Raw genomic sequence first — 144,179 nt, forward strand, 5'->3', positions numbered from 1 at the left:
AGGTTCTCTGGGTTCTCTGAAGGAGAGATCAAATAAGGGGGAAAAAAAGATCTGTGAGCTATTAAATCCAGAGGAAAGGTGAAAAGACTGGAGCCAAACTGCACAGAATAAAACCATAATTACTCTAAAGGCATCATATTTATGTCCAGGGCAGCATTATCTATGATAACTCTTGGCTGCTCCTTAGTTTATCAGGATATTTAAAGTGGCTGTAGGACTCACATACAATATGTTATATAGATTGGAAGACTGTGATAATTCTTCATATACTAGATGGGATTAAAAAAAATAGGAGTGAGAAGCTTATAAATAGCAAAAGAAAACAAATATGCAGGGTTTACTATGCCTTTAAGCATAGCATGCTCCCTGCTGAAAGAGCTCCCATTTAGTGTTCCAGCGGGGAAGCAACATATTACAATTCCTCTTTTGCTGTTTTCTTTTTTGTTAGTTTTCCACAATCTAGAATAAAAGTAAATCAGTCTGAATAAAAAAAAGGTTTCCTCTATTTGTATAGCAACAAAACCATGACAAGAGAGATTGATGTGTCTATTAAAGAAGTAAGTGAGGGAAGTAATATCTTAGTTTTGCTAAGATTTGTGCTTGCTGTTCTTTTTCTAAATGCTTTGGAGTACAATTTTATGTAAAAAAAAAATAGCCCATTCATCCAGCAAAATCAGGCAAATAATAATTTGTCTTCCAGGATAATATTAAAAATATTAAAGTATTCATGTCAACACCCAGATTCCCCACAGACTATACATTCAATGATCAGAAACTTTCCATGCTATTACCTGACAGCTTCTTTGAGACATAGCAGAGCGTAAAATAGGCTTGTGGATTTTATTTGTTTTGGATTGTATTTTGTTTTCCGTGAAGAAAACTAGGATTGCCATGAAGAAAGATATAGTATCTGACATTATAAACAACTGGAAAATTCTAGGTATTGAAAATTCTAGGTATCAAAAATTCTTAAAACTACTGTTAAATACATTAGGAAACATCATGGTGAAATTTAGTTGATTACAAATTCGCCTCCTCTTTCTGACACTGTTTCAGTTTTGCAACAGCCACTTGTTTACTATCAGGCCACATCAAGTCAGATGAGTTATTTGACTGTGCAAAAAAATCGGCGCCTTATGAAGCAGTGTTAGGGCCACACAGGATTAATGGAAGCTGATGAATGCCAATAAAACTTAGAAATAATACAGTCAGGTGAAGCCTATAGATATTTTCAGTTTTCATTTTCACACTGGTTCATTCTACCTTTTAATTATGCTACTGATCACCAAAATTAATTTCTGTGCAAGGGGTTTGGAATGTTGCAAATTGGAATAACTTCTTAATGTCTGTGATGACGCTGTGATTGTAAGCATCTTATTTAAGAAGTATTTCCTCTTATCCCTGCATAAACCCCTATCTGCCTATTATTTATCTCATCTGATCTTAGAAATGATAATCACAAGGCTTCTCACTGCACTTAGTATTAATAAAACTCTTAAGAGTGCCTGAAATAAATCAATTTTAAATTAATCTTAAAACCTTAACTAACCTGCCAAGACTTAAGATAAAGCACATAGCTCAGAAGTGGAGGACATGGAAATTTTACTAGGTTGCAGAACTTGGTATTACTTCTGAGTTGTGCTCTTGCAACACCTCAGGGCAAGGCTAAAGTCACTACTGCCTTGTCCTTTCATCCTCGTGAATGGAGAAAAAATAAAAAGGGACAATCCAGATCTAGCTGCAAACCAGCACATGACAGATGACTGATGTACCTATGTCTCAGCAAATACGCAGAGATACAGTGCAAGAATGATAAATAGCCTGTAGTTAAGCAGAAAATAAGTTCTCCTTGACGACCTCCATTTTTGTGATTGCAGAATAGCTATTGAAGTCCAAGGCAATAACAAAACCAACTAATAAGAATGATTTTGTAGCAAGTATTTTAACAACTTAGTAAAACTGGAAACATAATTTAAGGAAAAAGGACTAATTTCCCTTGGACTTGGAAGTGTTGGTATTGTCTTCTCATTGACTTTCAAACTTTCAAATTAGAAAGAGTAAAGCCCTGGTTTTGGACAGATTCTTCTGCAGTGGAAGTGTCTTTGAACAACTGTGAAGTCAGACAGTATGTCAGGTCCCCATCATCTCATCTACAAAGCTAATAATAAGCTCCAGAGTGTTAATGAGAAATGGTAAGTTGCTCAAAAAAGAAGTCAGAGTAGAAACCCTTAAATTAGATATACGAATACAATTTTTTTTTATACCATCTCACCTTGGTTTTCATTATATTACTTAGTCTTAAGTTGCAAATGCAAGATGTGGCTGAGGATGTGTATTCTATTGCCCTCTGTTAGAGGTGGGGCAGTTATCTTCTGTTAATTGGGCCCCTTGTTAAAACCAAGTGGGACAGGAGCCAAGCATTCCTACCTGGATATAATCTGAGATTTAGAACACCTTCCTGCTCCCAGAGGAGCAAACTTTTCCTGCTCCCAGAGGAGTAGCCTTTTCCCACTAGATTCCCAGAAGAAGACCAGGCCCATCTACACCACCTATGAACCTTCAGAAGAAAACTTCACCCTTCTACAGGATCGCTGCTTCAACAGAACCACACCTGTCACTCTAGGAGGACTGCAGCCACCATTTAAATGGACTGCTACAAACACCCAGATCCACAGGGTGTCAGCTTGTATTCTGTCAGTGTTTGCCTTTTTGTTTTTACTTTTCCTAATAAAGAACTGTAATTCCTACTCCCATATCTTTGCCTGAGAACCCCTTAATTTCAAAATTATAATAATTAAGAGGGAGGGGATTTACATTTTCCATTTCAAGAGAGGCTCCTGCTTTCCTTAGTAGACACCTGTCTTTTAAAACAAAGACATCTTATTATCTAAATCATTCATGTAAGCATTCATATTTGAGGAGCCATGGGATCCCACACTGAGTGTTGTCCAGTCCGGTCTTCCACAACTACTACTGAAAAGGTAAAGCTGAACACAAGACCTCTGTAACCTTGTGTGTAGAAATGTAGATTTGCAATTTCTCATCTGGAGACTACCTCTAGAGACTCTCCATGTCAAGGTTAAAATGGAAATGAGAAATTATTGCATCTTCTTAAATTTGGATCCATGCGACTTCTAAAGAGGGATCACAAGAATACTGAGGCAACCTCCTTTTTACAGATCTCAGCTGTTTTTCTTGCTCTCACAGCAGCCACAGACAGCTTGCTTGGACACCATGGTGAGAGGTGTGTCAGACTTCTCCATGCATCAGAAAGTTTCCTCATGCCCAACGCTTTTGAGGACTGGACTGAATGATGCAGATAGGGTGGTTTGTACCAGAGGAGCTATCATGTTGTGACACAAAATTCTGATTATATTTTTGAAGGAAAAATTGTTTCCATCAAAATGTAGAGTAGATGGAATTGCTACCAGTCATGTGAGAGCCTCCAGGGTCTGGGATCTCAAGTCTGAATCCGATATCTTGAATCAGAAATGCTCTTTTTATTGACTAAAAAACATAGGACAATAATGGTTTTTACTTTCTGACAATTAAGAAAATAAGCCCCTAATTTAGAAATGCATACAAATTTTAAATCTACTCATAATCACAGATAAAAATACAATTAATGCAAAACTTACATATAGCATGCTTGCTCTCTGCCTAATATTTATTCAAAACCCTTTCCCACTGCAGCTGGGAATGCTGTTTCTAACCACAGAAGACAACAGCAGAACACTGGGGATATAGAACAATTGGCATTGTTAAAGGCAACAGGGACAGCTTTCATCCAAAACATACTACACATCTCTCAGTTGCTGGTTATCTCCCAGAACTGGTACTGATAAATGATGTACAACACGAGTGAATGCTGAGACACAGCCAAGCAGAGAAAACAGTGTCTGGGAGGAATTCCTTCACAGAAAGAAGCAACTCATTAAATGAAGAGAGCAGGTACAGCATTTTTTTTTCCTTCGCACATCTGTCTGTGGTCTCTCTTAAACTTGGGACTTGTTTGCATGCTCAGTTTCAAGACAGAATCTTGGTCATGACAGCAAAACCTTTATTTCTTTGTGCCTAGGATGGGTTTATATAGGTATAAATGTGATCAAGAGCATCTAAAGGAGGTCATGAAAAGGTGTTCTGCTCTTCTGAGAAAGCAGTGATCAAACTTAAAAGGGGGTCTGTGATTCAACATGCCTTACTCTTACTCCCCCAAAATGGATAGCAGGTTCCTAGTTTTTCTCCTTTCATTTTGATTTTTCATGTTTTTATTCCCAGTTTCAAAATGTCTGAGTTGTCCTATACAACATCTCTATTGTTTGAAACATTGTACAGTTTTTTTCTAGATTTCCTGGTTTTGGCTGAAGTTGAGTTAATTTTCTTCATAGTAGCTGGTATGGGTTAGTGTTTTAGATTTCTGATGAAAAGGGAGTTGGTAATGCAGAGACACTTTTCTTACTGCTGAGCAGGGATTGCACAGAACCAAAGTCCTTCCTGTTTTTTCTATTGACACACTGGGGAGGATGTTGGGGGTGCTTGGGAGGCTGGGAGGAGGCACAGCTAGGACAGGTGACCTCAACTGACCAAAGGGATATTCCAGACCATATAGCATCAAGCTCTTTATATAAAGTGTGTGAATCAGGAGGAAGGAGGTGAGGTTTGGAGTGATGGCATTTGTCTTCCCAAGTCCCCTTAACATATGATGGCACCCTGCTCTCCTGGAGATTTCCAAACACCTGCTTGCCCATGGGAAGCAGTGAATGAATTCCTTGTTTTACTTTGTTTCTGTACTAAGCCCAAAGATGAAAATTATTAAAGGGTCATTGCAACTGTTCTCTTGACCCTGTAATCAGGAGGAGGAATGATTGAACATGAATAGGCCAAGTTAATGCTTTGAGAAGTGTTTTGTGTTGATTGAATATTTCAATAAATCAACACAAAACACTTCTCAAAGCATTAACTTGGCCTATTCATGCTCAGTCATTCCTCCTCCTGGCTTTGGCTTTCCCTATTAAACTGTTTTCATCTCAACCCTTGTGTTTTCCAGCTTTCACCCCTCCGTTTCTCTTCCCAGTCCCACTGCTGGGGAGATGAGTGAGTGAGTGGCTGTGTGGATCTTCTTTCCAAGCTGGGGTTAAAACATGGCACCAGTCTAACCTGTCTTATATATTAAACTGTGTAAAGAACATTTTCAACTAATTGAAAACATGCATAAACTTCACAGATGAGTGCCTCAGTCATTATCTTTCAATTATGAATCTTGGCTCTATCTATTCTTCAATATCTAATTTGAAACCACCTTCAAATCCTGACCTATAAGCTCAGTAACATGTGTAAGATCTGGAAGATAAAGAACACTTTGAGTTTTGGCTCTGCATTAGGACAGATCCTATTTATGGGGAAATATAAAAATTACAGTCTATGGTGACTACGGTGTGGGACATATTTAATAGAATAGACATAATTTTCTCAGAAACACTGGCTTTTGAATACAGAAATCAAAGAATTTGCACTATGTTATACAAGGCTCTGATCTACTTCCAGCAATAATAGGAGAGTTTTTAAAAGAAACCATAGACTTTTTTCCACTCAGCTCTTAGGTTCAGAACCAAACAGTGCTGAGTATTAAAGTGTGACTCACTGACACTGATTCAAGGGTGTCAGTGGAGGACTATGAGGACATTTTAAGCTTACCTCAGTGTAGGTGATTGTAGATCCACTTGAAATGGTGTGATCCAGCAGCAATGAGAACATATAGATTTCAAAATTATCAAAAATTGCTTGTTTTAATTGGCTATTGATGCTAAAATATTTTCTTCTTTAAAAAATGTGTCTCTTTAGGCAATTATTGACATATATGGGACAATGTTCTAATGAAATTTTAATTTTTGAAAAAAAAATTGTTAAAGGTATTATGAATAAATGAAGAAATGTAAGTATTCACAAATTGCTTTTTCTTACACAGGAAGGGAAAAAAGACTTTTGATTTATTAAAGTATTATGCTTTAAGATTTTAAAGTTTGTGTTGCTTGTCCAATTTGCAGGTATTTGATTGAAATAACTTCCATTTTGAAATTTATTTCATTTTAGGAAATAAGTATAAAAAATTTAAAAATAATTATTAGTTGATGAGATAAAAAAATGCTGGAAATTTACAAGTTATTGTCTTTTATACTTCATTTTTATTTTCATTGAATTCAGAAATCCTATAGGCCAGAGAAACTATATATATATATATATATATATATATATATATATATATATATATACATATATTTAATAGTTTACAGCTAGGAATAGAAAAATGAATAAATTAAGCAAAAATTTTCTCATTTATTTTTATAGACTTTATTTCTCAGTTCCACTTCATAATATGAACACAGAAAATGTTACAAGTCATGTCATGCCTCCCTTGATCATGATCACCATATTCACTTCAAAACAAGATTAAATAGGTACAAACTGATCAGAAAGTAATTTGGCTGGTCAGTAGAAGAATAATATTAATCATCAGAAGATAATGTATTCTTTTAGCCCTATTCATTCTCTCAGAATTAGTTCTAGAGCTTAAAATTATTCCATGGTTAAAGCAGTCTGGATTTAAGCAACAAAATCAATTAACTCGATTAATCCTAGATCCATTTGATCAATGGAAGGTGTGATATAAAAGCAGACTATACTATTGAATGATTAATGAATTTTCTTTCACTCCTGAGAAGCCAAAAATAGGAGTATGATTTTTCAGTTCTATCAGTAATTATAGGCCTCCATGAAAAATGTCACACTAGTTTTATAATAATTTTTGCACCTCTAATGCATGCTAAGATTGAGTAGTGACTCAAGTGTTTCCTTCTTTCCCTTCAGTAGTAGTAAGGCTGGCTAAACAAAGGGACTTTGAATTTTGAGTTTGGGTCATGACAAGATAGACAGCTGGGTCCAATTACCTCTCCTAACCTGGCCTGCTGCAGGAAGAGTCATGTTTTAAAATGTAAAAGAAAGGAGTAAAATCTCCTCTTTTCCCCAGAAAAAAAGAGCATGAAGGAAGCTGGGAAGAGTAACAAGTATCCATGTCTGGTCTTTCTCTTCCTTACAGCGGAATCACATTTTTATTCTTGCATCCCACAGAGCTAGAAGTTTTCAGATTTTTCTTAAGTCTAGGATACATTTAACCCTTTTTCTTCCACAATGGTGGTACAAAGTCTACATCACCACAGTAATTGTTTATGATATCCTAAAGAAAATAAAACAATGAGTGAAAGTTTCATAGCTGGTGTGCAGGATGAAATCTTTGTATGCAGACAGCATGGGGTAGGGAAGGTTAATTGGATATTTTCCTATGGATTGTGCTATGAAATTACAAATCTAACAGAATAATCAATGAAACTTATGTTTCACAGTCTAATACTTGTCTTCTATATCCAGAACCTGGAGTTATCCATCCCATAGAAGCAATCTGAGTTTGGAAAAGTGTTTTTCTTCACACTACCTGCCTACCCATGATTCGTTTTGCATTGGATGACTCAATTGACTTGTTTATGAGACAAAGAGTAGCCAAAAAAATTAATTCCTTGTGTCTCTTCAAGAGTATAAAGAAATACCCACATTCCCCTTAATAAATTTGTTAAAGGACAAGATGGCTTAGCTGTAAAGCTTATTTGCCTAGAAACTTCAGTATATTATAGTACACAAAAATTGTGCAACTGGCTTCTACAAGTGCTTTTATGAACAGCTCATCAGCAACAGTGCACACACTGGATAGGATATAATCCCAATCTTCCTTGAGATGACAAACACAGGCATTAGCAGAGGAGTTCAATCTGATGCCAGTGCACACAAATCTGAATGCTTTGTCTATTTTCCTCACAATAGACTGATGTAAGACACCAGAAGAAATAGAAGTCATTGCCTTTTCAGTCTGTCAGATCAATGATCCACGAATAAAGAAGCCTTTATGCCAAAAATTATAATACATTGGAGATCTGTTACTTTTGTCTCCAGTGTACTTGAAAAATTAAGCCCATTAAGAAGATTTGTGTATGCATGGTTTTCTTGTGTTTTGCTTTTTTGTTTGATTATAAATCCATTTATTCAAGGCTTTCTTATATGCAAATCCAGAATTCATATACCAGTGCAGCTCTAAAGGAGATATTGAAGTATGCCAAATGTACACAATAATTAAAATATTAAATTTTTACCAACTTTATAAGTGAAGTTTTACAGTTATTTAAGTGACATGTTACAAATCAGATCTTATACTTGTGCAACATATTTGTTTGAGTATAACAGAGGATAACCAATTGAGATGAGACAAGAGGAAAACTCTTAGGTAAGATAATGTCTTTCATTAAGGTTGGCTGTGGCTGTTATTCTGCTGTGCAGTAACCTGTCTGGGACACTGAAGATCACTTCCTAATAGTAGAAGTAGAGTGATGTCTGGTATTTCTTTAGTATAATTGGCTACATTTACAAATGTTCATGAGTACATCCATATCAGAAGAATATAAAAAGGAGAAGCTCTTGTTAGGGATTTTGATTAAAATGTTAATGGGAACTCTCTTGATTAAAGTTATATTTAAAAAATGGAAACACTCAAACAGAAAAATAAAGCAAAATAGAACTATTCAGGCCTTTTCTTCAAGTTTGCCAAAACATTTCTAGTGAAATATTACTCTTCCATTCTTCCACAGCTATACCCTGCTTCTGTGCTACAACAGAGAAATGAAAAGGTGTTTAAATATAGACTACAGGCCTTTTGTAATTATATTTTCCACATTTAAACAAAATAACAAATGATGATTTACCTTTTATACAATAACAATAAATCTTAACTGAAACAGTTTGAAGTACTTAACTCTGTTAACTTTCAGTCATCAGTTGAAGATTACTGTAAAATCAAATGAAAATTACTGTAAAATCATATTTCTCTAGTAGAAGGGGTGTTCTTGGAAAGAAAATTTGCATATTCCATTTCCTGGTATGTAACTTATTCAGACCTTACTAGTTCATTCTAAATTCATAGACCCATGGAAGGGATGTGAGAGATACAACAAAAAAAAAAACTCAAAAAATAGAAAACCTGAAAGATTTTGTTGTTATAGAACAAAGCATCTTATACCAGGTAACTAGCAGGCCAAATTGCTAGAATTATCTTTTTTATTGAAGTACATACTGCTTTATTGAAATCCATACACCACTTTCATTGTGTTCTATAATGTTTAGGGAACATAGGTTTTGTTTGCTTTTCTAAATGTTGAGTCTATATATGTGTGTACATATGGGGGTATGTGCTCATGTTCTTTAGTTTTATCAGCCCTACTCACACACAGAAATAATGTTTGGACTTGTGATGTTGTAGGGGAAAGAAAGGTACATCTATTCCTCCCAACTTGTTTAATTCTTTCAGATTTTAATTTTTGAGCTAACAATGTTTTCTAAGCATCTCTCCTTAAGCTACAAGAAAAATGGATATAATCAACAGGATTTGAGGGGTTCTTTTCATAAAATTCATAACTTTTGTCAGAAAACACAAAAGCAAAATCCCTAGGCTAAATAAAAAAAACTGAGATGTCAAGGTTTGGAATATCCAGAACAGACTTTGATAATGAATAAAGCAGACTCTGGCTGGGACTTTTCTTAGATTCTGGATTTCAGAGGAGCACTTGATTTGTGTAGTCGCTGCTACATCGGATGAACAATTTGCCTCATCATGATTTAATTTGTCACACACCACTTACTTACCAAATCCAGGGAAAAAAATACTCTTAAGGATACTTATATTTGATTGTTTCAGTAAGGAAAATCTTTTCCTTATAAAATCTTGTTCTTTATACACTCAGTGTCCCCACCTTATAATTTGCAAATATGAAAGAATAAACAAAAGTGGTGCCAGATGGAGTCCAAACACTCATGATAAATACAGTTGTTTAAAATCCAACTATAATTTCCTGTGAATATAAAACTGACTTTTTTTTTTTTTTTTTTGAGTTCAAGGCTTTGAAAATTTTAACTGTTTTTTTTTTTTTTTTAAATCTTGATACCAAAGAATCAGACAATATTCAAGTGAAGGCAAGGAATATTACAGACGAAGAAAAAGGTGAAGCAAAGATTTGATACATGTAAGATTGATAGTCAACAGAGCTTTTTGTGTGTGAAGCACAATAATCTTTATGGCAAAAAACATCAAGCAGCAGTAAAACAATGTTGATGACTTGCCTTGGCTGTTGTAGGACATTTATTATGTCATTCCCATGAATGTTGTGGTAGACTCACTGGGATTTTAAATTTAATTACTCCTATTTCAAATAAAATTGAGAGAAAAAAGAGGGAAAGAAATAATAAAATATACTTGAAGACCAGAGATTAAATAAATAATTGTGAGGCTGATGTTAGTCTTTAAATTGTACAATGTATTTTAAATTAATTATGTTAAATAGATTTTATCTTGCTTTGTATTTTTCAGAATGTTTCTGGGTGACTTTTTATACTAAAGATAAATATTATTTCATATGTTTGTGTTTATAAATGTACTTATACATAAAAATACACTTTATGAATTTGGACTGCTGACCATAAGTAGAAGTTTATAAATTGGATGTAAAACTGTAAATGGAATATATGTCAGATCAAAGGTACAAATACAATAATGCTTAAGTTAATATACAACTTCTAAAATTATGGATTAATTCCACAGCACAAAAAATATTATTCATTTACTTTTTTGGAGATAGATTTTAGACCAAAATAATGCATCAGTCTATTCATCATTCAGTATTTATTTGATTTTTATAACTATATGAAAAATGGAGTTTAAACATTGTAATTGAGGTGTAAAAAACATCACAGTCAATATAGTTCTACTTGAAATTTTTTTGGGTTACTTGTATTCACAATTTTTTTCTCTAATTGTTGTGATCTTAATTCTTGAAGAAAATCCCAAACTGTGGTGATCTTAGAAATCAGAACTTCACACTAGTCCCTAAGTGGTTCAAAAAATTCAAATGTTGTTTGAATTATTGTTGTTGCTTGTCTCAACATTAGATTAATATATTTTGGTCTAGTTGATCATGTGATGTCTCTATGAATCTCTCTGTTGGCAGACAGTGTTTACCTAAAAATGACCTCATTTTCAATGACATAAAGAGAGTGCTGCATCACTGAGCCATAGACTAATGGTGAAGGTTTTCATCACAAATCTGTAACATTTCTTACAGATGCTGATATGTGTATGCTTAATATCCAGAAAAATATGAAAATTATCTCTCATAACCACACTTTAAATGTAATGGATCAAGTACTCTTGATTTCTCTCAAGGAATGTAAAGTATGATTCTTATTGCAGACCATCAAACTTCAGTCCTGATCTTCATTTTAAAGGAAGACATGAAATGCCTCAGGATCATAACCTTATTACGGAAAGATCATTATGGCCTCTGGCACATGTAAATCTGCCTGAAATCAAAAGAACAGACAACCTGGAAGGTGGGATCACTTGTAATGAACCATTGTTAACATTGATAGTGACTTTCAAGTCTCAGTCTTGCAGAAAGATGGTAATTAGCATTTCTTCAGCATAAGAACTCCCTCAAAACAATCAAATATTGTTTTACAGTTAACTGGGTATGATATTGAGGAAAGTGAAATAGTTCGAAAACTAGTTGGCAGCATTTTTACATTACCTATCAAGATTTTTGCCCTGATGTTGCCAAATTAATGTGCAAGCAAGGACTGGATTAGACTTTCAAACATTTTCTTATGGAAAAACTCCTGTGTGTGTCTGAGGCGAACTATGTCCATCTTTTTAGGTGGCAATTTTGTGGAAGCATGTGTTGCAGCCAAGATATGAGAGCAGGTCATGTAAATATTATTAATCTATTTTTCACTAGAAATCTTGAACATTAGATAAAGCAGCTAAAACAGCAAACTCAGCTACATAGGCCACCAAAGCAAAAATAAATAGCTGTTTCCCAGAAATCTCAGTGCTGTTGAAACTCGACTACTACCAAATACACAGTTTAATTTTGATGTTTCTGTGTGACCCATATCACAATATTTAATACAAGTAACCTTGAGCTACTGTGCTTATTCTACCAGTACAATACTTATTATATTTCATAACTTGCATGACTCAGGCTTGTTTTACTGGAAAAGAAAGAAACAGAGGAAACAGAACAACTATGATCAATACTTGAAAATGCAGAAGAGGAATATTTACTTAATTGAGAACTTGGTGCAAAATTTGAATTAAGACATAGTTTATAGTTAATTATGAAAAGTGAAGCAAAATAACTATGTTGTAATTTTTGCATAATGTAATTTTACTTTTTTGTTCTGTGGTTTTTCTTTCTTTGTTTAGAAACAAAATCCTGAGTGTATTAAAGAGTAAGCACCTGTACACCTATATCATGCAAATGAAAAAACAAAACAATTTCTATGGCTATTTCCCACAGTATAGTTTCAGTTACATAAAAGGAAGATTTTGTTTACTAAGTTTTCTTTGACATTTGAGTTCAGTTAGTGCCATGGCAGAAGACAAGTTGATTAGGTCATTTGCATCATCTAAATGGAATTCTGAGTAATGTCATCATTCAGTGGGTCATTGAGAACAGAAAAGTGATTGTATCCCATCAAAACAGGCTTTATAATCAAGCAAATAATACTTGGAATGTATCATTAGTCTGTACAGATACAAAGTCTGATTGGCTGACATTCAGATAAGGAACATGGACTTTGAATTGTACAAGGGTGCTTAAGAGTGAGGAGAAAAAAGAAAACATTAAGAAGGAAGAGAAGCAAAACACCTTTCAAGTGAATCCATGTTTGAGTCCAAACTTATTCCCATTAATCAGATTTGAAATCACCTTTAAATGTGCTGAGAAGCAGTCAATGAAAAAAAAATATATTTTCACTAACAACAGAATTTTATTTATATGCATTAATCCATTAATCTGATGGAAACAGTGTTTCTCATTTTATTATGTACAAATATTCAAGATATCCCCCCATTTCAATAGGAACCATAGGTCTTACTATCCAAACCAGCCTTAAACAAACTCACACAGAAACATTTAACTTCAGCTGCCTGAAGCACTTGACATTCAATCAGTCCCAAATGGCTCAAGTTAGTCCAAACTGTAAAAAGCACTTTAATTTAAAACACATATCACCACCAGAGAGGTGCTGAATCTGTTGCGTATTAAGTTAGCCTTTGTCAGCAGAACATTGCAGGGATTTAAACGTGTGTTAACAAATTACCTTCATTCAGAACACCAACTTGACCTGAATCTCCTGAGCTATAAAATTCAGCATGATCAAAAAAGAGAAAGGAAAGTGACAGTCTAGGTAAGACTCTTTTGGAATTGTAATGTTTCCACTTTCAATACAACTGGCAAGAGTTTTAAGAAACTGGATCATATCTTCTATTGAATGGAATATGAAAGAATCTGAGAACACTGTGTTTAACCTCTATACTATAAGGAACATACATTCTCACGGGTCTGTATATCTAGCCTTAGGCCAGTATCAAGGAAAAGAGAGTGTTCAATCCTGTAAGGTACTGAGTACTCTGGCTGTGATCCAGCAAAGCACTCAGCTATGTGTTTAAATTTAAGTACATGGATCATGCCACTAACTTCAATGGGATTATGCTTAAAGATAAACTAACCTTAAATGCTTTGCTGGATCACAGCCAAAGTGCTCAGTATGGAGTGAATACAAATCCAGTCTGAGAGGAGTGTTTTCTTTTCTGTTTCAAGTGAGCCCTCAAAAAATGCATAAAAAAGTTCTTTTTGGGAAAGGAAGTTCATATGATAACCAGACTGAAAAGATTCAGAAGGGTGGGATGATTAATATATCTTGGGGTCCTTGTGTTCAAACAAAGCAACAAAGCAACAAAGCAACAAACAAAAACCAAGCTTTGACTTTCCCAGGCTCAGATATTAATTTTTTTTCATGTAACATAATGACTTAGTATGGACAGGGATATAGATAAAGCAGCAGAAATTGAGTGAAAGAGTAGAGATAGAGGCAAACAATGCTCCCTTTTATGCTTTGCCAAATTTCTCTCCTGATTTTAGCTGTGACCTCTGTTAATTCTGTAATTGAAAGGAGCAAGAAGTCTCTAAGATTAAGCATATCTGAATACCCTCACAGAATACACATCAGTTGAAATCAGACAATACAGGCTAAATAATTAGAGGCAAGTGACAATCTTATGGGTCTGATGCTGTTTCAGATGAAAACAACATGAAAATATGCTTAGGAAACAAAGAATATTTCAAAAAGCAAAAGCAAACCTGTGCTTTTTAGCATTATATATAAAGACTACTAGCGTTGTCATTTGGTACACATGTTTTGAACTTCCATTGGCTCCTTTCAGTGTAAAGAGGACCTAGTTAAAGCACTGGATCCTACTGAAAGAAGTCAGATGAACCATACTTGTCTTTCAAAAAGTGAAGAAAGTGAGAAGATAAAGAACCTATCATGTACACACTTCCACCACTCACCTATAGCAGCATGAAAGGATTGTCACCAGTTTTTCTTTTATTATTATCAGCTCAGGTTGCCAAATCTTTGGGAAAAGCTGCAAGTTTGTCTTCAAACAGTAACTGTCACAACAACTCAGATGGTGGAAATGGACTGTACAGCAGTAGTTACCAGGGTGATGATACGACTTGAACAAACATGTAACAATTGCAAAATCCTGGGCAGCCTTACTGACAAAATGACAACCAAGTCACATTTATCTTCCCATAAAAAAGAAAGCACATTCCCTAAAATAACATACAAAAACCTAGGATTGCCTCAGAAAACTTGGTCAATTGTGGCTTTCTCAAAGGCTTGAATCGTATTTAAAAATAATACACAATACATACAATAGGGCTTCATATTTCAAAAGAAATAATTAGACAGCATTGCACTTTTAGCTAACAGCACTTGCTGAAGCAATGAGCAGCTCTGGCAAAAGTCTGCAACAGTGCACCCTGAAGTACAATCAAATCAAACTGATAAAGAATTCTATCAGAGGTTAGTGAACATGAAACACGTTTGAACTACAAAGTGCCCAAGCAACTCAGCATGTGTATTTTTTTCCCCATAGGTTTATATTATTCCCAGAATTCAACTTCTCACTTTTTCATCATATCCATCAATTTCTTCCTTGTTGAGAAACAATTGTACCCTAGGAATCTCTTGAACTCATTTATACTCTATTCTTGAACTTTGAACCTTGTTCAGTGGCTTTCTTATTTTTTATAGAAGCCCTTCTCTAATTTTCTATTTACTCCTAGATTCTTAATGTTACAAAATATTCTTTGGATTCAAAATTTGTTACCAACAGCTATCATTTCCTTTCTCAAACTGAAAAGCTTTTGATTCAATCTTGAAATTTGAAGAGTGTTCTCTATTTATGCTGGTACATTTTATGTTTTGACAAATATGCATAATGTCTTAAGAAGGACATATTTTCTTAGCTATATTGCCACAGATCTACCTTTTTAACTACATAATCAAATCAGAAAAAAAAATCCATAAACATTAAACTGGTAGATTTATCTTTCCTATCATACACAGATTTTTTTCTCTCTGTGAAGAGAACATAAAGCAGTTTACTAGTTGTGTGCAATATAGGAATTTTTTGCCTAGTATTTTAAAATTATTTTGCAATTTTTTACAAAACCTTAATTTTATTTGACTGAAAATTCCACTTGGCTCCAATATGGGAAATATTTTAATCTGTAATTCATAGATGCTTACCTAACTAATCAAGAGATACACTTAGACTTTTGAAGTTTAGTATCTCTCCCATAGCATCTGTAAAAATCAGTGCAATACATCTAGCAGCTCTTTTTCTGGGAGGCAAGTGTACATCAGGAAATTTATCATTAACACTAGAATTCTTTGGGAACTTCATCAAAGAGACTGAGAAGTAAAGGCATTTGGAAATATAATTTTCTTCCAGAGTTAGACTTAGTTCTGTTCTAAGGAATTTTTGTGAAATTCTTTACTGTTTTTTGACTATTGCAATGCCCTGCTGAGGCTCTGGTAGAGTTTAGGGTGATCTCGAGGTCAGCTCTTTATCCAAGCTCTTGGTTTGTTTTCACACTGATGCTAACTCAGGTTTTCAGCACTTAGGCAAACACCTTTGCAAAGTCACTGCTCAATATTCACAATGTCAGCCCATAACAACTGAGCTCTTGATTTTGAACCCAGAATAACACACTGGCAGGCTAACGTAGATTTAAGGTGCTTATTAGCTCTAGGGAGAAGTCTCCTGCTTTGAATATGAATGAAGTTGGATCTAAATGAAAGATAAAGCTTAAGTTTACACTTCAGCAGGGAAAGAGGCACTTGGAAATTTTTACTGTTTATGTTTTAGATTCCCAAGGGAAACGAAAAAAGCATATCTTAGATGGAGAATGGAAACATGTTTAAGCAGAGAAAATTTGAATATTTATATTATTTTATTGGTATATTAATATGTTTGATACAGATTTCTTTCTGTGTCAGACTTGCTGGGTTAGGAATCTTTTACTGCAGTGTAGTTCCTCTAACCCCAGCAACACAAATAAAATAAAACTCTGTTTTCAAGTAAACCAGCAAATGCCATCCATTCCAGGAAGCAGTGGAGTTATTTATATTTAACTTCTCTTTTGAATTAGAGACTAAGCAGGAGCACTATTTATACCTTCCTTCTATAGGTAGATAAGTGCCTTAAAAATTGGGAAATGGGAACTTACATAGTAATTATGATATGTTACTAATGTGATAGTTTAATCAAAATTACCACACATTTAAAGCTGAAAGTGGGAGAAAATGCACAAGACATAAAATAAGATTTAATCCCTTATTTGGATATAGATTAATGAGACAACATAGCTGTTTCAAGGGGTTGAGGTATCTCCATCTTCTTCCTAAACCAGTCATTCCTCTCTCTCTCTTCTCTAGCTCTTTCGTTCCCATTTGATATTTGCATTCATCTCTGTGAAACAATCTCACTTCTCTTGGGTCTACTGTGACACATCCCTTTTTGAAGACAAATGCACATAAGAGTCTGTGAAAGCAATGGGTTGATAAACCTATTCTACTTGTCATAACAGTACAAAAATACTGTATTGCTTTTGCTGGGGGGATTTGTGTTTTGTGGTTTGTTGTTGGCGTTTTTTTTCAGCCATATTTAGTTTATTGAATTAATTTACCACAAAGACAATGTTTTGGTGGCTCAAGGTTGGGAAGGGTTGTACAGTATGAAATGGTGAAACAGCAGAGGTGATGGAGTGGAATATTGCTCTTTCTTTTGAAGGTAGAAAGCTCTTAAGTCATGTCAGGTTTCTACATAACTGCACCACTAGGATATGATAGTTTGGAAGGGTTAACAGGTATTTTATGTGGTATTGCCACATAAAAACCAAGCTTATGATCAGAATTTCTAAACCTACCTTAAAAGCCTGAAAATTAAATTTTGCCTTCAAATGTGTTAACTATTTTTTTGAAGAATGATTCAACATTCAGCAAAGACTCTAAGAGACTGTCATCTTCTAATTCAGATGCCCAAAGTTAAATGAAGTTAAGACATGAATATTCATCCTAGCACAGCCCTGAGGGCCCAGGAGAAAGAGGGATCTTGAAGTTTCTCCCAGAGCCCATGTTTTGTATTCTATGAAGAAGCTGAAGAGATTATTTTTGACTTTGTAAAGCAAACAGATGCAGAGGCAAGAGTCTCTTACAGAGAATTTTATGGCAGCAACCAACATGCTTTTGCTGAGAGATGAATCCTTTTGCTGCAAACAAAATGTGATGCAGCCATCTATCTGTACTCTGTGGTTGCATTGGATTTAATGGAGCTTTGGTGACACAGAACTTGGATAATGTAGTACAAATCAGTCTTGTCCTGAAAATGAATGTCAGCTTTTGCCAACACACTTTCTCATATTATTCTCTATGCTCTTATAATTAAATAAAAAATTGTTAGCTTTTCTGAGCACTTATTTGCATTGAGAAACCAAGTTCAATATCCTGCCTGTGCTGACACATAGGTCTTATTCCTCTTAGATTAAAACAAATTCTAAATCTATTAATTTGTATGGATTTTCTTTCCTCACTGCTAGGTGCATTACATTGTTCTAGATGACAATGAATATAATTTCATGTCAAGTGTCTTCTTTTTTGTTTTCACATAGTCCCTCTTCTTTTCATTAACATGAAAATTTCTTTGACTTCTATTCTCCCTCCTAACTTTTTTTCATCTCTACTTTAATTGTATAGTTCCACAAACACATTTCTCTCTTCTGTTGTCTGTAGTAAAAAGGGATCCTCTTTCTGAGCTATCTGTAGTTTCTTGGTACAATTGATGGGTAGAGCTACTTGAGTTGCCTCTGAGTAAGACCCTTTCAATTTTGTTTTGAGCACATTTGGTTTTCCTTTGTTAGGAGAAAACAAAGGAAACAATTGTGCGTTATGTGTCAGAGCAAAGTTTTTACACTCTTACACCATCCTTGCACATGTTATCTTATACCCAATAGCACTGCTATCAGGAATGTTATCCCTTGCAATTTTATCTAAAAAGCAAGTAATTCTTGTATATGTTTTGATACTGTGCATCTGAGGGTACAATTGCATTAGCTCCAGTTTGGAAATAAATTGGCATTCAGAACACCTCTTAAGAAAAAAGTGCATGTATTTCTATGTAATTAAAGCTCAAATATTTCTGGTTTGAGGGTACAAAGGAGATGATCTATAGCTTAATCTAAGGTCTACTGAGTCAATGAAAACACTTCTACTAACAGCTAACTTTGTAGCACATCCCTTGTGCAGTATCTGTCCTCCATTATTGGCCTACGCCTCGTTCTGTGACTCAGCAGCAAAAAGAAAAAAGCATCTTAACAGCTGGCATAGGATGCATCCCTGCTAATCAGAGACAAGAAACAGCACTTCAGTAGAAAATGTAAATGTATTTTTAAAAGCAAGAGTAATATTACAGACCTCTACAACTAATTTATCACTGTTCACAGTTTCCAGTCCATGGCAAAAGAAATAACAATAAATATTTACCAAAGGAAAGTGGATCTGCATTTACAGCATTTTAATAAATGTTTAAAAGAAAATCAGCATAGATCACTTGGCTTTGGCAATCACTTTTATCTTCTATCTGTCTGTCTTGATGGATGTTGTTCATGCTCTTTAGTTTGCAATAACAAGCAAGTTTTTAATTTTTCTATCTTCCTTCTCTCTAGTGCCAGCCTATGATGGATGATGTGACAAAAATATTCATCAGTAGATTCTAAATCCTGAATACAAATTAAATTAGTAATATAAAAAACAGATTTGCATTTTCCTTTGACATTGTTGTAACTGCATGTGCTACTCCCTTCTACTTGTTTAATATTGATAATAATATCAAATCAGCATTGGGATAACCTATATTTTCCTTTAAGTACATGAACATACAGTATTGTTCCAATATACTTTTGTCATTATTTGAGCTGAGGTATTTGGATTTTGAATTGAAGCAGCAGGAGATGAATGACAGACAACTATAAAGGATTAGATTTCCAACCAACCAACCACGTTCTGGTCTCTAAATAGCATGGGTAAAACATTTTACTAATTAAAAATATGGCTCTCTGGTCAGGCCCAGAGAGTGGTGGTGAATGGGGTTACATTTAGCTGGTGGCTAATCATGAGTGGGTTTCTCCTGGACTCAGTGTTGACGCTGGTCCTGTGTAATGTCTTGTATCTATAATCCTGATGAAGGGACTGAGGTGCATCCTCAGACAGTCTGCAGATTACATCAAACCAGGTGGGAGTGCTGACTTCCCTGATGGAGCTGAGATGGAGTGTAGGAAGGCTCTGCAGAGGGATTTGAACAGACTGGATTGATATGCCAAGGCCAATTCCCATAGGCATTTAAAATATATGTAGAAGTAACAGTTAGGGACATGGCTTAATGGTGGGCTTGGCAGTGTCAGGTTAATGGCTGGACTCAGTGGCCTTCAAGTCTTTTCTAAACAGAACAAATCTATGATTCTGTGATTCTATTCTATTTTCCAAGTGTTTTTATTTTCCTGAAGGGCAATGTTTCCTCAAGTTTAGGGGTGTCTCAGTCCTTAAAAGCCTGCTGCATCTAAGTGGTTGCTTGGAATCTTTCTAAGGTCCTTTATCCTTCATGTAGAGAAAAAACAATACTTCATGGACCAGAAAAATAATAAAAAAAAAAAGTAAAATAACTAAGAAAAAAATTGATCTTACTTTTAAAATGTTTTTTCTTTAATATACAATTTCTACTTTAGAAAGGAATTTAATTTTAAAATAGTGTTGCATGAAACCTCTGTTAGTCAGAAATGAACACACACACACACATACTCACAAAGAAGATTGTGATGTTAAAATTCTCACAAAAGAAGAAATATCTGTTCAGAAAGTTAAAAATTGATACTCACAGAAGTCAGGGAAGACTAAAATAGATGTATACAACTCAAAATGTTACTAGTTAAAAATCAATACGGAGAAGAAATCTGGATGAATTTAAAATGTTCCTTCTTACAGATACCATGTTTTCAGTAATGTTATCTTAGCATTGCTGTTATTCACTCTTGCTGAAAAGCTCCTCAAAGGTCAATCTCAATGGAAGCTCAGATTGACTCCAAATAAAAGATTCTTTTTATGGTGCGGAGTGCATCTTCTGCAGTCTCTTTTCTTTCTCTTCAAAGGTAAGACTGACCAGGTTGAAAAGAGATGCTAAGGCATCCTTCCTTATTCTTTAATCAATTTCCAGCCACAGGGGTAGACATTTTGGTCACCTACTTTAACCTTTTCAGGTGAGAGGCTTTATCCCATAGTTCTTGTATCTATCTTAAGGCTTTACATTTTTGGATAGTATTTCAGTATATCCTGGGTTGCATCCAAAGGAGCTGAAGGAGGTGATTCTTTCCCTCCACTCTGTGCTTGTGAGACCCCCGCCTAGAGTACTATGTCCAATTCTGGTGCCCCCAACCTAAGATGGAACTGCTGGAGAAAATCAGGAGGGGGACCCCAAAGTTTATAAGAGAATCTCCCCTACAATCAGAGGCTGAGAAAGTTGGGTCTGTTCAACCTGAACAAGAGAAGTTTATGTGGAGACCTCACAACACCTTTTCAGTATTTGAAGAAGACTACAGCAAAGATGGAGGGGGTGTTTCATCAGGAACTTAATGATGGGACAAGGAGTAATGTGTACACATTAAAAAAGGGAAAATTTAGATTAGATATTATGAACAAATTTTTTACTGCAAAGGTATTTAGACACTAGAAGAGGTCACCCAGGCAAGCTGTGAATGCCCAAACCCTGTCCAAAGCCAGGCTGGAGAAAGTCTTGAACAACCTGGTCTAGTGGGAGATGTCCCTGCCCATGTCAAGGAATTAAGACTACATGATCTTTAATGTTCATTTCAACCACTTAACACTACATGATTGTATCCCAGAACACTTCAGAACAATGAGACCATTAAGTCAGGGAAGAGTGTTTTCTTGTTTATTTGTTTTATCTGGTTCTTCTAATGTCATCTGACATATAGTCTGACAGCAATTTGCTTTCAGGTATACTTACAGCTGTCACAAATTCTTTAAAACATTTATTGTAAAGGAAAAACTTAATCTTCAACCAGAGCTGCTGGATGTGTCTGGGGAAGGAAAACTTTATTTCCAAAACCCAGTCATTCTAGGCACTTTGGTGACAAAGGATTATCAGAGTTCTAGGGGAAGCTAATATCTAACGTACCTCAGGCAGAGGCAGACAATGTCCATAAACAGAACCAGAAAACTCATGACTTATAGGATTCAATGCTGACAAAATCTCTCACAGCAATTCTGCAGTGTTCAAGCAAGGGTGCTCCATTATATCCATGACATTTTTTTTTTTCTTTGTGCTGAGTTTGTACCATTCACACCAGAGAACTTAGTCTAACTTGAACAAAACTTCGGGGTAATACACATTCTAATAAAATTTATATTCTAATTGTAAATATAATTAAAACATATGCATTCTTTTTTTCACCATAACCACCTACATATATCTCTTCTTTTTCACTTTCCTTGCAATCTTTTTTCGTCTAAGATGTACAACAAGTGTGATTCTACAACTTTACAAAGTATTTCTCAGTCTACAATGCAAACTAGCAGAGTTTTTGCCTTCTAATTTATGTCTCCATTACTGATACCTCATGATAGTTGAAATGTGAGTGAAGGAAACTGGGACATCCTGTCTGAAAGCACATTCAGATGTTCCAGTTTGAGTGGAAAATAGACATAATTTCAAGTAATGCTCGGAAAAAACCCGCAAACATAATTTCAAGTAATGCTCGGAAAAAACCCGCAAACATAAGAACATTTTGTTTCACAGTAATTCCAAAGACTTAGCATGAACAGTGACTATAAATAACAGCAGCTACTGAAACCACTGTGGCACATATTACAAATGTGTTTGAATTACTGTATTGGTGCTGTGTAAAAGGCCATGTGAATATGCAAAAAATATGCTGGATAATTACAATCAGAGGAAAACTGGTGGAATGCAAAACAAAATATAAACAACATTTCACCCATTTCTGCCCTTGAAGTTACCAGCTTCCTAGGGAGGTGAAGCTAAATAAATACTGAAAATTAGAAGAGAGAATACAAAAGTGTGCCATTGAATTTTACATTTATTATTTTTCTAAATTAAATAAAAAGAAAAAAGAAAGGGAGAGTACAAAAAATATTCAGCTAGGCACTACAAGTTTTTCTACAAACCTGATGAGATAAAACATACCCACTTATTAAGACTAATCTCAATTCTGTGTTAGAAACACATTTAAGACATCTAATAATGGTTTCAGTCTTTGTCACCAAACCAGGTAGACAACATCTAACTCTCTTGGACACAGTTCCTAGCTTGGACACAGTTCCTAGCTAAATATCTCTTTTATATATAGACCTAAAGAAATTGTGAAGAAAATACTATCTCTTAAATACTATTGTAAAAGTTATACCTTATAACTTTTACAATAATATTATATTATTGTAAAATAATATAATACCCTTATGGGCTAAAACTACAACTATTTTGGAAGGCTAAAACTGTTCCTTAAAGGAGAAGTTGTCATACATCTAAGATGTCTAGCATTCTTGAGATTGGTACATTTAAAACAAAAGCAAACTAAACCCACCCAAAGACAGAAATAACCCTCCAACAACTAAAAACTTTGATGAAAACCTTTATTAGGTTCCCATTGGATCTGATAGCTAATCTCAAAAAGGTTTGCATTGACCTGTATTTAGGCATTTGAGATTTTCACTTCACTCCTGACAGTATAAAATATACATTGTGCTCTACTTCACCAGTTCTGAAGAATGAAATTAATTTGCAAGGGACTATGATGGAAAAGGATTCTTATTTTTCTTTGGATGTATGAACTTGTTGCAGATAATGAGTAGCTCTCTGGATCCCAAAGATATCCATGAGAAGCTTTCCCCAGCTCCAACCAGACAGTACACAGCTCCTAGATTTAGGCAGCAGTGAAGAACAATTTGGAGACACATAAACAAGGCAGTTTCTAGCAAATATCACATTAGAAGAACAAGTGCCTGAGTCCTTGGCTAGTGCTTTAATAGCTGAAAAATCCCACTTTTCAACTGACTTTTCTTGAAGTGAGGAAAGACAATCTCTTTCAGTAACAACTCTCAGTTATGTCTGAGAAGTGGGACCTGTGTCACTCACCATTGTACTCATGTACAGGTGTTGTCAGGTGAGAGCTGAAGTTTAGGAGGATTATTCATGGCACCCAACACCAACACTACAATCTACAGCTGCAATCCAAAGGCTAAGCCTCATTTAAAATAAGTGCGCTCTTGTACATAGAAAATTATTTTGAAAATGCTACCAAATTTTTATTCTACTCTACAACTTCATGATGTGTTATGTTGCGTCTCAGAATTCCAATTATTCATACTGATGTTTCAGCAAGGTACAGAAAAGCACTGAAAATCTGTCAGTTTCAAGCAAGATAAAACTTCATATAAATATAAAATTTAGTCAGGATGGTTTGTGTTCTGGATGTCAAGGAAGGGCACAAGGGGGAAAGGACAGAGTGGAAGAGGGAGCCTGTGTGAATTACTTTAAGCCTCTGGGTGAGCTCAGAGCAGACCCTGTGCCTATGAAATCATTTTCTATTGTTAGCCTGCACAAAATGTTTGACTGTAAGCCCAGAGGGAAACTAGGCTGGTTTTGTGCCAGACTACTGTTATCAGGACAGTGTAAGACTGCTGCACTGCACTTACAGAACAAAGAATTACAGATTTATTTTTCTCTGTGAGAGTCAGCTTAATGACCATTATTGTGATTTTTACAACAAATCAGTAAAAAACCTTGTGTTCAGGCAGATGTGTTTCTCATGCATTAGAGAAGGGAAACCTTGACTGTGTACTGAGGGTGAAAGGAGAGTTATTTCTACCCTTGGAAGGTGACCTGCCCCAGAATATCTCAGCTGAGATTTGCTGCCCTGTTTTTATACAAGCCTTTACCTTTGCACACACAATTATCCTGGTTATCCACCCTGGTCAATAAAAAAAATTCTTTCTGAATGTAAAGACATATAACTCAGGTTTTCCTTGAGAGAATAAATGGACTCAGAGTACATAATGGGTGGGAAAAAGAGAAAAACTACTCAGAAAACACTTTTAGCAGTATTTCTAGTAACAAGAAATGAGATAATGATATACCTGGAAATACCTTATGATCCCATACCTCAGTAAGCTCTGCAGTCCAGTGCTCTAGTAAGCATGAGTAAGAGAATAATATAGAAGTTAATTTAAAAGAATTTTATTTTAATGCATTATATGCATTCCTTTCAATCCCTGAATTAGCATTATCGTCTGAGAGTGATTCATCTGTTGAGTTGTATTTCTGCTTTACTTGTTGTAATAACTACTCAGGTTGGGAATCTTAGTTTTGGATATTGATGGACAGGCCATTTCATTTCAGATCTAGGTTATACTTTCTGCTCACTGTCTTCATATATGAAAGTATAAGGCTATAAAAATAGAAAGTACTTTTCACAGGTCATTTGATTCATCTTTGGAGAATAGTGTTTTGATATCGATCATGTCAGGATCTCTTCCTCTGCTTTAACTAGACCAGCTTAACATTAATTACAGAGCATTTAAAAGTCATCTGTTTAAAGGTGAATAGCTGGGAGGAAGGCTAGATGAAAGAACTTTATTAAGTTCTATTTTGGTTGGCATGTATTTTGAACAGCAAAGTGTGTTATCAACCTTGAATATGATTCACATTCTGTCAGTATGCTCAGGAAGTGTAGGTTCCTTTGCAGCAAAAGTATAATGAATGTCATTTTGAATGTGAAACAAATACGTAAAACAAGTATCCTGAAACATAATTTCTCTAAGGACGTTGTCACTGTCAAAAGTCATGAAGTGATTTAGTGGCAAGGAGACTCTTGATAGTTTTGCTTCTTTCCTCAGGGCTCACTGATATTAATTATTTGCAGAAATCTCTATATTCCTATGAAACAATAAAAGCAAGGAATATTGACTCTGAAATAAATAGTTTCATTAAATAAATGCCTCTAGGTGAAAATATGCTCTCTGAAGCGCAACTCTCTCAAAGTCCTATATATGCTTGTGCCACCACAGATCCTAAAATGTGTTTTCCTGAATAGTTCCAAAGAGGTAAAGTACACACTGTAAATAAGCAATATGTCATGTCTACTATGTTAAGATGTTTTTTAGTTAGGTTAAGCTGAGCATAGGACATGGAGTTTTCCTTTATGTGTTATCTAAAACTAAAATTTTGTTTGCTATAAACAAGTTATGCCACAACTTGAACTAAATAAAATGCAAACTTCTCAACTTGGTGACTGTTTTACTCAGATCAGGTCCCTTTTAGTGGGACAATGGACTTTTAAAATCCATTAGTTGCTTGCCAAATTCTGAAAAATGAATATTCATAGACTCCTTTTGATAATTCAGATGGTTCATCATAGTGATCCCATGTGCTGGCAAAGACCAAACGCAGTAATATATTGGCTTAATTGGTAAAATAATCCTAGCAACCTGGTAACATAGTAACATATTTTGCATTGGTTGAATAGATAAACTGATCACATTTGTATAAATTTAGTTTTTGTATTTACAACTGTATTTACAACTGCATGGTCCGTTTGACTTATTCTCGCAAGTGAATATTATATAACTAATGGTGAAAATTTTGGTCTGTATTTTCTGCTATGATTTTTGTGAGAAAAGAAGGGCTGTGCTTCTTGTTAGCTAGGTCTCAAATAGCTCTGGTGGTTTTTTTAATGGATTAACATGTAAAATAGTAGATTTATAGTAAAATTCCATCAGAAAAGGCTTGAATTCATATTTCTGGAGGTTATGTCCTCTCCATTAGCTCCATTAGAAATGAACAAACTAAGCAAAGCTGGTTCGAGTTATTCACCTTGCACGTTATACAAAGTATAACATCTTCCTAGAATCACAGGGTATCTCAGGTTTGAAAGAACCTATAAGGAACATTGACTCCAACTCCCTACTCCTAAGAGTAGCCTATCTCTTATAGAGAAAAACAAACCCTTGTTTTATCCAGTTCTAATCTCACACTTAGGGTTCTAACTGAATATGAGACACTCCATAAACAAGACAGACATCATGTTCTGATGGTAGATAACTGTAGACCATCTCTGAGTAAAGAGGTCTTCATCTTAAAGGGATGTTTGAAGTCTTCTGGATAAACAGTAATGAAAAAATTGTTGGTTTTTTTTTTTCATTATTCTATAAAACTAGATTATAGGAAAGCATTTGCTTGTTTCCTGACAGTTTTTCAAAATTACTTTGATCTGTTGGATGACTGATGTCCTTCAGTATCAAGGGTTCTGTTGAGAAAACTGCATGTCTTCTTGAAGATGATGTAATGGGAAAATATTGGCTGATAAGAAATAATACACAGCAGGGTGAAAACTTTGCACCATGCCCCTGTGAACTAAGACAATAACATGCTATTTTCATGAGATCACAATTCTGGCAAAATTAAAAATTGCAAGTGAGGATATAAAAGGCAGGAAAAAAAAGTTGCTATTATTGGGAGAATTAGAAGATTTAGTCCATGATTAATTTTAGCATCTGAAACTGAAACTTCTAGATCTTTCAATCCTACTCAATCTGCACTGAGATCAGCTCTTCCTATAACAATGCATGAATAAACTGATCCTCTCTATTTAGAGGGTGCCTGTGGTGTTGTAAAAGATGTACTTTAAGTTGCTTGCTTTTTATATTACGTATCTATTCAGGAACCCTCTGTATGCATAGTAGCTGGTCAAATAATCTGTAGTTTGAGAGAAATTATACATCAAAGAGGAGGGCTGTGAAGATGATCAGAGTCTTGGAATACCTCTTACATGAAGACAGGCTGAGAAAGTTGGAGCAGTTAACTTGGAGAAGAAAAGCCACTGGGGGGACTTGACTGTGGCCTTCCAGTACCTAAAGAGGTCTTAAGTAAAAAAAAAAACAAAAAAACAACAAAATAGAGAAGGGCTTTTACCAGAGTATGTAGTGACAGAACAAGGGAGAATGGCTCCTAAATGGAAGAGGGTAGCTTTGGATGAGATATTAGGAAGAAATTTTTTACTGTGGTGATGATGAGATATTGGAATAGGATGCTCAGAGAAGTTGCACAATCCCTGGAAGTGTTCAAGGCCAGGCTGAATGAGGGTCTGAGAAAACTGATCTATTGGAAGCTGTCTCTGCCCATGGCAGGGGGCTGGAAGTAGATTATCTTTAAGGTCCTTTCAAAACCAAACTATTCTGTGAGTCTGAGTCCCCTGAGTCCCCTCAGCACTACAAGAAAAAGGCATTATCTGTTGGCCATCAGTCCAATATCAAGACATCAGAGACATGTCAGAACAGGCTCTCAGCCTGAAGGTGAGATTGGTGCTTGAAGGGAACATTTTTATATATGCTGAGTTAACAGAGCATAATATCTTTGATATTCAGATATTTCCTATTAATAGACCAGGGACCTTGGTATTGCACATACAATTCTGCTCAACCTCATCAAGATGCATTTTTTTTCTGCTTGAATCACAGCAAGATATGTTTCATAAAAAAAGGCTTATATCATCAGAATGAAAATCGAATTCTGACAGGGGAAAGATTTTAACAGTAAAAGCTGTGAAAGTCTCCTGAAAATGAAATTCAGTCCAATCTGACACAATAAATTGTTTTACTGTTGAACAGAGTCCCACTAACAAGTATAGATTACATGTGTAAGACCTGGTTTTGCCTGCAGCTAATGTACCTAGAAGATGTATTAACTGTGCAACTCTCCTATTTACAGACAGTAGAGAGAGTTTGTTTCTATTTAAGTGTATGGTATAATGGAAAAGAATATGAACACTAATTTAAAGTCAGCCAAATATTCAAAATATTTAACATTAGTAACTGACTTAATGTTCTAAATAATCTAGGGAATCTACATCTGTACCTAAAAGCAAAATATTCATTATTATTTCCTGAAGTATGGAATTAAAAAATTACATTAGCTACTGATATTAAAATGCCAGACAGGTAGAGGAGGTGTGCTCTGTATTCTGTTGCATGTCTCCTAGGAACTATTAGTACTTCATGCTTTAACAGGCTGAAAATGAAGTGCAAACTCATCAGTGTAATTATTTCTTCTCTTCCTTTTGTGGAGGCCGTGCTGAAGGGTGGACATCTTTAACTTAATCACTGATTACATGTTGCCATATGAATCTGTAAAACAAGTATAGCAAATCTATTTCTATGCTGAGTTGTTGGGAGCCCCAGTTCTTGCTCTCAGATTTGTAGCTCTGCTATATGGAAAACAGAAAACCCACTTTTTCCTGCTGGTGGTTTGAATCGGTCTAATTTGTTCTGGTAATGGCTCCAGATGTCACAATATAAAAGGAAGCCCAGCCTAGCAAAAAAGATCACCATTCTGACCTTCTATTGAATTCTAGAGCTCTTGCCCTTTTTTGTCTTCTGAACAAACCCGGCGCTCACAGACATGCTGAATGGAGTGGAAAAAACAGCTTGACTCTTGTGAAAGAAGTTACAAGCAGAGCTGAGATGGCTGCTTGCCACTTTCCCTGTCAGGGTGACATCTGCCACAGCTTTCTGAGCTGCTTTTTTTTTGGGGAAAATGAACCTTCACCTCAGCAGGGCTGATCCTCTCCCCCCATCCCTGTACCTTGTTTCTGATTTTCCTTCTGTTTCTGGAGTCTATCTTTTAGGAGAGATGAAAACTCCATCTTATGGGGTTTTTACTTCTTCAGCAAGATCTTGATAGTATTTCTCTTCTCATACAATAAAAGTTTATTTTATTGCACTTACTACTCTATTTGTCTTGGCAAAAAAAGGCCATCAGAGTAATTCCTAATGAATACAGACAGCATGCTCACATTAGTAAGTCCACTTACAAGATACAGGCAGGCAACATGCATCTTTGCGTTCAATTCATATATTTCATTAACTATTCTTTGCCATGTTCAAGAACAAATGTGTGAAGTTCTATTTCCCTGCTTACATGAGGAAGTGACAAATCTTAGCAACACTGATTTTGCATGTAAATATGTATGCATATGTGTATGCACATAGGTGTGCATTTGTGTGTGTCTATATACTTCCAAGGTCTTGTCACTTACTTTATTTCCATAACTGTTTTTTAAATAAGCCTAAATATAGCTCTGCCACAAAACTTGATACAGAGCATGATATAGTTGCAGCTTTCATAGGCAGAGAAAGGGTCATTAAAAAAAAAAAAAAGAGAACATATTCAAAACCTTCCTCTGCTTGGTGAGAGTGTAAGTACCCTTGGCAAACCAACAGAGCATAGATTTTGATCTGTCCTCCTAACTGCCTCAGATGTACTATTCAGCATCCTCCAGGGCAGAGACATGCTGCTTGGCAGAGGGCATAATCTCCCAGTGCTACATGAGGCTGTCTCTATTTAATGAGTGCAGAAAAAGAGGGAATAACCACAGAAGACAAGACCAAGTGACGGTCAAAAATATGGTGTACAAATCACCCACAAGAACATTTTAGAAGACTGTAGCCCTTGCTCATGCAAATTTATATTTTCTCAATTACAGAAACCCAACAAGCATGTACAGTACTTCATGATTATTTTCAGGAAGCAGAATTATGTGGATGCATATTTTGTTCAATATAAAGAACTCAAGTGGGAAACCATTCATTACGCTGAAATAAAATATTCTTTTTGAGCATCATGTTCAAGAGAGCAGAAAGCAAGTAAGAATTAGAGACTAATGTTAAAGCAGGCTGAAAATATAGAGAATTTTGAAAATTAACATTAGACCCTGTCTTGAACATTAAAATATTGTTAAGGATCTTCCCCATGATGTTTCTCATAGGATATATATGGGAGAAGAAAACTCTCTTCTATGGAAGAAGTATGTCTATTTTTATAATTATCTTTATAACTTTACATGTATATTCATATCTTCATTCTTTATGTCTTTATCACTATCTTAATCAATAAAATATTTTTATGAAATTTTATCTCACAGCATGCTTCTTTGCACTAGATCACTCCTTTTTGGGTTGCTTTCAATTTACACACAAGAAGCAATTAAATATTTAAGTACTGAATTGTTCCTTGGTTTCTGTTCTTGCTTTTAAATGGAATTAATGTAAAAAGTATGTTAATTATGAGGTTTTTACTTCGAATCAAGCCCGCAATAGACAGATTAGACATTGTAGAAAACTGGGACAAGTTTATTCTTCACTTATCTGCCAGACAATGGTAGAGTTCAAAAAGACTCACAGTCTACTGAAACTCAGAATAAGAGTTTTGTTATTTTATCTTGTATCTGATATGATCTTTATTCAATTTGTAAAGAATGTTTCCTTTTCTTTGCAGAGTATTCTGGTATATGGCTAAGCTATTTCTTTCTTTGGGTTTTGTGTTATAGACCTATAAGTGCTGAATTCAATTGTTCTTCAACCAGAATAATTTTTTAATTTTAAAATTCATAAGGAATAGTAGGCTGTACATAAAAGTGAAATATTATTATTGTCAGAAAAACAAACAAAGCCTCATGAAATTGAAGAAAGAAAGAAAGAAAGGAAGAAAAGAAAGAAAGAAAGAAAGGAAGAAAAGAAAGAAAGAAAGAAAGAAAGAAAGAAAGAAAGAAAGAACCGAAGAAAGAAAGAAAAAAAGAAAAGAAAGAGAAAAAGAAAAGAAAGAAAGAAAGAAAGAAAGAAAAAAAGAAAGAAAGAAAGAAAGAAAGAAAGAAAGAAAGAAAGAAAGAAAAAAGAAAATAAAGAAAAAAAGGAAGAAAGAAAGAAAGAAAGAAAGAAAGAAAGAAAGAACAAAAGAAAGAAAGAAAAAAGAAAATAAAGAAAAAAAGGAAAGAAAGAAAGAAAGAAAGAAAGAAAGAAAGAAAGAAAGAAAGAAAGAAAGAAGGAAAGAAGGAAAGAAGGAAAGAAAGAAAGAAAGAAAGAAAGAAAGAAAGAAAGAAAGAGAAAGAAAGAAAGGAAAAAAGAAAGAAAGAAAGAAAGAAAAAAGAAAGGAAGGAAAAAAGAAATAAAGAGAAGAGAAAGAAAGGAAAAAAGAAAGAAAGAGAAAAGAAAGAAAGTGTCAGGAAATATGACATTTACTGGGCCAACCATCCTTCTCCAAGGATTTATGCTGTCTGGAGATTTCTAACCGTTTTCCTTTTTCTTCCTCTATTCTCTGTTATTTATCATCAGTTCACCTCTTTTTTTGCTCTTTGCAGTAGTATCTGACTTGCACCAACACTAGCAATTTGAGGTCACTAAGGCCTCTAGCCTGTGTCCTGCTAGAATTGATTGTTGCTCTGGGAGTATGACACACATATGACAGAGCAAGGTCACTCAACTTCTTCTCTCCCATTTTTCATTTCTATTCAGGTAGCTATCACTTCAAGGTTCTTCCTCCCAGCCTGTCATGTCGTTTCTTATTATACTACCACATGAAAAATAGAGTACTCAAACCTTTATGAGATATTATCTCCTAAGTATTACTCTGCTAACAGTTCAGAAACACACTATTCACTAAAAAACATATCGCTGAGGTATACTGTTTTAAAAATACAGGTTTTTTTCTAGTAACAAGTTTTACTATGGGGAAAAGCTGCAAAGAGAGGAAGAAGCCAATTCATTAGGAATAACCTATTAAATCTTTATGAAAATACATTGTAGAGGAGTCATATCTCTGCAGGGATGACAAATAATAATTCAATGTGAAGTAAAAATTCACTCAAATTCCTATGATAGTAACTTTTGTTGATGTAAAGCACTTTAGGATATTCCATAAGTGCCATTAGGCTATTTATCTTCAAGCAAAAAAAGCATTTGGGAGTAGTGCAAGGAATTTTGTTTAAAATAGATAAACTTACTTGCATATTAAAAATCATCCTCATTCTCTGACATCACTTCTCCACTTTCAGACATTTAGTGGTGCAAAAATAGATGTATTTTTGTAAATATGGGAAGCAAATTTCCCACCTGTTTCTTTTGTTTTGCTGACTTGACATAGTTACTTTCTTCTGTGTAGGAGTGAATGGCGCATGCATTGGCATATTTCTAAAACTGTAATTTCTATCTGATGGCCAGTATCTGAAGCCTCAGGAATATTTTAAAATTAATATTAATCCAGAAATGAATTAAATTCTCTGAAGGAAGAAAAATTATTGATTTTTCTATTTCACTGATTTTCAGAAACAAAGATTGGATGTAAACATAAAACTTGAGGTCATCCTCGCTAGACTGTCTTCATTATCTAGCAAGAATTGAAAATGTTTTGTTTTTACCCATTTTATAATCAAGTTGGAATGGGAACATAGTTTCATATGAGGTACAGCTGCTGTAGTCACTAGTGCAAATCAAAATCACTGTCTTTATACCAGTTGTGGTGCCACGTTATCTGATGTTGATGAGAGCTTACAATGGCATAAGAAGAGGGAAAAAAAAGACACAGTCTAAGGCAAATGACATAAGAAGATTAAAAAGATTTCAAAAAATTATAGAGAAAAAAATTTGGAAAGGAAAGAGCCTTCCTTCCACATTTTATTAAATGGTTTTATGAGTAACTGAAGTTTAAATATATGTTCACCCATATGCAATATAAATCAATCTCTAAATCTTGGATAATTGGTAGAAAATTGGGCTAAGGACAATTATTACATTGTTGAAAACTCACTTTTTGAACAAATTGCTACTGCAGCCTTTTGACAATTAAAGACATCTTTTTAGTATAACCTTATATCCCAGGCCCCTGGTATCGTAGAAAATAAAACTGGGATGGACCTTAAGGCATCATTGGGTCTTTCCTTCATCAAAAGGCAGATTCAGATGAACTTGAAACATTGCTGACAGATGGTTCAATAGTTTGGCCTAAAAGCCAAAATTTGTCACATATCTTTCCTCCTGCATCTAGACCTACATCACTATCAAAACTTTTTTGGCTACATCATATTGTAAACTCCTCTATAAATTACCCTTAGGTCAATGCCTCCCAGTTTATAACCAAGAAATAACTTACCTATTCTCACTGCTAGATTTATTCCTCTGATATCTATCCTCATGCTGTCTTATATAGAATTAAATTAATTATTTTTTGGTCTTCCTATGAAGATTACAGTGTACATCCTATTACTTCATTTTTTGCTTCTTTTTTTTTCCCTATGATCTTAGCAGACTTCAATATTTTAAAAAAGTCATATATTGTAATAGACTGCCCTTTCACAATTAGGCTCTTCTTCATTAAACACCACAATACCTATGTAGGCTCTTCAAAATATTCTGCATGGTGAGATTTTCCTCAGTTCTGTGGATTTATAGCCTAATCCATAGCATAATCTCATTGCCTGGATGATTCAAAAGCATTCAGATGCATTGATCTGTATGCATCTTTATTAATTTTCTTGAAATATTACCCTCATTTTGATCTTTAAATTTCCTTAAAAAACTTGCATTTCCTCTGCATTCAAGAGTCTGACTCCAATATTTGTTCTCAATCACATGTTGCCACTCTGCCAATTTATGTCTAAATCATGGCATTGCTTATCCCTGGGACTGTGTAAATGACCAAAATTAATATTGATATTAGCTAGTTTGATGAAGCTCCAAAAATAAACAGAAAACCACATTTGTTTTATATGTGAAATTATTAGTGTATCCAAAGCAAAATGATGAACTAAACTGGATATGATAAACTACAAATAAGAACATTTAGATCTATGCATGTGTTCTGTTATAAGAAAGCAAATATACATATGTGATCTCATCTTTCCTCTGGAGAAAGATATCCATAGCTCACAGAAACAGGATGTATACATGAAGACCTCCATATGCCCATGTTTTCACAAGCATAATTCATGAGTGTTTAATTTTTGACAGTTCTGTCTCCAGATGATAATATATCTAAGCATGTCATCACATATAACTTGTCATGCTTGTCATGTCTCTCTAAATTTGTAAACTTTCTCCAGAATCACTGTAAAATTACTGCCCTCCATCCCTTCCTCCCCCAACATTTGAGTTCCCTGCCAATGACAACATCACTCTAAAACACCAGCAAGGCCCACTGCAAGCTGAACAGCTTACAAGATGACTAGAAATAATGTGAATTTTTCAGCTTGATATATTTTAGTGAAAAGATGAGTTTGTCAAATCTGAAATGCTTTGAAGACAGATATCAAGGTATATTGTCATTAGAAGTTACTGAAGGCCATGGCCCACCTTCCATCTTCAAATCAGCTTCTTATATAATTTGCCAAGTTTCACACTAAGGATCTCTTGGTTCACAAATGGTACTCTGAAAGTGTGATATATTGTGTCTGTCTAGTTTACTTCTCTTTTCTGCTTCCAGTAATAATTTTCCATATAATTTTTCTGCTTCCTGACTTTTAAATATCAGAAAGATGACTAATTTCAACCGTGTGCAAGAGAGAACTGGAAAAAGAATAATGGGGAAAATTATAAATATCTGAAGACACAGAGAAGTTAGACAATAAATGAGAGCATTCAGGAACCTCAGAAAGGGTTTTATGGTAAATGACATATAACTTAATAATCAGAGAGTGCCATGTTATGATAAGTATCAAGAAGAAATGAAAAAAAAAACACAAAACAGAACAACAACCCTAGAACTGTAGTTATGGCAGACACCAGATATATTAAGTAAAAATACACAAAACTTTGTTGGAGTCTAGGGCACTGCTAAGAGTGGTAGAACATGCTTGGCTGGATTGTCTTAGAAGTAATTAAAAATACTGTAACAAGAAAAGTCTTCATACATGTAGATCAAAGAACAGAAATCATCTTAATATTTTACATTATTCATATTTGTCTAATAATATAAAAAGAAAACAATCACTGTTCTTTGAGGAGCTATATGGTAGTTCACTAATCAGAGATGACATGGTAAATATCACATGTACCTTTTGTAAAACAGAACTATACAACGGTTTTGTTAAAGAGTTAAAATCACCATCAAAGTCACCATCCCCAGCTGTAATATAAATAATCACAACACCTCATCAGTTTTTCCTCTGTGAGCATGAAATAAACTGCTGAAGCCTGAAATGAATAATTTATCTCAGAAGATGGCAATAGCGGTAACATCAACAGTTACAGGAAAGGGAATAAAAACTTCTGTTGTCTTAATCATTGTGTGGTGAAACACACAGCACTGTGCCCTGCTGCCTTCTTCCCCTCCTGCCTGGAAGGAAAACTGCCACAGCAGTGCCAGTGGATGAGGGATGTGCCCCTTGCCCACATCTCTCCGCCTCTCCCCGTCCCTCAGGGCTGCCCGCTGCGCCATGGTTCTGCCATCCATCCGCAGGCCAGCTCCTCTGGCAGGAGCAGTGGCCTGGGAGGCAGGCGGGCCCTGCTTGGAGCACTCACCAGAGCCATCCCTCATCCTGAGGATTCATGCCTTGATGATATTGGCCTCTTTTTATACTTCAGCAGTAGGGAGCCAGGTTTGAACACATGGGGCTTGGAAGAATTAACTTTTTTTTTGTATCTGGAGTCCTGCTTTACCTCTGTGCTGGCAGTTTAGGAGACTTCCAGTTATCCTCATCAGAGTGTTCAAACATGCAGCTTCAATAAGTAAAATAACTGGGTCTAAGCATGTTTTTTTTTCTGATGGATGTTGTGGTTAAGAGGACATGACAGTGAGCTACAAAAGTCATTATCTATTAATTTTGCTGGTTTATTTTAGTAAGCAATTTATAGCTTTTCCAGAATGTCTTTTGCATTTTCCGCTCATTAATTGAGTCCCATTTATACTATTTCTTTTGCATTAAAAGATGTATTGCACTATTTAAAGTCTTAATTTAGCCCATATGTCAAAACTATATCTAAATGAGCCACTTAGAGCACTTTTGTATGAATTGCATTATGTATGTCTTTCCCTCTCTGCCTTTTTTATCTTTGTAGTTTCAGTTTCCTTATTAGATGGTAGGAAAGGAGCAAATAAAATATAAGTATAATAAGCAGCAACATTAAAACACAACTTGGGACTACCGAGTCAAGTTCAAGGTGTAGAAGATATTTTTAGTGCCTGAAAATTGCTGGCTTTTCATTTATCTGTTTTTCTAATATGCATACTGAAGTTATTGCTGCCATCCTTAATAAAAAGAAGGTGTATACTTTCTCAAGAAAATCTTTTCTTTTTATACCCATGTTAGGGAGAAAGAACAGCAAAAACTAGAAGAAAGTATCAAGGTGGACCATTACCAGATTGCTTTTCTCAAAGCTCACCTATTCTTTCATCTTTAGTCAGTCCTTTTATTCTAGGAATAAAAGACCAAAACGAAGCAAAAACAAACCTCTCCACCCTACAATCTACTCTGGTATTACTGAGGCTAGGTCACATTCTGTGTTTAAAAAGGTTGTTTTTTTTCTTTCCTGGAAAATCTTCTGGAGGTTTAGTATGCATATTTGATTTCTGTAATTTCTTCCTGTTTTGTATATTAGCTGTCTGAGCTGTGAGCTAAATAGTATATACTGGTTTACATTTTCATATTTTTCCTTTTGGAGTCCGTGTCCCATGGACTCCAAAGCAGTGTATTTACAGCGGGGTACAAGAAACAATGTTCTTTCCTGTGGTAAGAAGCAAACAGTAACATCTCCCTTTGGGAGCAGTACATTTGCACTGTTCAAATGTGCATGTAACTTAGATGCTGATATGGATGTTCACGGTAATCGTGTTTATCATCTGCTCCATTGCAGAAGTTCTTTTTCACTTATCACTACACAAGGTGTCACTCTTACAGGTCTTTTTGCTTTTTTATTTATTCAGAGAGTTCACTGAACTTTTTTTCTACTTTCTCTTTTCATAAGCAAAGTATGACTCTTAGATTACTTAAGCCATGTACTATATTTTTAGGATCTCAATTAATAATAACCAAGACAGTTTTTTTACCCATAAAGCCATATTTTCAACAGAAGTTTACTTTCCTTCTATGCTATTTTGTGCTGGTATATTGCATATTGTAAGATACAATATTGCCAGTGGTTATAGTAATGATCTTTAACATCTGTTCTTTGCAAATACCAACTGTTTCTTAATTTGGTGCTATATTTAAAAATAATTACCAGCTTTCAGCCTTCCAATTTAATGTCAAGTCATATTTCATTTCTATGTATTTTACTATGCAGCTGATTTTGTTTCCTTTGTTATATAGTTGAGCTTTAGCTTATAACAGATTGCTGTTTTTCTCATGTTGGATATATTTGATGATGCGAATAGCACTCTTTGTTTTCTTGTTCCATTGGCTGCCTTCTTTCAAGACTGGTTAAAAACCACAAAAAATTATCACAACCATTTTAACAATTTCTCCATTTTTTCCTGAGCAAGAATTTAAAAGTGCTATAATCTGGAGATATCACTCCTGATATGTATTACCTAACAGTGTTGTTTCTTTCTAGTGACTACTTTTACATGGATCGGAGGATTTATTTATGTATGTAGTTATGTATGTATGTATTTATTTGTTTATTTATGCTATACTTTAGAAGACTTTGTGTTTTGAGCCAAACACCTTTATGATACTCATATGGGAAATCAGGCCCTGGACTGCTAATTCACCTTTTCCAAAAACAAGAAATAGAACCAATCTGAACCCAAATCTCCAGTGTCAAAGGTTAGATGGTAAAAATTTAGCTATCTGTGTTTACAAATTAGGACTTTATTAGGGTTATTTTCTCAGATCCTGTCTTGCTCTTTATGTTTTCAAGACAGTCCTTGTGCCTTGTGCAGAGTCCTTTTCCCACCATTGTGGAGGGAATTATGATACATATTTTCAATTTACTTACCCTGTGGAAAGGCTGTAGCTATTTAGGCCATTCTGAAGTATTATCACCTTTTCAAAAACCTGTTCTCTCTTCCAGATTTACTCTGCTCTGTTAGAAATGTTTTTTACTTTTTTTGCCTTTAAGATAAAGGTGTTGGAGAAACCTGAAACTGCTTAAGGATTTGGTCAGGCTATTGATAAAAATAGTTCAGAAAAGGAAGAGAGAATCATGTTACCTTATAATGCCTTGCTACTTCATTTTGATAACTTTCTGGATTGGTTTACATTGCAAGCTGCTGAAAACTGGCTCCTACTCTAGCTAGACCTCAGTCTCATCCAGTGTGGCTATTCCAATGTTCCTGCAATTACTTCTGTCCTGGTACTGCATCTATTCCAACTTTCTGCTAAACATATTTTAAGTACCCTTGAAATTAAGGTTATAAATAGTCTCAGAAGAATGCATGGTCTACAAAAATATTTTTAAAGATTGTTGTAAGTAATTATTCCTGTTACTTTTATTATTGTCTAGGTAAAGAAGGATGGATATTGCATTAAGGGAATATGAAGGACGTACCTTGTAAATATTGATACAATAGGTTGGTGCAAAATTCTGGTACAAAATTGGTTTATGTGACCAGTATAGTTAAAATCAGCCAAGACGCATTTTTTTTTTTTTTTTTTGTCTTTAAGACAAGAAAGCAATTTGAACTAATCAAGAACTGAGCACAAAGCAAGCAAAGATACACAAATTTCTACTTTTAAAAATATTTGTGAATATATAGTTTTCATTTGTGCTTATAGTTATGCTTCTTGAATGGCAATACACAGAACCTGCGGTCTCAGGATGTTTTCTACCTGTTCCTGACCTGCTAGGGTCACTAAACAGAATATTCAAATTCTTATGCATCCATAACCTCTTAGAAAATCTTTAGCTTTTCAGACTCACAGGTACTGGTAAATTTAAATATGATAATTTCTTTGTACTGGAAGTTCTGTGTTATGAACATACAAATTTTTCCAAGATTTTTTTTTTTTTTTCTGTTAAAAGGAGAATCTATTTTCTGACATTTTCTTGATTATGTTCAAAACAAACAGAACAACTACAGATGATGAATTATTGTTTTTAATTTATGAATATTAGACAACATCTAAAAGGAACATCAGAACCCCTGATTTTTAATTACAATATTTAGGGTATATATATTTTTGGATGAAGGAACTTTATTCTCTGTAGGTACAGTACCTAACACAATGAAAATACTATTTCTTAGAGTCTCCTTGACATTACTGTTCATACTCAGAAAAACTAATAATATTATTAACCTTCTGAGGTAACACTTCAGAATAAATTTATTTCTTGAGCAGTGCCCTTATTTTTTTACAGAATTACATTTCTAGTAATTTGAAGGTTTTATGAAATAAAATCAAATGGTAAAGATGTAACATGAAAGAGTGAATTAGTTTATGACAATGTATTTGCATTTGAAGCAAAAAGGGCTGAAAGTCAAATGCAACTAAAAATGAAATGTTGTATCATTGACCTCTAGAGAATGAATATTATTCCTTGTAATATTTCTGTGTTAATTTTATTAGCCACAAATTACATTTTGAACCTCTCTGCATTCTCTTTCTATATTTCTTATTTTAAGAATGATTGTAAAAGTTTATGTATAAAAATTGCTAAGCTATAATCTATAAATATTATGTTACATTAAAAAAGGAAGATGAGAAAGACTTACTACCTTGTTTGATGAATCTTAGGGTATTATTCTGTATACTTTGTTTCTACTTTTGTTGAAGATGATATTTTGGAAAAAATTCTAATGGCATGTAATATTTTATAAACCTATTGTATCTGGTTAGTCAAACAAATTAATTGAGAAAAAATAATCTGTGATATGTGATCAAATAACTGCCTCTGGAAATATCATTACTAGACTAAAACCAGAATTTATTTATTGTGTTGAAGAAGAAACATTTGAATGTTAATGGTCCTAGAAATGTAAGTTCCAGAAAGTTTTATGATCCAGGAGAAATTATCAATTTATACATCAGCCAATTGATGTGTTGTTTGCATGCCATTTTTTTGAGAACTTAATTTATTGTTTATAATTATAAAATGTAAGTTATTGAATTAATGAAAATTACTTTATTTATAGCAATAATTAAACATGCTTTGACCTAGGAAGAGATTACAAAGCTAAAGTTATAAACATCCTCTTAAATCTTCCTCTTGAATCTCTTTTCTGAAATGAGAAGGCAACACTCTTTTTCATTTATTTTCTGTATTGGGTTTTTCTATGTGTGAACTAAATAAATTTTTACTGTGTTCATAATGCTGAGCAAAGACATGTAAATAGCTACTTATAAGCATTTACTTTTTTTTCTTGACTACCCGAAAAGCTTTGTGCAAAAAGGAAAATTTTACCTTGTCGGATGAACAGAGAATCTCAAATTCCAAAATACTGTGGTAAATGCATACTTGTGCTACCAGTTTGGTGTACCTGATCTGTAGAATGGGTTGCTTAAATTCCTTTGGAATTAATTTGTTGCAAATCTTGTTATTAACAAAGGGCAACACATTCTCTTCAAAATCAAGAACTTCTTTTTCAAATTATAGTCTCAAGAGTCAAATGAAATAATAGCTAATATTTTTGCAATTACCATATTAATAAACCATAGTTCAAAATATGGACAATTAAGATTACTGTGCTCAAATTTCCTGGTATGCTCACTTTATTTTTCTGGTGAACTGCTCATCCTTTCTAGTGCCCTGCTGTGTGCTGAAGTCTGTAGTTTCAGTGAGGGTCGAAGGAAATTTTGCATTGGAGCATCGGCATCTTTAGCCCTTCACTCTTGGGATGGATAACATCTTTCTCCTCACTGCCTGACATCCTTTTTTTTTTTTTTTTTTTTTCCATTTGTAGTGTCTTGATCTTTCTTCATTGGTCTGCAGGACCATGTCTGATCCAAGTGCACTATATATGCATGATTTACATGCTTACCCAGGTTACAAGGTTACATCCTCCTCATAAACATCGGCGTGTCATCTCTGGCACCATCCCCTGCCCATAATTCTAAGGTCTTTAGTCTTATACTCTGCCTCCTCTGCAGCATTTCACTCCGGGGTCACAGAGAGTTCATTCTGCACCAAACACAGCTGCTGAATATGGATATTAAGCAGCTACCAAAGTGTGTAGACCTATACACAAAAATGCATGTCTATACACAGCTACACAATTTTGCAAAGCCAAAGAAAGAGAAAACAAAATCAGATAGATATTAAACTGAACATTGGATAACCTCTTTTATTTTTAAACAAGCTAAAAAAATATTTTCAGACATGAATCCAGGAAAAGCGTGACAAACCCTGGAGCATGTGATGATTCCTCAACACAAAACCTGTAGCCCATAACTAGGAAAGACCTTATTCTGCAGAGTTCAAAGGCTGAGCTTGCTGTCTTGAAAAAGGAGGTCCTAAGATATAGTCCATTTATAAGGCATTTATATAATCACTCACTGACAGTCAGGCCCTAAGTCACTGGCAATGGAAATCTGATAAACTGATTGTCTTGTTAGACATAGGCATAGTAGATTTTTTTCTTTTTTTAGTTATTATAGAGCCATGTGAGAGACTATGCAGCAATTATTCTCTGCAGGTCAGGCCTGGAGCATACTTTTAATACAGAATTTGCAGTGGCACATGCCAATTGATTTTGTTTTCTGTAACATAGTTTAAACTAACAAGCTGTAAATCTTGAAACTGCTCCTTTCTTCATGCAGTCCTGACTGATGGTAGCAGAGACTGAAACACTGTTTGGATTCAGGAGTTTATTGGGAAACTACAGTTCTATAGAGGTAGTAAAATGCAGATACCAATGGCTGAAGGAAAAAACTGTCAAGTCCATATAATGTAGTGTAGAACTAGATAGCTATGGCTATATTCTTTATTAAATTTAGCTCTGATATATCTTTTCATACCAGTTTCAGTGATCTTCCATACTCTGACCAGGTAGCTGCCATCAATAGAGAATGCTCCATGGTACATATGGGCCCTGCATACCAGGACATGTTACTCCAGTGTGTGTCATTTTATTGAAAAGCAGAGGTTTATGAGGTTACGTATAAGCACAGAAAATCAAAAGTGCAACCAAATAGATAAACCCTGCTTTTAGTGTACTGGTACCTGTGAAAGAAGCTACACATATATTTATCATCCATGTATCTTAGTTTCCAGATTACTAACACAGTTTTCCTCTGTCACATGCATTTTTTCATAGTTTTATGGTGCAAACTTTCAGATTTCAAATCTGAATTTGCATACAGGTATGGAATTTTGTTAAGGAGAAAGGAAGACTTCACCTTTACACATTATAAAATATTCACACACAAAAACATGATGCAGAGAAAACTTTTGTCAAAATGGTCAGATTTGAGACTGGACATAAAATATTTGTTACTGCTGACCTTAAAAATACTGGGAAATTTGAATTTCCACTTCAGAAAGCATGTTATCTGGCCAAGATGAAAAATAAAAAGTAGATCTTAAGTGTTTTACATGAAACGACAGAATCCAAGCACCCCATTTCATCCTCGCTAGATTTAGCTTCCTGATTCTCTAAACCTTCCCTAAAGAGCAGAGTCATCCAGTGACAACAATAGTTGCTTCTGCTATCAGCATCCTTCCCTGTGTGAAGCCCCACAGCCTTGTCATTGACACGGGAGGTGGGTTGGCTCCTGAAGGCAGCAGCCTGACCACTGCACAAGCTGTTCTCCATCTTGCTGCAGGTGAGCTGGCCAGCACCCAAGGCAGGGCTGACCTTGCTCCTGGGCTACTCACATCTTCATCTGTCTGGGACCTTGCTGTGCTTCTCATAGGTCTCTCTCCCCTTTCTCCTGTCTGCCAGAATAACTGGTCTTCCATCTGGCTAGTGTCCAAACCAATCCAGTCACAGTTTCTCCATCTGGTTTATTCCTGGAAAGATGAACTGGATGTTTTAATTTAGAACAGTTGATCTCTTCCAACCCTTTCTCCACAGCCTACTTACTTCATCTACACATATTTAATTTTGGCTAGACTTCTGCATAACTGTGGAGAGGAGATGTGGCTTCCTGCCCTGCACCTCCTCCCCAATTTTTTTCCTTTGATTCTTTTTTGTTTTCCAGTAGCAGAAAGTTTCCTTAATCCTGTGAAATTGTCCCTCACAAGATTGCTTACGCATAATTACACAACTGTCCTGCTTATTCTCTTCTGTTTTCAAAAAATAGAACAGCTTAAAATCTCTATTTTATATTTGTACTATATTTTAATTGTCCTTTTGATACAACACTATAAATTACATACATATATACATTTCTCCCTCTCCAGTGGGTAATTTACAACACAAATTCATAGAAATAACTCCATAGTAACAACTTATATCTTTTGTACCAAAGAGTAAAACACAAGAAGAGATAAAGTTTTTAAAAGGAAGAGGCTTTGTGAATATTTTCAGTTTACCATGAAATATCTCATTTAAACAGCTCATTTTTCTCCCCAGATTTTGTCACACAAGGTCTTGTTTGTTGCTTGACTCTGACTTTTTGAGGTCAATGCATTTCCATGCTGTTAGTCATGTAGACTTCACATCAGGGCATCAGCTGGTCTAATTGGCAGACTGTACACGGTGGCCAATAAAGCGAGGTACATTTGCATTTGCCTGTCCTGCTCATAGATCAAATAGGAGCATTTTGCAAACAGCAGTTACTCAGTGCTATCCTTCATGTCTTTGACATTTAAAGATCACAGAATCATAGAAAAGAATCCCACAATGATTTGAGTTGGAAGGGACCATTAAGGTTCCGACTCCCCAGCATGGGCAGGGACACCTTCCACTAAACCAGGCTCCATCCAACCTTGTCTTAAGTATTTCCAAGGGATGGGGTGTGCACAGCTTCTCTGGGCAACCTGTTACAGTTTCTCAACACCTTCACAGTAAAGAATTTTGTCCTGATATTTAACCTAAATTCAGCCTCTTTCACTTTAAAGCTATTATGCCTCTTTAAAGTCATTACCCCTCCTTGCTGCCCATCACAAACCCAAGAGAAAGATCTTGGGACTTTCTGCAGTCTGGCATTTGCAGTGGAGATTCCCCCTTCAACAGCTCCATTTGGGTGGAGGCATTGGCCCACCACCCAGGGCAGATGGTGCAGATCCAGTCACAGGTTCCTCTAGGTAAAAATGAAAGAAAACAAGTTAGTATAATTGTCATTATAATCACAGTTTAGGTTAAACTGATGTGCCCAGAGTGCAACTGGAAAGTATATCAAGTTCTCTTCTGCTAAGCGTCTACCTCTGAATCTCAATGCAGAAAAAATTCTCTCTGAATAAGAAAAGCAGGAAAGAAGGAGGGGAATTATTAGGGAAAAAAACCCCACAAAAACAAAAACAAAAAACAAAAAAGAAACAACAAATCCAAAACCAAACAAAATGGGAGGTGGCATTGGTGTTAAACAAAGCAAAATTCTTCTTTCATTTTTGCTGGCTGAAAAGCTTTTTGTCAGGGTGTAATACAATAGCTCAACTTTTTCATTCTAAGAAATCAGATAACTAAAAAATATTGTTCTACTCCTTTCCTCTATGCCCTAGAAATCAAAATAAGGTAGAGGTTTAGGGCGGTACACTGAACATAGTTTGAGGGTACTTTGCCCTGTGTAATCAAATAATAATAAATAATAATAATAATACTTGGGATTCTGTTTTCATCTTCCTTTTGGCAAAAGTGATGAGAGTTGGTTCCTTACCCAGCAGCTTATCTCAAAGGATTTAAAATTCACAATTGTCTTTCAAGCTATCATTTAAGCTTCACTGGTGGGACATGGGATGGAGTGTTGACATTATGGAATTCTTCAGATGAGAACCTACATTTTATTTTGTTTTATTTGATTTCATTCATTTTTCAGAATTGAAATGTCATGAGGATTAATTAAACAAATAAAATAAAATAAAACAAAATAAAATAAAATAAAACAAACAAACCAAAACACATTGATATTTCTGAAACTGGAAAATTTAATTTAGTGTTTCTGAACTAATCCAACACGGTTACTTTTTTGCCACTGAAATTTGTACATAAGTGGCTCTTCCATAAATGCCCCAGCCTTGTAGTCCCTATTCCAGTTGTACTAATTTCTAATTTATTTTCAAATTGGGACATTATAATGCAGCAGGATACTGGGCTGATCAGACACAGTTATATTTTTTCTTCATTAACATATGTTTGATATTTCTAATATTTCTTTTTTCATGGTTAATTTTTTTTCTACATGTAAATGGGTGTACTAAGACTTATATTGCTACTTACATTGAAGTAGAAAAGCTCTAAACATTTGTAGGTGACTGATCATGTATATGAAAAAGTGTATGAGGGTTATGTAAACAAATGGGAAAAATATTTGTCTTGCTATTCTTCAACATATTTTGTTATTCACAGCTGAATAACAAAATTATCCTTGCACTACATATTATCTTTATCTCATGACAGGCACTGTCTTCTCTACAGGAGAATGGAGAATATGAACTAGTTACTTACAGATACCAGCCCAGTTCAGGCTCTTAGGATCTGATCATCAGCATGAGACCTCAGGCTAAAGACAGAGAAGAGATGACATCTCCTATTCCATTCAACTTATATCTAAACACTGTTTAATAGTAATACATTGCCATTTACCCACTCTGAATTAATTCGTATTGGGTTCTATCTTGTGGTGGGAATAGAAACAGAGTGGAAAAAGACTATATCATAACAATATTCACTGAGAAAAGTAAAGGAAAGGGTAAAGGAAAGTAAAAGAGAAAGGAAACGTCTCCGGAAAGATCTACTGTGAGATATTCGGGTTCTGGTTATGCACCATTTCCACAGATTTTTCACACAAGCCAATAATTACAGACATAAGTAATTATATTTTGTTGCAATTCATTAAACTTTTTTCCCTCTGGAAAAAATAATAATTTCACAGAAAGAAAAAAATTTGCACAAGATTATCATTAAATAATATTAGAAAAGACACAAAATTATTTTAAAATAGATTCCAGATAATTCAATTTAAAAGACTCTCATTAGTATTGTAGATCAATCAATGCATTTTTGTATTTACAGTGACTCATGTGTAACTTCTATCTTCTCTTCCAGAATCTGACTTGTAAGATATGTTATTGGGAATGGAATTATAGTTGCAAATTATTAAAGTTGAAAGGAAGGAAAAAAAATCAGAGGCATTAAAAAAAAAAAAAGTTCATTCCACATCATATATTTATTTTGTATAGTGACAAGAGACTGCTCAGGAGTGAAGAAAAAGCTATTACATTTCAGCCTATGAAGCCCTCCAGACCTTACTTCTGTTCTCTCTTGGTTCCACTTGGTTCCTCTTGAAGCTATACCTTCCTTAAGTGGTTTTAAGTAGGACTAGCTTTAGGAAAAGCTGCCTATCAAACTTCCCATTATAAAGTCCGTTTAGAAATGGCAAAGAGCTCAACAATAAGAGAACAAAACAAAAAGCACAAATCCCACCATTCAGGATTGAGTCTCCAGAGATAGAGATATTATGAATGGCTTCACTGCTATTGCGTGCAATTAAACTCCTATTTTCACAGCACTTCCACTTTCCACAACATGGCATTTCCACAACACAGAAGTGTTGTGCTCTCTATTTACCTAACCTGGAGTAATTCTTTATAGCTTGATGAAAATTTGAAATACAAATTCCAAGAAGCCATGGTCTGGACAGAGGTAGTAATTTTTCAAAGGAGAAGCATCTCCCTTGAAATCATGGAAATTTTGTCCCTCTCTCCTCCTACTTCCTTTCCTTCACTGAATAAATTCAACTTACTCTGATATCAGCTTACTGAGTAAGCCCAAGACAGTGAAATCTTATGACATCAGTCCAATTAGGTAAATGTCCAAGAGTACATCTCCTTGAATGAAAAATTAGCCCTTTAAAAAATTTTTACAGTATTCTTTGGTTTTTCAAAAACCAAACAATTCACACAGGTTTTCCATCTTTATTTTTTGTTCAGTTTCTGGAAAATGGGATATACTTTCTTTAAAACAAAAAGCAAATACAGGTAATTAACTTGCCTGAATCCTTAAGACTGTCTCTTCAAGTCATTCTAGCATGTACAGATATATCCATAAAATATGATTGATCACTATATTTCAGGTTTATATTTTAAAAAAGTAAATAAATATCATGTTATAGTTGGCTGATCAATACAAGTTTTAAATTATATAGATATTTTAATTCCAAATTTATTATGCTCTTACCTCTAAGCAAACACCTAATTTAGGCTCTATGTTTTGGATGGATAAAAATCCTATTTTAAATTTCAATAAAGACAGTGAAAGAAAATGCTCCAAACAGGTTAACTGTATTTTTTAGTTCCCGCTTTCTCTATAGCAATTCATTTATTTGGTAATTAAAAATTCACTCAACCCCTCCAAACCTCCTGAAAGGTTTTGCTTAGGTAATGAGTAGTTATTCTGCTGAACTCTCCCATTTAGCTGAGGTCCCTCTCTAGAGGAAATATCATGGTCTGTGAGATCAGGAAAGAGCTAACCAGGTACAAATTTTCCTTCATAGATGACAGTCCAAATTATTTAATCTAATATTAATATTTAAAATCCTGCTAAGCATTAACAGGTGCCTATACAAAGAGAAGCAGAGACTGTTTATCACATGAGAACATTGTACTGGGAATAAGTATGTGTTTTCTTATGAGTTAGAAAATTTTTCTCATAATTGTGTGAATCAGCCTTCATTTGGCTTCTTTTTTAAGGGGCAGCCTATACAACTAGCTTTAGCTTTTTTCTTACAGCTGCATACTACCTTCACCTTGTCAAAAACCTAGCCATTGTTCTGGCCAGTCCCCTTCATCAGTTCTTCAGTAAGCATTTCCAAGAAATTTCTATTTTTGATTGCTTCCTAGTGTTCATTTATGTTTGCTTCACATGGCACATCTTACTTAGATTATAACCTGTGACAAGATCCAACATTCTCAGTAAATGAGAATATCTTGTTTACCAACTGTCAACAGTAGGTTTTATATATCTTGGTCTAGTTAATTCTACCTTGGTGAATGAACTGCCACTCCCTCTCTATTAGTAGAAAGTCAGTGAGAAGCATAGTTCATAGAAAAGCTGTTTTTTTTCCAGGTGGTAAGTGGTAGCATGTATCTGAATTCCAATTACAGTTCTTCAATTTCCAGAACTTAGGAGAGTGTCTATCTCTTCTTCACATTTTTCTGGTTTGCTCTACCTCAGTCTGTACAGAGCTGATATCAGAACATGAATAGACAGTAAATTCTCACTAAACATTCTCACTAAGTAGCAGCTTTCACCAAACATACTTGTTTCTTAAAACAAGCAAACAAAAAAGCAAACAAAAAATGAAGCCTGATGTAGAAGATTTGAAGATGTGATCTTAGTACATTTTAATTCCCTCACTCAAATTTAATGTCAAGATTTAGACAAATCAAATTTTTTCTAACAGAGGAAAAAATGCTTGAAGTAAGAGCAGCAGAAGTAAATCTCTGACAGCTTGTTTTTGATCTAATAAGTTCATGAATAATTAAATAATGTAATAATGTGTACAAGGAACAAAGTAGTATCAAAGAACCTCAAACTGTATAACATTATGATGTTTGATTTGATTTGAGGAAAAAAAAAACTAGCTGATCTATCTACCTCTAAAGCTAAAACTATATATAAATTGATAAACTGTATTAATTTCCAGCCCGATACAGAAATTATGTAACCTATACTAAAGTCATTAGAATGAGATAATCCTCAAGAAGTTTTCAGGAGATCATCCTTTAAAATACTCACAAATGATTCTGAATAATCTTACAAAAATCCAGCTGCTCAGATAATTTACATAATACTTTCCTATAGAGAACAAGTCCTTCTGACTCTGTCAGGATGGACATGATGGGTGGACAGTTTTCCTGTTATTTCAAGCCCATCCAATTCAAGTTTTAAAGCCTTTGATATGAGAGGGGGCTTGTGTTTATTTGGTAGATGTTAATTTGACCTTGACATCTAGATGTAAATACATTAAATAGGGATTCAGCAATAGCCAAGGCACCAGAGTTCGCATCTGCATCAACCAGAACTGTTCCCTTTGCAGACCATGGTCTCATCATGTTGTTTTATAGCATTGCCCATGCTAAAGAGTCACATTTCCTCATATGTCATCTCTCGTGTCCAGCCCATGAAACCCCTGAACATCTGACTAAGATCTGCAAAGTTGTTCATAACTTATTTAATTAAAAAAAAAAAAAAAGAAAGAAGAAGAAAGAAAAGGTACAACATACATGACAGAGGTACAGACAAGAAGTTTTTCATTTCCACCTAGAAAGAGTTGTTAAATTTTCTGAGGCTATATGAGGAAGAAGAAAAGGGGACAGAGAATTTTCTTGAGATGGGTGGCTTAGAGCTTTTTTAGTTTAAGTTTTATCATTAACAGGACACATTATGTCTGAAAAAATATTTTTTTTTCCCATTTAGGATTTCTCAGAAATCTTCTTGGCCTGGAGCTATAACTGATGTAGCACTAGACTCTAAATTATCCCACCACAAACATGTCTTCCAAAATAATTACTGAAGTTCTACTGCATTACACAGTTCTTGTTTTTTACCAAATATCCTAATTTTTTTAAAAGCACAATGAGTATTTGAATTATTGCTCAAAATTTCCTAAATTGACTTAAAATAAAAGCTGATGTCTACAAAAAATTATTCCATTATTATTGCATAATTATTCCACAGAATTTGTAGGTGGGGTTTGTGGTTTTTGAAATTGTATTTTTTTTTTACTATAAAACCCCAACACTAGCTAGTAGATAAAATTCAATTTTCACACAGAATTATAACAAAAGAACAAGCATTCATTTAATGTCTCTAGAAACATGTAAGGAGATAAACCAATATCTTGGGTATATTTTTTTTTTACTCAGTGTGAAGAGTGCATGATTCTTGAAACTAAATTATTTGGTGGAAAAAAAATGGCCAGAGGGCAAAACCCAGACTATAGAAACTCTTTTCTTTGACTAACTTTTGTGACTGCTCTAAACTGGCCACTTTTTTCCCTGACTAATCTCTAAACAGAGGACATATCCCTTTCACTTGCAAAATGCTCTCACACAAAATAAATTACCTTCCCACCACCCTGATTACTTGCCAGGGAGTACTTTATTTTTCCACTAGGAAGAAGAAAATCAGCTTGTATTTTCCTTGCTAGAGCCTTCTGCATTTTAATTCTGGACTCTGAATGAACATCAGAGAGGCTTTATGATGTTTTGCACAAAAGTGCCTGTGTTCATAGTTTTACTCAGGGCACCCAAAATAGCATGCAGTAAGCAGTGTCATACTGTGAGTTTTCAAAAGTAAAAGCAGAACTGACTTATACTGGCAGGAAGCTGTAACTCCTAGAGCTTTCTGCGGATTTGTGAAGTAAAACAGGACTTCTTACTTCTCTGCATCCCATGTTTTATGCAACTTTTGCAATATCTATTCCTTTAATCCTCTAGAAGGCCCTGAAGTTACACAGGTAAGATATGTCTCTGTTTATTATTTTTTTAAATTTATTATATTCTAAAATCAAACTTAAAACATTTATCTGGGTGCCTCTAGTGCAAAAGACACAAAAGGCAAAAACAAACCCAGGAGGCCCTCAAAACCTCTAGAAAGAGAGATCTGCTTTTGTTGTTTCTTCAGAGTCCACTGTCTAACTTCTATATCTGTGAAATTACAAATTTATAAATTGGATTTACCCGAAGAAATACTCAGTTTGCTTGTTTTGTGTTCAATCATTGTGTTCATCTGTTTTTTGCAAGACCCCCAGCTCTGACAGAATGCTTGTGATTGCTTCAGTTGCACTTATGCAAGTGATTGTCATGAATGTGTGCCTACAATTTTTGAGGGTGGCATCAAGAGTGAAAATTCTCCTGTTTTAAAGGAATTCCTTGTCTTGTTACTCTTCACTCCAGAAACAGAATTAGTATCTCTTTTTTCTTGTTTTCATTCATATTTCTGTTTCCATTTCTTTTTATAATCTCCCAGCTAGCAATTGCCAAGTCTTTCAGACCACAGAAAATGTGTGCCTACACTTTTGTCAGATCTTGAGTGTGAAATGGCAATTTCTTAACAAGTGAGTTTTACAAAGAACAGTGCATTACATACAGAGGCAAAATATTTGCATTGCATATTTCTTTTGTAACACTTCAATTAGGGCGTATAGCTACAATTTATTTTTAAAGTTCAGACTCTTCAAATCGACTGTAACCAAAAAACATACAGTAAAGTATAGCCCAGAGATATTTAATAGTTGTTGATTTGTTATTGAAATACTGAGTGTCTGTCAACTTGTTCATTTCTGCAAATTATTTTGCTATGAAACTGATGGGAATTACCCACCTTTTGCATTATAATATTATTTTTTATAGACTGTTACTTTGTATCAGTTATGGTGCAAAAGTGCAAAAGCACTTCAGATAAACTACTTTTATTTTATACCTGGATGAATTTGCACTATGGTGCAAAAATTGATTTGTGGACTTAGTTTTTGGAGTTATGAAGATACATTTCAATGTTCAGCATTTTTCTGTTGGAAGTGGTGAGCCAAGTACTTACATGAAATGAATATAGGGCTGTGACAGGAGCTTAGACTTTCTGCATTTTTACAGAATAAAAAATGCATCAATGAAAGAGCTAGATAACGAAAATCTATTCTTGGACTTATTTCAAGGTAATGAAGAGAGGATGAGAGAGGGCCTGCCTACAAAATACTCAAAGAAAAGTAGTTTAAATTTAAAGAACAAAGTCACAAATCTACTGTGGAAAGCCATGCATAATTAGAAGCAAAATTTAACTTCTTTTACCCAGTGTAAGGTAATTTATGCAACTATAATGCACACTTTATATTCAAAACTTAAAAATGTATAGTATCCTAAAAATGAAGTCTATATACTTTCACGTGTCAGAATGTTTTACAATTGCTGATATGAAGTAGTTTTTAGACTGTATCAGCACAATTTTATATTGAAATAAGAAAATAATATATGCTATACAGGCATATTTTAATGATATCTGTGGTTTAAGCTATTGTTGCTTTTCATCATTGCACTTTGGTTTATTTGGTTTGATAAATTTTATGTATATATTTTGGATGAAATTTCCATTATGTTGTCTTTTCATCATATTTTCTAAAAATATAAATGGAATCCTCTTGTTTAGCTTAATCAGAAAGATTTGGCTATTTCTTAAATGAGTTTAATTTATAAGATAACTTTGCCAACAGATCTAACAATACAATAGATAACACTGATTTAAAATATTGGATATTTTTAGCTAAAAAACATTATTTTCCTTTTACTTTGTAAGTCGCAGAAAGCTTTGATTTTTACCACAGGCAGTAGAGATAGGTTCCACCACAGTTCCTTAACTTTTTTCAATTTCAACTGTGTTGCAACCCCTTTGATGCCAAAGGGAGTGAGATGTGTCACAATATTTTTCCTATCCGTCCTTCTTTATCCAACAACATATTTGTTTCTGCAAATGGATGAAACAAAGGGCCAGAGAGTGTCTATGGCCATCTCAGCTATCCTGGTTATCCACTGCAGACCCTGCTAAGCAGACATGGTACACATCCATTGCAGAGGAAGCTGAAGTGGCTCAAGACCACATGGGACAGACCAGGGGACAAAATTCTGCTGTGGATACACACGTCAAGGTCTCTTCTCTGCATGTGCATTGCCTGCAGCACAAAAGAAATTGCAGTTGCTGCTGCTAACAAGATGTAACTGCTAACAATGTTTGCAAAAGAACATTTCTCCCAGGCTTTTTATTAGGGACACAAACATAGCAAGGACGATGGTATTAAATTAGAATCTTTCAATCTTAGGCCACTGACCTAACTGTTAAAGCAAACTTCTTCTTAGAAAACATAATTAAGGAAAGAGGGATATTTAATTAACATAAAAATATAAGGAAAAAAAGAAAGTAAAACTTAAGTAACAGACTTTGTGTCTGCAAATACAGCATTGAAGTTAAAAATATGATACCTGAAGATTGCTAAGGCTATCTTGAGGGAGAACTCTAACACATGTACTCTGATACAATGTTAAATTTTTGGAGGGAAAACTCTTTTTTGCATTGGCATTCTATATATATTTTTTTTTTAATAACTAGGAAACAACTGCTGTTGCAACTTTAAAATTGTTCATTAAACATTAGAGGAAGCATAAGATGTCATTCAACATTTTACTTTTTACACATAATTTTGACACCTTGGAAGCCAGAAGACATCCTAGTAGTGTAAATTAAAAAATATAAGTAACAAAAGAATAAGAGAATTGTGTGACTGAATACTATTTTTAGTATTTAATGGGATTAAAATGTAACCAGATCTGCAAAATAAGCCTACAAATTTTTTCAGTATTTTACAGATCTTTTAGACAGTGTTAAATAAAATAGAAAATCCAAGTTCTTGAAGTTTTATTTTGCTTAAAAATTTTCTGTTTAAGACTGGGTTTACAAGCATATTAAGCAATAATAGACATTATTGTTATGTTAACAAATATTTTGTATGCTCTGTGCTCATTGTCATGCAGCATAAAGAAGGTTTGAGGCTTTTCATTGTTAGCATTTGGATGGTGTCATTAAAATGATAAGTTTTCTTTAACTACCAAGATTACAAAAATGAAAAGGAATTTAAAGAGACAATGCTTGTCAAATGGTAAATACACTGGGTTACACACTCCTTTCTCGAGAACCTTTTCAGAAAGGTGAACAGGATATCGAGGGTATGTAGAGAATATCAACCTCCTGTGATTCATAAGTTTAGGTGGGATAATGTAATCTGTCAAAACTGCTTAATAAAAAAAAAGCGAATCAAAAAGTGTTTTAATAAAGCTATATTTATTTAGCATCTCTTTAACAACTTAAAATTGTTAAATGAGATCTATACACCCCAGCAGAATTTATCAGGAAATGGAACAAAGATCTATACGTGAATTTGCTTTGAAAAGAGATTGTGGTTTCCTGGATGCAGTCGCAAGTGAACATAGCTCACTCCCTAGGACTCTGCCCACTCCATGGGTAAGACTAAACCAAAATTAAAACACATATGACTCCTTGTTAAATAAATCTGTGATTCATAATTCTGTGATTTCTGGAGATTTGATACACTCTGAAAATCTCAAGAAATCTGCCAACAAACATCGTTAATAAAAATCATAACACAGCTGCTTGTAAGAATTTATATAATGCAAAATACTCTAAATATTTTCTGCATCTTTTTTGGTCACTGAAAATAGCTATACAGCACACATGCTGTTACCCATGCTCTGAGTTACATGTTGGCATCAGCCCATATGTGCAAACTGGTGGAGAAGCTCCCTAGCGCCTTGATGCATTGTCAGGTATTTTTGAGTAGATGAAAACAAACAAAATTTAGGAGCAGCCCTAACTTTTCCTGCCCTTTTGACTTACCCATTTGAAGCAATATTAAATGTGATGGTTTTTTTCTCTACATGGAGTAGATTCCTTCTCTCATTCACACTTCAGGTGAAAAACACAAAAAAGAGGTCATTGTCCATGAGCCATTATAATATGTCACACTCAGAACATCCTTTCCAGGCACTTTAGCATCCCCATGGATCCTGCAGAAAAATTCAGGAATAGAAAACAGAGGAGGGAGTGTGCCAACATAATGTAAACTGTAAACCTTCCATCTTTGCTAACAAATTAGAGAACAGTGCTGCTTTCAATTGCTGCCCAGCTTAACTTGAAACAACTGATTTCTCACTCCTCTGTGAGATGCAGATAGTCGTTGGAGAACATTAAGGGCATTGCTGGTGCTGTTTTTATGTATCAGTGTGATGTATATTGACTAGGCCAAAATTTACTCTTAACAGTAATTCCCAGTAGTAGAAGAGCTAGAATGATTTATGTTACTTTATATCTCACGAGATACTCCTGGAAAATAAAAAGATGTTTCCAGACAAATTAAGACGACAACTAGTCTTACAGAACGAAAATGTGCTAAGTGTATTGGTTTTCCCCTAACATCAAATTTAACATATAAATTGAATTGGTTTCAAATGCCAGGTCATCAGATAGTTGGCATACATGGCTATTTTCATAAAAGACTGACCCAGAAAATGTATAAATATCATTTGGAAATGTCACATAGAGATAAACCATGATGATTGCTCGGCTTTTCATATGCACTCTTTCAGGGGCATGCAAAAGTTACAAAATTAGACCCATTTTCTGATCCCTCACTTGTAATTTTCTTTACTCGATTCTTTATCTCAACTATTTTGTTAAGTGATCATATTAAGGAAAATATTTTCCACTTAAAGATTGCAGAAAAACAGAGCTTAGACTTAAAGACTGTCACAGCATAAGGCCAATTTCACAGTGTGCAGAATAAATGGGCCCAAGTACCTGAACATTTTAATCAGAGCTATATGAAATTTTATGAGTGACATTACCACTCTAGCCTGAAGTCTGGGGCAGTGGCAGTGATGCTGCCCTCCAGGAAGAAATTCAGGCAAGTCAACAGAGCAGTCTCTGTGGGAGACAGAGGGGAGTGCCTCCTCCATGTAATTCTCTGAGCAGCCCCAGCCCCATCAATTACTGGTCCCATGGGGGATATCTGGCAGGGATTCCCCATTCCAACACTCAGCACTCTGCACCAGCCCATGACTGCAGTTGTGTCTGGGATTTTCAGAGCTTTTCTCCTCTGCTGGCGGCTCCTGCAGAGCAGCACCACAAACTGCTTACACCTGAGCCATCCTCAGGTGACAGTCCAAGACTGGATCTTGAAGGATCCTCATTTGATGGGCAGACCTAGTTCCACCACCACCATCTGAAAGACCCAGACATGTGTGCTCTTAGTAATGGAGCACTAACGAAAAAATATAAGATTCCATTACACTGAGTCCCTAAAGAGCAAACCTAAAATTAACTAACTTAAACCACCTCCAAATAATTAAGTATTAAAAAATAGTTATTTTCAGTGAATAATATTGCTTATTTCCCCTCAAAATGAAATTATTCTCTCAGAAGAGAAGAAAATTGAAAGCATGAACTTACTCCCAAATGTAGTGTCTACAAGTACAGTACAGTTGCATGCATGAAACTTTCAAAGAAACTCTGAAATAAAAATTTATATTCACATTTGCCACCTATATTGCACAAACTGCAAAAAATAAATAATTCAGAGATGTGAATTACTGTTAAGTTGTCATAAATCATGGATTTTTGCTTTTCCCTCTATTGGGTTTTTGTAGTGTAGTTTTCCTGTTTATTCCTTTTTTCTTTTTTTCTTTTTTTTCTGATAGATAACCTCTTCAGAATAATAGCTGATTTCCAAGTGGAGAAATACTGTTTAAGTCTGAGCTACTACAGTCTGATTCAGCCTATTTTGTTTCAAATGAAAACTAGACAGCACAGCAAAAACTGTTGCATCATAAAAATGATAGAGTGTATTCTTGAGTATTACTAATCATAAATGTCAAAGGGAGTAAAAAGCACACTATTTCAGTAGGATATCTGAAGATAAACTCTCTTGGAACTATTTCAGTGGCCTTCCACTGGCAGCAACTTCAGATTTCTAGAAATTCATAATTGTTGCCTGTAGGCTTTCTTTTTTTTATGTCTGGCTATGTTGGAGCAATGCTGACTGTAGCCAAACCAGGGAAATGAGGTGATCCTACAGAACATATTGTTAATAGAATAAATTAATTTAAGTGAAAGACTGCACTCATATTTACCTCTAGTGCATGAAAAATGAGATAATTTTAATGTATATTTGACAAAATCACTATAAAGTGAGGTAATAAAACTTCATTTTGTTTTGATGTTTTCTCATATCCAAAAGAGATATGCTTTTTTCTTTCTACTTGACATAGCGGTTAGGATTTATATGTTGGTATGATACCATTAATACTATGACATTATGATCATATTGATCATAAATCTTAGTAATCATATGGAAAAAAAACATTCTGGTGATCAGCTGCATTAAGCAGGGATTAAAATGTGTGAGAAAAAGTTTCCTGAAGTTTTTTGTTTATCTATTTTTAAATATACTGAAAAAAAAAAAAAAAAAAGAAATGCCAACTTCTTAGGATAACATTATTCCTTTTGCTCAATTTAGGAAAAAAATGGTCTAAAAAAAAAGGGCTAGAGGAACTTGTGACTTGCCTGTAGATGTCTTTAAGTAACTTATTACCTTAGGTTAATTGCCAAGATTCTCTCTGGACAGAATGATGGTGTTTTAGATTCAATATGCTGCTTACCTTTCTTACAATGCTGTTAAGCACAGATACTTTTCTCTTTCCATAGACTATTTAGGAAGACTTCATTGGACATTACTAAGTCTTTAACTTTCAGGTGTTTACATTAATAAATGCCATCTCAAGAAAACATGAGTCCCTCAGGCTCTGTATTATTAAAAGCAAAAATGTAATCTAGGCCATAAAGAGTAAACACTCGCATGAAAAAATTAGATAAATTCTTGGGTTATTACCAGGCCTATAATATCTATAAGTTCACTATAAAGACTGTAACATTTCATCTTGTAATCACTGTTTTTCAATAAAAGAACTTTATTTCATATTATGCTCCCTTCTTCTGGTGATAAAATTAATTTTATACCTCATTTAGCAGCTGTATTTAGCAGAAAATCATTGTAGCAGAAGAAATAATTTGTACAAACAATTCTAATAAAGGTAAAGTAATTAATTAAAAAGGTAACAAGGAAAGCTAGAAAGAGGAAAAAAAGGCAAAGCTAAACATTTTGGACAGTGTAGCTTTGGCCAAGGCTCTGCTAAATCTTGTTAAAATGACGGTGGGTACTGAGGAGAAGCATGGGATGTTTTTCACTCAGCAAAAACTGTGAATAAGTTTGATTTAACTGAGGCTGAGAGGCTGCAAATTGATTTCTTGATTCATTTAGGACACAGTCAGGGGCAGCATACAGAAAACCCCGGAGAGAAGAGGACAGCATTATTGTTTCCTTCCTTAATAGGTGTAAAAGGTTGGAACTCTGTCAAGTGGCAGCAAGTTCATCTCTGTAAAAGACACTGCGAGGTATTTGCCCATCAGACACATCGATTGCTTGATGCGAGCCTGAACCCTGGGTGACAGCCTCAGCAGCTGCCGGGGGCTCGCTGCCTCGCAGGGCTGGGGAAGGAGATATCCGGGGATAACCGGGGATGAGAGGGATGCTGAGCCAGCCCAGCCCTGATGCCAGTCAGGGCTCAGGCGCTCAGCCCACGGCTGCGCTGCTGACAAACCACGGGGGATGGTTTTATCAGCCACAGCCTTCTCCGGCTCGCCCGGCACTGCTTCATGAGCTTAAGAGTTAGATAAAGATTAGTTTGAAATCAATTCACAATTAATGAAAGCTCAGTTAAATTAAAAAAAAAAAAGATTAAATGTGTATGTTCGCACATCTCTCTCTCAAGAGAGGAAATTAATTTGAAGAAAACAAGTTTTGAAAATCTCAGGCACTAAACTACATGGTTTTCACATAGAAACCCCACTATTTTTATTTTTAAATACCAAGATATTTATAAAAAATGGTCATAAAATGCAATTGAAACTTTCTGTATTAAAAAACATTAATTCAAGTATCTGGCACTGAAGACAAAAAACCTTAAAGACGTTAAGAGAGCATACCTCAACAGTAATTTTTTTAGGTATTCAGTTCTACTTCACTAGGCAACTAGTTATTGATACATAATAATAGTTTACCACTATTTACCATTTAAAATAGTTACATATAAATGTGTAAAAGAAAAGTAAACTGATAGCATTTCCATTAAACCACGTACAAGCTGCTTAGTTTACAAAGATAAATTGGAGTTTGTTTTGGTTCTTTAAAGGCTACAACCTGTATGTACAGAAATAGTCCACCAGAGATCTTACTGGCATGTAAAAAAGCAATACCTCTAGTGTTGCAATCTATTTTTGACTTTGAACTTCTGAACTATTAAAAAAATTTAGACTATTTCTGTATAGATGTTTATATGTTCATGTGTTGTTTTCCAATAGTTATAATGTACTCTAACTCTACCATTTCTACATCTATGATAAAGAAAACAGCTTACAATTAGAGCAGGGAAGTTTTTGGCATGGGTTCAGATTACTTTGCCATTTTCTGATTCCAGTAAACACAACCCATAGAGCTCAATTTATTCCATTGAACTCAACCTAGTCAAAGATCAGGAAAATCAGGAAATATATTGGTTATCAGATGGATAAAGGACTTAAACTCCAAGTACTTTCTACTTTGTGTCAAATGTATTTCACTTAGGAAAATGTGCTAAAATAAAAAAAAATATGTTACCTTGAAATAACAATTTTCTTTCAGTTTTTTTGATCCCTCTGCTTCCTCAGCAGAAATAAATCCCATCATTTAGGTGATATTGTTCAGGCATTCTGAAGAGGAATGAGCATTTGGATTTATATGTAGTGATGCTGGAAGTAGTTCTAAAACCTTGTATTAAAGATGCTCACGAAACTCAACACTGTACAAGAAAAAGTCCTGGGACAAGAGATTAACCTTAGCCTTCAAAATAAACCATCTTTATGAAGGAGTTGAAGCCATAAAACATATAAGCATGATAGTCACTCTCCTACCTTATCAGACATTTTCTTCCTTCAAACCTTCTATGGTACAAGTAGTAAATAACCTGGCAAAAAAAAAAAAAAAAAAAAGCTTTTTGTTTTGTTTTGTTTTGTTTTGCTTTTTTTCCTTATAGTTTGTTCAACTCAAAACATACAATTTCTCCACTGAAAGAACAAGTGGGTTTGACAGAGGGAAGCAAAGGTATCTGAGGTAATGAGAGGGAAAAAGCAGACTACTGAAAACAGCTGTTAAACTGTAAGGTATGAACTGCAAATTATTCTTTAAGAAGATTGCAGAAGAGCATCGTGGTCCTCTGTTGGGATAAAAAGAGAGCTCTTAAAATTCATTTACCATTAACTACAATTCCCCTCTTGAATTCTCAATATAGAACAATGTTCTACTGAGAGCCAGTGGAAGTGCTCTTCAAGGTGAAGTGCTTTCATTACAGATGAATTATGTGCCCTGTATATTAAATCAGTAGCTGTTTCCACAAAGATTATAATTCCAAATAGACTGTTCTGCAAGAATCGTGAAAATAGATCATATTTTATTTTAAGTTTACCTTTTCACAAAGCCTATTGAGTCTCTACTTGATCCTAGCTGCAAATAGTTCAGCATCCAGCTTGATACCAATATTTGAAAAAAAATCAAGTGGTGTGAGCCATACAAAAAATGTCTACCCTCTTTTTTTTTTTTATATGAACTAACTGGATCTTTATGAGACAATTTTTTCTTTTCTCATTCTCTTCCACAGAGAAAAATAATCTATTGAAAATTTTAGATAATTTACTTAACTTTGAAATTTTCAACCTTGAAATAGCTCAGCGTTCAATCATTTTCTCAAGATAAAATGTTTTGTTCAAGCATATTTAAATTTTAAGCTGTAGTACTTCTGTATTTTCTTATTTTAAATATTGCTGTTTGTATTCTGTACAATTCATTGTCTATCAAGAGAAGGAAATAGCAAGACATCCCAAAAGACAAGTTCAGATGATCTAAAATCCTTTATCTATTCCCTGTCCTAGCTGGCATGTTGCCTCTTTACTCTTGGAGGTTGTATGTGAATGCTTCATACATTTGTCTCCTTTAGTTTTACCTAATCCTTCCTGACACCATTTCAGCAATGGGTAGAATCAACACACTAGATTTATTCATTACTCTGCAGAGTAGAGCTTATTTTAATGTTCTACTAAGAAAACTTGAAACCCTTGTATTTATTTTTTTGGAAAATGACACTTTCTACCCAGCGGGGATTTTTTGTTTTGTTTTCACATTGCTATGCTGGCTCTCTTAGCATGGATAATGGCCCTGGCCCCTTCCCAAAGAGGGGGATTTCTGTGCTGTGTTTAAGATTCCATAGCACTGTGCCAATATCCCGTCCCTGCTTCTGCTCCTTTGATACTGCACAGAGAAGGTGAAATAGTACAATAACATAATCAGCATTAGCAATGTATATTTGGAGTCATATTTCAGTTAGGGCCAAGGAGGTCACAAAAGTAATTTGAAGGAAAATGAGAGTGAAAATGTACAGAATTTACTTTCCTGGCTGACAGGAATTGGCAATAACAGCACAAATTCAAGACTAATATTTTTATTGCCCTTTTGTTTACATGTTTCCCTGTAGCAAAACCATGAGACCAGGGAGTAATCCCAGTTTATCTCTGCTTGAATTTTCAGTCAGTTGTCTAGATACTTTAATCTGATTTTTATTTAAACAAAGGCCTTGTGAAATTATGAAGCACTACCAAATGAAGTTTCAATGAAAATTATGTAAGCACATATCTGTATTTTGAAAATACCGTCCTTTTATTACACTGACATATATGATGGAAAGTGATGAATTAGACACTAGGTTCCTGAGTGGTCTTGTAATTCTGAGTGTCCAGAGGACAGATAATTTTGTTAAAATTAATGCTTACAGTGGAAGGCTTACTAGGCTATAGCACATAAAATGTGAAGTTCATATGCTCCGTAACAGAAAAAAAAATTTTTTTGAGAGAAAAAAATACCAAAAGCACATGGCCAAAGGAAACCCAAACTCATATATATATGTTAAATGTTCAGAATTAGAGGATATTTTCTGTAAGAGACCCCTAATAATTCAACAGTGTGTTGAATAGCAGTGGAGGTTGGAAAAGGGAGATGAAAGAAAACTTATCATTAAGGCAACTGCCTATGGCATCTCACAATTCATGAGAACTTCCTGAACAAAAATCACAAAAAAAACAAAGCCTCCTGTTATAATATGGAGAAACAAAGAAATTTATGATAGTGGCATGTCTAGCTGCTCCCTGTTTTCTTTGATTGCAGGTAACAGTCTTTTTATTTGTCTGAATAGTTTTTCATGCCATGTTGCATTTCATGTCATTTATCTACAGTTTACAAGTCTTGAGCAAAAAACTGTGAAAGGACCCAAGACACTGGAATGTTAGGAGATAGCTGGAATGACAAAAAAATGTAAATACAAGGATAAAATATGATTGTATGATTAGCTCCCATCCCAGAAGAAATACAAATGTCAATCTGCTCTTCAAATTAAATGTGCATGGTAGATTTTCAGGCTCAATATCTTATTGAAATCTGGAATATAAATTAAAATACCAGAAAAGAATAAATAAAGCAACATAAAATGAAATAAAGCTGTAGTAGTAATTCCCCCATGAGCTGTTTTTTTTTTTTTTCACTTACAAGATTAAAATAAATAACTCATTAATTCAGGAACCTCATGAAAAAGACCTACAGAATTCATTACGCAAGGGAATTAAATTATATAGAATTTTTTTTAAGACTCTTGAAGTTATTGGTAGACTCAATGATTAAAATATCTCTACACATTTATTAGTGCAATGGTCCCAAAGAATGTTTATTATATTTATATTTACCAATGCTATTTAGGAAATTTGCATTGCAGCAGGCCTGGTTTATGATTTCACTCTACCCAGTCACTAAATATGGCATAAAGAAGAAGGTGTAGGGAAGGAGGGCAAAATTAAACAGACAGAAAAAAAAGAAATCTGTTATTGTTCTGTTAGTGGGTGATCTCAAATCAATTTTAGGTAAAAGATTTTCAGTTTGTGATCAGGAAGCTGAGAAGCAAGAAATTGTCTGGAGTAAGCAAATATATAGTTTCTTTCATTATTTTTTTCCACATCCATCTTGACACAACCCAGCCCAATTGTTGATTATTCCATACTCTTAATCCAAAATGATGTAGTGCCCCTCAGTAAAACTTGCTGCCCATGACAAAATTATGTGATTCATAACACATCTTTCAACAGACTTCTTCAGTTTTGCTGTACCACATTTTGTTACCTCAGCACTGTTACTGCAAATTACATTTGTGAACCGTAAATAACAATTGATGCCAGTCCCATTGTTTTCACTAGATTGAAAAATTCCAACTGTGCCATCATCTTTTTCTGTTAAATCTACATGGCCTTTATGAACCTTAACTGCTCAGTTAGAGGGATTTTTTTCAAAATAAATTCTTAATACGCTAATAGCATAACTCATAGCCTCTCTTAACATGGAAAAAACTACTTTCACCACATCCAGGTTCCTCTTCCTTTTCATGCCACTTGGCTTTTTGATTGGCTTAATAGCCCACACACAAATAGTTTTGATACAGCATGGGGCAATCAAAGCTCATTTTTCACTAACTAAGGAACTGACACTTATTTATTAAATATAGAATCCATTGACTTTTTAGACCTAAATAATTTAAGCCCATTACTACCTGCAGGATATGAGTTCTGTCTTATATAAACTAGGGAATTATGTCTTTTTCCATTGAGTTACTATGGCAACTTCATGGACTTCCCAGTTTCTGTTGGCTTGCAATGAATTAAAGTCAGAAACACAGACAGACTCCTGAAAGAAGGAAAATTATGTAGATGAAGTTGCTTTTAAATAGTGAGCTATCCATAAAAACTATTACAGTAATTTCTTTTATAAGAACTTATTTTGGGGGCAAATTATGATTTAGTGAATCACTATATCTCTGAAAGTTCATGCATCTTCATACATTTATATGCATTGAAGTTATCTAATTGGCTTCACAGGAACCAAATAAAGCTCCATAGCCTGATGAAGGTAAGGAAAACTCTACAAAGCAGGAATGTTGATGCCCATGTCCAGGGCCAAGAAGTGGTTTTCAAGAGGCTTGAAAAGTATCCACTCATTAATGAACCCTGAAGCACTATTTCTTCAATACTTATTTCCATGCATCTCTGTGAAGGGATTAACTTTAAAAGAAGTACCTAAAGCCTTGCACATCTCTTTTAAGAAATACATGTGTGCATTGATGAAGAGGTGTCATATCTCCTGTCTTGAGATTTTATTAAAACATTATTTCCCAGAGGAAATTCCCCCATGTGTCTTACAAACCTAGTAATTAAAGCAGTGAGAGATACAAATTCCAATCCATGCTTTTCCTTTCTGCTCTTCTCCATGAGTTGCTGTTTTAATTTACAGAGTCATATAAAAGTTACCAATAAAAAGTGGTAACTGTCTGGCAGAAATAGTCCTCGTCATATTTTGCCAAATTAGAACCATAAGTCTCTAATTTTTATAGGCAAGTTTGCAAGGTGAATAATTGATTTTTATACAGTCTCTTCTACTTAAGAAAATCAATAGAGATAATGATATTAAATTAGTTGTATAAAGTCAATTTTACTCTTAATATATTTTTAAATTTCATTTAGTTTGGTATTGGTAGGTTTCCCAGGTTTTTTTTTTTTTTGTTTTCAGTTTTTTGAGTTTTTTTAATGTTTACATTGCTACCTTAAAAAAAAAAAAATCTACATTTTTACTCTGTTTCTTTATCCAGAATTTTTTCTCAGGAAATTAATATTTCACCTTTACTCATTCTTATCCTGAAGCTGTTAGCTTTCTTTAACATGCATAATTATTGAACAAATTGGCTATTTGCAACTTAATTAAACTCCCATACCTTCTGCCTTCTACATGTCAATACAGCATTTCATGGCTCTTTGAAATCTTCTCAGATTATCTTTTCCACAATCCCTGCTCCTTTCTTTACTGCACAACTTCTTGAAGTAAAATGTCTTGGGCCACTTCATTATCAAGATCTGATAACAATAATTTCTATAGTTTTCTTAATCCTTTCTCTTACCTCCTTTGTTTTGGAGACACTAGTTGACCACACAGTGCACCTCACTGATGTCACAACACCAGCTCCAGCCTTTATTGGTTTTTTGAAACAACTGAGAGTATTTCATACATAACAGAGTGCTCTGCTGGTTTCTCCCAGACACGTCTTTCTTTCACTGAATTTCAACAACTAATAAATATATCAGATGACCAGACAAAAAAAATATCCCATAATATTTCTGAATAACTTCAGTTGAGCTATGCTGGACATATCTACAGATTTCAGCTTAGTATGGTTTTTAGAACTGCAGAGAAAACTGGAACATGCAAAGGACTTGTCTGGTCTTTTCCAAAGCCCTGCTCAACAGATCTGTGTACTGACCAGGAGGGAAATTGTCCTCTCAGTGTCTCCTGTGGACTGAAAATCCCCCAGCTCAGTGCACTTGGTGTCCCTTTCTGATGCAGGTCTTAGTCCATGTATGGCTCCTGTCTTGCCTAATCACTGTGTGAGAATGAGGTCTTGCATTTCAAACATCTCATTCTTCCAGTATCTCACTTCTTGTCAATTACCATTCACCGTGATTCCTACTCTATTAAAGTCATCCTAGACAGGAATTACTTTCCTTCTGTTTCTAGCTGTCTCCTCTACTTGCTTCTTGGCTTAAGAAGCTTCTTAAATTGAAAGAAAAAGTAGGTGATGAAATGTAAAAATGTTGAGTCCGATTGTGCACTTCAATACTCTGATAATACATAAAGTTCATAGGCTACCTTCTCAGTTGGCAATACAAAAGCTAAGGCTACAAAGTATGTAAGAGCTCTTGAAATTGGCAAAATTACCCTCTGAATGACACACAGGGACTTTGGTTCAACAATATAATTTTTTATAATAGGCTTCTATGAAGTAATATATCAAAAGAAATCTGCATGGAGAGGTCTGTTTGAGAGATAACATGGAGCAGAGAAGCAACAGAGGGTCACACAGGTAACAAGTGGAAAATGGCACACAAAGATTATAAAGAGAAAAAAGGATGCAATAAATTGTTATTGCAGATGACCTACAGCAGCAGGGACAGAAGTGATAGGTGAATAGGTAATTCATTAATCTGAGGTGCAAACAGGAAATGTTTTTAAATTAAGAAAGGAAAACAATTGGGGTGGAACATTCAGTGCCTCAGCTTAGTGAGAAAGGAGTCAACAATGTAGCCTAGAAAGAAGAAGAATTATGTTTTAGTAAGGTAAAAAGTGGTTGTAAAAGGAAAGAAATTAATGAAAAGTTTAAAAAAAAAGAACCAAAAAAAAAAAAAAAAAAAAGGAGAAATAAAAAACAATATTTTTTCCAGAATCAAGGAGATCTCAGTGTCAGGCTTTCTTCTATCAAGAACACTAGCCCAGAACCTAAGTAATCTTGACAACTAACGATAACAATTAACTGAATTAACATCATCTGAGTTTTGAGGTTTATTCTGAAGTCTTCAGCCATCGGGAATTTTTAATCCAATTTGCCATGGCTATAACAATTTTTTTTTTTTTTTGTCTTTACCCCTCTGAAACAAGTAAAAACTTGAAGAATGACCAGAATATAAAGATCTGTGATAAAAGTGTGTTGAAAAGACAGCATATGTGGGTGTTCAAGGCACAAAATAATAGCAGAAATGTTTCAACAGCTTTCTTACATTGATACCTTACAGAACTCACCCAAAAACAGAGTGAAACCTGAACAATGACTTTTCAAAAGGCAAATTTCAACACATAGACTAGTGATGTTTATTAGTTCCTTATTAGTGGATTTTCAGCCAAAAGGAATTAATAATTAATAATAATATCCAAAGATATCATATTTTGATTCATTTTAAGGACTATTTTGCCCCCTTTTTATAGGAAGAGTTGCATGAGTAGCAAGGTAATAAAAGAAATTCTGGGGGTAAGCATGCAAGTAACGGATAAAAATTATGCTGAGATATCACAAGGCAACTTGACTATGGAGAGTGAAATCCCAGGGAACTTAAATGTTATTTTTTGATTAACCTGGTAGTATATCTTGATGCTATGTCAGAAATATCTAAATTCACATATATCCTTTAAGAATAGCTTTTAATACCAGAATTTTTAGAGCATGTAATATCAATAGCTTGAAACTTCCTTCCATTTTCACAATTTTCTATATTTATGACTCTCATAAAGTATTATTTAATTTTTTAAAAAAGCAGTTTGCAAATCTGATGGGCTTTGTTGGACTCTCTCTGAAAATTTTTATTCCACACTTTGAAACATAACAGAAAAGAAAATAAATCCTTTTTAAAATATTTTTCTATGAAACTTATTGTACACCTTTTTTGTTGCCTGGATGACATACTGCCCTGTTCCTATAATGTTCTGACTAACTCAGAGCTGTAAAATGCTTACAACATTTAATTGAATGAAATAAGGACTTCATTGAATTAAAATCTTTTTGATATATTAGAGGTTATAAAAGGATATCAGCCTTCAATGCAATTGAAAGAGTGAAGAGAAAGATTGAAGAAAATATACATTCTTGGTAGTAAAGTAGAACAGTGAAATATTGAAATCAGATGTAAGGGAGAGACAAGCCTCAGATCATTGAGATCTAAACAAAACAGAAATGGAGGATCTCCCTTATCTTTCACTGCAGGAGATAAGGGAAGATTCATCAACAGAGCACTATATTAAGAGAATAAAAAGACAAGGAAATATATTCTATTTTTAGGAATTTTTTCAGTTAGATATTTTTTATCTCTCTTACTCACAATTCTGAAAAATATGCATACCTTTCAATGTGTTGTCTCTTTCAAAAACCAGGCAAATTCTATCCTTTCCTATCTCATGCAACTACAGACTCTCTGAGGAAGGTGCATTCTTTCAGCATTTTTCCAGCTGACTTCCACAGTGGTGGTGGATGGACCTTTTCTGTCCATGAATTTAAATTGCACCTTTAAATTTAGTAGCTGGATTACATATCTGAGCAGAATTTCTAGCTTATAATGAACACTCTACATGTCATTAAAAGTAATTGTTCTTGCCTCTATTTACCTTATATGTTTTATTAATAAACAGAGAACAAATTAAGTTAACAAAAACTGTTTAAATTTTTTCCCCTTTCTTTATTTTTCTTTTATCTTTTTTTAAAGTAAATATATGGTTTCCTAAACTGCTTGAAAGGAACTGCTGTCTGCAATATTTATTTCCTTTATGTACGCATCCTGATAGATTTCCTCAAATATAAGTATTCTGGTTTTACATTGGCATATACTGGATGATTTTATTTCAGGGTGTTTCTGATTTGTCTCATCTTATGTGGAAAACTAACTCTAAAACCAAACCCAGAAGTTAAGTCAAATTCTAGTAAAAAGCATTCTCTTAAATTAAATATCAAAGCTTCTTTTTATCTCATATTTAGTGAAATAAAATCTCCAAAACCATGGAAAAGGTGAGTTCACTGCATTATTAGCTTAAATGTATGCAAAGAATAATTATGAATTAAAGAGATTAAAAGAACCTAAATCCTACAGAGAGTTTTGGAGCATTTAGTGAAGTGCCATCCTGAAAATCATTTGGCAAACAGATTCAAGTGGGAATCACAGAATGAGGTCCTTTACATCATTATTCTGACAAGTGGTTCTTCAGTACTGAGTGGTATCCTGCAGAGCCAAAAATGTTCCAGTAGGATTTGCCCAGTGAATCAAACATCTTGTAATTGGATTTGCTACTTGCCTACAATAAAAGACAAATGCCAGAAGGCAAGAATTTCTGTTTTTACTGTGTACACGTGCTAGTCTTTTTAAAGCAGCAAAATATTTATGCTAAAATACATGGGATTAATAGTAATATTCTATAGTGCAGACTATTTTAGAAATAAATAATTGTCCTAGTTAAGGAAAGCTACCATTAAAACTAAATGCTTGCTTATTTTTAGTGTAGACAGTGCGGTATACCACAACCACATGTACTGGCATAACTGGATCTTTTAACCTCTCAGCATCTATTTATCAAATCAAATTTATATGATGAAGCTATTGAATTAATACAGAGAATGAACATAATTTTTCATAAAGTTAAGTTCTAAGGTAAGCTTTTCAATTTTTCTTTAGCTACGAAGCATCTGGACTGAAGTAGCATTTAGCTGTATAGCAGAAAGTCCCTGAAAAAGAACAAAATGTAACACCAATTTACCGATGTTTAGAAAAGAGACACAGGTATTCCTCCTGCTTCTATTTTCTTCCCCACAAAGAAATTGAAGTAGGAATATCTCTGTGTCTTGTCTATGGAATTATTAATCAAATAACTTCATACCTCAGTTAATAACGTGGAAAAGCCATGCTTTCAGTAGAACACAAGGTGCCACATCAACCAGGAAGCAATTTCAAAGGTTTAATTGCATCTGTTGTGTGTCAGTTTGATGTTCCTGATGATACCTGCTGGTTCCTTTGCGGGATGTCAGTAGACTCCAAATAATTACTTGATTACTTTCTGATGTTGCACATTTAATTTTAATATTATCTTAAAAACAGTAAAACAAACACTGACAGAGGAAGTTTACAGAAACATTGGCTTGTCTCTGGCTCAGTCCCTATGCAGTGTCTGCCTTCATCAGCACTTTAAGAGTTCACCTTTGCAGAGCAAAAGCTGTCTGACAGAGACCTGCCCAACAGAAACTTATCCTTACACACACGCATTCTATTTTGCTGGTGGGAATGGTGTGGGTGACTTTCTTTGTCCCTAGAGATTTTTAGGTGGGTTGAGTCATCTTTTCCAGGTTCTTTCTAAAGGATCTCAAAAAAATTGCAATGACAAGACTTGGGTCTCCTGCCTTCTGAAATGTTTGAGGCTGTGCTTCCAGCTCTATGTTATATGAATGATAACAGAGAATAAAATAATGATTTTGTGTTTTCATAATCATGTGTTTCAGAGATTCATGAGAACCTTTGTTCACAGGATCACAGCAATGAGTGGAAGTAAGCCTCTAAGCCAAACACAATAATGTTGCACCACACACAGAAATATTGATCTGGTGCCAGCTACATATATCTTCAGCAAACTTACAGGTTAGCAATCAATTAATTGGTTCTAAAAATACTGGTGGGTCAGAGTTGAAAAATGCAAGAGACTGGTTACATCATCATGTATGCTCATGGTCATTAGGAAATAGGTACTGCAAAGCTAGTTTTATATGCCAAAGTTAAAATGGAATAAAATACTACCAATAGTCACCAACTTGAATTAGAGTTGTTTCTCAACATTGGTTTACTCATGTCTATTGGTGATTAATATAAAGAGTTTTCCACTAAGAAAATGAGAGCCACCAATGATACTGAAGAATGACATTGTAGAACATAGAGTGTGCCACCACACCCTCTGTATATTTCTCTTTGACTTGTGAGCTTAACAAGTAACAGATCTACCTCTCATTTTGTTACTCACTGCAGAAATCTCATCCTTCACCTCAGCCCCCCTTCCCCTCATTTTGAACAAATCTGCTACATTTGCCTAGAGTTGTCATAAGTTTTTAATGGAAGACATAGGATATTGAGAAATAGATACACTGAAAAAGTTGTTTTGAATATTTAGTAGAGACAGAAATTTATCTACTGTTTGTCATGCTTTGAAGGCTCAGAGTTTTGTCATCCAAAATGGCATTTGGGCTTTTTGTACAGTGGAACAGATATTGTAGTAAAATATGGGGGATGTGTTAATATACTCTGTTAATATATATAAAACACTAAGAATGACATGATTTCTAGTGAGTCTGTTCTACACTGATTAAAATATATAGCCTTAAAGGCACTAATCAAGTAAAAAATTCCTTTCTCTAAGCTATTTTGTTCATGTATATCTGACAGATAATTACACTACTAATTCTATATAATAGTTTGAAGGCCTTCCTTAAAGACACAATGGTATATTTTCAAAATCAAGAAAATAATGTGCCAATTAGAATAAAGTGAAATTTAAATATATTCATAATATCTAAGTAATTGCTCTCCATGTAAGTGAAGTTCTGGGTGACTGGTGGAGACACATGCAGCCATACTGTGTTAATATGCACTACTAGTCAACATAATTTGGTCAAATGTCATGTCAAGATGTGCATTAAAGAAAATACCTCTCAACTTAAGTAGTAGCTTTTTTAAAGCAGCTAGTTTTGCAGTAGACTAAAAATATTTTTTTTATATCTCTAATTAATTGACTGAAGAGAATATTGCATTTAGATGTTAAGTTCTGATAAGCACAATATAATTAAATTCAGAATACTTGTTAGATAAAGCAGTCCAAATTTATTTTAAGAAAAAAAATATGTGAAAGACAAGAAGGTCAAAATATATGAAATTGAAATATTTAGACTCAATGAAAGTAACAGCTAAACTAGACAACTATAAAGAAAAGCATTCCGGCAGATAAATATAAGTTGAGAGGCTTGTGGAAAAGGTGCCTTAAGCTACAGCAGGACTGGCATCAGTTTTACCCAGTCACAAAAATCAATTAATCACTTAGTCACTCACAAAATATGTGTGTACGGTAAATGGTAAGTGTGACTGTATTTAGTAAAAATTAAGTTCAAATTGCAAAATAAAATTCTTGTAAATTTTAGTACTTTCTCTTCACTGCTGCTTTATTATTTGCTTAGCTAAACATTACTGTCACAATAGTGACTTCCAGCGTAATTAGTTATGGAGTTAGGTGTACCACATTTATTCCTAAGGAGTTTAATATGCCTTATTCTAATGTCTCCAAATAAAATAGTTGAAATAAGAGAAGCATTGAAAACTTACTTTAAAAAACATCTTGGTACTGATTGCAAAAGACCACATCACAGATTAGATACATGAAAAAGATAAAGCAGAGGTTTAACAAACCAAACCTGTAAAAATTATTATTCTACTCTATCTGAAATTCAACAATGGTAAGAAGTAGCAAGAATAGAATTAAGCCCAGTACTTTACACGTGCCAGAATATTTTATAATTGTTATGTAGAGATTATAAACCCAAAAAACAAAAAAGCGAACCCGCAAAATATATGCATTAATTAAAATAGTCAAGATATATATGTTATGTATTACTGATTCTCTGAGAATTGCAGAAGTAATATAGTCTATGTATCAAAGACATATTGTGCAAGACCTAAACTAGTCAATGAAAATAAATCCATATCTAGTGTTTTCTGGAAAGAATATAGAGCACTTATGATACACTAGGATCATCAGTATTCAACCACATTAAATGCAATTGGGATGAATAGCCAGTAGACATAGAACAAATGGACAAGTCTGTAGGGAAGAAATATGAAGTTTTTTATTCCTTTAAGCTTTTTATAACATGGTAATCTGTAGGGGTTAGTTGCACATTCCCTTTCTTCTTTATCCTATTAAGTGAAAATTAAAGATAGCAACATACAAGGGAAACAAATTTCACTACCATCATAATAAAACCAAGGCATAAAGCAGAACACGCAACTGAAACAACATCATGTTAAGGCTGTTCTTGAGATAAGAAATGTTTCAGAAGCTGCATATTAATGAATTAGATTGGCTTACATGTATTAGTCCTCTTGTTTGTTTGACGCTATTAAATCAAGCAAAGACAGCACCAAATTTCACAAAAGGAATGTATTATGTATTTCAGTCTGAGTTTTTAACATTTTTTTGGCTGACTACATTCAAGGACAGAGAGATTTGTTCTTCTCAGGAGTCAGTTTCAAAATTGTAGCACCAAACATGTATAGGAGATGGTCCTAATGGTCTCTACTTAAGAATATCTATCACATCCCTTGTTACCCTATTTCAGTGTTTTGCTACCTCCCAACTAAAAGGCTTTACTTATATAAAATTATGGGATGTTTGCTACAAAAGTAAGCTGGTTGTTCCTTATTCTTCAACTTAGAGAACTGGAACAGAATTTTTCACCACCTGCACTCTAACCTGCTCTTTGGATTTTTTTTTTAATGCTTTAGAAAGATGTTAGTCTCCAGCTTTAGTCTTTTATTTTGTCCACCAACAAACATATAACTTCACTGTATCCCAGAAGTAGTCTTTTATAGACATCTGCTTCTTCCTATTGTTTTTCTTGCAATGCTAGGCAGTAGCATGTATTATTTTATAATGTAATTACACAATAACAATTTAAAAGAAAAATTGAAACAAAGGGAACTCAGAACCAAGTCAAACTACTGGCACACCTAAAATAACATCCAGTTTCAAATGGAGACAGGATGTCACTGGTTGAAGATTCCAAAATAAACTTTCAAAAGGACTCATCAACTTTGTTCCAAGAATGTAAATCTGTTTCTAGTCTACAGGGAATTTGTGGTTTTCCTTGGGTATGAAAGGAAGATGTTGGTATATAAACTTTAAAAGCTGCAGCCCACATATTACAACTGCAATAGATATTCTCATTATTCTGTTATTATCAGACTTTATTATTGCAACTCACTGCATGTGAGAAAAACTGGAAACATACTTCCAAAAGGACAGGAGCAGAACAATGGTTTCCATTCCTTTCTTCCTCTTGGGAAATTTTTAGTGATAGATCATTTGCTCAACTCTGAAAATATATTTGCCTTTTTTTTTTTTTCAATGAGAAACTATTCTATTAAAAAATTATCTATTAGTGCATACAATAAAAGCTTAGTGCTTTAACTAATCCTCCCTTCTGCTGCATACTATAATTATAACACAGAGTACAAGGGCATTATATTTACAAAGACGATAGCAAATGAGTGTAAAACAACAGACAACTGATGGATAGGGAAAGACAGGAAAATAAAAGGGAATAATGAGGCAATACTAGACAAAGTGATAGGCAGCAGTCTCAGCACAGAATCATCTTAAACAGTGTGAGCCTTTTTATATTTATTTTTTCTTTTAAGTAGGTAATACTGAAGTTTAGATTTTTTTAAAGAAAAGACAGAAAATGATGAAAGAATAAGAAACTACTTTCTGGAAATTTTATTAAACTGACTTCTGAGACTGAGCTACAATCAGTGGAAGAGAAAGAAAGTGATTTTTTCACAAGGACTAAAATTGGACTATAAAAAATGGCAATACACGCTGGCCAGAAGCTGGAGGCAGTGTCTCAATGCCAAATGGGTAGGAAGATATCAGAAGCAAATAGGCTTTGAAAGGTCCTGAAAGTAAAGGCAAATTTAGAATGTTTGCTATAGCAGAGGAGAGAAAATCAGACACTCATATAGATCTCAATTCCATTAAATAACTTTGTTTTTAAAGGAATTTGCCTACCATATGAATTTTCAGGTTAGTCTTCTTATATACTAACAGTGTGTGCAGTCTATGAGAATCTAAAAATATTTACTTGTTCCAATTCATCCAAGATGTGATGTTTAATTCCATGTAACACAGGATCATAACATAAATGAGTAAAAAGGAGACACCAAAATGCTCCAAAACATTAATTGCATGCTTTATGCTGTTCATAGGCAACTGCTGAGTACACTGCAAGAAGATGGCCAACAGCAGACCAGCATAGGCATATTCTGCACCCTCATTATGTTGTTGTCAATATAGTGTCTTCAGACAAATTTGATAATGACTGTTTTTATGACATTCACTCTGCATGAAGTACTGCCCCACAACCCTGAGATATTTTGTTGAATAATGTGGAAAATGCCAGAAAAAGCATCTAAAACAACAAAAAAATTCCTAGCCAGAAGTAGTTGCTATTGCCGAGACTGAACACCTCTCTTCAGATATAAACAGTGATTGAAATACATTTTTCTGTGGTTCCTCAAAAAGGTCTCCTTGACTGTTCAGCTTTTGTTGTTTGAGTAGTCTGTCCTTCGCAATGTGCTGAAATGAAATGAATGCTCCTTTTCAAGGTTACTTTGTGTGCAGATTCTGCTCAGCACTGAGTACATCCATAGCATAGAGACTGTCCAAGGTCTTTAGGCATTCTAAACCTCACTTAACCTTATTTCAGAGCCACATTGGGTTTTTATGGACTTTATTCCATGTCACAAATATTATTCTTGCTGCCATGGGAAAATAAGTTTTCTACAGGAAACTGCAAAAGGAGGGTACCCAAGTCACATTCTTTCTATTCAAATCTTGTCTTACTCTGTTGCAGCTTCACAGTCAAAAACCATAAAATGTGAAGAAATTGGAATGTACACTTTAGTCTAAGTGCTTCTATTTGACTTTTAAAACTCCTCTCTCTTATCCATCGCTGCAGATTACATTTTAACAAACTGTTGTCCAACATCATATAAAGTTGCTGTAAGGAAAGAAATAGTTTTCTGTATTATCTATCTGGGTTTTTTTTAGCAATTACGGCATTTCCCTTTGGATTAGTATGGGTATTTAAATCATTAATACTTCATGAATTTAAAATACATAGACTCATATTTTATCCTGAACAGCTAAAAGCCATGGATTTTTCAGGTTTAAGATAAATTAATCCAATTTTTTTTCAGTGTGTTTTTCAAACTACTAGTGCACCACAAATTTATAAACCAGACTTGTCCTTCATAGGAAATGCTATTCTTCAATGCTAAAGCCTTGAAAATAATGGCTAATGCCATTGCCAAATGGGCAGGTATTTTCAAAATTTTTCTTTTTGCCTCATAGAATAAGGCAAAAGAATAAGAATTTTAAATATAATTCTATATTTATAGAATTATATAAATATAATTCTTAACTGAGCATAGAATTATATTAAAAATTTCCTTCATTGTGCCAAAAATCACTGAAAAGTCAGTAACAGCTTACAGTTTGTGAAAACCCTTCATTTTCTGAAAGTATGCATAGTAGAAATGAAAGTAGTTACAGAAAGATACAACTTTTAAGATACATTTGTCCTTTGTCAGTTTAATTGGAGAAAATAATGTTAGAGGTGGTAAATCTGTTAAGACAACTTCTAATTAATAGAATCACAGGACATGTTGAGTTGGAAGGGACCCACAAGCATCACTGAGTCCAACTTTTAGCACTGCATAGAACCATCCCAAGAGTAACAGCCGTACCCAAAATCATCATCAAAATGCTTCTTGAATCCTGTCTATGGGCTTGGTGCTCTAACCACTTCCCTGGGGAGCCTGCGGCAGTCTCCAACCACTCTCTAGGTGATAAGACTTTTCCTAATATCCAATTTAAGCCTCCCCTGACACAATTTCAGGCCATTCCCTTGGAACCTGTCACTGGTCACTACAAAGACAAGATCAGTGTCTGCCCATCCTCTTCCTCTCACAAGGAAGTTGTAACTTCAATGAGGTCTCCTCTGAGTCTCCTCTTCTCCAGGCTGAACAGATCAAGTGACCTCAGTCTCTGCTCATACAGTTTCCTCTCAAGCCCCTTCACCATCCTCGTGGCCCTTTTTCAGATGCTCTCAAGCAGCTTAATGTCTTTCCTATATTGTGGCACCCAAAGCTGTATGCAATATTCAAGGTGAGGCTGCCCCAGCTCAGAGCAGAGCAGGACAATCCCCTCTCTTGCCCAGCTGGCCATGCTGTGCCTGATGCTCCCCAGTACAGCGTTGGCCGTCCTGGCTGCCAGGGCACTGCTGGCTCAGTGACCAGGACCCCTGGATCCTTTCCTGTGGCACTGCTTTCCAGCATCCCATTCCCCAGTCTGTACGTACATCCAGTGTTGCCTCAACCCAGGTACACTTTCCCTTGTTGAAGATCATACAATTGGTGATTGCCCAGTCCCCTAATTTTTTGAGTTTTCTCTTCAAGGTCTGACTGCCTTCAAAGGCTCCTCCCAATGTTATATCATTTGCATACTTGCTTAATATTCCTTCCAGTTCTGCATGAAAGTCATAAAGATGTTGAAGAATACAGGACTGAGCATGGAGTCCTGTGTAATACCACTAGTGACCAGTTCCCAGTTTGATGTCACCCCATTCACTGTAACTTTGTGCCCAACACATGAGCAAGTTGTTCAGCCAACACCAACCCATACTGTGTTTATCCAGCTGTATGCTGAAAATTTTTTCTAGAAGGATCCTGTGAGAGAAAGTATTGAAAGCTTTGCTAAAACCCAGAAAGATTACATCAACAGGCTTCCACTGATCAATTAAGTGAGATACCATGTCATAGAAGTAAAACAGATTTGATAAGCAGTACTTTCCTATCATAAAGCCATGCTGGTTGTGACCAATTACTGTGTTGTCTTCCCAATGTTTTTCAACACCTCCCAAAATAACATTCTCCATAACTTGATAAGGCACTGAAGTGAGACTGACAATCCTGTAGTATCTGGGATTCTCATTTATGCTGTTCTTGAAAAATAGGAGATCCAGTCAGCTGGGATCTCCTCTGGGTTCCCAAGACCACTCAAAAATCATTGAGAGATGTTTTGAATGACATCAGCAGCTCTTTGAGGATTCTCAGATGAATCCCATCAGGCCCTATAGATTTTTAGGGATCCAGCTGGAGCAGCAGTTCCTGCACAACTTCAGAATCTTAAAGAACTGGGAGTTGATCATTGCTGCAGTCATGGTTCTCCAGCTCAGGGCTGTGAGGACCCCTTGGTGAATCACCTGTGACAAAGGCACAGACAAAGAATTCACTAAACACTCTGCCTTTTCCATGTAACTGTTTAGCTGGGAAGGAGAAAATTGTAAATTTTTGCTGCTTCTTCATGGTACCCTATCACCTTTAACATTTTTGCAGGCATTTTTTGAGCTGGGAAAGTGGGTAAGAAGAGGTTAAAAAAATATCTGCACCACTGTTTCAGCTGTCAGACATCAGGACTACTAAGACTAGATATTCACCCTTCAGGCAGTTTTGTGACTGCAGCTCAAAATGAGCCCTGTCTAAGCAGAAACATACAATTATTCCAATCAAATTATTCCTAGGCTACACAATACAATTATCCAGCTTAATTTGAAAGATGAATTAATTGAAGGATTGTTTTCTTTTTTTTTTTTTTTTTTTTGCATAATATATCCCTCTGTAGGATATTCATAAAGAACAGTTAAGCACTTGACTTTCATTTTAGAGACTCTGAAAGGTCTTTTGAAAATTTCTTATTAAAATTTTAATAAGAAGCAGACTTCATTTCAGCTTTTTACTGTTGGGGAGAGGAGGAGATTTTTAACACTACAAATCACCTCTTACATTAGCACAGAATCAATATATAGAAGTAGAAAGACAAAAGCGATGCTTTGTGAAAGATTTTTCTATTTTTTTCCTCTTTCACAGATTAGGACTGATTGAAAGAACGGTTCAGCATGAATTCCTCTGTATTGCTACGTCTCATGGTGATGCTGGTTCAACTTTGGCCTTGTTCTCTCAGCACGCAGAACTCCAGTGCTCAAAACACAGTTCAGTCTTTCACACCAGTTCGAAGAGTGAAACGTAGCTGGCTGTGGGAACCTCTTTTTGTAACTGAGGAACAGATTTCACCAGATCCTGTGTATATTGGACAGGTATGATAAGTAATGATTCAAGGACAGTATAAAGGTAGATTTAGCATGCTGAGTAGCAGCTTCTACCCTGACTTGGAAAGCCAAATATCTCCAGTGATGTGGAAATAGCAAGAAACATAGAAAGAGGAGATCTGGAAGCTCTAATAAGGCAGTACTACACCTCTCCTTTCCTGTGACCTTTCTCAAGGACAGAGGAGTCTGAGAGCTGTAGGCCATGACAGTACCAAGCACCTTCCTTCACTGAGAATTGCTGCCAAGGAAACTCCACATGCATGCTGTTATTAAAACTAGTTCCACATACAGCAGATGAAGGTATAAAGTTGAAAAGTTCCTTTCTTCCTTCTGAGTGGAAGTTAAGGACTCATTTATCTACATCTGGCAATTTGCTTGTGCTATTTTTGGCACTGCAGCCATACTGAGTGTAGTGTAGTTTACAAACAGCATTTTGCTTGATTTTCTGTTACACTAAGTAGCAGCTGATTTACCCCTCATTAATTTTTAATGAAGCTGATTAATACTAAATCCTTTTAACCACTGAGAAACTACAGGAATCTGCATGGTTCATTAGATTAGCGTAGGTTTAGCACAACGACCAATTATTTTTCACCCTCTTTTAAAAATGTGCTGTAAGATAATTGTCTTAATGAGGGTTTATCTGCCCTCTTCTCTCTCTGCTTATCGTTATTATTATATTTATTATTATTATTTATTTTTGTATCACTAGGAGTAATTTTAATCTTGAGATCTGCTATTCTTTTCTTTAAGGCCCTTTTTAGATGAATGAACTAAAATAAGTTTAACTGCTAATTAACTAGCACTAAAATTTAATTGGGCCCAAAGGGTGAAGTGCTCAAAATTCATTAATTACTTTTTCACTGCCCTTTCAAAGTAGTTACTATGGAAGTGTGATGTCTCACTTCTGAAAGAACAAGTGAAGGCATACTATTTTTTAAACAATTATTATTACTTTTCCAATACATTGGAAAGTATTTCCTGCAAAGAAGCTTCATAAATGTCATGTATTTTCATGATCTCACCTTTTTATTTCTCACAGGTTAACTGGGGATTTTATTGAAGATTATTGTTAATGTATTGCAGTGAAACCATTGTCTAATAAGACATATTTACTTGTGTCTTTTTATTGAGTAGAATATGCGCTGCTTTCAGCAAATGAAGTGGTAGTCTATGATCAACACATGAATTTTTAGTAATTAAGGCCCTGAAGAAAACTGCATCAACGAAAATATAAAGGTAGACAGTCTCTGTTTTTAAATCACTATTCCATATAAAAATCTTTTTTCAGTCAGAACTAAATTTTCAAATTTCATTTAACATAGACTCATGACTTCTTTTCCATTATCAAGATTAAGAAAAAAATAAATGTATCTATAAGCACTGCAATGGCAGATACACAAGGATGAGTATAAAATACTTGTTCTCAGTTCTCATTTACAATTGTAAGACCATTTATTTTGTTCCCAGCCTAAAAAAAAAAAAAACAAGTAAACTTAGAACCTTTGCTATTCTTTCTCAGCAAATGTCATCTGTAAGGGACCTCACATTTAACATGTTCATGGTCATGAAATCTTTTGTAGATAAATGATTTTGAGTGAAATTGCTAAACACAGGCTATGTCTTAGCAGCCAGTCAAAAAGGCATGCTCCCAGACCCTAAGGGTTTGATACACTCTGTGGTCATATCTGAACCCCATGTTAGTTTAAAGATCTAGATATAGGTTACTTCTCCCATGTCCTGGGTTATATGATAAGGAAACCAAGATTTATGGGTAACAAAGAATCTGCGCTGCCCCTTAATTAGATGCTAAATTTGGATGGTGTTAAAATGAGTTTGACCAGACCACTTATAAAGGGGGTATCATGGTCCATGTTTAGCACACAACTACTTGTGTTAAAAATATTTAAGTTGTTCATATTTTAAATGGTTCTAAACTCCCTAAGACTTGAAAATTCTGTCTTTTGCACTGGCAAGAATAATTAACTCTGAATATTTTAGGCATTAAATACCTTTACAGAACTCACAGTAGGAACTCAAAACTGTTCCTCATATCTCAGAGCAGTGTCCCAGTCACATTCTGAATAAATTATCCATCTGATGCATGCAGACAATTATGCATAATGAAAATCTTAAAAGGCATAGGCATTCTTCCAAAGAAAAGTTAAACCTATTTTTGCAACTTCAGAATTTAGTACAAAATATTTGAGCAGATCTGACAGGGAAATGTTAGTTTCCTGTCCTATGACCTCACATTTTACAGTGACCTTTAGGGTCAATAAACATAAGCAAAACAGTGAGATAATTAAAGTCAACATTTAGGCATATTATTTGCATTTTAAACATGTTGCTTCATAAGACAAGCAAGTTGAATAATTTTTTTTTACCTTTGGATTTTTCAATTAGTATCCAGGCTCTTAGAGAGTTTGATATTTTTTTGTTCTAAAAGAAAAATAAATGGAGAAAAAATAGAGAATAAATGATAAAATGGAAATTTTTGTTCCCATAAAATTCAACTGTGGATGTCTCCCATGTTAGGAAATGAAGTTATTGCTCTTAAAATATTCCTCTATTATATATCACTAGCATTAACCACACTATTTTGTTATCATGAACAAATGCAGCTGGACCAAAATTGCCTCCAAGACTCAGCTTCATTAAAGGAATCATCACCACAAAGTTTGTCTTAACAATAAAACATAGGATGTAGATCATCCTGGAAGGAAATGAAAAATGTCCATCAATTTATTTTGGAATAAACAATACAGACTTTCACTGCAGAATGTCTTTTCACCTGTTATATTTCAATAGAAACAGAACATATTGTATACATTTACACTTAGCATTGTTGGTTAAAAAATAAACAACTTAAAAAGTACATGTATCATCTGCAATAATAAAAAAAATTAGGTTATGTTTAATGACCTTTGCATTGTTTTCAGCAGAATTATAGGGGAGCTGAAAACCAATGAACCAAAGTAGGTACTTAGATGCATTCCCTTCACTTCAAAGTAGCAGAAGCATCTTTTTTCAGGTGCATCGCACATTTATAAGTCTGTTATATCCATACTTTAAAATCAAATAATTTTAAATATCTTAAAATTAAAATGGTTGTCTGAAAATGTGACAGTACCTCCTTTCAAACAATAGTGTCCAATAAGGCTCATTAGTGACACTGTAGAATCAAAACAAGGCATAAAATGAATGTTTCAAAACTTCATTCTTCCCAAACTGTGACTTATTTTTCTCCCTTTTACTTTCAGCTGAAATCAGATTTAGACAAGCAGGATGGTAACTTAAAATACATTTTGACCGGGGAGGGAGCTGGAAGCTTTTTTGTCATCGATGAACTTAACGGCAAAATTTATGTAACACAAAAGTTGGATCGAGAAAAGAAACCTTTCTACACTCTAAGAGCACAAGCAATTAACAGGAGCACTAATCTTCCTGTTGAACCTGAATCAGAATTTATCATCAAGGTTCGAGATGTCAATGACAATGAACCGCAGTTCTTGGATGGACCTTATATGGCTACTGTTCCAGAGATGTCACCTGAAGGTATGATATACTGTGAATCAAACTCTTTATTTCCTGATTTTTTTCTAGACAGCTATGTTGAAGTAAAATCTTAATAGCATATTTTACAGACTGCATCTCAGTAAGAAGAAAGCAAGTCTTTTACAGGTTTGGAAATTTGCAAAGGTATATTCTTAACCTGAGGGTTGTAAGTACCTCTACTTAACATTCTTTTTTTTAAATATTTAGGTACCTACATCTGACCACGTCCTTTTATAGATTCTGGATACATGCTTAGATTGACAATAGACATTTGTCTTTCCCGTCAGTGATTCAAACTTGAAATTTTCACTTGTTTAAAAATATAACATTCTCAGTAGAAATAGGTAGAGTACTGCAGCCAGTTGGGAAGATATGATGGCCACTCTCACTCTTGGCATGTTGCCTACTTATTTACATTGTCAAGCCTCTTTGCCTTCAGTCAGCTTCTCCTTGTTTGGATTAGGTAGTGTGCAGTGAATGCATTCTTCCTTCCAATTTCCTAAGTACATGATTTGTAATTTTTCTGTCAAGAGGAAAACTTAATCCCTGTACCTCTTCTTTCTCACTTTCACATGTTCAGACAGACCTGTACTAGGATCTGTCATGTATTTGGAAACTTAATACAACAAATACAAAGCAAAGTCAACATGTGGTGAATATAGGCATATATACATGCATATTTTTACATACACATATGTATTCATAATATGTGCACATCCAAGCCTTCAAAAAACCCAAAGTGTTAATAGAGCTGACGAAAAAAGGAATGTTATAGATAATATCTCCAAATAGTTGTCGTTAAAATCAAACAGAAAGTAGATTCTTTAGATCTTACATAAAAGATCCCAGTAATCTTTAAAATTTTTGCAACTACTCCTTTTCCTTATTTTTACTGCAAATGATTTTGAAAAGAAATTCAAATATTGTGGTGCTTTAAATAGTAAGAATCAATGAAGTCATTAATGCAATAGAATCAGTGATGAGATTAAGCATTATCTGCTCAACTTTTAGAGCAGAATCAGTGAAAATTTGACAGCAAGCCATAAACTTTATCTTCTTCTACCAGCCAGGATAGCAGGTGAAAGAAAAGGATATTCACGCCTGTTAATTGAAAGTGAAGTTAGTATCCTAATTTCTGCCAGGATGCAGCAGCTCATCATCACTGCCAGCAGTAGCTGCAAAAGACTTCAAATGCATTTGATCAATTTACTCGCTAGGGATACTTGCTACCTGCTTATACCAGTTTCCACCAGAGAAATCACATTTATTGTTTCTTCACTGCGACTTTCTTCTGTGTAGACAGACTTAATTCTGCACCTGACCTGTTGTTTGAATAACTTTTTCTAACATAATCAGTTGCTAGTTCAGAGGGTTCTTCCTGCCTTTGCATCTTGTTCATTTGCTCAAGTTTGGAGACAAGATAGGTGACTTGTCAAAGACCTTTGTATTTTTACGGTTTATGTTCTTATAGTAAAAATGAGTACAGTTCATTGCGTAGAATTATCTGGGATTTCAAAAAATTTAAGGCTTTGATAATACCTTTCTTTTTCTTTTTTCCCCCAAGTTGATAAAAGACTGTTTATAGGCTCCTTAATCTCTTATAAAAATGTTTTTTAATGACTGATCATTTAGTATGTCTTCATTTATACGCGCAGAGACTTGCAACCCCTCACATAAGTGTATGAAAAACTGAATTTCTTCCATTTTATCTTTCTGTCTTTACAATGGCTATATGGGGGAAAAAAGAAAAAAATAAGAAAAATAGTCAAGTATAGTACTACTTAAGACAAAAAACAACAGTAGCAATGTTTTCCCATATACTTCTGTTTCTTACCTGAAACCATCAATAAGCAGTTGACAGTTGAGAAGTTTCACTCTATACTGCCTTGAGTTTTCTATAAAGAGATACACTAATAATGAAAAGCTCAGCTGTCTTTGTCCACTCTCCTGTGTCATCTATTATGTATTTAGATTCCTAAAACATGGTATCACTTCAGCATAAGATTAATTAAGCTTCAGAAAATGTAATTTTTGTGATATTCCTGTAATATTATAAATAAAAAATATTCCAGTGAAATATAGAAATATATTAAATGAAGCAATAAATTAAAAATCAGAAGTAAAACCATGTCCCACTTGTCAGAATGGGTAAAGAATGACGTAAAATCTCTATTTGCCTTCTCTCTTAAGCATGGACTTCTTGAAATAGAAAGCTCACTGATTTATGATTATCCAGTGTATGATAGATGAATCCAGGTCATCCAGGGTTTTGAAATATTTTTTGCATTACTACTTCTACACTTGACCTCAAAAGCACTAGTACCATAGCCATTCCAGAGATCATTCTTTCATCTACTTCTTCCATGGAGACATTACTGCAACACTAATACTTATGTCTGGAATCTAAAAAGCAAGTGAAGTGTATACCTTGATAGGGGTCAGCTCTAAAACATTAAACGACTGAGCCATACACCGTGAGTACTTCTGGGGTGTACTACCATGAGTACTCACTTACCCTGCTTCTTAAAAGGTAGGGACTGCACTACTGAGGTGGGACCTGTTTCAGTGCACATTCTAAACCAAACTTACAAGGAAATTTATAAACTCACAGCAGAGTGGAAGGATAACCCACTAAAGTTTGCAGTATCAATAACATAGTGGTTTATTATATTATTGTTTTTTCCCAGTAAACTAAAACATACTCTTACATAATAAGGGGTGAAGAACAGAGTTATAGAGAGTGCAATAGAGAGGCTTGCTCTTTGCTCTGTTTCTGTGCTTTCTAGCTTTGATTCAGCTCACTGATGCTCAGCCTCCTGATAATTTCCTCACAGAAAGCACTCTTAGGAAGCATGGTCAAGACTTGGGAAAGCAGGTCACTGCTGCCGCACATTTTGTCTGAAACTAAGAAAGCAAGTAGATAATAATTCAGAGCTGCTCACTTGCCGCAGACAACCACAGCAAAACCAGAAAATAGACACAAATAGCTGTGCCTGAAGTTAGTTACAAGTACCAATATATATACAAATGTGCCAACAAATTAGAATACATTTTAATACTTTATTAGCTCTCTTTTATCTTCAGTACTAAATTTTATTAGGGTTTTATATGCAAGTGTCACAGTAAATGAAAAGCATGTCAGCAAATGGACTCTCTTCAGAGAACACAGGACTCTGCTTTACCCTCAGGCACTTGGTACAATTTTACACTGTCTTCCTTATAACAGTTAAAATTGTACAAATGCAGTATATCTGATGGAGTGGTTAAGAGTCAGATGCAATAATCTATCAGTACTTAATGTCTTTATAGATCTCAAGCTCTAGTTAGAAAAATGAACAGCTATTTCCCATATGAGGGCCCCATAGTATACTTAATGGGCTGCAGCATATAAATGTCACTCTGCCATATTTTGCCCAAGAAGGGTAAAAACAAGGGTGCAGACATATAAAGTAGCAGTTAACCTTAAATAAAACTAATCAAAAAGTTAAATTGTCAGTTATATCATGTAATGTTTACAATGTCACAATTAGGACTTTGCAGTTTCTTAATTTTTTGGGGGTGTGTGCAGTGTGCAATATATTAATTGATTATTTTAAAATATATTATTTTTATCTGTTCAGTTATTCTTCTCACAATCATGTAGTTACAAATATGGCTCTTGGGAATTTTTGAGTATAGAATATTAAAATTTCAATTTCACTGACCCAAATACAAATGTTAGGTAAATATGATTCCATTCTGCAAATGGTTTGAGTTGGGTTTGGGTTTTTTTTTTTTTGTGGGTTCTGCTTTGGGGTTTTTTTTTGTTTGTTTGTTTTTGTTCTTGTTTGTTTGTTTGTTTTTGTTGTTTCTTTTTTTTTTTTTTTTTGAGGGGGAGTTTGTTTCCGTTTTAGTTTAGCTCATTTTGGTGGATTGTTTTTTTCTGATGGTCAAAGGTATAAAGAAATACAGGTTTCATCAAAGTGAAAAATTAAAAACCTAGAAAATACTCTAAAGCCTGAGTAACATTTTTCTTCTTCTTGCTACATAGTCTATACTTAACATAGAGTTTCATGTAGCTATCACACAATCTTTGTTCTAAAAAAATGTGAGAAATGATAGCCTGCTCTTTACATAGTCATCTGTCACCCAAATTTAGAACTAAATTGTCTTCCTCCTTGTAGTGAAGTATATCTGTTATTTCTTCCTTCCAGGTCAGCTCCTTCTTTACTAGATTCCTTTTGACTATTTACATTTCCATTGATTGCATCTACCAGCTGCATCTCACTGGCTCCAGCTGAACAAAGTCCTTACTACTGTGCTCTGAAATACTCTAGAAGAGTTAACAGACAAGAAGGAAAGTGTGTTTGGTCTCAGAGAAGAGGGAAATGCTGGTTTAGATTCAATATTTCTTTATACTCCTTAGAAACTGTGCAGAAAATAGATTTACCTTTAAATATGAGATGTACAAAAGCTGTGATGATGACTTTGAAGTCATATGTATATTGGATTTTACTCCTGATTTACTAAATATGTTCCTATAAATAAGTCCATTCCTAAACATAGTTGTGGACACTGGAGTTTGTTGAATAGAAAATGGCAGACTATATCTGTTGGATTATTCATAATTTCTGATCCCTTCCTAAATAACAATTTTTTTTTCAAAGCAACTGTGTTCTAGTCATGCTAATTTTCTTAGAGGATGAATTTTCTGTGATTGTGAGAGCAATTTTCATAGAAGGCAGCCGATAGGATGTTAACAGCTGTGTAGCCGAAGATTCCATTTACTCTTCAGTCTTATTAAAGAATTATGTTATTTCTGAGGCATATATGTGGCCTGATTAAATATGAATTTGTAATTTTATCTTTAAAATTTCTCCAAAGCAGTAGGATCTGTATATATATTTATAAATCTATACATCTAAATCATCTATACTTATGCATCTAAACCCACAGGTCAGATATTTGATATTGTAGGTAAGTTATGAAGGACATATAGGTCCAAAATTTGGTGGGAACTGATAACAGCTTAGTTTACTCTCTGCCTGAGAGAAGGAAACACATGTTATGGAATCACTTCCATAACATGCTGCTCAATAAATTGAGAGAAAATGCAAAAGAAATAATTTTTAAAGAAGCAAGTTATTTAATTTAGTCTATCCTTATATTAGAAAGCTTTTTTCATTTCTTTTTAAAAATAAAACTATTTAGCTGCTATAAAACCCAGCAATGAATATATTTATTTTATTTGGGATAAATATCACATTTGGTTTTGTCATTAAAAAAATGGTGTTTCTGGTCTAACTCCTGGCACTCCACCTTTTGTTCTTCTTTTCTCCTCCAGCCTAACTATACTTCTGTATCGATAAGCAGGTGCAACCACATGAATGTATGCCAGAGATTTTTATAAAGTAGCTTGATTTCCTGCTGTTCCTCACAAGAAGTGATATTTGCATTCTAATGCAGAATCTAGGTGAAGAAAAAAAGACAAAAATTATGATTACATAAAAAAATTATATTACTGTGGATATTTCTTTTAAAGGACAGTCATTAGAGAAGGTGTCATGAGATTACTGTCAATCTTCTATCTAGGATATGAACAGCTTCTCATCAAAGAAGAAACCAGGCTCTGTAGTTTGATTCCACTGTGTTTTTGCACTGGGATTTCTGCCACAAATTTTGCACTGGGACAAGCTCATTAAGACTCAAGAATAAAAAACTTTATTAGAGCCTTATTATACTTCTTGGTTGCTTTGCTTGTTAACAATTAATTTCTTTATCACCAGTGGACATACTGGTGATAAAGTGACTGTGTTTTCTTATTCCTATGGGAAAATTCCATAAAATACTTTGAAGGAGAGGAGGAGAAACAATTTGCTTTATCCCATTGACATTAGAAAATAGGCATGATATGTCGCATTTTAAGCAATATAAATGTTGTGCTGAAAAAGCATATATACAGTTTATTTTTCTTTTAATTGAAATTTTGAATGCAATAAAAACAGCTGCTGAGGAAATATTTTCCCTTTTTAATAGTAAATTTAATAGGTGCCATTTGGTCCTGTAAATTTTTAGGACTGTTTGTTAGTATAAATGGTATGCTAAAAGTTTTTTAAAGAATTTATGTTTTGCAATTATAATTTATAAAAGAAGAAAACAAACATAATCTATTTTATTTTTCCTTGAGGTACTTCGGTTACACAGGTAACAGCTACAGATGCTGATGATCCTTCTTATGGGAATAGTGCTCGTCTGCTTTACAGTCTTCTTGAAGGACAGCCTTATTTCTCTGTGGAGCCAAAGACAGGTACTACAAATGAATTTGTACATTCATAAACTCATAAAATGGATGCAAGCAAAATTGTCTTTCTTGATTGTAAGAAAAAGATCAACTGGTACCACTCTACACTCTTCCATCTCGGCATAGTTCCTAGACCTGAAAAAAAATAATCAACTTTTCTTTCCCATAGGAAAATGAAATTTTTTCTCTCTAGCACATACATTCAGCGTATCACCATGAGAACTAATATCCAGTATAAGACCAGTTGTGCTATGCACAGTTTGGAATGAAAATTCATGTTTCATGCATCTATACTATATACCCATGTCAGATGTTGAGAAAAAACTGAGACTTATATGCCATTGTATTATACTTCTTGTTTTTAGGGGTCATTAGAATGGCTCCCCAAATGGATAGAGAAACAAAAGAGCAGTATTTGGTCATCATTCAAGCCAAAGATATGGTTGGGCAACCAGGAGCATTGTCTGCAACAGCCACTGTTACCATCAATCTCTCTGATGTCAATGACAATCCACCTGAATTTCAACAGCGTGAGTAGAAGCTAATTACAGTAATGGAAGTCTTGAGGAAGTTTAGATCCACTGTAGCTCTGTTAGGTTTGCAGGTAGGTCTTTTAGAACAGGACTGTGCTTTGACTAAAGCATGCAGCTGTAAAAAAGTAAAATAGTGAAAAAAAACAAAAAAAAAGTCCTCACAAAAGCTCAAAAACCAAGAGGAAAAGGAATTCTATAATTGAAAAAATGTCAAGTCTGCTGTTTTTTTTGCTAATAGAGTTTGGAGACAAATCATTAAACTGTTTTCCCTATAATTTGCACTACCTCAGCCTAAAATCTGAATAACAGGATATTTAGCATAATTTTCAACTCTTCTTCTTTCTTCTTTTCCTCTCTTCATTTTTTTCTGATGCATTCTAGAGAGTTTTTGGCAAATGATGTGAACCACTCTGTCCAGGTAGTTTCTAGCAGATGTGGGAGCTGCTCATTGGGCTACCAGGAAAAAACTGTGCTGTTGGGAAGTGCTGCCCTCCACTGTTTCTTCACCATGTTCAGTCACAGAATCATAGAATAGTTTGTGGTGCAATGGACCTTGTTGCATCTAGTCAAACTCTTCTTGGGCAGGGATGCTCAGAGCAAACTGACCTAGAATTTTTTCAGTGATGGAACATTCACCTTTTCTCTAGGCAACCTGTGTCAGTGTTTTACCACCCTCAGAGTAAAAAGCATTTTTCTTATAGGTAATCTAAACCTTCCCTCCTTCAGTTTAAAACCATTACTCTATACAATGCCAGATCACATCGAAGTTGGGGCTTTTCCCAGCTCTCCAAGAACCTCAAGCTACAGCACTTATTAACCATGGCAGATCACTAAACTTTGCCAGTATTGTTTCTTTAGGACTCTACTATATGAGTGTCTCTGAAGAGGCTCCTGTGGGCACCACTGTAGGCAAAGTCTTTGCAGAAGACAGAGACATTGGGGACAACGCAGCCATGGACTATTTCATTGAAGCAGATAGCTCAGGTGTTTTTGACATCATTACTAACAATGAGACTCAAGAAGGAATTATCTTACTGAAAAAGGTGAGATCTCAGAAACTTTAAAAAAAATCTCTAAATATTTGAAAGAAAATCCTCAAGCAAGCTGGATGTGTAAAAAAAAAGGTCTACTGCTTTGGATTGTCTTATTTTTTTTCTTTAGGCTTTGTGATTTGATTCAAATATTATGAAGGATAAAAAGGAAAATGCTTTTCTTTCTTCTGACATTTTTGACTCATTCCTATTACTGCTGAATAGTGACATTCAGAGTATTTTGATGTTATCCTTAGCTGTGCCACAGAGTGTATCCCATTATGAGATTATGTTCCATCTCTTTTGTGCATTGCCTGTAAAATATTTATCAATAAATTGCAAGAAATCTCACCTTACTTCCAACACCTCCTGTTAACTGAAACAAGAATTTATTAACATATTAGATAGTGGAGTTTTTGTTGGTACATAGCTTTAAAACGATACTAAGTAGAATCAAAAAAGACCAGTTTATGAATTAAGAAAATAAATATTCTTTTATACTGTGTAATTTATTTTGGAATCACTCAAGAAGATTCCTCAGTCATCTCAGGGATCATCTGAAATGAAGTTAGAGCTCAATAGCCTAGTGGAATGAAAGACCCTGAAAGAATTGAATGCTTTAAGTGTGAGAGTTTTTAGTTTGTTTAGGTATTTTTCTTTGGTTTGTGGTTTTTGTTTTTTTTTTAGTTTGAGAAGCAATTTATTTAGTAGGTTTTATTTATTTATTTATTTATTTAATTAATTCAGAAGATAAAGAATATCTAAAATTGTAATGAAACTACGTGTTATTAGGGCTGACATTCTATGGGAATTATTTTTTACAGTATTGCTTGACTGCAGTGTTGCAGCCAGTGTGAAATGTGAAAGCAAGAAAGAAAACAAGCAAACATTTGAATTTGAAAGGGTTTCTAACATAAAAAGGAAACCTTAGAATTAACTTTTAGTAGTAACCATTTTTAAAAAAAAAATTTTTCAAGTATAGCATTACTTAGTCTTTAATCTCATATCATTTATTGAATTATATTTAATTTAAATATTAAGAAAGAAATATTCCAAATCTCACTCTCTTTCTTAACAGAGAGTGGATTATGAGAGGCAAAGGAGATACAGTATACAAGTAAAAGCTGTAAACAGATACATTGATGAGCGTTTTTTGAAAGAAGAGCTATTTGAAGACACAACCATTGTCAAAATCAATGTGGAAGATGCTGATGAACCTCCAGTTTTCACCTTGGAGAACTACATGATGGAGATTGTCGAAGGAGCTATGAATGGTGCTTTGGTGGGGCTCGTAACTGCCAGAGATCCAGATGATGATGGGAGTCCAGTCAGGTACCTGTCTTAAAATGTGAACAGGCATCAAAGGCAAATGTAGTTGGTATTTCCAGAGGTATTTCTGTTCCTCACCATAGCTCATAATTACAGTTAATTTTGTTTTTACTCCAATAGCCAAGGTTATTGAGGATGTCATGATTTAACCCACCTCAGTAGGTAAGGACCATAAAGGCACTTACTCCCTCCCACAGCCACTGGGATGAAAAAGAGAATTGAAAGTGTAAAGTTGTGAGAACTCATGGGTTCAAATGGGTTCATGGGTACAAGCTGTTTATTATTTTTATTGAGGATATAATAATAATAATAATAATAGCAATAATAGTAATAGTAGTAGTAGTAGTAATAATAATAATAATAATATCAAATAAAATAAGATATTGGAAAAACCCAAATCTACAACAAATCCCCAAGGAAAAAAGCAATGCCAAAAGACCCAAAACAATTGCTCACCACAAGTCAGCTGAGACCTAGCCACTCAATCCAGCAAAAGCAGATTCTGCTTTTTATAGTGTCAATGATAAATAATTTTGCTGTCTTTAAATGAGAAAACAGGTAATTAATCTTTAACATGGGATTTATAATTAAAATAATTTCTTGAATTGCCTAGCATCATTGTGTACTATGCAATTTAGGCAAAGCAGGATACAGTGACAAATGGTTGCGGCACAAAATAATTTATGGTGTGTAGATTTCTAATAGGAAATACATATATATTATGCTATGGCTTCAGAGCTGTTGGTGGTGATTTGTCATGATTTTCCATGAATTTACTGTTATTTATTAGAGTAGTAATAAGTTGAATTAAATAAGAAAAAATGTACATGGATTTTTTTGTTTCCCCCTCTAAATGGGCTCATTTGGTGGTTTGATTAGATGACTTCAACATCTCCTGTAGAACAATTAAACATTAACATATATCTATAACTTCTTAGTCAGAAATGTTTTGGAGGAACTTGCTTCAAATTGAATATGTCCACATAGTCCCAAAACAGTGATAAATCAATGAGCTATTTTAGAATAGAGAATATCACTTCTAATATAAACATATGTTTTTTGGGATAAGTGCTGTGAGAATGAGTTTAATTTTTAAAACATTCCTATCATAAATGACAGCAGTTACTTAAAATATAAAAACAGCTTGTGTTGCTTTGTAAACTTCAGGTTTCAAATAAATAAATTAAAAAAGATGTGCAAGAAAACCTCACAATGTTAGTAATAATTTTTTTTTTAAAAACCCAAATATCTAAAATAATGTTTTTGAAAAATGTTTATTAAGAAAAAATGCCCAAACATAATGGCTATGTCAGTAATATTATAAATACCTTAAATAGAAGTTTATAAGTATCCAAATTTTGTTTCAGATTATAAGAGCTTTCATGTATAGTATTGTTCTGGTTCTTCAATTTATCTTCTTACTGATTTTTAAAAGACACAAAATGTATTTATAAACAAAAAATTAGAGTGTCATTTAACTGCTGACACAATGTCAACAGGAAACAGGCTTTCTCAAGCAGAATTAAGGGTACAATAAAAAGGAATAGTTGCATGTGGTCATTCTAAATTGAAGTGGAAAGAATCTTTCTACTATTCAAACAGGTTTTATTTCCATGAAATAGACTTTATTAGCAACTGCATCATATGATCTTTTGCTTTGTAGGCTATTAAAAACATCAGTAAATATATTTTACATTTGAACCAATATCTCTGGTTTCTATTTAAGTTCATCTTTGTCCTGCAACAAGTGGTTAGACTTTAACAGCTTGAGTGGCATGTGTATATGTATGTGCACATGTACATGTCCACAACATCTGGAGCCTTTTCAGCAAAGACTCGAGAGCACTGAGTCTTTCCTGCAATCATCTCCTGCATTAGGATGTTGTACTCTGCCTTAGTGTCACCTCATTACAGATAGTTGTCTGTCTTTATAATGCCCATTCCCTTGGCATCAGAGCGTGTCAGCAATGATAAAATAGATTTGCCATGATACCTCCACTTAGATGTTAGTGTTATTCCTTTCACAAGTGGCAATTTTGCTGTTTCTTTTCAATGAAGTCATTCACCTGCTGTGAGACAGACTTAGAAGTAAGAATGAATAATGCATTTCGTATCCAGTTCATATTAAAATAGATCTGAGACATATTTAGTTTTATAAAAAGAAGAGCTTTGATCTTGGTGGCAGTGAATTTTAAATGTTTATACATGTATGTTTTTCATGGTTTACGAGTTGTTGCAGCACACATTTATATGCATATATGCACAGCTCTGTTTTCTCAGCTGACAATAGCTTTTTATGTCCTTGCCTCTGATGAAACTTTTCAGTACTACAGAATGTCTTTCCTTTTTTTGGTGCAGGTACTCTATTGTCCACAGCACTCATTTAAAGAGACTGTTCAGCATCAATGAGCACAATGGAGCAATCATTACCACTGAACCCTTGGACCGAGAGGTAGCTTCTTGGCACAACATAACTGTTACAGCCACAGAAACAAGTGAGTAAGAAATGTAAGGAATGCTGGGGTTTTTACACTGGGAACTGTAATTATCCTCTGTATGTGCATTCTTTTAAGTGGAGAATACATTCTTCTTTCCGATTATATTGCTGTTGCTTGCTACACTAAGGAGCATTATTAAAATGATTAGTTAAATAGAAGTGGAATGTATTTGAGCTCCAAGGTCCTGTGCTTTTTCATAAAAGATGACCTTATGAAAAAAGAAATCGTAATAGGATCGAGAGTGTAATGCTTTCAAGTTACATTGGAGCATAAGAATTGCTCCTGCAGTGCAAGATCTTATGTTAAATTAGACCCTGGTTAATTTCACACCAGATTTTTGACTAGTGTGAAATTGTCCAGGGTCTAATTGAACATCAGTCAGAAACCCGTGGCTCAAATTAATTGTGAATGTTAAGGCCTAAATCATCTAGATGTCTATTCAGGGACAATTAGAGCCTTGAAGCACCCTTTATATGGATTTTACATGTCAATTTTGTTTGAAAGTCAAATGCAAATTACCTGTTTGTGTTTTTGATGATCTGGTTGTCCTAAATCTGGGGCAACACTAGAAACTTAGCAGTTCCTCATTTATAAGGCACTTTAACTGCCTTAAGTTTAAGGCAGTTTAAGATTATTAGGATATTATTTAAAATCTAATCACATTCATCCTCAGGAAGGAGGAAAACCATATGAAACTAAAGTAAAATCAATTAATCAGACAGATTTTGCCAAATACTCTTAGGACCTGTTCTTTACACCTGAATCTCAGTTAAATGCCATTTATTGCTATGACCGCTTTAAACATATATTATTAAATTGAATTGTTGTCAAAAGGGTGACTTCCTGTGAGTTTGCAGGCCCCAAGTTGGGTAGTTTCCTGGCGGCTCTCCTGTCAGGGGAGACTTTCCTGGAGCAGTTCAGTATCAGGAACAAGAGATGCATTGGACTTTTTCGGTCTTCAGCTTATGTTTATTGTTATCTTATGGAAACTTCAGCACACTGTCTGTACCAGACTCTGTGTGCAGGAAAAACAGCACAAAAATGGCCAACAATCTCTTGTTACAAGGCCTTTTGAGTCTAATCAAAAACTAAGCTACCCAAGTAGGAAGTGACACCTCGATTATTTCCCTTTCTAACCCAATAACTGACCCCTAAAACCCGCAATGAGGATTTTTCTGCCCATTTACAGAATACCACCTAAACCCAAAAAGAAAGAGGAAGAAGAAAGAAGAAAGGAACTCAAGACAACACCCTATATCCTCCATCTTGAACCCATCTATAACATACTAAAAATCCTGAAATGTACATTTCTCACCCATGTGACATACTACACTACTCTCTACAATCTCTACAATCTATTTCACACTAAAGGTTTCTAGTTTACCTTGAGGCTTTGGAAGTTTTGTCCATGAATAAGGGTCAAAGTCAGTGCTCCCCTGGGGGGCCAGGACACCCCAGAGCAAACAGAAATATTCCCAGTGCCCTGGGTTTCCACACTTCCCTATAGAGCATTACTGCTCAAAGTCTACTGGATAATCAGCATCCATTTTCATTGAAGTCTTTAACTTGTATTTGGAATTGATGGTACTATCTTGCTTTTCATCTTCTCTGTGAGACTTTACACATTAATTTAATTCTCATGTTGTTGGGCAGATGACAGGTGTTAGCAAACTTGATCTCCGGCATGTCCTGAACAGCTCTATGGAAACACAGCAGAATAACTTTGGCCTAGACTTTTATTTGGTTAAATAATAAAACAGAAGAGAACCAAATATTATAAATGAATAACTGCCTCCTGCAGCAAAATAAAGTAATACTCTCATGGTAATTAAAGTTATTATAGAGAAACTGAGATCTTATTATGTTCAAATTCTTATTTTTTATTTCTTTAATGATTAAAAGGTCAATGTCTATAATGACATGTTCAAAAGATCTGAAGTTAGGTCACCTTGGCCTGGGCACACCTGAAAGGATTTGTATCAGGAACTAGCAGTATATTATTCCTTGAAATATAGTCATAATATGTACTGTGTTCATGAGACATTTGGTGGATGACATGGTGGCTCCACCGAAGCACAATCAAAATGCCATTAGAGTTCATCCAAATAAGATGTTCATTGTACCTTAGTCAAGTATTGAAACTCTGTTACAACAGCAACCTCTTTAGGAGCCTGTTGATATGTCCTGATATTCATACACTACAGAAGACTTTTGAGTCCATTGCAACAATCAGAGACCCCACTAATGTGAGAGTGGCTTGAGTCTGTTATTTTGGACCTGTGATGTGGACCATCCTAACCTCATGCCATTGAGGGAGCATGTTTTAAAAGTATTCAGAAGTAGGCCTATTTTTTTTGAATTTAAATGTGAGCAGGGAGAACTTGCAAACTCTTGACTCTCCACTTTATGCCTAAATCTCAAGAAAAATCAAGTTTCTTTTCATAAGTTTTTACTTGGTTGTGAGAAACTTTCACAAGTACAAGGCTGAAGTACAAACAATAGCATTCTAATCCTACCTGAGAGCAAGAAATCCTTAAATCATTACTATCCAATTGAGGGACAGTCAGTACTAGTTTTCCCCTAAGCTCGTTACTGGGGTCAGCTCTGTTCAATATGTTTTATCAATGATCTGGATGATTGGATCGAGTGCACTCTCAGTCAGCTTACCTACGGCACAAACCTGGGTTGTGGGAGGTTATTCTGTTGAAGGGTATAAAAACTCTGCAGAGAGACGTGAGCAGGCTGGATTGATGGGCCAAGGCCAATTGTATGAGACTCAACAAGGCCAAGTTCCGTCCTGCATTTGGGTCACAACAACCCTGAGGAGCACTACAGGCAAGGGGCAGAGTGGCTGGAAAGCTGCCTGGTAGAAAAGGACCTAGTGGTGATGGTCAAGAGAGGCTGAACATGAGCCAGTATGTAACTCAGTGGCCAAGAAGGCCAATGGTGTCCTGACTTGGATCAGAAATAGTGTGGCCAGCAGGACAGGACAGTGATTTTCCCCCTGTGTTCAGCAGTGGTGAGACTGCATCTTGAGCCCTGTGTTCAGTATTGTGCCACTTGCTTCCCGAAGCTGCTGAAGCAAATCTGGGGAAGGACAACAGAGAGGGTGGAGGCTTTGGAACACAAGTCCTGTGAGGAGCAGTTCAGGGAGTTGGGGTTGTTTGGACTGGAGAAAAGGAGGCTGGGAGGGAACTTTGTCTGCAACTACTGAAAGAGAGTTGCAGGGAAGTAGGGGTCAGTCTTCTTTGTCATGTAACAAGTAAGAAGATGAGAGGAAAGGACCTCAAACTACACCAGGATAAGTTTAATTAACTACTAGGGAAATTTTTTTCCTGTAAAGGGTTGTCTAGCATTGGAATAAGTTTTCCAGGGAAGCAAATGAGTCACCTTCCCTGGAAGTGTTCAAAAAAACTGTCGATGTGATACCTGGGGTCATGGTTTAGTGGTGAACATGTCAGAGTTAGGTTGACATTTTGATTTCATTAACTGAGAAGTCTTTTCCAACCTCAGTTATCTATGATTCTGTAATCAGTTTTACTTAATACTGTCAGTCCCAAAGAAATTAACTCACAACAAGAGTCATTTTACCACTAAGTCCTGCAGGTGTCTTTTCATGGGGGTCTCCAGACCTGGATACAGGATTGAAGTTCTGTGATAATTTAAATATGGATAATATAAATTTAATATTAAATGCCACCCTGCCTTGGTCTTTGTTTTTGTTGATAAACTTTCAACTTTTTGGAGTAGTCCTTTCTTAAAAAAAACTATTTACTTTCATTACTTTTAGGAAGTAAAGAAATTTGCCCTATCATACATGATAGACATACTATAAAAATATAAATTATGAAGATAATATTTATTGTTAGTAGTAATGCTAGCATGATTGTTATCATTGCAAGTTTATGTTTACTGGCTGATGTCAATGTAAGCTTTCTTTAATCCCCTACAAACACTGAGTTCTGTTTTGTGTCTAGAGATGGTCATTGCTCTTCTTTTCAAGTTAATAATATGGGTCCCTAGCAATTTAAATGTCATCTTAATTTTCACACTGATCCACCCTTTGGCACTTGACATCCTATTCTCTTAGTCCTTGTTTTTCAAGTCCTGATCTCTCTCATAGAGATTGTAAAAAAAAAAATAATTCTGCTAATTGGGAGATATTTAGATAATGTATGATATGGGTACATTAGATGAATGCATGTTGCCTACCTTCTCTTCAAAATGCAACCAATGCAGTAACTCTGCTTCACCAAAACTGTCATTAAACATTCACCAGGCACTGATTTCAAGAGTGGCTTTGTAATATGTTTCTCCCTCCATTGTGATTTCAAAGCTGTGATTTCAGAAAAATTAAAAATTAAAATTAAAAGTTTTAATATTTTTAAATACTTCCATACATACAGAAATGAGAGAAATGCTCTTCCTCGTCATTTAACCCAATACTAAGGAAAAAAAATCCCATCAAGGCAGCTACAACCCAAATATATTAAAGAATTAGAAACAAGGCTATTACAAAATTCCCCCTGCCCCCACCAAAGAAAACACCCAAAAACCCAAAAAAGCCCCCAGTCTTTTATTGAAAGAATACAGATGCAATTCCAACAATGCGCTGCCTAAATGTTTTGTACAAGCAAAGGGTAGGCTTTACAGACAATATAGTACCCACGAATCTTATAAACAAGCAAGGTAACAATAGGCAAAACTAGCTGGGTCCTTTTTGTGCCGCTTTTTATACAACTGAAGCCACCAAAGGTTTTCCCTGATTTCTATTAAAGGTTACAAAACTCTCCTTTGAAAGACAATGTAGTTAAATCTCTGCCCTATACATCCAATTCTGACTTCAGTAAAAGAATTAAAGTAACTCCTACACTCTTGATGTTATTTCTAAAAGGAATGTATGATACTTTTTATATTTATCTAAAAGAATCTGAGCACTATTTAGTTTCTTATTGTATGGATGTTTGAGAGAAACAAGAGAAATGACATCTCACAAAGAAGTATTTTTGAAATTAGTCTGACAGATCACAAGGTTTGGTAAATTAGCACAGCTGTAATGACTTCACAGAAGGAATAGAAATGTGAAACTGCTGAGTGTCTATGCATTTATTGCTGTGGTACTTGCTTTTGCTGCCATTTCCTTCAGCAAAAGACTCAAAGCTATCAGCATAGATTCCATAAGATCCAAGAAAACAAATGTTTTCTTCAAGCACCTACTGTATTATACATTAAAAAAAGTAATGCAAGAACCAATCAAACTAATATAGTTTGAAAAGCTGCAGAGAGGAAAACTTTTAGCTTTTTTCTTAAAGGTCCATTTGACTAATTTAAATCAATACCTTAAGAACTTCTGAACAGGTCAGATACAGTGACATTAGCACTGAACATGAGATATATTTTAACCATAATTATTGACATACTCCTGCTTTAGATATAGGTGAGTGATATATTTACAGACATTTATGTTGACAAATGTTCTGCATTCCTGGAATATTTTAAGATTACTTTAATCACTGGAAAAGCATCTTCATTACCAACAACACATTCAAGTTAATGTGAGCTTGGCTTTTGAAGAGGAACTTTTTCCTACGAGAATAATAAATTACATTGTGGAGAAGCAGATATTTCTTAAAGCTGTGCTGCATAAGTCAGGATTCAACGTGCAGATAGGTAAAGTACTTCCAAGTATCCAATATCGAATCAAAGAATTAAGGAGTAGTTTAGTTTGGAAGGAACTGATAAAGTCATTGAATCCGACCATGAATCTAATACTGCTAAGTCCACCACTAAACCATGTGCCTGCTGCCCGATCTGTATCTGGCACTATAGATACCTTCAAGGATGGAGAATCAACCACTTCACAGGGCATCCTATTCCAATTCCAGATAACTTTTTCCAAGAAGAACAGTTTCCTAACATACACCCTAAATTTCCACTGGTGTCTCTTGAAGCTACTCATCACTTCTTACTTGGGAAAACAGACCAAGCCTCATCTCCCTGCAACCTCCTCTCAGATAGTGGCAGTGATGCGGTCTCCCCCAGGCCTCCTCTTCTCCAGGCTAAACAACCTCAGCTCCCTCAGCCAACCCTTGTTCACCTGGGCAGAAGTTGGCTGATGTTCAGCTGCTGTTGACCAGCAGACCCAGGTCAGGAAGGCTGCTGACCTGTTTGGAGACTCAGCCAGTAGCAGTCACTCGAATTGACACAGGCAAGGCTTTGCCTTCAGCAACACCTACATACAGGATTCCCACTGACTACAAGGACAGGCAACCCACTCCCTTCTTCTTCTGGAAAGGCAGAAGATCACTAATACAGGCATATACACACATGCACAACACTCTCCAGGTTCACAAGCACTCACACACTCATTATCAAATTCTGTTTGCCCAATACCCCTTCCTGTATCCCAAGTTCTCTAATTCATGGGCCCCCAGCTCACCAGCCAGTGCACACTTGATGTTTGCTTGAAACCCACAGAACTCACATACTAATCTCTCATGCACCCCACATTTGCAAGTCCATTTGCAAGTCTTCCCTAAGCGTGGACCTCCCAAGAACTTCTCCTGGACCCAAGGATCCCTGACCATTGTTGAGTCCAGTTTAAAGTCTGTCACTAAAATGTTCACAAATCCCGTGCACTCCAGAACTGAGGACAATTGTCCCCTGTGCTCCTGAGTCAGTAGCTGACGTCACAGACCCCCATCCCACTCCAGTATCTGGAACCAATTTTCATTCACACATATGCAGGGCCACCAGCAGCTGCCACTTAGTCCTTGCAGCACACAAACATATGCAATGAGAAAGAGTGGGATGATGCAGAAACATGGCTATGAAAATATTTATTAAGAAGATGTAAGTTGATAGAACGGACTGGTGAGCAGGTACAAGGCTTAGCCAAAAAAATGCACTGTTTTGCACACAACCATTCCCCTCTATACCCTTTTCTAGCTGAACTCTCTTTGTTCCTCTCTGCATGTTTCCCATGGGTCCATACATCTCCACTGAGTCCCCATTTCCCCTAATCTGGGGTCCCTCTCATATAAAGTCTTGCCAGTTACAAAGTCCAAGTTGATCTAGCTGGAATTGTTGTCCTGTGTTTTCCTTGATAACCCATCAATTGTTGTCCTGTGTTTTCTTTGATAACCCATCAATTATCATTAGGTTTGCTCATTGTCATAATCTCTGTGTTTATTTTGTCAGGTCTGTCTCTTAGTTTTGTGTCTGTTTCTCCCTTTTTCTCCATTGGTTTATCAATTGTCAAGGCCTGATGATCACATGGAAAAAACATTCTCACACTTCAGGTGACCACATCAATTAGTATATCTGACCAGGTTAGGTCCTCATCATGCCCTCTGTTTTTCGCTTGTACCTCAGGTTTTTGATCCAGTGAGGTCTTGTTTATGGCTTCCTCTTTGTCTTATTAATTTCTGTTTCACTGAAAAAGGTCCTTGACCAGATACTCTTAGAAGAGTCAACATTTTCCTACCACATAACCTTTGATATGGTTAGTACAATAAATATTTTAATCAACAAAACATTGTTTAATTTTTCCTGATCAGGTTTTATTTTTACATTTAAATCACTTTCTGACTGGGTAAAGAAAAGTATTAACAAATCCAAAATTTTACAAGAATTATCTTATTTCAAGACATACTATTATAATGGTACTGTATTATTTATAATAGTATAAAAATATGTCTGTAGGTCTTGTGATTATTTTCTTCCCTGCATAATATAGGTAAAATTTTCTAATCTTTATATTACTCTAAAATATGTAGTAGATTATTTCTAACTTTTTTATTTATGTCTTTTTTCAACCATTAGGAAATCCTGAAAAAATTTCAGAAGCAAATGTGTATGTCCAAGTCCTTGATGTTAATGATAATGTACCAGAATTCCCTAAAAATTATGAAACATTCATTTGTGAGAATACAGTTTCTGGACAGGTGAGCACGAAGTAGTTAGTCATCATTTTTCTCATTACAATGATTTGGTCTGAGATGTTTAGCATTGATTCTTTCAATTCTGTGAATACAGACTGCATTTTTTCTATTACCAAAGTTAGTTCTGCTGATACATGCATAATATGAAATTTAAATTTCCATACAGTGATGCGTATTTTTCCCCCTTTAAAACAAAATATGTATTCCTTGTTTGTATTAAAAAAAAAAAAAGTAATAAAGTACAGGCAGAAACTTCTGAAAAAAAATAGGGTGCAAATTTGTTTCATATTAAGGTCATATTAAGGATGAAATACCTATGGCCAGTAACTTCAGCAGCAACATAAGAACTAGGTCTGGAATACACAGCCATTGTGTCCTTCAGATAGAAATCTCTTACTGTGAACTGAATTCAAATCCTGACTAGTTCAGTGCAAGTCTAAAAATGTTTAAGACATAGCCTTTCCTAGCTGGCAGCTTAATCTATTGTTATATTTAACATCCTTCCCAGGAGATTATTTTCCATTTCCTATTTGATATCCACGTGAATGGGGTATCATCAGACAGCTGCCCCAATACCCAGTTACACTGTTGTCTTTCCATGTTCCTCCTGTAAAAAAAAAAAAACTCCAGGATGTAAAAAATTGGGGTTTTGGTATGGTTTGTTTTGTTCTAGTTTGTTTTTGTTTTTTTGGTTTTGGTTTTGGTTTTGGTTTTGGGGTTTTTGTTGTTGTTGTTTTTTTTTTTTTTTTTGTTGGCTTTTTTGTTGTTGTTTTGGGGTTTTTTTTTGTTTGTTTGTTTGGGTGTTTTTTTTTTTTTTTTGACTGACTGGTTGGTTTGTGTCCTTTTCAAATAAAAGTATACAAACTAAACAACAACCTCCAAAAATACCCAAACAAACAAAAAAATCTATAGAGAGAAAAATCTATATGTTTTTCCACCACTCTAAAGCATTAATTGGACATAAAAAAAGACCTTTGGGATATCTGTTATGGTTCTGTTCAAACATTTTGTTATGTTGATTTCTGAGTCAAAGAATCTCTCTTTTTATTCTATTTTGGTTTATTTTGACCTCATTTAGTCTGCAGTAAATAAAGCTTTTCCTGTTGCCCAAGTGATCTCTTTATGGCCTTTTCCATACATTGATATGTTTCTCTATCAGCAACTACTTTGACCTGCATTTGGAAATCTTCCTGTCTGCAAAGGCTACCTCTGCTTAGGACATATTTGGAGTAAGCCATTTCTATTGTTCTTTGGGTATCTCATTGACAGATAAAAGTGCAGGCATTAAATCAATTGCACTTTATGCTCCTTGGCTTCAAGACACCACGAATTAAATATTGATGCTTATAACATGGATATTTGTTATCCATGTTTTGGATTTGCCTGTGAGATAAAAACCCAGGTGATTTATTTCTCAAGGTTTTTAGTATTCCATAGTTGCATGATAAATAGTATCTGTATGCTAACCTATCAGTAGCTACTTTTCAATATCAATTACATATATATATTAAGTAGTTTGAGAATCACTGGATAAAACTTCTGTAAAGAATAGTAGTGTTAATAACAATAAATTCATTAAGTATAGTACACTGAATAATTCTTCTTTGACATTTCAATATATGAATGAGGGATGAATGTGATATTTTTCTCGCCTTACAGAAAAGCATAGTTACTTTTTTTTTTTTCATTATTTTAATTGTTATAGGTTTTTGAGAATCACAGGCATCTTTAGTTTAGCCTGTTGAGAGTTTGCCAATAATGTTAAATAATTTTCTCATTAACAAATTATCTTAGGAAGAACAACAGGAAAATTCTACTGAAATGCATTGTTATCACAGTCAGAGTTTATGATATTTTATTCAGTGTTTAAGATTAAAACAGAATTGTTAGCTCATGTATCTTCTTCGGTGTTAACTTTTTTTTTTTAATTTTTACTCATAGCAAAAATATCCTTTGTTTTTCTCAGTAAGAATCCAAAAGATTCAAATGTGATTTTATAGGTGGCCTGCTCGTCCAATGAATAAGAAAATTTACATTTCAGAAGAATTAGTTTAAGCAATTAAAGGACTTATTCAGGATATTACATACCCTTTTATCTTAACCATATTTCTGCAATCAATTTCAGGCAGATAAGGAATTTGCTTACATGTTAAATTGAGATTAAATATTGTATAGTTAACCTATCACACCTGTATATATTTTAAGCTGGAATCACTGTGCTGAGAGATGTTTTCAGAGATGTTCTGCACTTCTGCAATTCACTTCTTACCCTGATCTGAGCTGATCTGTGTCTCATTTCATGGGACATTCCAAAGTATATTTGCATGAGTTAACAGTGTTTAGGGGAAAAGGAAGGAAAGGCATTGCAGAGCGAAAGATACCACTAAAAAATTAATTGTCGTATTCAATCAAGACTTTATCTTGGTGTCAACCTGATTTACTGTGAAAGTAATTTAGACTGAGGTCACAATTAAGTTGTTTTACATAGCCTAAGATGATGTTGATTTGTGATATAGAATATAAAACACATAATGAGTAAAGCTAATTGTTGTCCTAATTACCCAGACTCAGATACAGTTAATAATAGCTTCAGTCTAGATGAGAGGGCTTGCTTTGAAGTTTTGGATTTTCTGAAAGGCTATGAAAATTCTTGGTCTGCTTTTATTGTCTAAGTGCTGACCTTCAAGCCTCTGTATGGTGTTTTTGTGTGAGTTACAGCTATGTTTAGTTTAGCCTCCAAAAATCATTCAAACAAAAGGATTAGATTTCAGTCTGTGGGACTATAATCCAAATTTAACAATAAAAATGGATGTAAAGAAGACAGATAGGTCTTTTTGGCATCATACTGAATGCATTCATCATGTCTATTAGACATTTTAAATGGGATTTTCTCTTATTCATTTAATGTTATAGTTTAGTACTGTCCTATAATACAGAAATCAGCTGTATACTACACCACAAATGAAGTTTTCTTTAAAACATTGCAAAACCCTTTCACTGCAATGACACCATTCTATAAATTGTTTTCCAAATGAATAGAACATGAAAGTTGCATTGTTAAATAGTCTTCTGTCCCACTACAGCTCTAGTTATCCTCAGATCAAATAGAACAATATTAATAAGGCATTCAATCCTGTGATTTCCTTTTGATTAAAACTTTTGACTTTATAACTGCATGTAAACACAGTAAATGATGACCCCAATGTTCTATTAAATTTTTGTATTTACCATTTATTGGTGTGTACAGTAAGTATAAACCTTTAAACTTCAAAGGAAAAATTTTTTGCAAATAGGCAGAACATCAAGACACCAAATCCACCTCAAAGGTAACACTAGAGACATCTCATCAATAATGGATCTCAAAAAAGCTTAATTCCCAAGATATTAATAAATTAACTCATCTGGAAGATGCAGCTTGAAAGTTTGATGTAGACTGTATCAAAATCATAACATGATATGTAAGCAAGCTGACCATCCATAATGTACCTATGCATGGTAACTTCAGCCCTTTTGTGAATATTGACCTTTCTTCCTATCAGAGAGAAAGCTGATTTCAGCTGAACATAAACTATACTGAACATACCTGTAGTCTGAATTAATATTGTCATCTCTAATGCATATTTATTCTGGTAATTCTGAGTTCCTTTAATTTAGGGATCACCAATGAAGTGATTTTAATATTAAAGCTTGCTTAGCAATTTTTATTAGATTCAAAGAAGTGATTGAGTATGCAGAAACTTTGAGTCAGAGATAAAAAAAAAGAAAATTTATTTACTCAGTACTTGGCACATAATAAAATAGTAATCAGTTACAGTGTAAGTGAAAAGTACTCATTTGTTATTATTTCTCTATGTAAGGAAATGTTGACAGAAGAAAAGAGAGGAAATCTTTAAACAAATTCTGTGAGCATATAATTAATGTTAAAAATAAGTAGTTTGCTAGAACTGATCTTTTCTAGCAAATCATAGTGCAAAATTATTTTTCCTAGCAGAGAAATGAAAGTGAGAAGTAAGACAATGTTTATTATTTAATATTGCATGTTTTCTTCAACATTTACAAAAATCATCTGAGCAGAAATGATAAGAAAATAAAAAGTTAAAAAAGCCCTCAACAATTAATGTATCCTTTAGAGTATAAAAATATGATGAAGCTGTGAAAGCAACGTATAATATAACAGAGTCTTACACCAAGCTATACCTGCAGATGCACTGAGTGTAACGTGTGATGTTTTGAAACAGTAGGCACAGTGACCCAGGAAAAATTCCTTTTTCTGTTTTATGTGGACAATGATTCCACAATATTATCTCTTAGCAGAATGGCACAGGTGGGAGAAGTTTACTAGCACATGTGAGCCCCTCAGTGTCATAGTATGAGCTTTGTAAATGTTAATCCCTTGCAGATAAGTACACAATTTTATTTATAGTTGAACAGAAACATTTACAGTAGACCCAGATAAATTCAATACTGTGCCAATTTGCTTTTCAAAACAGAAGCTTTCAACAGGAGAACCTGGGTCCTGAGGTAAAAGGTCTCCCTGGAACATGCAGTGCTGACTATAGTGTTATATGACTATATAACACTTTAATCTTTTACCTGCTCTAAACTCTGATGATCAGTAAATATTACAAGACTTTTTGAGAAAAAGTCTTACTGTTTATGAGACTTCTGCCAATTTGGACAAAACCAGTTCTGTACTCCCCCCTAAACAAAAAAAAAAAAAAGGTGATTAGGTCTCTTACATCCTATAATCCACAGCAGAGCTCCTATTGAAGGATGTTTTGTGGAAAACATAACAAAGAAACTGAAGTGGAAAGAGAGAGGTGGCAAATGTTTCTACTTCCCTCCATTTCTCTAATGGGATTGGTAAAACTAACACAGAAAGGACTCAAAATTCTACACTCAGAGCTCTCTAGCACCAAAATTGAGAGTACTGTTGCTGTTCAGATGAAAAATTTATGCCTTAAATTTAACTTGGTTGAAAGCCAATAGAAGCAGAAAGGACTGCAACAAAGAAGCTTTGACCTTTCCTTTTGGATTTCTCCATAATTCCAATTCAGGAAGACCATTTGGAGTTTAGGAAATAAATTTCCAGTTAAGTTTTATCAAGATTACCTGGCAGTCAACTACTACATAGTTCACAGTTTTTTATTCACAAGATTAATACAAACAAATATAATAATTTGTTTACAAGATGCCATTCCAACAACCTGGGGTGGCACATGTATAAGGAATTACTTGCTTTTTCAGTTTGCCAGGGTGGAATTTTTGTTCAGATAGATCACTCACAACTAAATTACCACACCTGGTATCCGCCTGTTGTTGCCATCTACACTTTTAGCATAAGTCCTCACAGGGGAGCTTAGTCCAATGTTCAGATTCTAAATCTTCACTTCCATTTAGGCCTGAAATGAGCATTTTCCTGTTTTCCATTCCTGTGGTGGCTTATTTTATGAAAGCTTTCTTCTCGACTAGTGCATTGAGATATTTCACTGCATTCTTTAAGTCCTCAAAAGCCATCATAAATTTAAATCACTTTTTCAAAAATAATCTAGTGAATTAATCTCTGTTTTAAAGAAATACTCATTTTTAAATGAACTGCTGGACCTTTAAAGCTTCTATATTAATGAGACTTGAAATAAGAGTTTTGCAAGCAATTAAGTTTCAGCCACGTCAACACAACTGATATAACCTTGCAAAAAAAAAAAAAATTCACTACAGTTTTTCAGCAACAGCAACAAATCATTCACTACAGTTTTTCTGTTTATACACTAAAATGTAGGTGTGTAAGCCTCAACACATAAGCAGTAATTGCAGTTTTTGAGAATGTGATGCCAGTTCCCCTAGTAAAAGTCTAGAATCTCCTAGGTTATATTTACAACAACCTAGGAAATCAGGAAAAAAAGAAGGGTTTCCTTCACTCTGAGTGATTTTTCTTCTGAGTCAGTAAAATCAAAGGTACTTATTGCTCTCTGTATAATTTGTAGACTAATGACTATGCTAAGGTGAATCCTTGAAGGCATATATATATATATATATATATATATATATATATATATATATATATAAACCATAAGAATCTTAGGTTTTTGCAGATCAAAGCAAGGGAAGATGGTTTGGGTTTTTTTTTTTCAGTTAGCCACATTCTCCTTTGAATATTATTGATTGAATCAGATACAGATAAAATGTACAGAGCCAAATACGTTCTGTATGTAAAGTATAGAAATCAGTAATGAAATAGCAAAACAGTTCTAATTCACAACTGCTGTAATTTTATGATTTTCACACATTATATACTCCTAAAAATATGTTTTCAATAGACATTGATGCTACATGGTTGAATGAAAATCACTTTTTTTTTAGTATGCAGGTAGGTAATTTTTCTCTACCAAGTAACTGAACTAAAACCAAAACAAAACAAAATAAAACAAACTAAATGTGGCCAAGATGTCTTTGTAGATAATTATATTATTCTTCATATTTAGTACATCTTAATAGACCTTGAATTTTAAAGACAGGCGTACCTCCATACCAAGACTTATCCTCATCTGTGACATGTAAACAGCAAATTTTCAAGAAAATCCATTATGGTCTCATTTAGATTTTTTGAAGTAGCTGAAAAAATATTATAAAATGTGTCCTTCTTCAGAATTTAGACTGGATATATAATTTTGTACCCTATTTCTGTTCATATTGAGCATATTCTGGGAACTACATTTCCTTATAAAAATGAAGCCTGTGGTACTTAAGAAAATGTTAGGTGTCACTTTATCCTCACTGATTTCTTGACCTGCATTTTTATATCTGTATTTGTATCACCTCAGATATTTTGTTAGATATGAGGAAAGAAAAAAAACGCTCTTGAGAATCTCTCTGCTTTGTACACTATGACATCACTAAAAAATTATTCTTCTCATTAATGGCAATAAAAAGAAATCCTAAAAATTCAAGTGTCCTCATGTTTCCATAGAGAGAAAATATAGATTTAAAATAAATTTCACATATGAAGAGGAAACAGTGTTAAGAATACAAAGCTTTGGGTGTGTAAATCACATTTTGCACTCTGATGCAATGATTTCATCAAACTTGGCTTGCTTGAAAAGTAAAAGAATGTGTGATGAAGTTCTAAATCTTTGAAAAAGGATTTAACCAGAAAAGAGTTTTGAAAGACACATATGGAAAGCAGCAGTAGTCACTTCCACTGACTTAAAGCCCTGCTTGTATCATTCAGGTGATGTGTGGTTTGAGGATTTAAGTTCTTGTGTAGAAATATACACAAAGCATGAGATAACTGATAAAATATAGCCAAAGTTCAAATTTGATCCTCTCTTTTCTGAAAATTGGTGGACTTCCAGCAGTTTGCTTTCCTCCTGATCAACAAGGATGTTCACTAATATATGCTGATAGTTAAATATTTACTGATAAATATAAGAAATATAGACTTTTTAAAGCAGAAATACTGCTAATTATGTTAAGTATGTGATTGTTTATTTACAGAGTTGAAAAACATTCTTTTGAATGGTGTTATTTTTTATTTTATCTTGCAATGACTGTCTGGTTTGACATATTTCTAAATGAAGGCTATTTTGTCTTCCTGAGAAAAAGTAGCCAAAAAATTTACATAACCAGTCTGTTATAATATCCAGAATCAACAATTCAGCATGTGAACTTGGCAATGTATGTCACTTACTGGAGCTACAATATACCAGTTGAATTATGTCAATGTGTTTGTGGACTCAAAAAGAATGGGTACTGTTCACCTTGGATTAAAAGAAAAAAAGAACAAAATATTCTGTATTATTTTTTTATATATGGACACTTAATTTGTTCCTAGTCCTTTTATATGGAAAACATTTAACACTTTCTCAAGATTTTAATGCCTGCCTGTCTCAAATGGATGAAAACTTAAAGCAGAGTATTTGCAGAATATATATCTCAATAAGCCTATTTGGGTATTTGGTGAATATTTGCATGTTATGCACTCAGTACAGATACACGGATCACATCTTCAACATCAATAGTTTAGTTTAACGTACCTGTAATATCCTTTTTATTGCTTTAAAGGACAAGGAAATTCTTTACTCTTAAACAACTCTGTTCTCTTATTTTTCCAGCTAATTCAAAGCATCAGTGCAGTGGATCAAGATGACTCTGCAGAAGGTCATCATTTTTTTTTCTCATTGGCTCAGGAGGACGCAAACAGCTCACATTTTACTGTGAAAGACAATCAAGGTAGTGTCAGTCACGCAGCTTTTTAAGACCTGCCTGATGGAAGATGCATGCTTCCAACAGGTTCTTAAATTCTTAAAATTTTCTATTTAAATATAATTTTTTGTTATGAAAATTACACATTTCAAAACAATAATTCAATAGTACTAAAGAGTTTATTTTCCTTTTCACATCAATAATATAATCAGCAAAAGGCAGTTTTATTTCAGGGAAAGAAAAAACAGCTGAGATGAAAAATACACTGGTATTTCTTAAAAATTATTTTCTTAATGCTGAATATGGTGGTCAAGTCCAATTTTCTTGTTAAAATTATTTGCCTGAGAAATAAGATCACTAGAAAGAGAAGATTGATATAAGTATAGGATTGTTATTTCATTAATTCAGCAAGACCAACATTATAAACTCAGATAACTAGGAATAGAATCTTATAATATCAAGCAAAACCAGACTGAGATGAAAATATAGGTGTGATATATGATGGAATTTCAAGGAGGTGACCATTTAGAGTCAGTCTGCCGAGACTACAAAGTAAAGCTTCTCCAGACTAAATTAAAGTACACATCGTTCTTATTGACCATGCTAATTATTTGAATGTGCTGGCTAAGGGAACAAATCAATAGAAATAAGTTTTGGGAAGTTCCAAATACGCTAAATGGCAAACTGCTTCTCAATTATCTTCAAAGTTAGTCAATGTATCAATAAGAATTTCAGTTCCCATCTTTATCTCTCCCTCCTTTCCAGGAAGAGATAAGTTATCATATTAAGGTCAAATTGTGCACAAACCATGAGCCTTTCCCACCTTTCCTCTCTCTGCCCAAAACCCAAGAAGACCCTCACACAAAGCAACCCATTCAGTTCCTTTTGGTGGCCACTAATTGGGAAAGCAAAACTTTTTGGAATATGATGCAATCAGATTTCAACCTGCCCCTTTCTACCACATTGAACAGAAACGGCTGGTTGAATTGTGATAGCCCTAACAAAGAGAAAAAGAGACTGTAGGTCTCCAGTATTTTATCTGAGTTACTTTCTGAACTTTGCCATTTTAGGTGGTAGAAGTCCAGATAGCTCCAGTTTTTCTGCCAGGGAAAGAAATAAAAGACCATTTTAGTAGACTTTTCCTTGCTTTTTCTTCTTTCCCTTGCCACCCATTTTCACTAAGTGCTGATAGAAACACTTTTTAACTTTTTTGATTGACAAACTGTCTGTATTTTATCTGTGAACTTCTGGCTTGGTAGCAGCTGGATACATGGAACCATTTTAAGAACCAATTAATTAGTCTGAGCAGGTGCCAGGTACTGAAAAAGATGTCAATTTCTTTAGCTCTGAACATTAAAACCAGAGCTTCTCAGTCAAATTTTATTATTGCCCCTGAAGTACATATATCAAAATTAAAAATATTTATTCACAATTGACAAAATATGCACCAAATGTCAGTGCTTGCTTTTATGTTTTTAACTTTTGTTAAAAGCTTTGCAGAGTACAATTGCTTTTAACTAGGTCAGATTCCACTAAATATTATTGTTGTGGTTACAAGATACATAAATGCAAATAATCATAATAATTTATCTTCTAGATAACACAGCTGGAATTTTCACACGAAAAAGTGGTTTCAGCAGGCAAGAGCAGTTTTTTTTCTACTTGCCCATCTTAATTCAGGATAATGGAACCCCACCGCTGACGAGCACAAATACTCTCACTGTCACTGTCTGCGACTGCGACACTGAAGTTAACACCTTCTACTGCCGATACGGAGCTTTCATGTATTCCTTGGGTCTCAGCACAGAGGCTTTAGTTGCTGTTTTTGCCTGCATATTAATATTCCTAGGTAAGTACAAGAAATTACTTTGCTTCCTTTTACAGAGGGATTGGTTAAGTAGCAAAAATGGACCCTTGACTCAAAGACTGGAAGTACTGGGCCATTGGTAAAAATTGAAATAAGGCAAATGTTTAGTTTCTTTTCTGTTTTCTTAACTATAATTTCTCCCTTCCTTTCCCCAGTTTTCAGTAAAATTTGAATTCTAACATAATTTCCTAAAAGTTGGGTGTAGTTGACTCATGTTCCTCTTTACTCTCCTGGCTTTGCAATAGCAAAGATTTCAGAGCCCAACATCTGTATTGATCACAGGTAAAGCTGAAGACAGCATTGCACAAAAAATTTGCTATGTAGGAATATATTAAAAGAAGTAGCACACTACTAATTTTGCCTTAGGATTGGCAAATGTAGAACTGAGATCAATTATGAATAACAAAATAAAAAGGGAATCTGACATCAGTCAGAAAGTTCCAGACACAGGGAGTTTCTTTGCCAATTAAGGTTTCATCTCTAGACAGCATTTTCTCTAAAGGTTGGACATCTCTTTTTCCTCTCAGGAGACACCAGCTTAACCTGCAATACATTTGGAAATTTGTGGAGGAGACAACTAGAATTGAAAGTAGTTCAAATGCACAGGAGTTTTACTAGTACCCCTGTAAAGGGTTGTGCACAGCTGGCAAACAGCACTCAAAACCAAACCAACAACTCAAGGCTGGCCGTTCTAGATGCAGCCATTTCTTGACTCAAAGAAATGACTCACAAACCCCAGGAATGCACTACTTTTCCTACCTCCATGCCCTGGTTTCCAACTGAGGACATGGGAAATAAAATAAAATTAATTTATTTTTTCTAGGCTTGCCTGCACTTCCAGAGTTTTCTTATTTAAATCTAAGTTTAGACATCTGCCTTATATCTTTTAGTCAGTTTTAGCTTACAGGTCAGTGTGCATTTTGAGTTTTGATTGATGGTTGCAGGGTATCTGAATATGTTCACTTTGTGTTATTGACTTCAGGGACTAAGGATCAGGCAAACTGTACCACTGCATTATCCAGACCATCAGGAGAATTATTAATCAATGATTTCTTTAGTTCTTGCAGAAATGTTCTCTTTCTAGGAGGAATAAGCCCATGGCAACTTTGACAAAAGTCAAAGCATGGATATAGATAAATATATTAGTCCAAAAGAAGAAAAAACATAATCTACTACACTCTTTACAAACACACATATTTTAAATTCCTTAATTCTTTGAATGTGTTTTTGTAATAATTTAAAATTAAATAATAAAATGCTCTATATCAATTAAGTTTGCAATTTATCTCTGAAAACTAAATTTCAAGTAGAAAGTATATCATCAGAAGAGTTCACCAGGCAAAGCATTTGGAAAGCCACCTGTTTTGTGAATATATAGTAAAAATTATTGCTTTCAGTGCTTTCATAACTTGTGTTGGTATTACTGAAGCAAATAGAATCATTTATTGTAAATATGTAGAAAAAATAACTACTCCAGGTTCTTTATATTCTTAAGCAATTGTTAGTACTTGAATCATTTTATGTCCTGAGTAACAAAACTAAAGTCCACAAAATACTTATTAAGTAGAACTGCAGCAACATATAGTTAAAACTGAAAGACTTAATCTCTCTGAAAGTCATAGATTAATTCAAAGGGATGGTTCAGTTAAAATGAAATTATGTGGGATTAAAAAATAATGTTTTAAAAGAAAAATTAAGAAACTTTTCACATAGAAATAAGATCATTTGATTCATATGCTTGGCAGTAAAATAACACAGAGTTTTGTGAGTCTTCAAATTTACAAACGAGCACAACAGAAATAGTTGAACACCATTCTGCATAGTTTGTGGAACTGAATGATTCAACTGGGTGAGGAGGATATCTTGCTCATTGTCTCATTTTTCATTTAGTCTTGATGGGACTTTTATCAGAGAGACTGATAAAGATTAAGAATTTAAATTCTGCATGTGAAATGGATATATTTTGTGATAAAAAAGCACTTTCAAAAAGCATAACCTATGTTTCCATCAGTTTCAAATTTGCATCTACCAAAAGAACTGCTCCATTTAATTCGCCTTTTTTATAAGTCCCTTTGTAGCCATTTTCCAACACACCCATTGCTCCTCTCAAAACCATAAAATACATAAAATTACAGCTCTATAAATTTGTTAAGATAGCTTCATTTTTCAGCAGGCTTGATACTAAGATAAGAAGAGATTTTTTTAAATCTTTCCTAGTACATTCATAGTCTCTAGTTCTGCTTAATTTTTCCCTTGTCCTTTCCCTTTTTATTTTGTCAGTGTTCTTTTTGGCAATTGTAACTATAAGGCAGCAGCAGCAGAAGAAGCCTCCCTTTTCAGAGAAGATGGAAGACTTCAGAGAGAACATTGTCAGTTATGATGATGAAGGAGGGGGCGAGGAGGACACAGAAGCCTTTGATATTTCGGCACTGAGAACACGCACTGTCATGCGAACACACAAACCTAGGAAGAAGGTGGCCTCCGAAATCCAGAGCCTCTACAGACAGTCTCTGCAGGTTGGCCCAGACAGCGCAATCTTCAGGCAATTCATTTCAGAAAAGCTCGAAGAAGCAAATACAGATCCTAGCGTTCCTCCCTATGACTCACTTCAGACCTATGCATTTGAGGGGACTGGTTCCTTGGCAGGATCCCTCAGCTCGTTGGGTTCAAACACTTCAGACATGGATCAGAGCTATGACTACCTTGCAGACTGGGGACCTCACTTTAAACAGCTTGCAGGCATGTATTCTTCCCACAGAACTGTGGGGGATTAGGCACTTTTTGAATTGTTCTTTTGTTTTCCTAAGTCTTAGCAACCAAACACAACTGTGGATTTTTAAAAAGGATGTCATCCCACATTAAACAGGAGAAATAAGAGCCCAAGGGTTTTAATATGGAAAGTTTTGGATGTGGAAACATCTTGAAAGATTAAAACACACCAGGGGTGTTACCACATGAAGGGATTGAGGTAATAGTTTGAAAACCTTGTGGTAATTTAAGTGCTTAAATGCAAACCTTGCTGCTTTGGATATCTAGAACCTCTTCTGGATACTGAAAATCTGGATCTTGCTAGTACATAAGGAGGAGTACAAGCCATAAGTGGATGCTGTAAGCATTTTGTCCTCCACAAGCTTTAAACAGTTTCCAAAGCTGACAGACTTATGCTGTTGCAGTTGAATACATACATTAACCAAAGTTAAACACGCATATTTGTATAATGCTTCATTATATAAATATAATTGTGTGAAAAAGTAGACCCTAGATGTTCTAATACCATTGTCATAAGTGCTCTACAAGATCATCTATTTATTGTTCTTAGGATGATAAAACTAAAATGTCTTTTCCTATCAGAAAAATTAAAGAACATTACAACATCATCAAGTATTTGCTGCCATTTTAGTTTTTAATGAAGCTATAGGAAAATGTGTAAACCAATACTTAATTTAGCAAATAAGATAGGAAAAAGAATCAATATTTAACTTAAATATTGCAATTGACCACATTATATATTACTGCACTTAGAACAAAATGCTGTACAAATACAGGCTTTTTTTTTCCTTTTATTAAGAGTTTAAAGGATGACTGATTTACCAGCACAGATTTATTTTTTTATTATGGAATATAAAATTAGCTGCAGTAGTCAGTTTTATTATAACAATATTAAGAATCTTTAAAATGTTAAACTGATGGTTATAAAATTTTATGTATGACATTAGATAATAAGATAATAAAATGCTTTAAATGTTATCCACTTTGAAAATGAGCCTGAATCATTCTGCAAGACCCAAGTAAGATTTCAAAATTAATTTCACACTGTATTTTTTTCCAACCATTCCATAACAAATATATAGCTATCTCAGAACATTTCTTTACTGAAAACACTACCCAGCAGCAATTTTGGAACTGAGGTCATCAAATGTTTTCAAAATGGTCTGTCTGGAAAAAAACAACCTGCCTGTATTTTACTCACCTTTATTTCACTGAGTACTCATTTTACAGTAATTATATCCTGCAATAAACTGATTAAATTACCTAAAAGCTGGCATCATGATAAACCAAATTATGCAACATATTTCTCTGTTTTCCTTTTTTTTTTTTTTTTTCTTCTTTTTCTAAATAAGATTTTAGGTAAGTGAAACTGAATTACAGATTCAGGAAAGCTTATGCAAGGAAGAAACAAACAAACAAATCAGCCCCATCAAACAAATTCTGTAATGTTTACAGTGGTTGCTCTTCACCAAAGAAAACCAAGGTATGTAGGCTAAGTGGAAAAGTGCCAGTGCAGTTTAAATTCCTGGTACCTAAAAATAAACCATGGAGGTGTTTGAAAATCAGGAGAGATCTCCAGTGTGAGGTCTGGTAAGAACACAAATATTATTCATTATATTCATAGCTGAAAAATTATGGGTAGGGGGGTAAGGGGACAGGCCATCTGACCAGGTGCAGATGAAACAGCATCTGTTTTGTAAGAAAAAAAATTCTTGCCAGACTCATAGTAGGATGACAGTGTGAATGAGCAACTACAAATGAGCTTTAAAGGTTAAAACATTGTGGTAATGACTCTAAACTTTTATGCCAATGGCTTTCAAACAGACGTGGCAAAATTACTTTTATTTGAGAAAATATTTTACATATTAATAATTTGCTTCATGGGGAGGACTAGAGAGAGAATGACTATACACGACTAGTTGTTGACAATAGTGAAAGCTATTTCATGTTTAGGATTAGGTCTATAGATTTATGAGGGTTATACCCTAAACAAATCCTTATTCCACAGATGGTCCCAGTGGCTTTAAGAGAGTTCTTTGTGCTTTCAGATTGTATTTAGTACAAAAAGGATAACATTGTCTGATCCTTTCTCAATCCACAGATTTTGTCCATTTATGTGGGAAAATAGCCTTCAACACTAAACCATTGTCTTTATTGTGTTCTGCCTTTACTGTGCGCTATTTTAACAAATAATTTGTTTAAGTAGTGCATACCAATGACATAGTTTTTTTAACCCCATGTAGGCCATTGCCAATAATTTCTTTGTTAAAAAGAATAATGGTCTGCAATGGATCTTAAATGATCTTTAGCTGAAAAAGCCTTAAATCATGTTTACATAACAGCCAAAGGGCATGTTTTGCTCTGAAACAAGAATTTATTCATAGCTGTTATTTGACCACACCTTATTAATTTCAAATCTAACCTAGCCTTGTCAATTAATTTCCACATGTGAGAAAAGAACCGCTGAACCTACTTCACATTTCCCTTAAGGTTTCTGAACAATGTGTAGACAAAGGTTTTCTAGAATAGTCTTGTTATTTGCAGGAAGTAAACATTCTAAGAAAAAAATTATCATTCAAGAGATTACAATCATGAGTAACATGAAATTAATAAAGGATAAGTTATAGGTTGGAGTTTCTGATGATGAAATCTATTAAATTGTTGCATGGTTTTCCCAACAGAATCTTCCATTATCTTTATCTTTCAAAATTTGATTACTAGCTAGAATTCATTATGTTATTGGCTGAGCTGAAGAGTGCAGGTATGGTGACAGATGATAAATAAATATTCAGCTGTTCATGACCTGCCCAAGGGAATATAAGGGAGACTTATTTGCTTATGAATTCCTTATGGTGAAAGGAAGTGTGATCACACAGACTGCTTTTGTATATGAATGCTTAGAAGAGATATTCCTACAGATGTCTTTTTCTGTAACCTGGTAAAAAGTGACTTTAAGAATTGGTGAAATACCAGACAAAAGATTGTCTGTCTGTTTCAGTCTCACTCATAAAGATTCAGAGTGTTGTTGGTTTTGTTTATATAAAAGCCAAGGAAATTAACACTATGCATATATAATAATAATTAGCTTTCCGATATCTAAAGTTAAAAAAAATATACAAATCACTTAATAGCATATTGCAGCTTCAGAATCATTGCTGTGAGTGGAAAAATATATATTGTTTATCAATAAGCCAAAATAAAAAGTTTCAGTTTGGTTTTGACTTTATATATCGCAATGGAAGTTTTTTATTACCTTAACACTGAGAAGAAATTCTGCACATTACTGAGAGTAGTCTTAGTCTTCAATTCATGTAATTTTCCTGTCTCATCTTTTCTCACAGGTATTGCCATTACACTCCTAGCTTTGCTTTCAAAATCTGCATTGGAAATCTGGTTATTTTAGCAATCATTCTTAATTATAAGGGGTCACACTGTCAGATGAGGGTAACATTTGTTTGAAACGACAGTGTGCATTTTATGCTTGAAAGTCAGATCTAATATATGCTCTCTAAGGAGCAGAAATTGAGGAGTTTATGTGATTTTTCACTCTGGAAAATAAGGTATTTCACCTTGATCCAGATTATGAAAAAATAGAATAGAATTTATATGAGAGAGAATTAATGTTTATTAAAAAATGTCAACATATTTGAAAATAAAAATTTGGTTGCTTTTGTATTTGTTTGGAAAAAGACAAATTATTCATGCATGATCTTATATCAGTCTTCTGTCTCATACATAGAGTTCAAGGAACAGTAACGTTTAACTGATATGTAAGAAGGATAAAACATGTATACAGAGATATTGCTTACATCAGTATGAAACACCTTACCTGCAGCAAACAGATAATAACATTAGTCAGAAGTATGTATAGGACTCAACAAGATGTTTGTCAGTAAAAGGCAGTTAGATATATAGCACTAAGAGCAAAAATTAATAAATATAATTAGAAAATATCAGTGCTTCTAAAAACTCTCAAATAGCAGAAGCTGGAAGATGATATCAAAGGATCTTAATCCCCCATATATTTTAATTATTATTTAGATAATAATTTCATAATATTAATGTTTACATTTTAAGTAATTCTCCATACATATATGGATTCAAATAGATTTGGTTTGTAGAGACAAGAAAGTCTGCATACATATATCTCACCAAATGGATACTACAAAAGCTATTACATTAAAAGGACACAGACTTACCCATAGGAATAGATATAGATATATATATAAGTATATATACGAAGCATTGCTGCATTGCTTCTGGTACTGTTGTAAGCAAATCCGTTTATGTCATTAGAAATTCGTCTGAAAAGGCTTTAAATAGGATATCTTTGACAAATTTTAGTAGCTTGGAAGCTGGAAAAGGAGTTTTTTATGTACTGATTCAGTAAATTTGACTTAAAAATGTCAAAAATATTCTGCATTATTAATAGTTGGGACACCTGAGAGTTAAAAAAAATTGGATGACCCTGAAAAAAGAAAAATAGAAAATGGTTAAAATATATTGATAAAAATAAGATCATCCACTCTAGAAATAGTACTCAAAAAAATAAAAGTCTGCTATTATACTGGGCACTAATCCACTAGGCAATTAAACAGGACAAGGATAGTCTAGCTGCTAAAATAACTATGAAATTATAACATTCATTCCAGAAAAAAAAATTAAATATGAACAACACCTGTACAATACAATAGGTAATATAAAATTTTTATTATGAACCTAAATCAATAATAGACTACCCAACTGTTTAATTACTTGACACCTAATTCTGTTTGTCAGACTCTGATGAGCCACACTAGTATTGTTTATGAAATTCACCCATTCATTTAAACATGTATGCCAAAAATAGTCCAAATATTTTTATAAAATATTTTTAAAGGACAAAAATCTTGTTTCTAATTTATTATTTATTGCAAATGTACAAACACTTTGTCAAACCAGGTTAAGGTGTCCAAGAGATATAAAAGAGGTGATAAAGTAAGTTATCCTTAAACATCTCCTTCTAGACATTCAACAGTCTAATTCAATATGCCCACCTTTCATTGGTATCTGACAAACCTCATTTCATTGGTTGCAAAAGACAATTTACTTATATCACTTATGATTTCAAATTATTAGTACAATTACTTTACAATTATTTTATAAGAATTCTCAGTGATTGGTGTCTAAAGTAATACATCTTCCAGGTTCTTTCTGTATCTTGTTGTCACAAAAGTCTTACTCTGCTTTCACACCTTTGAATGTAAAAACATCTTAGACAGCTTCTATAAGCACTTGCAACTGCTGTGGTACATCTCACTCAACCTCAGCTACCTAAAAATCTGGAGTAATTTATTCAACTTCTTTCCCGTCCTGTGCTGCCACTACCTCAGACATCATAGAAATTCAAGGCAGGCTGGACTCTCCAGGACTTCAAAATGGGAGAGGCATCTTTCCTTATGGGAAAGGCTTAGACACAGTACACCTTCCATAGCAAAGAACTCTCCTTCATCTCTGTAGACTCTAACTGACAATGACTCTCAAAGTTTCATTTACTTTCCCCAATCTGATAGAAGTATAAGGACTCATTTAAGTCTTTTTACCTTTATGTACATTTTTGAAAACGCCATGTTTTATCTTTGGTGATAGTTCCTGTCAGTCTTGATTTATTATTATTTCTTTATATTTTCCTGCTAACAGCTAAAGATTTCCAAGTCAGCTCCTTCTGGAGATAGCTATTTTGATATCACAAATTTCAGGAAATACAGAGAAAGATGCATCAAATCAAGGACAAATTATTCTTGTAGTTGGTTAGCTCCTGAGCTGGAAACAACTTGTAGATCCTGAAATATCATCCATCATTTTAATTTGTCTCAGTTGCCATGTGGAACTGAGTCAAGGTGGTGAGCACCTTCTTTATGTGTAAATCATCTCCTCTTTTGTATATTTTTGTTATTAATCTTGTTGTTACTGTTCATGTCTCATTCCATTAATGTTTGTTTTCAGTAAATTTTTATCTCAACCCATAGGCTCTGCATTCATCCCTCTCTCACCAGAAGGGGACACAGTGAAGGGGGCGCATCTTATTTGGAGCTTAATTCTCAGCTAGTTTTAAACCGCAACATTTCATATAAAAACTGAGTTGGTCAGCTCTGGTTTTGTAGGTCACTGGGAAAAAATATTTGGCCTATGACCAAAATATTTGCTTGAGGACATTTTATATGTTTGCTAGATTTTTTTACTCATTAATCCCTTTTCTGTGGTCTACAAGTCTGATTATATTCTATATGGTTTGTTCTACATAGATTGAATACTTCCTTATTCTAAAGCTCATTTTAACCAGGTTGCAATATGACATCCATTCAGTGATCAGAAGCTAAGCACTAGTAAGCTGTTTGCACCTTGTAGCATCCTGTTCTAATGGCAGAATCCAATTGAACAATATTTTCAAGGCCTCTTCTCATTTTATGATTTTATTCTATTCTGGATTTTATTTTAATATCATAGGTTCCTTCTACAGCAAATAATTCTTTCAAACAAATGCAAAAATACAAATACAGATATATAGAGCTACACCAACGATTACATAAAGCTAAACAGATCTGAAATAAATCAGATAATAATTACCTGATGGTTACATAATTCTTTATGTTTAAACAAGCCATAGCTTCTTTTCTCAGGCCAAGATAAATTCAGAGAATAGCTGGCCTGTGTTATCTTAATGCCAAGCCACTCACAAGTAATAACATCTGCATAGCTGCTACCTACACTTCTGCAATCACTGGAATGTTTTCAAAGAGAAAACACATTCAGAAATTAAGAATTAATTTCCTAAAATTTCAAGTATTTCTGGAAGAGGAATTTCCCTGAAAGGAGGTGAAGATATCCCTTACCTTTCTGTTGGTCTGCATTATCAGAGAAAAAGTAAACAATATTAGAATATTATAATTTGGATGTATTTGTCAGAAATGTAACTTCATCCTTACTATTTCTTCAGAGTAGATTTGTAATATGAAATTACAAATTTACGTTTACAAAATTACGTTTTTATTTATGCATCCCTTACCCAGCAGAAAATATGTTGGTCTTCTGGTCTCTAACTGCTCCTAGGTTATAGATGTTTTGGATTCAATAAAAAACCCAACCAACAAACCAACCAACCACAAGTAGTTTTCAAGGTTTATTGCAACAGGATTGAAATAATTATTTTCCATTATTTTCGGAGAGTGGCAGAGACAATGAGAACCTGATGATTAGAGAAGCAGTCTTCTAAAAAAGATCACAAACTGATTGCTGATTTTGGAACAGCAAAATTTCAAAGGATATACTTGGCTGATGTTTTCTTGTTTGCTTTTTCTGCTGTCCAAGAAAAGAACTTTGTAATGCAAGTCATTGTAGGGACAGCCAATTGCACCAAATAGCTGTTGCAGCAGAGCTCTCTGGAATCTTCATTCCTTAGGGATAAAACAGATGTTTTCCAGCTATTAGTATAGTTGATATATTGGGTTGATACTAAAGACAGGTGTAAATGGAAATAAATAATTTTTTGGCACTGAAAATTAAATCCAGTTCGTACCATCTTTCTGATTTTCCTTTGCATTATCCAGGACATAAAATAACTTTTTCTGTCATTCCTTGCAAAGTACACACTGCATTTGTATATTGGTTTTCTCCAAAGATCATGCAGAACAATTTTTGCTTTCCAAGTCTCTCCTCCTTATTGATTTACTGGCTTGTAGGATTCTGACAAGTGCGCACTTTTTAGTCTGAGCATTTTCTTGATGTTTCTTTAATGTGCACCTTTAAAACGGGGAAAAAAAATAAGTGGAAAAAAAGATAAGAGAGAAAAAAAGAAAAGAGCAGGAGGGGACCAAAATCTCAGCAAGCAATGTAAAAGTGTCCTTGTGGAATGCAAGTTGAAAGACAATCAGAAATGGAACCTACTGGGAGTTCTAAAACTTAAGCTGTAATGAAAAAAGAATTTCAGCCTTTTTTTTTATCTTTGTAGGATGCAAAATACCCTTAGAGACATCTAACAGCATTCCTGTTATTGCAGAGACCTGGGACATTAGCAATGCTTTCCGCTCTTTTGTTCTCTTAGTGGTGTGTTACAGATATTTCACTGTAGATTTTAAGTTCGTGATAGTGTTGTGGGAAGCATTTTTGTAATCCTAACTTGGGAGTTGAAAATAGGAAAAATTTCAAAGATGTAATCAAGATCGTTAAACACAAATTACCTGATCTCATATTCCTTTTATTTTTATTGTTATTACCTTTTCATGTATGAAACAAAAATTTGACCTCTGAAGTTCAAGAATGGGGGCTCCTTGTCCACAGGTAATATTTCAGGAAGAGATAATGAAATCTTTATGTCAATTTGCACAAAACCAAACCAAACTAAAAAAAAAGCAAAAATCTCAAAAACAAACCAACAAACAAACAAGAAGGAGCCAGACAAGTTCAACTGGTTCTTGAAGTGGACTTCAACCACTCCAAAACATATTGTTTTGGTTTTTTTTTTTTTTTTTTGAGTGGTGAAAACATTATTATGCATATGTAGGTAGAGAAGGCATGCAAACTGCTTTTGTAGATAAATAACATAATCTTAAACACAATAATTCTATCTTATTTCTTTCTTTGATCACAGTTAGGCAATTTTCATATGTTTGATTGCTTCTGACTTCCTGGGAATTTAATATTCCTTGCCATTTTTCAGAAGCTGGCATGCCCCAAAAAAAGCTAGATTCAACCTACCAGTCCTACCCAAAGGACTTGTACTCCTATCCATTTACTGCTCTCTCAGAGTAGTTGAAGGGAAGCCTTGCAATCTGTACCTTAGACAAAAATGTGTGAGGACAAGAAAGAAAACAAACGTCATGCATCTCAAAACCAAAATAAGAAAATTAAGTCATAACTTATATTCTATAACAAACCATAAAAACTAAGAAACCAGAAAAAACTCACGCCTCGAAATACCATTAAATGGTAAACTTTAAAGATGAACCTGAGAAACATCAATTTTCTTTCCTCTATGATTGTTTTGAAATGACACTATACCTTAAAACACTCTTTGAGTTTTCAAAAGTACATATATGGCAACAGTATAAAGAGAGGAAAACTTAATTTTCATTAATGCTATTTACACTTTGAGCTTTTAAGCTAATCTTTGAACACGTTCCAAGCAGCAGTCCATCACAATCTGACATAGCTTTCAAAAAACTTCCTTCTTCGAGTCTCAGATGCCTTTTTTGACTGTGCATTCTTACTCATCAAAACATCTAATTAAAAAAAAACCACCTAATTATCCAATTTACAACACATGTTCTAAATTCCTACCACCTGAAACTTATATTCTGAGTCCTAGATTGTACTTAACCCTATTTTATATAAAACAAGTAGAAAACAAACAAGTGTCTACTGATTTTCTTGGAAGGTATTTTTCTTTTTACTGAGAGAAGATTTTTGGCTGGAACAATCAATTGTCCATACACTGAGAAACCATATTTAAAAAGACCTTAAAATGGTGTCATTTTGGGGATATTTGTAGTGTTGATTTTTTTTTTTTAAAGTGTGGAGCCATTTACTGGAGGCTATGTTTCATGCAGATTTGCTTAGACTAATGGATGGGAAGAAGATCACTAAACTGCTGGAAATTCTGGATGTCTGTAGAAGCACATTGGCTTATTAAGGCTATACTCATATACTATATCCTTTAACAATGAGAAGTTTTATACAATGTTATATTCTTGAAAGAATTCTGAAAATGTTTGCCCAACCTTTTTCTATTTTTCTGAATTTCTGAACTTTTCTGAATTTCTGGGCTACCCTAAACACTTCAATAAGTACCTTATTTGTCCATTGGGTCTCTGCAACTTACTTAAAACTTTAGAGTAAAACAATAGGACTAAGCGCCTGAGTTTTGAACTACTACTCTAACACATCTTTGTTGTTGCAGTAGAGTATTTGTGGTATTAAAAGCTTCTATCCACTGAACTTATCTTGCAAAGTTATTGAAACAATCCCAATGAAATATAGCTAGGTCTGCTGGCTTTTTATATTTATTTTTATGATAGTTGCAGAAAACAGTTTTTTCATCTATTTGGGCAATGAACTTTTATTGCTTTACAGAAGACCCAAAGATCCAGTGCTTATTGAGAATTACTGCACAAGGAGCTTCCACTAAGTAGATTATTATATACATCCTTTCATGCTCTTATATTTACTTAAATGCTGATTATTGCGATTCTTTTTTATTTTCTTTCTTTTTATTTTTTTTTTTTCACTTAAGATGGTTCATATGGGCTCAAGTCTTAGCATGTAAAGCATAGATGCGCTACTGTAGGGCCTACTTTATATACCATGGAGCTTATTGGTGGGAAAATCCTGATATCCAGGATTAGCTTCACACTGTGATTAACTTTTCAGTGGCAACAGAATGGGATTTTTAATTCTAGGTTTTAATAAGTTTATGTCACTTATCAGTTGAACACTTTGGCTAGAAATACAGTATTTCCACATAAAATAATTTTATTCTACATCCTCTTTTTCAGCTTCTAGTAAACCAATTCTGCAAATAATTCTAATTCTTTCTTAAAGGATTCATTTCAGAATAGATTCACACAAGGCATTCGAATGTTAATATTTCAGTTATTTTCTTTTCCAAGTGATTTTTCTATCAAATAACACATAATTGTTAATGCAACATACAGTGGTAAATAAATCAGTCTTATTTGTAGCTTACCTATATGGGTTCAGTTGCAGAAGGAGAGGAGAAAAATGATAAATATATTTATTGCTATTCTGTACTAAAAATACTAAAGTATTTTATATTCTTCTTGTGACAAGCATGAATGCATTGTAGAGCTCTTAAGACATATATAATTCCAAGCAGCTGATTTTCCATGCAGTGATATTTTGTTTCAGAAACAGCAATAGATTCAATTTGATTATAGGTATACAAGCTAACTCCTTTTTTTATTTGTTTGAATTTCTTTTCTAGGCCACTGTATGTACAATGTCTTTCTGCCTCATGAACTTTTTTACTTCTGATTTCTAAAAATATAGTCATAGTAAATCTAACTATAAAACCAAATTGCTAATTTGGATCTTGATCCTCATCCTTCAATAGCTCAAAATTATTTACTTTGCTGCCTACATAGACAATAAGAGTTTCTGTGCAATGGACTAGGAATGCTTGATGAGTTCACCAAAAATGCTGTGAAAAGTGGTATCTAATAAAGCATATGGAGTATGCACTACTTCACGAGGTGTGGCTGGGAAAGTGGCAAAAGAAATGTGACACAAATAGGCTCTGCACTGGAGTTGCTCTGCTCCTGTCACTCTGGTTCATGTGTCTGTATGTGTGAAAAAAGAGAGTACTGTGAATATTCTCACCATCCCCTGAGCTGTCCAGATGCCAGCCAGCTGTAGCTATAGAAACCATATTATCATTCAAGCACATAAATAAACCCTTATTAGAAAGAAATGGTGCTAACTTGTTCTAAAAGCAGCTCCACTATGCAGCTCTGAAATCACAACAAGTTTACATGTGCCTGCCTTGACATATCTACACCTGCCTGCCTGCACTCCTCTGCAGAAAGTTGCTCTAATATTAGCCTCATCCTGACTAGTTCTGTGAGGATTATTTTACTGTTGGGGTAAAATTCAAAAGAGCAGCTTCTCAGGGGAGTATGAATCAGTATTTTGTGGGTTAACTATTTTAACAGAATCCAATAACATTGCAAATTGCAGAAGTGGATCTTCCATTAGACATCACTTGTTTCTTCAAGTGGTGCCCTGTTTTCTAATTAATTGATCATATTAGACTTATAGAAACTCAGGGTCAAAAATTTCTGGAAATTATGGGGAGTATTTGAGCAATTTAAACCAGATATGAAAGATTAAATTCTGCCTTTGAACAGTACTCATGATAGGCATACTACAGCCTGAAAACACTCACTTTATGAAATAAACTTCAGCTATTTTTACTCTGCACAGAGAATGGAAAGCTAGATAATTTACTGCAGTGGAGCAGGTGTTTGTTTTGTTTTGACATTATTGTTATAAGAATGAAAAATAAGCAATACCAACCAATGGTGAAATTTTATTGCTTTAAATGAAGAGCTTTGAAATACTGCATGTATTGAGACCAAGAGAGAGCATTAAATGAAAAGATCTCTAAGAAAAAGAATAAAGCAAGAATTCTTATAAAAGAATAGGAAAAGGAAATCATAGAAGGTGTTACAGACTGAACTTCCTTTGCTTCTCCACCATAATAGGTCTCTTGCTGTTTGGAGACTACAGTGGTTTCTGTAGGAGAGTCAGAGGCCAGGAAAGGGAGCTGTAGATGAAACAACCAGCATCCCTTTAAAGAAGCCAGAGCTTAGGAAAAGCAAGGAGCACCAATCTCATCCTCCTCGTTAGTAATGAGGTCAGAGCTTATACAAAGTGCCTCACTCTAAGTAGTATGGCAGCTGATGATAAATTAGGCTTGAGGATTAATCTAAGATACCCAAATCTAGTGTGCAAAAAGTTAAACTGAAAGCCAGAAGGTACATAGTTCCAGAATGAACTACCATAAAGCATGGTGAGCTTTGTCTGTGCAAGAAGCATGAAAAAGTTCCCATATATTCTTAATTGCCACAAAAGGCAATTAAGATAGAAGCTCCCATTCTGTTGGTATCTCTCCTCTTAACTCATTTTATAAAATTTGCATGGAGGTTTTATTGACCATCAGGTTCTTGGCTATGCCAGGAAAGATAGATGGCATCAAGTAAGAATGACAAATTCTGGTTGTTCAATATGTGATGCCAGCTATCACAGCTGATGGTACTTGCTCATTCAGTTTCATTTATTCTTTTCTTTTCATTTCTTCTTTTTCTCTTTTTCATTACACTCCCTGGTAGAGGATTCTGGAGCAAGATATTTTACAACTGTTTATCAGCTCCCTATATATGTGTGTGTGTGTATATATATTATATTTCTCTTCCTGATGAACATTTGAGTCAATGTCATGACATTGATTTGACTTTGTCAGGTATGGTGGAACTGCAGCATGAGCTCAGACTAAAACAAGGCTGCCTTAGTCTATAATAATAGTTATTTTGGTGTGTTTCTTTTCCATACATTCTAATCTTTCAAGCATTCTTTTTAGTATTAACTTCCTCCTCAGTCGTTGTCTTATTGTTTCAATCAGTATTGCTTTTAAAACATATTTTTGTTCTGTTATATTAACATCCATCTCTAGAAATCAACTGTCAAAGTAGTGAAACTTGTTTTTTCCTTCAGTAATAACTTCTCTGGCTTCAAGATTTTGTAGCATTTGGTTTTACATCTCAGTCCTAACTTTTCACTCTACTATGTCTTTGAATGACTTTTTTTGAGAAAGACTGCTATTATGTAGATAATTCCTTATAAGAGTCACATAAGTTGACCTCCATTGCCATATCTAGTGTTGGCAGGGGGTTCTAAATTCTCCCTCTTACCTCTCTGCAAGCCAAATATCTGTTTTGTGGAACAGATAGTGAATTTTTTCAGCATTTCCCTCAGATTATTAATAAGATCTTGAAGAGGTCTAGACCCGGTATGGATCCCTGAGATGCAGTGCCTGGCACTGGCCTCTAACCAGACTTTACGCCACTGATCAGAATGTTTTGGGCCTAGGTGCTCAACAGTTTTCAACCCACTTCCATGCTTATCCAGCCCATACTTCAGCAGCTTATCTTGGAAGATCTTACAGGAGACAGAGTCAAAAGCCTTCCACAGGATGGGGTATCCAATGTCCTCATCTACCCACTGAGTCATTTAATTGTAGAAGACTCTCCAAGTAATCAAACATGGCTTCTCCTTTGCGAATCCTTGCTCACCACTTTTAACCAACTTCTTGTCTCTCATGTGCCTAAAAATGGTTTCAAGATTCAGCTATTCTAGAATTCTGCCTTTTGTTTATGACTTATGTTCTACTGTATTTGAGTTCCAGTCTTGTAGCAGAATCTCAATCAAACCAATGTTCATACCTCTGGAATATGAGTGACTTTGAGACAATCTTGATTGATTTTTCTACCTGTAAAATAGACTGAGTAGTATTTTACTTCTTTGTAAAGCAATAAAATGAAAGATAATACCTTTTTTTTAATTGGCTCCTGAATTCAAAGTGTTCTGTAAAATCCAGGAGGATTTTTTTTTCCTAATATATCTAGGCAAGTGGAAATTCTTTCTTAATCTTTCATCAATTTATTTATTGTACAATTTGACTCAAGAATATGTTAAAAAAATAATGCAAAATACATTAAAATGGTGCATTCACAATACAATTTTCTGTAGCTTCTAAACTGGTGAAGTGTATTATTCCAAGTTTAACAGAACCATAGAAAATTATCTGGGATTTCAGAGACAGAAAATTATTAGCTTGAACTTGTCATTCATTGAAATGTCTTTCCAGTCTTTTATAAAGGCATTGATTTCATAGGCTAGCTTCCAAATTCAGCTTGGCAATAAATTTTTAGCATCAAATTGTAAACATGAGAACCAAAGAACTAAACTACAGAGAACTTGGGAAGTTTCCAGAAATTTATTTACAAATTTCAGATATTTAATTTGATAGAAGGCTTGTCAGTGTTCACTTTTCATGCAAAATAGCAGCTTCTACTAAAATTGTCTATTTTGAAGTGCTCCATTTTTTGCCTATCCACAATCACAAATAATGAGGACAGAGAGGGTTTTTGCTTTCTGGGAGCGAGTGGTTGGTGGGCGTTACTTGTTGGCTTGTTGTTCATTGTTTTTTTTTCTCTCCTGGTTTACAATAAAACATCTGACACTTGTAAGCAGTAGTAGCTATTACTCTAAAGATATCTTGATTGCCATCACTAAAATTACCCTGAAATAGCTAATACTTTAACTGTTTGAGGAATAAACTGTCAAAAATAAGTCAGAAAACTTTATCTTCTTATTTTCAGAATTAATTGGTTCCTACCATTTTAACCTTGAGTACACACCATTTTTTTTTCTTTCCAAGAAAAAATGTTTCATTTAAAAAGCTGTGGATTTTAATCTGCATTTGACATTCTTTTCAACATTCTGCTCACAATTCATGTGTAGGAAAGTGTGTTCTCAGCAGGACTAGTTTTATGATACATGTGCAGAGATATGTTTTAATTTTATAATTTTATACTTTTAAATGCATTATCATAGCTCCTAAAGAGACAGTCATGGCAGAGTCCCTTTTACACTTAGGAGTGAAGATCCAAATGATCATATCTGCAGCAAAGACTTCACAGGTTAACAATGTTTAAAAAAAAAAACTTCAGAAACATTGGTTATCTACATGCAAGGACTTCAGGGAAGAGAGACAAACTGTTGGTTATACCTTATGGACCTTTTGGTGTTGTTTCCTGTTAGGAGGGGTCTTTTCCTTTTGTTTAAGTCTAGATTTCATTTTTAGGGTAAATGAAATAGTGCAAAGCACTGGCAAGGACAGAGCTAGTGAATTTGGAAAACAGGCTTGCTTCCTTGATTTTTTATATATAAAATTGGAGACCTCTGTAAGAATATGACTCTTTTTCCATTAAAGTAGGCTCTGTTGCAAGAATTCTGGAAAATTTTAAATTCAACATGACTGCCACATATGTGAATTTGGGTTTTCCAAACTGATAGAAATATAAACTATATAAATTTAATATCTATTTTTTTCTTAGTTCAAATTTCAATCCACAATTTAAAAATAATGCAGTGGGAGCCAAGCTAAATGATCTTGTCTCTCTGATAAGGATTACTCTGTTAGTCAGATTATGTATCAACAGTAACAAAATTTTTTTTCTGGCATTTTAGAAACTACTTCTCGTTATAAAGATGCCACCTTGCCTTTCATTATTTATGTTGTTTTTCAAATGATGTGTTTCTTATATTATGGATTTGGTTTTATACAAAATTATCATTCTGTTTTCTACAAAATGTGCATAGAAATTTTACCTAAGTCTGTCTCTTAAGGATTATTTCTGTCCAGCCAGAATGGATAAACTCAGCTTGAAAAATATTTTGAAGGTAACAGATCCAGCCTTCAGAAAAAAAATTGTCTGTATGGGAATTTTTCAAAAATCTATAGAAGGAGGTGACCACAGGAGAAAAATTATTTCATAATTACACAATCATTTCTGTTTCCCATTGTATTTAATTTTCATTGATGTTCTATTTTTAAAATGAAGTTAAGCACTAGACAATTACTTAAACATCTATTTTTTCAATAGGAGCTTCTATCTTGTTTCCTTTACAGCAATTAACTATGATTGTATTCAAAAAAAGCATCCAGGTCCACTGGAAAAAAAAGCAAACAAGCAAGGACTCAGAAACCAACCAAACAAGCACATAAATGCTGAATTTATTTAAAATTTCAGTATATATTTGCATTTTTTTTCTAGAGGATGAATGTTTCCTTATTGGTAGGAACACTTAAATCTAGACTAAAATTGTTTTTGAGTAGGAGGCTAGAAATTTAGTATTATTAATGACATTGTACCTGTTTGTTTGACTGAAGAGACCAAATCCCCAGACTCTTAGAATTTGGAATTTTAGATAGTTTGAGGCAGGGAAAAAGTAAAAGATTAGAAGGAAAGCTAATCTAACTTTTTTCAATATTTGGTTAAAGCTCAAGGAAGTCCCTGTAGCTGAAGTATTGCTTCTAATGTTATGTTTCCCTTCTAGATTGTATTTTATTAATGTTTTCTTTTGTACCACAGTATGAAGAGAGATAAAGATTTTCTCTTTTTTTTGTTTTGTTTTTAAATAAATAAGGAGTATGTTACTTCACTGAGAAAGAACATCAGAAGAAAAATCTTTTCCCTTGCTAAAGGAAAGATGTTTGTAAGCAGATTTAGGTTTTGGTTCTGGATCTTCCCATTTGTGAGGTGAACTTTGAAAAATTATTTAAAGTGCTTGGGCTGAAGTTCCTGCAGTTTTATACTATACTGAAATATGCACAGTAATCTCTTAGATGCCTTGATTAAAATCGACATTGAGATAGCAAAATTTTAAGACATTAATATGTAATTTTTTAATGAATCAAAGGCACTTGACTTATATCTTCCATTCAGTTCAGATGTTCTGAGGCAATTTCTTGGAGGTAAAAGATATTAACAGCTAAATAGAGTATGTTTGGTAATTTGAATTTAATGGCTTTCCAGATGAACCTGAAACAAATTCAACCCTCTCCATAAATATTTAGTCTTGCAATATGCAAATCACTTCTTATGTCACATGGGAAATACATCACAGCATCATAGCTCTGACAAAAGTAAATCCTAACATATGAGAGATCCCCAATCCTAGCTGCAATTAAGTATCCATCCTATGATAATTTATTGATTAACCAGACATTCTCTAAAGTTATAAAATATCTTGTCATACAGTAGCTGCAGGTATCTTTCTCCAATGGCACAAGATGCTTGAGAATCCTCTGAATTCTCCAGCAGACATCTGAGATACTGGGACTGTATATGTGAAATGTAGGAGCCACCTCAGTATTTTGCCCCTCTCACCCGACTTCTCCACCAGCCTTCCCAAAACCAGTACTGTTACCAGCTTCAAAAAATTCTCTGCGAATTTCACAGGACCGGTAGTGTTCATCATGTTTCTCAATCAAACAGATAATTTACTTATTTCTGCCAAATGGAACACCTCTAAAAGCAGAAGCGCACTAGACTAAGTATTTTGACTTGAGTTTTTGGTTATTTAAAATATCCTAGGAATCAAACCAGCCTATCTTCTAACTTTTTTATAGAAGTCTATTCCATCCTGAATGATAGAAATAAAAGACAACATATTTATTTGACTCAGCAATTCACTTTTAACTTCATCACTATGAAGTCTGGGCCAACTGATTTTAAGACAGACATATTCTAGCGCATGTGATTAAGATAGTCAATATGTAAAGATCTCAGGAAAACAAAACAATCGCAAACAGCAAAGAAACATGAAGAGGCAATAAGAATATAATAAGAAATTGCAAGATTAATTATAGTTCACAATATTGTATTCCTGAAATAGCGGATAGCAAAGAATTTGTCCAAAATATATTTTATTTATGTGAGAATGGAATTAACAGCAAAGAAATGTAGGCATGATAGATAATCATCCCCTCAGCTGATAAGAACTCATGAGACATGGATGAAATCTGATTTAATGATTTCAAAATTTTACATTGCGGATGAAGCCTAGAACAAGATATTCAGTAATCTCTTATTATTCAACAAAATCTCATAATCATTTACTTTACTTCATCCTGAGTTTCCATTTTAACAAAGTCAATTACATTCAATCATTTTTTCCTAGTTTATCTGAAATGACTGTCATAGCCTCTAGCTACCACAAAGTTCAGAAAAAAAATACTCATTAACAAGCTGCATTGGTATCAGGAACGTCTGATTACTCTGTATTGTAAAAAAAAAAAATTAAAACAAGCAGATCCAGCATAGATCAACATTCAACAGAGAATTTATTTGGAAAATAATAACAGTAATAACAAGAAGATTTTGACTGTTTTTTGTCCCTGCACTGATTTTTTTCTCCCAATTATATATGCTACATACATGTGTTCATTGAATGACCTCAACATTATAAAATGTATTCATGTAATTTCTCATTGTCATTCACAGCAGTTTTGGTTTTTATATCAACCAGTTTCATGTCAAATAGCTTAAAATTGTTGTTTTCTCATCTGCTGGCAAAAGATTATAGGTTTTTATTCTAACATATAAAGGGAAGAAAGTGCCTCAAAACAATCTGCAAAATACTATAATCATCTTGGCTTATCACTATTCTTGTTAATGTAGATTTCTTGTTATTTATTATTCTTCCTTTTCTGAGCTGACATTTCAAAAAAAAATTGCTATTTATTGCTCACATAAAATTGATCTTCTAATTTCCTTTTCATGTTTGTTTATTTTTTCTCCAATAAATACTAAGCAGTGTTGAGACATCTGCTTCTTTTAGGTTATTTTGCGCATCTCTTTCTATCCAGGATTAACACAGCAGAGTTTACAAAGTAAACTTAATTCCAGGAGAGGCTTAATTTTTTTTTCTTGGTTATGTTGTTTTACATATTTTTTGATTAGGTAATTGTTACCAAATTTTTTTACTTAGGATTTCCTTTCAGTTTGCAATGGAAAAAACTATTTAGGATTACTCTGAGACTATGCCTGACAAAAGTCTGGGTCTTCAATGCATATTTAATTCAGCCATTGACTTATTTAAAGCACATCTTACAAAGAAAAGTCCTTAATAATCACTGCTGAAAAGCATGCGACATTAAAAAACTTACAAAACCAGCTGAACAGTGCTCCTCTACATTCCTTGGACACAGTTTTATCTACTTTTTCAAGACTGTTCTTATACTACCTGTGCTACAGCATATGAGAAAATGGATAGCAAACAGGTTTTGAGTATTAGGAATTCAGAGGAGATGACTGATCTTTGTAAGCTAGGGTATTTTATCCATTTATGATATACCTTTTGTTTGTTTGTGAAGAAAGTAAGCTTATTAAGGGAAGAAAGGCCCCAGAAAGCCAGTTAATATTCTACTTTTTCCAAGCTTAAGGGCAGTACATCCCAAAAAAGAAGAAGTCAGGCAAAATAAAAATTAGCAGACCAGTGTGGATGAACAAATAGCTCCTGGACAAATTTAAGCACACAAAAAGTAAGCCCACAGAGAGTGGAAGCAAGGACAGGTAACCTAGGAGGAACACAGGGAAGTTGTGTGAACAGCCAGGGATCAGATTAGGAAAGCTAAAGCCTGGGCAGAATCAAATTTGGACAGGGATATCATGGACATCAAGAAATTCTGCTGTAGGTATACTGATGATAAAAGAAAAGCTAGGGATAATGTGGACTGTCTCTGAAAAGAAATGGGAGATGTGACTACCCTCATATGTGATGAAGGTTGAGGTAGTCAGTGACTGATTTGCTACAGTCTTCATCAGCAATTGCTCCAGCCACACTGCCCAAGTTACAGAAAGCAAGGCAGGGACTAGGAAAATGAGTAACCACTGGCCACTGTAGATGAAGACCAGGTCTGAGATAATTTACCAAACCCGAAGGTACACAGGTCCTTGGGAGTTGATGAGATGTATCCATGTATCCAGAAGGTGCTGGTGGATGAAATGGCTACATAACTATCCATCATATTTGAGAAGTCATGACAATACAGTGAAGTTCCTACAAGAACAGGAAAAGAAGAAGCAATAACCCTCATCTTCAAAAAGCAAAATAAGGAGTACTTGGGAAACCACATACTGGTCAGTCTCACCTTGGTGCTTGGCAAGATCATGGAGCAGATAATCCTGGAAACTATGGAAAATTAGAATGCGTTTGATGATAGTCCACAGGGCTTCACCAAGGTAAAATCATGCCTGTCAATTTTGGATATCTTCTGCAATGGGATTATGGTGTTGGTGGATGAGGAGGGAGTGACCAATATCATCTACCTGGCCTTGTGCAGAGAATTTGATACTATCCTGAGCACCATCTTTATATTTAAACTGGAGAGACATGTATTTGATGGATGTACTACTCAGTGAATAAGGGACTGGCTAGATGGTCACACTCAATATTTTCAGCAAACAGCTCAATTTCCAAGTGGGGACCAGTGATGAATTATTCCTCAGGGATCAGTATTGGTACCGGTGCTGTTTAACATCTTTGTCAGTGACACGGGAAGTGCAATTGAATACATCCTCAGTACGTTTCCTGACAGCGCTGAGCTGGGCAGGGAAGGATGCCATGCAAAGAAGGGACCCTGACAAGCTTGAGAGATGAGCATGTGCAAACCTCATGAGGCTCAGTAAAACCAAGTTGAAGGTCCTGCACCTGGTTTGAAGCACTCCTAAGTACAAATACAGCCTGTAGAAAGAATGGATCATGAAAAGCCCTGAGGGGAGGAATTTGTCTTGGTTGACGAGAAGTCCATCATCAATGAACAACATGTGCTTGCATACCAGAAAGCTAGGACAGCAACCCGGCTACATCAAAAGCAGCATGGGTAGCAGGAAGAGGGAGGTGATTTTGACCTTCTACTCTACTCTGGTGAAACCCCACCTGGAGTACTGCATCCAGCTCTGGGACCTGCGACCTGAGAATGATGTGGAAGCCCAGCTCTTGGCATGGGTCCAGAGAAGAGCCATGAAGATGATCACAGGGCTGGAGTACTCCTCCTGTGAAGACAGGCTGAGAGAGTTGGGGTTGTTATGCTTGGAGAAGAAGAAGCTCTGGAGAGATTTTACAGCAGTTTTCCACTACGTAAATGGGCATAAAAAAAATGATGGAAAGGCATCATTCATAAGGTTGTGCAGGGACAGGACAAGAGGTAATAGCTTCAAACTGAAAAAGGGTTTATTTAGATGGGATAGTAGGAAGAAATTCTTTACTGTGAGGGTATTGGGACACTGGAAGAGGTTGCCTAGGGAAATTGTGGATGCCCCATCCTTAGAAATGTTCAAGGTCAGGTTACACAAGACTTCATGCCACCTTTTCTTGGATATCTTGTCCCTGGCCCTGGCTGGGTAGCCATTAAGGTCCCCTCCAACCAAAACCATTCTATTACTATTCTATTATTTCATTACTCAAAACATACAAGGACACATGCTTCATTGTGCTAAACAAATTATTTTTTTTCTTAAAAAGATCGTACTAGGGCTCAAAAAAATGCCTATTAAATGTTAATAAAGAGTGGAAAACATGTGGTAGACAATTACAATAAAATACACTCAAAATTTTTGTTCTTTCTATGGCACTTTTTTGGGCTTTTCAGATAGTTAGAAGAAAATATTGTCCAAATAATTCTACAGAATTTTCATTAGAAAATCCGAGCTTGTCTGCACAGCTGAGAAATATCTAAGAACTGCCTTTGAAGAAAAAAAGCAGGATAGCGAGAACAGAATATCTTTAAATTAATAGAATGTGTATATTTTTTGTTAATGAAGCTTTACTTGCCACAAAAACATTCAGGCTTTCTGCATGCAGGCTGGACTACCTACAGCACAGCCTTCCTCTGAACCTATAGGTGATTATGCTTGTACTGTAAGCATTAAATAAAAATTTCAAAACTTACACTTGCCCCCTGGCTTTACACTGGATATATTTCATGGCAAAACAGTGGTTCTTAACTTAACCAGTATCAGTAAACCAAAAGCATCCAAGACTGGCCAATAATAGTGCAGTGCAATTTGTGGGTTTATTTATAAAAGCATTTTCCTGTGGAAAATTGAAACTCCAGTTATTTTATTTTTCACTACAAATAAAAGCTAAATATTTCAGGTCCTTCCTGCAAGTTAATACAAGGGAAAAGTACTATTTGCATATTCACCAAATAGCCAATCTACACTAAGTGGCTGATGGCAATTTCTGAAATTAGGAAAAGATGTTGCTAAACTAGTGAACCTCATTATCCTTATTTGCATGAAGTGTAAAATAACTATAATCTCAGAGAAATACTGAAAAAAACCATATTTACTTGCAGTTGCATTAGAATTATTTCAGTGTTGTTCAGTAGCACATTATACTTCTATGTAATTTTGTAAAATTTGGGAATGCCACTGGTGCTATTTCGCATGTCCTATATTTCCAATATGTGTATCATATTGTCTAAATAAGGATGTGTAAGCAAATGCTTCTGAGTTGTTATTTTATGAGTGAAATGCTTTAATATTCATTAGAGATAAGATGTTGATTCATCTCCATTTATTGTGTAAATACATGGTGGAACATTATGTGTACAAAAGAAAATCTTCACTTTACTAATCAAAGAGCTCTAAAAAGGCTCTGCTGTTATCTGCAATCTTACTAACAGTTCAGTGTATGCCCTGTGCTGAAGTCATCATGCTTGTGCTTCAAATGCTCATTATTCATCCTTCTCTTGGCAGAGCAGAAAATACTCTGGAAAGAAATACTTTTTTAAAAATGTGCTTTATTTTAAAAATATAAATTTATAAGAAATTTATTAGGTATTTTTGTAAATACATTCTCTGACATACAAGAAGGGAATATGAAAATGTGCTTTTCTTTTTTACCAGATCTTAAATAATAACACACGCACTGTCCCAGTTAACCCTCTTATTTTGCATATTGGGAAAGGAACTCCCACCTTTGGATCTGAGGAGGTTTTCAACTCCTTAAAGTTATGGAGGTTTAAAAGTGTACAAGTTTAACATGTGGGGAATCCTCTTCTAGATACAAATGCTGGTTGGATTTTCCTGACCTCATGTGAACATGGTGTTTGCCAGCCCAGTCTCATAGCCAGATTGTCAAGCTGTGCCACCAACTGAACCACGCTGGCTTGAAGAGCAGAACCTCACAAACACAGCTCTGTAGCTCCTCAGATAGAGGAGTCTCCTCTCAAAGTTGCAGTGTCACCCTTGCCTCATTCTAATTCTATTACAAGGAATCTCTAGCATCACTTAATGGAATTACCTAATTTTAGTCTGAGGGTCCCTTTGCCTTGATTTTTATCACACTTTTCTAAAGGCTATTTGAGGTGCCAGAGTAGCAAATTCAGCACAGCTCTCTCTCCAGCTGGGCTGGAGACCTCTTCCAATAATCCATGTCTCTTTGAACAGCTCTCTGTGAAAGGAAGTATTAACTCCTGCTGCAATTTGGATAGAGCCAGACCCAGCAGGCGTGAGCAGACCCACTTGTAAGAACAAACCCCTTCTTGAGCCTGAGCTAAAAAATTCAAGCTTGCCTGGAAACAGAGACATGGGCACCTCAGGAAATATCATGCAGAAGACTCTAATGCTTTTCAAAATTAGGTTTCTGACAGACATGTAACACTGTGTATAAACAGGCCAACAGTGACACAGTGGGTGCCTAATGGGCCACAATCCTCAGTGAAGGATCCCACTAAGAAGAATGCTTGTAAAATTCCCCATAAAGTTTATTTTTAGCATATATAAAAAAAAATCTTAATTTTATTCTACTTAGCTTATTTGTGATGACCAATATATTTTACACAACAAATGAGATTTTCTCTTTTAGCTTGAAAAAATCCCCACACTATAAATCAAGCAAAAAGTAAAAATATTTTCCCTATAATGACATTTCATACAACCCAGCTGAATTGGCCTCTCTACAGGTAAAGCACTGGGGTAAGAGAAGCTGACAAACATTATATATAATTCGGTTAAGCAGATGTTAGTGTTCTTCTACATGTGTACAAGAGTGTGTATATGCTACATCATTCAGAAAAAGCAGGAAAGCAATTACTTTATCAACAAGGCAAAATTAGTCTTGTTTCCTCTGTTTCAATTTGGCTGTTTTTAATAAATAGTTAATACACAACTTCTTCTGGACTATTTGCTTTAGAAAAACTTTCACTTGTTTCTCTCTTCCCTTTATTCTTTTAAGTGCTATGGCACTTAATGAAATTAGTTCATAACTATCCATACTTTGTCTAACATCATGTTTTAAAAATTACAGGCTTTTGAGTGATGGTTAAACAATTGTTTTCCATTCATCAACATACAGACATCCTGTACAATGAAAGAGGTGATTGGTTTGTCGTTAAAAATAAACCCAGGAAAACACACCTAAAAAATTCAGCTACACACTGCACAGCATGACTTATATAGCTTTAATATTTCTGTGCTAGTTCAAATGCCCTTGTACTGAAATACTTAAAGCTTTGAGAATATGGTGGGGTTTTTTTCCTCCCCTGAATAAAGCAATCTAACAACAGCTCAAAACACTCCAGTAAGTGTTTATCCACCCCTTATGCCTTTTGTCTCTCTCATTGTCAGGAACAGAGACACAGTCCCATCCTGCATCTGTCTGATCCACAGCACTGCCAGCTCTTGCCCTCATGCCCCTGTTGCCATGTAGCACAATGCATCAGAGAAATTCACTGAGGTCGTTCTCATAATGCTTTGTATTTGATTGGATCTGTTATTTGTCTGTTGTTTTAAAGTTTCTGTTTGCAGGCAGCTCAAAGCAGTGGGGGACAGTAAATGCAGAATGCATTTTCCAAGACTCTGCTGGCTCTTTTCTATTTACACAGTTTCTATCACACTTATCACAATGGCAGATAAGCACTTTTCAGTGTTAAAGATGACAATTACACTGATGGCGTTTCTAAACCTATTGAAGCCTGCCACCAGTTGGCACAGCTTCCTCTCAGCTGCTAGATACACTCTATGAGATTGCCAATAATTTCAGAGGCTGACAAACCAGCAGTGTTTCAGCCCAGGGATTACCCAAATGAATACCCCTTTGGCTAGTGTCTCGGCCTGTCAATTATAAGATTTCATCTCAGAATACCTCTACATGGCAATTTTAATTGCTGTCAAAAAGCTGGTGCATGTAACTGCAGATGCATAGTGCTGTTGAAGTTTACAGGACAGTAGGATAGAATAGGTGAAATGCAGGAAAATTATGACAGTATATAGTTGCATTGAGCTCCTGTGACATTATTTGAATACAAACAAAAATAGACATGGTAGGATTTAATTATTTTTTCCATTACACTCTTCTTTCAAAACAGACTTTAAAAAAAAGTAGCAACTATTTTTAGACTGTTTGTCGCTCTACATATGTTAAACAAATTTTTTCTTTGGGGAGTATGATCCTTTTCATGAAGCAAACAAATAGAAATTTTTCTTCTCTGTTTACCTCATGCATCCGTCATACCTATACCTCAGTAATAGTATTTCAGTGCCATTTCAAAATTACCTTCTGAAAAAAAAAAAAAAAACAACCAAAAAACACACCTGCTTATCAAAATACTGATTTCCAAATGCTATCCTTGTGAGATTCTGAAATGCCTACTTTATGGAGTTGAGAAGTTAATCTTGCCATGCAAATTTATGTATGAGAGCATTCAAAAATCTCTCTCCAAAAAGTTAATGATCCAGGCAATGACAAGTTAACCTTCTTCACTCAGCAGGACATGGAAACACAAGGAAAGCAGGGGGTTTAGTGCCAGTGGACTGGGCTATTGTCTTAGTTGGTATAAATTTGCACATTTTATGAAATCCACACTGACCTTTCAGGATCTGGTAATCTTCAGCAACAAGTTAAAATTAAATATCCCATTCCAATCTATCTAAACTATAAAAGTAACACTGACACTAAGAACATAAACAAGGTCTCATAAGTTGTTGAGTGTATAAATTAAGCACACAGGATGATCCAGCTTCATGGGACATTTTTAAGATATCTGAAAATTCAAATTAATATCCTTGAGCCTTGATTTATTAGGAACCTCTCTCATTCACTAGGATGATTAAAATCTTATTGAAAGTGACCATGAAATTACATCAGTTAGCTCTCTCATCCTTTGTGGGAACATTCTGCCATGCCCATGGACATACAGAGCCAAGTTTGCTTAAGTATCTACTTGACAACTTGAGCTACCTTGTTTTTTAACTTTGTTTAGGGTTTACTTCTGTTTACAAATATTTGTCCATGGCAGATTACTCTTCGAGTAAAGAAACCAGCCTTTTTTTCTATAGTTTCAAGGCAACTGATCTTCCCCAGAAACTGCATCAGAAACAAAGCCTGTTTGGGTCTATGGATTGTGTAGGCTGCAAGACATTAAAGACATCTGTTGCAATGGTGAAGAAAATTACAACTGCATTTTAAGGTTTCAAAATACCTCTAAAGCTTAAGTGAAGACAAGGAAGCAGGAAGTGTGTTTTGGCTATATTTTAATGTATTTGATGCAGCTGCAGTATAATCGTTGTAATAAAATATATTATACATTAAATTATATTTATTGAATTTGCCACAGAAAGCAGCACAAATAAAATCAAAAGTTTTGTTACCAGCTTACATGAAACTAGAGTTGCATCTTTTGTATTTTTCATTCATATTTATATATTTTTGAGCAAGAAAGACAACAAAAATGAGTGCACATATCCAGAGAAAAATCTTATTTTTCAGTATTTGTCTGGGCAGATTTATGACCTGTGCTAACCCTGAAATGGGGAAGTTCAACCTTCTTAGCACTTAACATATGCCTACATTGTTGGTTATGCTATGGTTTTCAACTATGCCCCAGATATGTCACCCTCAACCATAATGCCATGAACTCCCATTTGTTAATCTGAATTAATGAGCAGATGATGTCCAGCTAAGGCCAGAAAAAATAATAATCTTATATTGTTAGGGATGATTCATGTACACATGCATAGAGTACTTTTTTATTATTAAATACTTTGTCTCAAAAATTGTCTATGTTTTCCCTTTTTATATAAGCATCTTTAGGAGTGTAAGGACAACATTTTGACCAAGTAGAGAAACCACAGCTATATTATCTTTCTGGGTTCTTTTCCTGACTTATTTTTAGTGTAATTGTTAGCATCGGAAACAAGAAGTGTTTTGATTTTTTGGTAGGTTTGTTTTTACAAGACCAGAAAGATTTTGAATATTTATTATTGAATATTATAAAATAATTTAATGCACTACTAATCAATCTATTTTAAGAGTTTTTTAAAAAGCACATGAGATTTACTGAAGATAAATTAAAATCATATATGACATTTTGTCATCCTCATACAAACTAGTCTGTGTCTAAAATTCAATGTTTCCTTATTTTTTATGTTAATGGAGCATTTTTAATTATTCTTATATTTTAAATATGGAGAATTGTAGCAAATGAATATTTCTTGGGACTTTAAAGATTTTTTTCTCAAAAAAAGGAGCACAGAAATGGTGCCTAGAGACATATTTGTTTAAATTATAGTGCAATTAATTTTCTTCTACTTTGTAAAATAAAAATCCATTGGCATATTTAACAAAATAGCCATTATAAAACAGTAAAGAAGCAGAGATAATTATATTTCTCTAGATAAATATCTAGCGCTATTTCTGCAACATTTTCTGTCAGTATAGTGTTTTTCTTCAGTCTACAATGGCTATATGTATGATTATGAAAATTACATTGCTATTTCGCATGACTTTTGCTACAGATTCTGCAATTATGATATGAACACTCCCTCAGAAGTACACATTTAATTTACACACGGTGGGATGGTTCAGCAAATCTGCTCTAGTTCAGATTAACAAAAAAAAGTGCAACACTTCAAAAAGAGGGATTCTGCAGCATTAAGCCACATGTTCCCCTCCCTAGTTCTGGAATACTTCAGCAGTTGGAACTCTTAATGGAGCACAGTGTGCAGTACGATTAAGAATCTTTGCCATGTCTTTAATTTGCTGTCATGACTGACCCATACTGATTCCTTGTAGCCCTTTCTAGACCTCATCTCTCACTCTGAGGATTTGTTCTTGAGCTTTTGAACACCTCTGTTTTGATAAAAAAGCCCTGAGAAAAGTACCAGCATGCAAAATGGAAAGTAGAGTTTTTTTCTTGCTATATATTTTATCACTGTGTGTCACGGGCTGGAAAAGATTGTGTCTCAGAGAGATGATAATAAAGAGAAGGTGGCATATTTGTTAATAAGCTGAATATTTTAAAAGTTTTATTCCCTATCACCTCCTTGGAAACAATTTCCTACATTTAGTTTATTAATCCATACCAGTATTTTAACTCTTCTGTGGCTAGGAAGCCTGTTTATGAAAACATACTTTCTTGTAATTCCAATGCTAGCTGCACAACATTTTTCTGACAATCTTTATGTTGGCATATTTTTTGTTATTATTATAACTTGAAACTTATAACTGCCATTTTGTATCATCAAGAAATGGTGGACAGAAGTGTTTTGACACTTGTCTGAGAGCTGAAAGAAAATGGGAAAAGTAGAATTGTATTTTATCTAGGGCTGGATTCATATGGTCGAAAAAGAAAAAATAATCCAAAAACATAAATAATAAACAATAAACAAGCAAAATGTGTTTTATTAACCAAAATGTATTACAAATATCTATATGTCTTAGATTTTCATGTTTCTTTCAAAAAACATTTTAAATTGTTGTTTTAAAAAAATTAATTAAATAAGCAAAGAAAAAAATCAGTAAGGGGAAAAAAATAATCTTTTAATACACAAGAACAGTCAGAACAGGTAAAAAAGGAATTAGTCACACTCTTTCATACTCTTCTTTTTTACTGGCTTACTTGGGAAAGGAACTGTGTCAGACCCACCCTCTGAGTGCTCTCTTATATGGTCAGTAGGCTGGGTGGTGCCATTCTCTTGGGGCACTGGTGGTTCTTCCAGCCTTGCCTGGGCTGCAGAAAAGCTCTCATCACTCAGAACCCTCCAGATTTCACTGCTGTGTTTCCTTTTCACCACAGTCTGGAGACAAGACTTTTGCAGATGGGGACTGCCTTTTCCTGTTTACACGGATCCTCAGTGCCAGGACTGAAATAAAGCCAAGGGTGCAAGGGTTAATCTTTGCCATAAAGAGCAACTCTTTGGCTAAGGTGGATTGCTGCTGATTTCCTGTGTTTGCACATGAGCTAGTGTGTTTCGAGGAAATACATCTGTGTCATTTCCACAGCTTATTATTCATTTTCTCTGGTAGGTGTTGGAGACTTTTTATGTGTTAAAAAACCCCAACAACCAAAAAAAAAAAAAACCAAAAAAAAAAAAACCAAAAAAAAACAACAAGCCAATACAAACACTAAAAAAGCAGATTTATAGCTCTATAAATAATTAAACATGTTTTGAAAATCAGAGTTTTTGCAGCCTGTTTTCTTCAGGCCCCTTTTAGAAGTATATGTAACAATGAC

The 144,179-nt window shown here is 34.5% G+C and overlaps 1 protein-coding gene across 7 annotated transcripts; it reads left to right on the top strand.

Moving 5' to 3' along the window:
• The first annotated feature begins 3,784 nt into the window (after positions 1-3,784).
• CDH19 (cadherin 19) lies at positions 3,785-117,764 on the top strand. Of its 7 annotated transcripts, none has more exons than XM_085571895.1 (13): positions 3,785-3,951; positions 70,045-70,180; positions 78,290-78,516; positions 81,792-82,086; positions 88,253-88,372; positions 88,732-88,896; positions 89,758-89,942; positions 91,009-91,262; positions 93,618-93,754; positions 101,582-101,703; positions 109,812-109,929; positions 111,500-111,751; positions 114,050-117,764. In XM_085571895.1, exons 3-13 carry the CDS (start codon positions 78,319-78,321, stop codon positions 114,541-114,543), a joined length of 2,340 nt encoding a protein of 779 aa, XP_085428021.1. In that variant the 5' UTR covers positions 3,785-3,951; positions 70,045-70,180; positions 78,290-78,318; the 3' UTR covers positions 114,544-117,764. The 7 variants fall into 7 exon arrangements, with proteins under 7 accessions (XP_085428021.1, XP_085428024.1, XP_021386562.2 ...); XM_085571898.1 differs by having other exon boundaries at positions 70,071-70,180; XM_085571896.1 differs by lacking the exon at positions 3,785-3,951 and adding an exon at positions 50,677-50,912.
• Positions 117,765-144,179: the final 26,415 nt, after the last annotated feature.

The sequence above is a fragment of the Lonchura striata genome, chromosome 2 (assembly GCF_050655825.1).
Source record: "Lonchura striata isolate lonStrDom1 chromosome 2, ASM5065582v1, whole genome shotgun sequence".
NCBI classification, from domain to species: Eukaryota; Metazoa; Chordata; class Aves; order Passeriformes; family Estrildidae; genus Lonchura; species Lonchura striata.

Excerpts from the sequence above, each read along its gene's own strand:
- CDH19 (XM_085571895.1), top strand. The coding sequence starts at position 78,319 with ATGAATTCCTCTGTATTGCTACGTCTCATGGTGATGCTGGTTCAACTT. Across the intron at positions 78,517-81,791 it reads ATCCTGTGTATATTGGACAG|CTGAAATCAGATTTAGACAA; the intron begins GTATGATAAGTA and ends TTTTACTTTCAG. Across the intron at positions 91,263-93,617 it reads GATGATGGGAGTCCAGTCAG|GTACTCTATTGTCCACAGCA; the intron begins GTACCTGTCTTA and ends TTTTTGGTGCAG.